This window comes from Arachis stenosperma, chromosome 4 (genome assembly GCF_014773155.1).
Source record: "Arachis stenosperma cultivar V10309 chromosome 4, arast.V10309.gnm1.PFL2, whole genome shotgun sequence".
Lineage (NCBI taxonomy): Eukaryota > Viridiplantae > Streptophyta > Magnoliopsida > Fabales > Fabaceae > Arachis > Arachis stenosperma.
The window spans coordinates 133,586,875-133,731,053 of NC_080380.1; the positions used below are offsets into that span (position 1 = coordinate 133,586,875).

General features: G+C 33.3%; 7 protein-coding genes and 1 pseudogene across 10 annotated transcripts; 6 read left to right on the top strand and 2 right to left on the bottom strand.

Moving 5' to 3' along the window:
- The first annotated feature begins 2,111 nt into the window (after window positions 1-2,111).
- LOC130973040 (ankyrin repeat-containing protein ITN1-like) lies at window positions 2,112-13,451 on the top strand. 2 transcript variants are annotated; one of them, XM_057897413.1, is made up of 5 exons: window positions 2,112-3,040; window positions 3,776-3,937; window positions 10,487-10,639; window positions 11,251-11,543; window positions 12,699-13,451. In XM_057897413.1, exons 1-5 carry the CDS (start codon window positions 2,209-2,211, stop codon window positions 13,311-13,313), a joined length of 2,055 nt encoding a protein of 684 aa, XP_057753396.1. In that variant the 5' UTR covers window positions 2,112-2,208; the 3' UTR covers window positions 13,314-13,451. The 2 variants fall into 2 exon arrangements, with proteins under 2 accessions (XP_057753396.1, XP_057753395.1); XM_057897412.1 differs by having other exon boundaries at window positions 2,116-3,040; window positions 11,113-11,543; window positions 12,699-13,449.
- A 6,251-nt stretch (window positions 13,452-19,702) lies between these two features.
- On the bottom strand, window positions 19,703-26,965 carry LOC130976455 (uncharacterized). Its single transcript, XM_057901326.1, has 6 exons — window positions 26,031-26,965; window positions 24,101-24,262; window positions 22,517-22,669; window positions 22,327-22,398; window positions 21,686-22,116; window positions 19,703-20,498 (listed from the first exon to the last, which is right to left on the bottom strand). Exons 1-6 carry the CDS (start codon window positions 26,959-26,961, stop codon window positions 19,893-19,895), a joined length of 2,355 nt encoding a protein of 784 aa, XP_057757309.1. The 5' UTR covers window positions 26,962-26,965; the 3' UTR covers window positions 19,703-19,892.
- A 17,837-nt stretch (window positions 26,966-44,802) lies between these two features.
- Window positions 44,803-70,717, top strand: LOC130974396 (putative disease resistance protein RGA3). Of its 3 annotated transcripts, none has more exons than XM_057899270.1 (8): window positions 44,803-45,137; window positions 49,647-49,744; window positions 49,850-50,589; window positions 50,845-50,932; window positions 51,237-51,847; window positions 52,098-52,284; window positions 66,835-70,344; window positions 70,466-70,717. In XM_057899270.1, exons 1-7 carry the CDS (start codon window positions 44,948-44,950, stop codon window positions 70,123-70,125), a joined length of 5,205 nt encoding a protein of 1,734 aa, XP_057755253.1. In that variant the 5' UTR covers window positions 44,803-44,947; the 3' UTR covers window positions 70,126-70,344; window positions 70,466-70,717. The 3 variants fall into 3 exon arrangements, with proteins under 3 accessions (XP_057755253.1, XP_057755254.1, XP_057755255.1); XM_057899271.1 differs by having other exon boundaries at window positions 50,845-50,908; XM_057899272.1 differs by having other exon boundaries at window positions 45,054-45,142.
- Window positions 70,718-77,983: 7,266 nt separating this feature from the next.
- Window positions 77,984-79,204, top strand: LOC130975576 (uncharacterized). The gene has a single exon (XM_057900347.1). It carries the CDS (start codon window positions 77,984-77,986, stop codon window positions 79,202-79,204), a length of 1,221 nt encoding a protein of 406 aa, XP_057756330.1.
- An 81-nt stretch (window positions 79,205-79,285) lies between these two features.
- LOC130975577 (uncharacterized) lies at window positions 79,286-80,611 on the top strand. Its single transcript, XM_057900349.1, has one exon. It carries the CDS (start codon window positions 79,286-79,288, stop codon window positions 80,609-80,611), a length of 1,326 nt encoding a protein of 441 aa, XP_057756332.1.
- A 4,958-nt stretch (window positions 80,612-85,569) lies between these two features.
- LOC130976649 (F-box/FBD/LRR-repeat protein At1g16930-like) lies at window positions 85,570-86,875 on the bottom strand. Its single transcript, XM_057901562.1, has 2 exons — window positions 86,124-86,875; window positions 85,570-86,028 (listed from the first exon to the last, which is right to left on the bottom strand). Exons 1-2 carry the CDS (start codon window positions 86,838-86,840, stop codon window positions 85,744-85,746), a joined length of 1,002 nt encoding a protein of 333 aa, XP_057757545.1. The 5' UTR covers window positions 86,841-86,875; the 3' UTR covers window positions 85,570-85,743.
- Window positions 86,876-93,167: 6,292 nt separating this feature from the next.
- On the top strand, window positions 93,168-104,990 carry LOC130976793 (probable WRKY transcription factor 43). Its single transcript, XM_057901719.1, is given in 3 exon segments — window positions 93,168-93,191; window positions 93,194-93,399; window positions 104,819-104,990. Coding segments are annotated over 3 exon segments (402 nt in total).
- A 13,968-nt stretch (window positions 104,991-118,958) lies between these two features.
- Window positions 118,959-126,765, top strand: LOC130975578 (sugar carrier protein C-like; annotated as a pseudogene).
- The last annotated feature ends 17,414 nt before the right edge of the window (window positions 126,766-144,179 follow it).

Here is a 144,179-nt window from a genome sequence, read left to right on the forward strand (position 1 = left end):
GGCTTGCCACCACGTGCACCAGGTTGAAAACTCGATACTCTGTTGACCCTACGACGTAAGTGTGTGACCGGGCACTATATAAATTTCCGAAAATGTTATCCCCATTGAGTAATATTGATAATTTGAGAAAAAGCTATGCATAGACTCTTGGGGATGCACGTCGGGGGACAGTCTAAGTACAATTCAGACTTGTTGGGTTGGCTGGATAACCGACAGATGAGCCTCATCAGCCATAGGACAGGCATGCATCATATGCATTTGTATGCTTTGCTTGAGTTTGAACTTGTTTTGGTTTGCCTAACTGCTAAACTGTTCGTAACTGCTATTTAAACTATTTGCTGTAACTGCTGCCTACTTGTGTTTTCCTTGTATGCCTTGCCTGTGTTTGTCCTGGCGTGCTACATTTGAGATTGAACTTTGGTGCTGAATTAATGATTGTGTTGTTTGATTGCGTGGTTGGTTTCTGATTGAGATTTTCTTATAAGAAAGGAAAGATTTCGAATTTTCGAAAGATTAAACATTGTTTCTTAAAAAAAGTTTTGAACGATTACCTATTGGTTTTTTAAAAGATTCATAAGGCAATGATAATCACTGAGCTTGAAAACAGTTTTCTTATTAAATATCTTCTTATGACAACTCTAAAACTCCGTGGTGAGACCGTATGGTTAGGTTCTCACCCCCCTACAGCTTTACCTTTTCAGGAACCGGATGAAGAAGCATTAAGAAGAGTTATACCGCGTTTGATTTACGTGTTGTTTTAATTAGTTTATTTTCTACCCTCGACTTTGTTATTACAAATTTGTAAGAGGGATAGGAATTGTCTGTTTTATATGTATATTATATTATGAGTTATTATGTAAGGAGTCTTGTATATGAATCTATGTCTGCCTGTATTTTTCTTAAAATAAAGTATTTATTTTCGGTTTTAAAAGAAATCAGTGATACAATGTCGAGTTACAGGCTCCTATTTTTAGTATTTAGTATGTAAAGTAATCGTAATACTTCTTGCTATCAGAGTAGCGCAACCGGAAGCGTGACTTCTAATAGTGAGGGTGTTACATCACTCATCTATATTTGAGAGGAATATAAAATCATTGTTCTGTAAGATGCAATAATTTTTTAAAAATTTTATCAAATCATTTTGCTTACAAATAAAATGAAAAATCATTCCGCTAAGGCACCACAAGTTTTAGAAAAAGTATTCAAGTTATGATATTTTAGAGTTGATGTGTTTATTTTTTGGAGACAATATAAATTATACCTTTTTTAATAAAAGAGCAATTAAATATTTTTTGAGTTAAATTGAATAAAAAAATTTAGCTAATAGATATTTTTTACCCGCGCAACCTACTAGTATATATATATTAGGAGTGCAAAATAATTACTCTCTACCCTACCCGCAGCTCTGCACGTGACGCTGACCATAGATACTGCAAAATAATTACTTTGTTTCTGCCCAGCGAGGCAACTACCCAACCTACTAGTTTAACTTATTTGTTATTTCAGAACGCACATTGAAAGCGCACAGTTTTATTTTTATTTTTATAAAAGAAAATTTTGAAGTCATATGTTTGAATTTATTTATTTATATTACCAATTCTGTTAGGTAAATTAATTAGGCTAACTACAACTATTCAAGTGTGCATTACTTTCTGACATCGTTATGTTTTCATTTTTTGGTAGTTTTAGAGGTTATTTTGTTTATAGTTGGATGTTGTCTTTTCAGAATTTTTAGATGTTAATATTATGTTTTGATTTGTTTTGATATTTTGTTAATTTAAAAAAAATATCTTGAACTAAAAAATGAAATATCTAAAATATAATAAAAAATATTTAAAATTAAATAAAAAAAGGAACCGACAATAGAGAAGAGAAAAGAAATGAAAAAAAGTGGGAGAGTACATGTTTTTTGAATGTAAAATTAATTTTTAAAATTTAAATATCAGAATTTATTAAAAAATTAAATGTTTGATTGCATGTAGAATTAGTTATCTAACCTTACAAAAATTGTTATGACGTTTCTTTTATTGTCCGTATATACAAAATGAATTAATTATTCATTTTTTCTCACTAAACAGTAGAAACATTTTTTTAATCTATCATTTCAAATCATCCACTATTGATCCCCAAATCCCCAACTGAATCAAGAATACTTTTGGTAGTTTACCATTTTAATTATTTTGTTTTTTTTTTATATGAACAAATAATATGGCAGCAGCTACTAATATCAATATTGCTTCAACCGGGATCGTTCTGGAAGCGCTTACAAAAGACAACTACGAGAACTGGAGCACTCTGGTGAAAAACTATCTTGTTGGTCAAGGTCTATGGCGTGGTATAGTTGAGGCTGATCAAAATAATAATAACAAATCAGAAACGGAAGAATGGATATCGAAGAACGCAAAGGCTTTACACGCCATTCAACTGGCGTGTGGATCAGAGAACCTCTCCAACATAAGAAAATTCGAAAAGGCCAGAGAGGCATGGAACCACTTGAAGATCTCATTCAGCAAAGACGTGAGAGCGTTTCCAGATTCAGATCAAGAGCATGGAAGTCAGGTTCACAGGCTCCACAGTGCAGTAAAGAGAGGATACTGGAACGACGCGAAATCGTACATCAACAGGTACCCGGACTCTATATTCTCCACCGCATCCTCCACGGGAAGGACGGTTCTCCACGTGGCAGTGGCTTCTGGTAAGGAGAGGATCGTGAACGAGCTAGTTAACATGGGGAACCAACGGTTGCTGAAGATGCAGGACAAAAGGGGATACACTGCGCTTGCTCTTGTTGCTGAGTTAACGGACAACGTAGCTATGGCGGAGAGGATGGTTGTTAAAGGAGGAGAGGAGTTGCTAACCATAAAGACCAAGCAAGACGATGATGAATATGGTGAGATTCCGGTTCTCATTGCTTCCAAGAAGGGTCACAAAGAAATGACGACGTACCTGTTCTCTAAGACTCCTCCTTCTGTTTTCTTTGAGAAGGGTGGCCGTTATGGAATTATGCTTCTTACGCGATGCATCTATGCGGAAATATTCGGTAATCTGTTGCAACTTAGTCGTCTCTGTTCATCTTCCCACATATCCTCTCTAACAATGGTAAAAAAACCATTAAAATTTATTATTTTAATTATCAGTTAATTATTAATATCTAAAAATATAAAATAAGATATATTATTAAATTATTAATTTAAAAAAATTAAATTAAAAAAATTAAGTTAATAATTAAATAAGTCAATAAATTCTGATAGATCAATTTTTCTATCCTCTTTCGCTATTTTTGCTTCAAGTCTTCAACAGTCAACAACGCCCAGCTCCTTTTCTCTTGATTGTAATAAAGAGTTGTTTGGTTATGCATTTTTCTCTTTTTTTTTTTTTATAATTAAGAATCGAATATGGTTGATTTTATTATTAGATATAATACAAGTTAATATTTTAGTTATTATTTTTAAATATAAATAATGTTAAGTAATTACTATTTTTAACCTTTGTTCTGCATTTAAACTAATATTGATTAATTATAATTTTTTAAATATTGGTCTTGATATATCATTTGAACTAAGTGTAAAAAACACTATATTTGATTTTACTATTTTTTTTATAGAGGAGAAGGTTTGTCAATGTGAAACAAAAGCATTTTTTTAATTATTTAACATGTATTTTAAATGTGAAATTCCCAGCCTTAATACTAATTACTAAAAAAAATATATTATTTTCACCATTATTCTAAATAAAATGTTATTTCAGCTTTTTATTAAGTTTTCTCTGGGTATAGATGTTGCTGCCTCATTGATCCAACACAGGCTTAGCGGAGAATTGCGACTTGATCCTGAATCAGAATCAGTGGATCTACGGCCCATATATGCACTATCTCACATGCCTTCTGCATTTCTTAGTGGAACCCAGCTTGGATTCTGGCAGAGATTTATTTATCACTGTGAGTTTAATTTGCCCTTTCACAGAAAAATTGAATTATTTTCGAAGTATTGCTCACCTAACTATTTCGTCCAGGGATTGATTGTCATATATAATTTTCGTTTTTCGTATATGGTCAACTTTTAACAACTTCTTGTTACATTATTACCTACCTAACCTTAGTTGGACATTCATAAGTTGATTATTAATTTTCTTTTGAAAAATGCATGCTGAAATATAAAATTATTCGGACATACTATAAACATTGAATACTTGGATTATATTTATTGTGCATTATTAACATACTTCAAATAAAAAAGAAATTCTTAGAACGCCATTTTGGAATATAAAAGTTCTTATGTGCCTTAACAACTTAAACATGAGAGAAAGAGATAGCTCTTAAAATATTGATTATATTAGAAGTGATAATAGGTAGAGTAGGATAGGATAGAGTTTAGATCTAACTTTAATTTTATCCGTTTTTAATCTGTGAAAATTTAGTTTTATTTATGATTATCAAAAATATATAGAGTAAGATAACAATTAGGTCATGAAGATTTTGAATTTGGACTAATTAGTCTTTAATAAAATATTAATTTAGTCTTCTATGATAATAAACAGTGGACATATGATATTTTTCTATCAATACACGTAAAATTTAACGGCAGTATTTATATGTATCGTTACATACTCTGTGTTTATTTATGAAAGATCGTTATGTAGATAACAATTTTTGGAACGAAGTTTCACATGTTTTAGTAGGATTTGTGATAAATAAAAATAAATATTATATGAAAACTTAAAAGATAATAAATATTTAACTGTCCAAAATTACATTATTTCTATATTCACTTAAATAATACACACCACTATAGATAACAAAATACATAGATAATTTTGTTTTATTTCACACTATTTATAGATAAAAAGACATACATGTGTCCACTATTTATTATCATAAAGGGCTTAATTGGTACTTTTTTTTCTTTAAGGACTTATTAGTATGAGGTCGAAATCTTTGAGAATTTAATTGTCATTTTACTAAAAAATATAACATTATTATATAACTTAATAAACATACAAATTAAAAATTCAACGCAAACAACATAATTATTCTACAAACAACACAATCATCTATATAAAATATCAAATGTTCATCAATTCTATATAAAAAGTCTTTACTAAAACTGATAACACGCGCAAACATATTTTACACCAAATGAGAGATTTTTGGTTCAACACCCACTTAAAACATATTTTTATACAAATATATAATATATAATATATACATATATAGGGTACGAGTTGGTCGAGTATGATTGATATTTAACTCGTACCGTACTCTATCCAACCTGCACAAGAATTTGTTCTACACTCAACCCTATTTACTGTAGATAAAATTGACAATTCTATCCGATCAAATTATATCAAATTAAATACTCGTAGATAGAATACATGTTGCCCCTCTTAGATATTTTTTTGTAAATTAATTAAAATAGAAAAATTATCAAAAAGAATCATCAACCTAATTAATAAAAGAGACTAAATAAAAGAGACTAATTATATCATTATTATTATTAAAAGAGACCTATTTAAATAAAATTCATAAAGAAGGATCAAAACATTATTTTAAAGAGACAATAATGCCATTAATTAATCTCTTAGTCTAATTCATTTTATGATTGTTTTTAATACAAAAAAGAAAATAATCATTTTACTCTTTCCAGCATGAGTAGTTCATTTATCTTCTTGATCTTTGGTGAAAGTTTTTTTTCAGGGAAAAGACATCACATATAAAAACCAATTATCATAAATAATACAAATAATAACTGAAGGATTACCATGTGTTCATAATACGCAGCGAAAGAAAAAAAAAGTAATCCTTATTAAAGATCTATTTTGTGCTTAAACTTTATTCCAATAATATTATATATAGTAGATCAGATCTAAATACCTGAGTACGCACGCTAGTAAAAATCTTTTTCTCCGTCGATGGTACGAAGGCGCTATGCGTATCCACACCGAGACCAACCTTTGCTGTCAACTCCTTGACCAATGGACATCTGATCTAAAATTGAGAACCTCTTTGCAATTCTTTGCACACCATAAAATTCTTTTTCAAAAATTAGGCTCACATACATTTATGTATATAGAGGTAAAGGAATAAAACTCTTGTTATTCTCTCATTTTTTTCCTCTACTCTTGGCATACATATATATAGTATGAGATTTGTTACTGGTTTTAAATTTGATTCTCAATTCAAATTTAAATCATATCTTGAATTCCAAATCTGAATCTTTCAAATTTTATAAATCATATCATAACTCAATTTAAAAATAGAATCAGTTAGGATTTCATCCAAATTCAGAAATAGAATAACTAATTATTCTCAAATCTCATTTAATGTTCTCAATTATCATACTATTATTATATTCTTGGTGCTAGCAAAGAATATAATAATATTCTATTTGAATTAATATAATTATTTATTTGATCAAATCAAAATAATAATTAAATAATTCTATAGCAAAGGTTAGAACACTCGTTAGTGTGTGACCCCATAGGTTCAATACTAAGCGGGTAGTAAATTAGTCGTACTAAATTTACTAATCAAGGTTGGCGTCTAGCAACACTCCTCAACGACCCGATAGTATGAAGTAATATATTTTTACTAAGAACCTCAGAAGAACAAAGTATAATTCCTTCCATCTTTCTAGCTCTTGGTTAACCTTTAGAGTATGGTTTAATTGTCAAACTCTAACTTGTTACCATTATTATAATGAACTGTGAATGACCTAAGAAACTCATTTCTTCATTCATTCAGTCCCCTTGGCCAAGGTTTTATTCATTTCATTCATTATAATCATAGAGTTCAAACTCTTTACCGTGAGTTGATGGATTCCTTATTGACTGATCATTAATTCTACAAGTATTTAAATCATACCCAATATCCTTTCAACTAGCACCCTAGGGTATTAGGTGTCTGGAATCAAAGTATAATAAATACATTGTTAATTACTATGATAGTCGCAGGTCAAAGGAAACTCTATTACTATGTTCATCTTGAGAATATCCTATTGACAAATATACGGCAATTATAACCATTAGAAATTCTCAAAGTGAGTCAGTTCAATAGTCATATCTCTATATGCACCATCTATATATATAATTTAATAAATGAGATCAATTAATCTTCATCCAATGAAGACCATTATATATATATTGATCTTCCGGATTATTAATGTCCTTTTTAATAATCCTATAACCAAGAACAATTTAAATTAAATTATAAAAGATTTATCTCTCAATATTATGATCACTATCACAATGATAAATCTCTAAATTTAATCAAGGACCTTATTATATTAACATTTTAATATAATAACAATAACAAATTATTTGACACATGATTGATTGGATTGTGGTCATACTACTTATTCCCAACAATCTCTCACTTGCACGAGAGCCAATCATGATAGATTGGATCTTGGGCATACTATTATCACAATAATCTCCCACTTGCACTAGAGCCAATCAATCATGTGTATAATTTTTCAATGTACATTTGTGTTTATCAAAACTCTTTTAACCTTAAACACCTTTACTATTGAACATGTTTGCTTGACCTTTTGTAAAATACACCTAGTGCATAATAAATATCACGTTTTCTCAAAACATGAAATCTCCCACTACAATAGTGTATAATTTTATTTTAAGGACAATCTTTATTGAACATGATTATAAAAAATCTAAGTAACCATTAGTTCTATCTTTATAGAATTGTATCATGATACAAATGAGCTACTTTTTCGAAAAGTCAGTTTGACGATCAAACCTTTTATACTTTCAAGAGAAAGTATGTCCTCTATTGAGCGGTATCTAATTCTAATAAAAATAATTGTAACTCCCACTCTTTCTTTAAGATGGAATTACTTTTCTAAAAAAGAGTTTAACCTCTTATCACAGACACTTTGTCATAAGAAGAGTGATAAAAATAATCTCATTATTTCTTTAGAGTAACCAATAAATCTCATTTATCGGATCTAATATCAATTCTATTGTTCTGCAATCTCTTAACACATATAAGACATCTCCAAACTCTAATGCTCTTGAGTTTTAGCTTATGCCTTTTCCATATCTCATATGGGTAAAAAATTGATTTAGTGAGGAATTTGTTAATTTAGCGACATTTCTAAAATGTAATCCAAATATTTAACAAACAATGATCCTCAGCTAAATCAAATTCCATGTTTCTTTAAACATGATGGAGTACATAGAATACTAATATTTGTGTGTTGAGAGAATCTCATTCTCTATTCAATAGAATATCAATTAGATGTTAGAGATTTTACTTGAAGCTCTTATAATAAAAATATTCAATATCTTTATTATTGGTCAAACAAACCCTTAAGAGCAATTTTAATTGGCATCTTCAATACTCATATTGAGTTTTTCTAAAAAAGATCACAAACATTAATCATATTAAGGCCAATTATAAATTGTTTGAAACAAAATAAATCTCCAAAAATACTTGCAAGAATAATTTTTGCTAAAGCCATTTGGCTAATGGCATTCCAACTTCTAAAGTTGTTTAATTCAAAATATATTGCCCAATACTCCTACTAATTTAAATAAAATCTTTGATAGGATCTCATCCAAATTCAGAAATAGAATAACTAATTATTCTCAAATCTCATTTAATGTTCTCAATTATCATACTATTATTATATTCTTGGTGCTAGCAAAGAATATAATAATATTCTATTTGAATTAATATAATTATTTATTTGATCAAATTAAAATAATAATTAAATAATTCTATAGCAAAGGTTAGAACACTCGTTAGTGTGTGACCCCATAGGTTCAATACTAAGCGGGTAGTAAGTTAGTCGTACTAAATTTACTAATCAAGGTTGGCGTCTAGCAATACTCCTTAACGACCCGATAGTATGAAGTAATATATTTTTACTAAGAACCTCAGAAGAACAAAGTATAATTCCTTCCATCTTTCTATCTCTTGGTTAACCTTTAGAGTATGGTTTAATTGTCAAACTCTAACTTGTTACCATTATTATAATGAACTGTGAATGACCTAAGAAACTCATTTCTTCATTCATTCAGTCCCCTTGGCCATGTTTTATTCATTTCATTCATTATAATCATAAAGCTCAAACTCTTTACCGAGAGTTGACGGATTCATTATTGACTGATCATTAATTCTACAAGTATTTAAATCATACCCAATATCCATTCAACTAGCACCCTAGGGTATTAGGTGTCTGGAATCAAAGTATAATAAATACGTTGTTAATTACTATGATAGTCGCAGGTCAAAGAAAACTCTATTACTATGTTCATCTTGAGAATATCCTATTGACAAATATACGGCAATTATAACCGTTAGGAATTCTCAAAGTGAGTCAGTTCAATAGTCATATCTTTATATACACCATCTATATATATAATTTAATAAATGAGATCTATTAATCTTCATCCAATGAAGACCATTATATATACATTGATCTTTCCGAATTATTAATGTCCTTTTTAATAATCCTATGATCAAGAACAATTTAAATTAAATTATAAAAAATTTATCTCTCAATATTATAATCACTATCACAATTATAAATCTTTAAATTTAATCAAGAACCTTATTATATTAATATTTTAATATAATAATAATAACAAATTATTTGATACATGATTGATTAGATTGTGGTCATACTACTTATTCCCAACAATAACTATAATTTTAATGTAATTAATAATTGCAATATCACCAAGTACTAAGACAAAATAAATTTGTACAACAAAAACTATTGCTAGATCTTCCAAACTAGGTTATCAAAGCAAAAAAGCTAAATTTGACGACGGGCGATATCTCTTTTTATCTCTCAACTAAATTTTTTCAATCATCTATTTTTAAATATTAATGACTAAATTACAATAAAAATTATTGAAATATATTTTTTTTTGAAAACAAAATTAATGTGTATGTATCAATAGTGTTAGAAGGATAATACTCGAGATATTATCACATTAATAAAAGAAAATTAAGCGATTTAGCATTATTAAATTTAGAGATTTAGAGTTTTAAATTTATAGATTAAGGTTTTTATTTATTATTTTTAATATTTTTTAGTTTCAAAGATTGATTAAGGATATTATTTTCTATTTAAAAATCTTTTAATCCTTTTTTATTTTTTCTTAATTTTAATGCAATTGATCTTTCTTAATAATTAATTATTGTTAGTGGTCCTTAAGATTAATCTTCCCTTAAAAAAGTTAATAACAGTTAATATATTGTTAGCTGTTACATTTACATGCATACATCCTGGGTAAACGTGTATGCAAGTAATAACAAGGAATAAATGAATAATAGTAGCTAGAAAGAAAGTATGTGCTATAATGAAGAATTTGAAAGATTATTAATTTTTAAATGAAAAATTAATAAAGTAAAAAATGAGAAAAATTAATTATTTTTTTATTCAAATAATAAAATTTCTCACTTTTTAATTTTGTCAATTTTTTATTTTTAAAAGATCTTTTTCCAACTATTTGACTGCAGGTCTGAGGCTGAAGACACTCCTAAAGCTTTCTAATAAAAGTATGGAGATTATATTACATGTTGATCCGGACGACACAAAGGCAAATATGTTGGCTAATTTTATTGCAACTTCTCCTCTAGACAAAATCTCTAGCGGACTTCGAAAACTTCCCGGTGCGTAAGATTAGATGAATTCCCTTAATTTTTAATTAAATCTAATGCAGTAATGATGTTTTCTGGTTTAAAATATAAAAATTCGTTCAATTCTTTTGAGAAATATCTACTGTAAATAAATGGTTTTGACAGTTATTATAAAAAAAAAAATTATGGCTGGTTTTAATTTTGTAAAAAAATTGTTTTCCTAATGAAACCTATACATTTTTGCTTATTAGCATTTCTATTTTCCCTTTCTTAAAACAGCTATAATGTTTATAAATATAATTTTGATGCATTAATAGTGTAAAATAGTTTTACACGTGTATTCAATTATATAATACTATATTAGTAAAAGTAACTACTTTTTACATTAACTACATGAATAGTCATTTAAAAGAGTGGATATAATTTTTATATTAACTACGGTTTTCTCTTTATGCTTCAATTATTAGATTCTTTCTTGAACTTGGTGGTTACTGAAATGTTATCAGGGAGTGAGAAAATATATGAGATGAAAAAGAACCATCATGTAGCATGTGAGATTCTGAAATGGTTGAGCAAAAAAATATCGGAATTAGACGAAACCAAGCTACATAAGTGCTTAGCTTACGACTCCATGTTGCATGCAGCAAAGTATGGACTTGTTGAGTTCATAGATTCAATGAGGCATGCAAATCCTGACCTTCTGTGGGCCATGGACAAAAATGAGAGAGGCATATTTTCACATGCAATTGCGTATCGTCATGACAGAGTTTTCAGATTCATTCACGAGATCGAGGGGCGTAAAGAGATGATTGCATCCCGTGAAGACGTCTTCGATAATAACATTTTGCATCTTGCAGCTGAACTAGGACCTTCCTCTTACCTTGGCAAATTTCCCAATTCAGCATTGCAAATGCAAAAAGAACTTCAATGGTTTAAGGTCCTCTCTCTCACTCTTAAGTGTGTGTCTATGCACTCACATTCATTTAATAGCTGTTTAATTGGTTTTATTTTTAATGATTTTTATTTTTATATAAATTTCGTATAAAAAAGAAAAATAATGGAAAAAACAAAAATAACCTTTTCACATTTTTATTGAAATTTGTATTACTGATTTTAAATGGTGAAAATTTAAGTATAAAATAAAAGAGAATTAGAGATTTGTATATATAGTGATGACTATTTGTATAAAAATGTCTTAAATATATCAAATTATTTAACGATTTTCAATAATTATTCTCACATGAAAATTTCTAGGCATCATATGTTGGCTATTATGACTTGTTCATCAAGTAATGATGTTAAATAACAATAATAGCTAGCTGCTACTGGCTATAACTGTTTCCAACTACTTCTAACAATCTCTAATAATTTCTATTAACCTTTAACTACTTTATCAGTTTTATTATCACTTGAACTCTTACTACTCATCTTCTTATGAGTTATTCCCATTTTTCATCTATATATAAAAAATCAATTATCACAATTTATCTTTTCATCTATATATAGAAAACAGAGGATGAAAATGCAAATCAAACACAAACTACCTCTAGAGTTTACTTCTCTCTTTCAACGTGTACTTATGTATGTAATTATGTCTTTATATATGTGTCATTTCTTAAAACATGAAAAGATATCAGACAAAAAAAAAAAGCATATGAAATAAACTGTCGCATCGCAGTTGTGGTTGCAATTCGGTTAGTGATTATGTCACAAATATCAATTTATTTAGACCATTATTATATCAATACGTATGTATTTGTAATATTAGAAATTTTCTTTTTCAAATATTTATTCAATTGGACTAAATTGTAATAAACTAACATTTGCTGCAGAAATTTTGAATATTCAGTAGGAAATATAAAAATGAGCAAGGTTATGTTAGGTAACCAATGATTTTTTTGATGAACAACTACTGATAAAATAAAAACACACTATATCTCTAAATTACTCACCTAAATCTTAATATTAGAATAATCATTCGTACACCTAGTGAAATGAACATTCGATATATCTATTATTCACATTATTTAGTATTTTCATTGTCTACTTATACTTTTTCAATGAGGAATTATCATGTACCACATGCATGCAGGCGGTGGAAAGTATTGTGCCTGCCAAGTGCAAAGAAGCCAAAAATGCAGATGGCAAGAAGCCTCGTGAACTGTTTACCAAAACCCACGAGGAATTGGTAAAATCTGGTGAAAAATGGGCAAGAGATATTGCAGGTTCTTTTACACTCGTTGGTACTCTCATTATTACTATGATGTTTGCTGCAGCCTTCACTGTCCCAGGTGGAAATGATCAAAATACTGGCATTCCAATCTTTCTAAAAAAACGTGCTTTTAAAGTCTTCATCATAGCAGATGCAGTGTCTCTCATCACATCTTCTTCTTCTGTCTTGAGTTTCATTTGGATCCTCACTTCGCGTTATGCTGAGAATGATTTTCTATGGAAGTTACCTGTCAAGTTACTTTTGGGCCTCATCACCCTCTTCTTTTCCGTGTTATCCATGATGATAGCCTTTGTGTCTGCACTTTTTATGATGCTAGAGGGGAATCGAGGTGTTGTGATAGCAACAACGTCACTTGCAGTTGTTCCAGTCTTGGTACTCATACCTACATTATTGATTCTCTTCTTTGAGATTTTAGTATCTACATTAGGATCACCGAAATTACTCACTTCTAAGAAAAAGAAGAAAAAAGATTAATCGATGAATGCTTTCTTTTGTCGTTAATTAGTTGTGTTATCTGTATTTTATTCAATATTAATTAGAATTTGAACTTAGTTGAAACGAATAAAATTCATTGTAAACATTGAATAGTTTTACTATCCTAAAATATAAAATGATCAGTATAGTTTAGGCAAAAGACAGAAAGGTTTTTATTTAGGCAAACAATTACTTGATTAATCCTGTTTCTATACGTGACTATGAATATATGAAGTGTCACACTTCACCAACGGCAAATTAGTAAATTACAAGCTCCCACCGAAATGACTATATATCATATCAATATTTAGCCATTCGTCAAACTGAACAGAAATTAGAAACAAGCATGGCATTGATGCTGGAAAGAACTAGAATCTCTCAAACATTATGAACACAATTTATTCCACACTAATAATATATGTCTTCCAAAACAAACAGCAATACATGTAGGAACTAAAAACTATATAAAATACTAAGAAGATGAAGAGACTATTCATATCATTCAAACAAGAGTTCACAAGCTGTAGAGTTCCTAAGAACCTTGGATATATCTTTTTTAAAATTTTGGATCGTATCTCCTTCACTTGAGGAACTCGAGCAACATATGGTCATTTCTTTAACACACTTGCATTCTTTATTATATATGTTGCAAATTGAATATCAACATCAGCACCATCAAAATTCTATAGAATAAAGGATCTTAGGTGCGACGAAAGGCATATGTTCATTTTCTTTAACACACTTGTATTTTCGGAAGTACCTTCAAGGAATTCAATATCTAAGTCAACAAAAATTTAGATAGGTTTATGTGTGACTAAATTAATATATCAACTAATAAAATAATATATCAACTAAAAAAAATAAATTTGAAGCCTTCATCACGAATAAAATAGATTTTCAGTTCCTTTTTTATGTTTGGACGGTTTCACGACGTGAGGTGGTCGCACCTCTTACGAACGTCGCTCATCATCTATTAAAAACATTTGGCTGTCTGGTCGTCGTAGATCTTCCAAATCATGAGATTATACTTCACATCCCATATAAATTTCAACTGTATAAAGTGATTCACTAACATTAGTTAGTCGAAATAAAATACAGTTCAAATAAAGTTAATTAATTCAGCATTATTGGATTCTTACTGTCCACTTTTGAAACCATTGATCTCTAGTCACAACCAGAATCTGTGTGTAGGTCATCCACGAGTGGTCGTACATCGACTTAATAACGTCAAAGATCTCTTGTGTGTAAGCATTGAGATTTGGTGCAAACCTAACAGAAAGAAAACTACCATTAAAAAGCTCATAAAAACGCATAAACTTAAGATTAAACAAACATATAAAGTGAATGTACTCACGACGACATGCCATTGGACCAAATCCTCAGTCGGATGACAGGAGGTGGTGGAGGAGTATCCTGTTGGGGGGAATCAGAGGAATCACCCACCGCAGGTTCTGTCGACGTTGTCAATGTATCTGCAGGGGGCGTAGTAAAAGAAGGCACGTTTTTCGAATTTGGGACCATGATGAATTGCTGGTCCGCTGAATCTGTCTGTGACGTCATATGGGTCGACAGAATAGTCGGAATAGAGGACGATGACTGGACAATCCTTATATATTCGGTAGAACCCCTCTACGATGATCACGTAATCCACTCGATCTACCTTTATTACCTATCGTCATATTTGTCCAGCAAAATATATTAATACACTCAATATAGTAAATATATTAATAAGTTTAAAATGTAAACCAAAAGTTTAGGCTCGGGTCATATTCCAAGAAAAGGATATTTAGATTGATAACAGAAGTAAGGGAATTTTGAGCATGGAAATCAGACTTTAAGAAATAATGATAAAATGCAAATAAATAAAAAGAAAGGTAATTGGAGAAATATAAGTTAATGAAATAAAAGTACCTTGGGTTAGAGGTATTTTTAATTAGAGTTATGTTAGGTAATTAATAGTTTTTTTGAACAACTTAAATAACGAATTTTAAATTTAGTTATTATTAGACATTAACTACTCATTGCATTAATTAAATTTAAAATTAATTTATTTTTTTAATTCCATTATTCACATTGTTTAATAATGTTGTCTACCTATATTTTTTCTTTTAAAGATAGATTATCATTGCCATTTTATTTATATCAATAAAAAAGTAAATTTTTCTAATAAGTCAACCAAAAACATCAATGGTACGTCAATTGGAGTTTCTTAACTAAATTAACAAGGTCTTAGCCAGTTAACCACTAAAATTGTAGAAAGTTAGTTAGCTATATTGACCCAAACACTTCAAAACTCAATTCAATAAACCATACAAACAATTAAGATGAAATTGTCCTAATTAATCAACCAAAAACATGAAGGATAAGTTTGTTAGAGTTTCTCAACCTAATTAATAAAGTCTTAACTAGTTGACGACAAAAATCGTGAAAAGGCAATTAGAATTATGTTCATTAAATCGATTCAACCACCATATTTACAATTAATTAAGCAATTATGTGACTCAAGATTCGTCTATGTCCTACACTCAAGACAAGATAAGAAAATTACTATCTATATTAACTAATTAGGGAGTGTTAGGTAAATAATGACCATTTTGAATAATATGAACAACTACCAATTAAATAAAAATATATTATACCTTAATTTAATGCTACTAATTAAATCTAAAATTAATTTATTCTTTTAACACTATTAATTCACATTATTCACACATTGTTCAAAAATATTATTGGTTACATATACTTTTTTTAACTGAAAACATCAAACACTTAACAGGTATAAATGAAACTTAACATTGCAACAAGTACAAATACAATTCCAGATTTTCTAAAATTGCAAAAAAAAAAAAGAAGTAAGGATTGTTCAACAAAACATAAATTCAAAATGAATAAAAAAATTCATTCATTCAACGGCAAGTTAAAATTTTAAATAACAAGAATTATTGCATAACATAAATAGAGTATGAAAGAAAATGCAAACAAAAAAAGTTGTAGAAATCAAAAAGTAAAACTTGAGTCTGGCAAGAGATTAATGCGTAAACTTGGTCACAAGCAAGTTGTCAAACTCGCGAGTCTAAGTAAACTCGTGGAGCTGACCTAGACTCGACTCGCAAGTTAACTCGTAGACTCGTACGAGTTAACCCGTTATGAAGTTTATATATATACTCAATTCTAATCCTTCAAAATTAATAATATTAATCTTAAAACACATAATAAATTAAAATAGTAGCATACATTATAACAAATATTTCAAAATACGCATTCAAATCCTCTATAATTATTTTTATACAAATACAACATAGAACACACAAAATTAAAAATTCTAAATCTGTAATATTAAATCTTTAATTCAACATTGAACAATATCAAATAATCAAATTAACTCTAATCAAAATAATAAATTACTAATAAGTCATAAATGGATGAACCATCTGGTCATCTAACATAAACGATAAGCAATATGCTAAAATTAGAAGCAATAAAATTTAAAAAGAAAAAAAAAACTAAATCAAAAAGCAAAGGCTCAAAAAAAAGGGACAAAAAGTATACAAAAAATAGATGATACAGAAGAAAAGAAGAGGCAAAGTCCCTGCAACAGCAAATCGAAGACAAGGGTGCAGCAGATAGCGGTGGTGAGGGTGCAGCAGCAGTACGAAACAACGGCGACAAAGTCATAAATTTCACGACGGCGCAAACCAGAGCAGAGATAGGACTGTAGGAGAAGTAGTCGAACTCGTAAACGGTGATAGCACGATGGAGTTGCGGATAGTGGAGATGTGAGACTTGAAAGAAACGACGCAGATGAGTGAGTTGTGAGTGAGTTTTCTTTCATTCTTTGGGAGTGTTATCGTAACCCTAATGAAAAATAAAGTGTTTTTTTTTTGTTTCAAAATGACGCTTTTTTGAGTAAAAATGAAGAAAAACACAAACTCGCTAACTCGGTCCTAAACTCACGAGTTTGTCCAAGTTTGACCGAGTCTAGTCGAGTCTAACCGAGTTTACTCAGGATAGAGTCTATGTCTGAGTCAACTTGATTCCATATCTAAACTCATAAACTCGTACTCGAGAGTTTAACAATAATGGTAACAAGCATCAAAACATTTATAAGCATATTTTCAGCAACGACGACCTTAATGCAATGAATGAACACAATTAAAATTATCCAAACAATTTCAGTATCAAAATTCATCAAAATTAGCAGTCAAACAGCAATTCATCAATACAGTCAAATATTTTTCAAACAATTTAAGTAGCAAGAATTAGCAAACAGCTCAATAATTCAATATTTTTCAGCAATCTCAGAGTCTAATCTAACATATTCTAACTTATCTTAGCCACCTAAATCCACTAAATAGAAAATTAAACTAATTAAAATCTACTAACTAATTAATTAACTTGAAGTAACAGAATTTGAAATAAACAGAATTCAAACAAAAAACCTTAAATCCAGAATAAGAGAAAACGGAGAAGAGGGGTGGAGGTATAGTGCTGGAGAAGCAAAAGTGGCAGGGGTGTTTGCAGCAGTAGTGGCAACGTTTGTGGCAATGGCGGCGGCTGAGGTTGAAGGAGATGAGAAGGTTAGAGAAAGAGTGGGAGTGTGAGTGGTTAGAGAGAGAGAGAGAGAGAGAGAGAGAGAGAGAGAGAGAGAGAGAGAGAGAGAGAGAGAGAGAGAGAGAGAGAGAGAGAGAGAGAGAGAGAGAGAGAGAGAGAGGGAGTGAATTCGAAATGAAGGGAGAGAGGTTCGTGATTCGAATTTTAAGCACGATTACCATCAAATTTACCGGCGAATAAATCCGATGATAGCGCAGTGCGGATAACCAAAATGCAGTGTTCCATTAAAATTGGCTATTGTCATATTCTTTTGACGGTAACTCTGACGCTAATTTTGGCACCTATTTGTTGTGGTTTTCTACCAAAAGTTACTGACGACTTTACCGTCAAAAGTGGTTATCCGCTGGTAATTATTTGGTATGATGAAATTTCACATCAAACCTGTCGCTTAATCCAACAATAAAGTCGACACTAACGTTTGATGCTAAATCTAATAATTTCGACTGTACTCAGTGCATTTCTTGTAGTGTAATTGATATTTTTTTTCAAGCACTAATTAATCCAAGGTCAACATATTCAAACATCTAATTATCACTTTACTAATTTTTATGGTCGTTGAAAGCTAGTCATTCAATTATAATAAATGGAATAGGAATATATATATATATATATATATATATATATATATATATATATATATATATATATAATTAGTTTGGTATCAAATGAGAGAATATAAAATATTTTTAATTTATTAAAAAGAAAAACAATTATTTGTGCCTATAAATTTTGCGAACGCGGACAAAAATCCATAAAAAAATAACGTTATACCAATGAAAGATGGGTTCCGTACGACAAAAGTATCTAAATCTTAAATTTTTATTGACTTTTTTTAATTTAATTTTTAAATTACTCTCACCGTTTATCTTCAACCTCAACTCCACCACTATCTCTTCTTCCTCAATTTCCAAACCTTCTCAGTTCTTCATAATATAACCTCCATAACTCAGCATGCACCTTTGAAACCTCAAACACTTACTCTCTCAAGCCTCACCGCCTCCTTCACTCACTCTCACCGTCGTTCTCCATCGTGCCCCTATAGATTCCTTGTGTCGTTCTTGTTCGTCGTCAGTCTCTCATCACGTCGTTGTTAAGCACGGTGTCTTGCGGTCACTTCGCCACCACTAGCATATTCTTTTCCTCTAGTAGCAACATCGTTGCGTCCTGCAAATTCCTTGCCGGCAGACTCCCCATTGCGTCCCTGCTCGGTGCCACATCTTACGGTCACCTCGCCGCCACTAACAGATTCTTCTCCTTCAACAGCAGTGTCCTGTAGATTCTTCACCATTGCCAACAAAGTCTTCGTCGTCATTTGGCTTGTTGTTTTTTTATTCGATTTTTTCTTCATCGTCATTGATGGTGATGTTGTTCGTATGTGGATATTTTGTTGGATTTGGAGTTGCCAAAGAAAACGCGAAAATTGAACGATGAAGAATTGGTGATTGTGGGTTCAGAGTTCTTGTGTTCAAAGAATTAAAAGAAGAGATGGTCGTGTTAATGTTGAAGATAAATGGAGTAATTTAGAAATTTAATTAAAAAGTACAAAAAAATAGAATTCGAATACTTTTGTCGTACGAAATCCATCTTTTATGGGTATACCGTTAGTTTTTTTATTTAATAAGTACTTTTATCCGCGTTTGTAAAGTTCATGGTACAAATGATTATAAAATTATTTAGAATATTATATTTTATTTATTAAAATTTAAATTTAAATACATTATTTCTTTTATTTATTAGTTCTAAATTTTATTTCTTATAAACACATGGACAAACGAATTTAGTATCTGCATACAATTTATAGGGAAATACACACAAAAAGTATTCTATTTTGCACTTTTTCTTAGAGAATTATTACATATTGAAAAAAACAAAAAAGAAAAACGTTTTTCCTTTTAGCCTTTGTTGGTTAAAACGTTTTTCCCAAAGCTTGCCAAGCCAAATAATGCTATTTATCAGCCAAACTTTTCTCTATCCCTTCTTATCAGGGAGCAAACTAGATCTCCATGTAGATATAAAAATCTCAAAAGAGAGGAACAACAGTGTTGGTATGAGTACCAAAACTGGAACAACCGCGAGCGATACCACTGCCATTATAATCCCTCTGTGTCCCTTGAGCATCATATAAAGCGCAGCACCAAAGGCTATCATCATGGATGTCAATGAAACAAACAGGGTGAGGAGGCCTGCGAGGAATTTGACGGGTAACTTCCAGAGGAAATCATTCTCAGCGTAACGCGACGTCAGGATCCAAATAAAAATCAAGACCGAAGAAGAAGATGTGATGAGCGAAATTGCATCTGCTAAAATAAACACCTTAAAAGCACGCTTTCTTAACCTTAATAAGGTGGGTACGCCAGTGTCTGAATCACGTCCTCCTGAGGCAGAGAAGGCTGCAGCGAACATGATGGTGATGATGAGAGTACCAACAATCGTAAAAGAACGAGCGGTATCTCTTGCCCAGTTTTCACCTTCTTTCACCAAACTCTCATGGTTTTTGGTGAACAGTTCACGAGGCTTCTTGCCATCAACATTTTTAGCTTCTTTGCACTTGGGATGCACAATATCTTTCACCGCCTGCTCACATATTGAAAAGATAAAAAATGTCAAGTATAGTTTCGAAAGGGACAAACAATTAGATAAAACTAACCAAACAAAGATTTAATGTAAAAACTCAGTTGTAGTTAATTTCATGTGAAGTTAATAAATGAAAGTAGTTAAATGAGTTGATAAATTTTACTAAATTATCATCTCATCATTCTTAACTATCAATTTTATATAAAGTTAATTGCCCTGAGTTTCTATTGAAATTTGATTAAAAAAAGTCTCTTGAGAACTAACATTGTACAACTAACTAACATTGCAGCTAACATTTGGTATAAAAGAAAACAAACATTTGAAACTCTTGAAAAGAAAATCATCTAACAATTAAAAGAATCATCCGAAATCAAACTCAACAAAAAATTATTTTAGTAAATTTTATGTTAAACTTATTTGATATTTTACTATAATGTTAATTGAAATTAAATAATTAATGTTGGTTTCCTAATATTACTCATTTAATTATCTAACAAAATTCACGAGTAATGAAAATTCTAAATTCGATTTTCTCTTTTTATCAATTTCTTTAGTTTAATGAATTTTTTTTATTAGAAATATTTACCAATGATATATTTAATTATTATATATTTATTATAAAATACTTTTACATCAACACCACATCTAAATTAAATTATTGATTAATTTTTTTATAATTTAATAACTAACAATTTCAGTTTTTCTTAATTGGTGAAAGGATTTTGTTGCTATTGTTGTGTTATAGGGGTAAATTAGTAATAACCACATCTTTTAAAAGTTTCTCTTAGAATTAAGCAAGGGTAAAGATATAATTTAGCACACAAGCTAGTAGTTCTGTTTTGACAGTTAATTCTGTGCAGCAGTATGCAAGGTGTATTGAAAGCATGACTAGCTTGTAGTATATAAAGCAGGGTTGTAAACTGAGCTAAGTAACCTTTTGATCCAATACACAATCACTCAATACACGTCTATTCCAAGTTCTGTTCTCCCTCCTCTGTTTCTTCCCTTCCATAACCAAGATCCTTCTCACCCTTCTGATCTTAATACAAGTTACGAAACTTTTATTTGAGGGGTTATATAGTTTTTTTTAATGACTTCTAATTCTGTCAATTTGTATATGCACCTTACTTTTGTTAAAAGGCACGACTCATTAAATTTAAAATATAGAGCGAAAAATGTCGAATTACCTTATACCAATGAAGTTCTCTTTGCATTTGAAGAGCCGCATTGGATCTACTATCAAGATAAGAGGAAGGTCCTAAGGCTGCTGCCAAGTGCAACATGTTATTGTTAAACACGTCTTTACGGGACGCAATCATCTCTTTATGCCCTTCAATTTTGGTAATGAGTTGGAACACTTTTTCTTGTCTATTCAAAATTGCATGTGAAAATATGCCCCTCTTATTTTTGTCCATGGCCCACATAAGATCAGGATTCGCATGCCTCATTGAATCTATGAACTCAATAATTCCATGCTTGGCTGCATGTAATATAGTGTCGTAGGCTAAGCACTCATGTAGCTCTGGTTCCTCTAGTGATGACATTTTTCTGCTCAAGCATTTGAGAATTTCAAGTACCAGATAATGGTTCCTTTTCATCTCATATATTTTCTCACTTCCTGAAAGTATTAGAAATTTTAGAAGGGGGTTTTAATTATTTATCTAGAGATGTCAATCAGAAAAGAACAGGTGGCAAAAAATACAAGGTAGGAACTAAGGAAACAACTATGATCCACTCAAATATAATTAAATTATTCTGACTTATGACCCAAGAAAAGTAGCAGGCATATAAGCATCAGCAGCATTTATATATTATACTACATGCATACCAGGAAGTATTCGAAGTATTGGTAAAACTGGTGGAGCGATGACATATTTGATCAATAGCTTAAAAGGTAGCCCTAAACGAAAACATTGAAAGAGCATAAGCATTTTTTTCCCTTCCCATTAGAAAATGAGAACAAATTAATATACTAATGATAACATGCATGTATGTGAAGGAAATGGGTGAAAACTTACATATTAGGAGTTTCAAGGGCCACAAAACGACTACTTTGATAATGATTTTCCATGAAACTGTATTTCTGTTTGGTGGTTCCTTATCGTATTTGACATGTAGAACGATCTCGATACTAGTACCGTCAAGGTCTAAGTGTGATGGTATTCTCAAACCTGTAATAATAAATAGACTATTAACCAAGTTGGGTTGGTCTAGTGGTTAGTTCACTAGTTCGCTTAAGTAAGTGTGGGGAGTTCGAATCTCGCCTTGTGTATGCAGCGACAAACCAACGACAAATTAGTCATTCACCTCTCGAGCTAGGAGATATTGTAAAAAAAAAAAAGGAATAGACTATAATCGTCCCAGTCTCTTTGTGGGTATTATATAGTCCTATCAAAGAAGTCTGCTAAATTTTATCTGTGAAAAACATATTAAGATGAGTTCAACGCCATTTTTAATGTTCATGTGCATTTTTTTTATTTTATAATAATAATAATAATAATAATAATAATAATAATAATAATAATAATAATAATAATAATAATAATAATAATAATAATAATAATAATAATAATACGACGAAGAAAGGAAGTATATTTAAATCAATTATGTAATGACTTATATGAAAGTTATTATAAAAATTAAATAGCTTTTAGTCACAACATGATACTGCAATAATATATAATTATTGAAAATATTTAAAAATTATAAATATTAAATTTTCATTATATATGTTTTCTTCAGTTAACAAAGAATTTATAGCTGCCCTGATGGGACCTGTAATTTCTTCCATATGTTCAAAATATTTTTGTAGATATTGTTATTGGGTTATATTATACTTCATCTATTTCATCATCACTAACTAATTAAGAAAATTAAAATTAAGAATTAATTATAAAATTACCTACTAAATTATAATTTATAATAAACTAATTTAGAATGTTGCTTAGAGATTTTAATTTATTTTTGTTTTCATTCTGTATTTCAAGCATAAAGCATTCAACAGTTCTTTACTTTTCCTATATATATATACCAAAGAGAGTACTTTTAAACGTTTCTGCAACCAAAATGCTTGTCTAACATAAGCTAATTTCAGGATCAAGATTTTACTGAATTGTGTAATAATATATTTACAAAGATTTTCCTTTATCAAATAAAAGAATTATCCACCACACATCTCTCTTTTTTCCTTTCACATGTCTCTCTAGCTCTTTGTTAAGACGTGATATATAGTGGATGATTAATTTTATTTATTTGTGTAAAAATATTATTACCCTTACTCTTAGGGAAACTGATATTTTTAACCAAAAAAATATTATTTATACATTAAAATTAATTATCAAAATCAGTTATTATTATATATTTATATATATATATATATATATATTATTTAATTTATTTTTAGTATGTATTTTATATTTTAATATATATTTAATATTAATAATTAATTTTAATGACTAATTTTAATATACACCTAGCATAATATATTACTACCGTCTGATGTACTCCTTTTTATTTATTGTATTTTCAATTACAGTGAAATCTATTAATTTTATTCTGAATGCCTTATTGGTTTACATATGTAAGTAAATAGAAGGACTCACATTTATAAATAAATTGCCGCCACCATCCAAGATGGGTACCACTACGAAATGCAGAATGCATGTGAGCTAATGCATATACTATGGGCCGAAGGTCTTTGGGTTTACGAATCAGAGGATTCATCGTCCTATTTCGTCTATGTTGGAGTAACACGGCGGCAAGATCTGAAAATGGAAAACAAAAGAAGTCATTCATATATATCAGGTTATAGTAATATTGAATTTTACCTATATGCCAAAGAGATTTGGAAGAGTTATTTTAGAAATTATATATATATATATATATATGAAAACGTTTAAGATGTTCCATTACTATACAAGGGCATTGAGGCTTTTCTTAGAAATTTACCTTTTATGAAAGAAAGTTCTATAACATTCTCATAAGGTCCTGGGGTAGTTTGGGTTGCTTTTTACTCTAGAGAGTAGAGAGGTGAAGCAAAGCCGCGGCCGGCCAAAGATATGGAATACGATTTGATCAGCTAATAGAATATGGATAATTTTAATTAGAGAATCAGATTGTTTAAGTTAATATCAGTTTATTTTTTAAAAAAAGTTAAAATTTAAAATATACATTTTAGTTTAAATTTTTTCTAACGATAAATCTTAAAATAAATAAAAAAAAGAATTAAAAAACAAAATTTTATAATAAAAAAATATAATTAATATTGGCAACTCAAATTGTTTTTCCATAGTTCTTTTACCTGAATATACATGCTGCTAGAGGCATAAAAATAAAGTCGTTAGTTAAGGTAGGAGTGTATGAGTCAGGTGAAATTGGATCTCTCTTAATTTAGATTGAACCTTAAATATACAATGAGTTTATTTTTTAAACTCTAATTCGGTCTTATATCGAATAAAATCTAAATATTTTTGCGTCACAATTATGCCGAGTCTAAATCGGGTAAAAATCGGGCTTTTAAAATTTTAATATTAATTTATAAAAAAAACTTATTTATAATGCAATTATTTATAAAAAAATTGTTATTGAGAAGTTGATATCCATATTTGAATTTAAATTTGTCTATAAATTCTAATTTGATGTTTCTTTAATTTATTTTCTAATTCTATGATTAAAATAAAACAATAAATTTATAATTAATATAACATACTATTAAAATTTATTTAAAATATATATATTTTTAGTTTTTTTAGAGTGTACATAAATCGAATGAAGTCAAATTCATTTAACTTAGACTTGACTATAAATAATGATTGGATCTATTTTTAAAATTTTTTCTTAAATTTAGACTCAATAAAATTACACTAAATTAACTCTTAAAGTATTCAAAATTGGAGTGGACTATATACACCTATAAGATAAGGTGTGCTTTTGTTGGCTAGTTTGGTAAGATATGAGTTTATTTTTTAGCAATAATGATTAAAAGACAATAAAAAATTACTTTAAAATAAAAATGGAATATTTTTCATTTTATATTGTTGATGACAGGAATAAAATATATTTTGATAAGGGTGGTTGACAAATTAATTAAGAGTTTTTTAGGGAGATATTGATTTATTTTTACAATATGTATAGTGGGTTATAACTTATAAGTTATAAAATGAACATCTTTCATACTATTTAAAATAAATCTGAGTACTAGAGATAATAAACATCTTTTTAAAAGATTAATATGATTTTCGGGTTCACCAAAGATCAAACTCTTGACCTTTCGGATTTAGAACTCTAATACCATGTCATGATATCTCTAATCCCAAAACCTTAAGCTAATAAAAAAAATAACACTAATGGTTATATCTCTAATACTCCCTAAACTTCAATTGGTTCTTCATATTTTCCCATTAATATAATATAGAAATTTGAATTTACATATATTGATAATAATGTAAAATTTTTCGAGATTTGTTATTCAATCATCTGCTATTACCTTAAGTTACTGTGCAGAAGAAAAAGAAAACTGAATTTGAACCTTACCAAATATTTCTGCATCGATGCATCGCCTGAGAAGCATAAGCCCGTAATGGCCATCGTTGTCGAAAAAGACCTCAATAGGAGTTTGGGAGAACAGATACTTGGTCATCTTTTTGTGACCCATGGCTGCTGCTATCACCACTGGAATCTTTCCTTTGTCATTACCATCATCATTATCATCGTCATCTTTCTTTCGCTTTGTTATTTTATCATCAACACTACCACCACCACCCTCGTCGTCATCTTTGGTCTTGATGGTTAGCATCTCTGTTCCTCCTTTCTTAATCAACCACTCCGCGATCTCCGTGTCATCTGTAAATTTAGCAGCAAGAGCAAGACAAGTGTATCCCTTTTTGTCTTGCATTCTCAGCAGCCGCCGGTTCCCTCTGTTAACCAACTCCTTCACTATCGCTTTTTGCCCGGAAGCCACCGCGACGTGAAGGACGGTTCTTCCTGAAGAGGGCACGGTAAAGAAGATTGCATCGGTGTTTCTTTCGATGAAGGATTTTGCATCGTTCCAGTAGCCTCTCTTGATGTAACTGTGGAGCTTGAAAATGTGTTGACTTTCACTTCCCTGCTCAGTATCTGGAAAGGCTCTCGAGTCCTCGCTGAAGGTGAACTTCAAGTGATTCCAAGCGTCTCTCGCATTTTTCACTTTTCTTATGTTGGAGAGATTCTCAGATCCACATGCGAGTTGAATTGCATGTAAAGCTTTTGCATTTTTGGATCTGTTACTTATTTCCCTGGGCCGGACTATATCTTGATCAGGAGGAATATTTTGATCATCAGCTTCAGCCTCAACAATAATACCATGCCAGAGATCTTGACCCACCAGATAGTTCTTCAGGAGAGTGCTCCAGTTCTCATAGTTATCCTTTCGTAGTGCCTCCAGAACGATTCCGGTTGATGCGATATTCGTGTTAGCAGCTGCCATTGTTAACAGCTATGTGACACTCATAAACGAAGACAACGAGAGAACAACAACAATAATAATAATAAGAAAAAGTATAGGTAAATAATAAAATTATAATAGATATATTGGAGGTTTATTTTATTAGTGTATAGATAATTATTTTAATATTAAAATTTAAAAGATTAATTTAAAAGTGTCGTATATTTTAATTTAATTAGTGGTTGTTCATATTATTCAACAAAATCATTATCCTCCTAGCATTTCTCTAATAATAATAATGATACTAACTGTACACTAACTCATTTTAATATTTATTTTATATTCAAACATATTTTTTAACGGCTAACTTTTCACAAAAAGAAAAAATTATTTTAAAATTTAAAAAATTAATTTTACTTAAAAAAAACACGTGTCGTCCCATTCTCTTCTTTTTCTCTTTATCCGTAACTCTTTTTCTTCAGGCCTCTCCCTTTGCCTCATCTCTCCCTTCACTTCTTTTCTAGGTCACCGTAGAAGTTCTTATATAATAATTTTAGATATTTTTTATTAGATTTTAAATATTTTTTCAATAAGTTTAGATTTTTTATTAGATTTTGATTTTTTTTCTATAATTTTAGATGTTTTTATTTATTGAATTTTAGATGTCATTTTTTAAAAATATAAAAAAATATTAAAAAATAAAAAAAAACATTTAAAAGCATAAAAAAAATTCTTCAAAACCTAATAAAAAGAAACATCTAAAACATAAACAAAAGAAGAAGAGAGACGGAGGAAAAAGAGAAGAAAAGTTTGTGTTACCACGTTTGTAACGTTATGCAGAACTGTAGGTGACAGAAAATGATGCGTCGTTGACGGTGGAGGATTGTGGCTGCTGCACTATAAGAAAAATGCTGATTATCGTTGGATTTACTGGCAGAATAACGAAAATAATTTAATGGTATAAACCTATAATTGGTTGGATTTTTTATTCCGATGGTAACTTGCGGTAAAATATGATAGTTCAATGACAAAAATCAGATGCACATTAGCGTCGAAAAAATTCGACGGTAATATTGGTGCCATTAGTTGAGACTTCGTGTCACTATATTGTCGGAAAAATCCGACTTACGTCCTTTTTTATCTTTTAAAATTAACATGGATGATCTCTATCTTTGAGAAATTCCGTCAGTAAATTCGATGGTAGAGTCAATTTTTTTTATTTTTTTAATTTATAATATAATGGACCCGGATAATTAATAATTGATAGTCAACGCTCAATTAGTAAAAAATAAATTAGCATTTTATCTGAAAATAGTGATTTATATATGATGTAAAATATCAAATATATAGAATTCAAACACGAAATGAAAGTTTGATAAAGAAATATATAAGATAGAACTATAACATTAACCTTATTCCAATTCATCATCTTCTTCCTGTGGTTCATCATCCTCCTCTTCCGAGATAATTTTCTGATCATATATCGAACTTGTCTTCTTCTTCTTCAAGATCGTCGTCGTCCAGTGGTAGTGTATTGTCACCTATCCTAAAATCAATGATGTCATCATCCATAACAGCCGACTTAAGGGTGATCGGATCACCAGTATCAACCACTATTTTCGAAGGAGTTAGGTTATCATTTTGAAAAGGTTCCTGACCCTCTGTCCTACCAGACTCGATGCTACTTCTTAGCTTAGTCTTAACTACAACCACCCAACTAGAATTGCAAGACCCAAATAAGGCAAATAGTATACATATCATGCATTTTGAGGTAGAACAAAAGAATTCTAGTCCCTATATTTCCTGGTCGCATTTACTTCAGTGATATTGTAGTCCTTGTATTTTTGTGTTCCTTGTCACAAATTTGAATCATATCATTCATATTTAAACACGCGCATCTTGTATATAGTGCGATAAAAATACTCTAATTAAATTATATTTTGCAATACACCATACCAATTAGAATGACCACCGCTTGAGTCCCTACGAACCCAAACTCCTATTTTTCTTCCAGCTGACCATTGTAAAGAATGAAATCGATATCCATTAATGTTGTAACTCGAGTAACTTCTGCCCTTATTCATTGGTCCCCAACTAATTGCAATTAGTTTCTAATCCATTATGTCTGCTAAATGCACTCTGACTGAACCAATGTGAAAAATTATTCAGTGATGTATCTGAATTTATTTCTTGGAATAACCTATGATACAATAGGATAGATAATAAAAAAAATTTCAGTGTACTGAAGTTTTAATTAGATGACTAACAAAGTATGTTACTAAATGCTATAATTACGAAGACTATAAAATTCACATCAGGTAAGGTAAAACCTAGTTACAGTTAAGCAACACATGCAAATGTGCGACATCGATTTTTTTTCTCTAACCAATATTCATTACCCATGTCTATTGTAACTCTTTCTGGAACAAATATTAGATACGTTGGTCCACCTAATAAGGATTCTCTCCTCTCATCACTCTTTCCAACTCTTGTTTTACATGACTCAACATGAGACTCAAAATAGAAGGAGCAAAATACGGATGTTTCTTTAGTTAGGAATGCCTCGCAGATACTACCCTCGATCCGACCTCCGTTCTTTATAGTGCGCTTAAATGATCAAATCATCCTCTCAAATGGGTACATCCACCTAAATTGGACTGGCACACATACTCTTACTTCGTATGACAAGTGGATTGCTAAGTGTTCTATGGCATAAAAAAATTCGGGAGAAAATATCTTCTCTAACTTACAAAGTATGATTCGAATGTTATTCTCCATGACTATAAGATCATTTACGTTAAGTTTTATAACACATAACTCCCTAAAAAATTTACTTATTTCTGTGAGAGGTTTCTAGATGTTGGTAGGAGGTTCTCTAAATGCGACAGGAAGCAATGACTCCATAAAGACATGACAATCATGACTCTTCAACCCAACAAATCTACCTTGTGAGAAATTTGTACACTTACCTAAGTTAGAGGCAAAACCATCGAAAAACTTTAATCCTCTAATCCATCTACAAATATTTTCTCTCTAGTGTTTCGTTAGAGCAAACATACATTGCCTTTAGTTTAGCCCATTAACAGTTCTCGAGTCTCTTTAAGTTTAGATCTGTCCATTTGCAAATGTCCACTAAGTCTAACCATGCCTTATCATTATTCTTTGTCCTTTCATCGTCCATTATTGTGTGCACAATATTATCAAACACATTCTTTTCAATGTATATCACGTCAAGACAATGTTGAACCAAATTGTCTTTTCAATAAGGCAACTCCCAAAATATACTCTACTTCGTCCAATTATACTCCTTGCCATATCTTGGAGGTCTCAAATCTCCCTCGTTATCGATTATTCTTGGAATTCTACTGACAAAATGCCAAACTTGCAAATCACTCAATCTCACGAGTTAGGCTCGAATGAACTGACCTATTGTACAAAGATTTCGCAACAAATTCTAACAACTGGCAAAAGCTTTTTCCCTTTAGGTTAGGCTCTTGTTCAGCATCTTTTACATTAGTAACACCTATTGCATCAAACGCCATCTTGTTATATTTTTTTTGTTACCCTCCCAATTTATTACTTCCATGCTTATTTCTCTAACCACCCGAACTCTCTTTGATCGACCCCCAGACCTATTGAAATTCGAGGCAGACTGGTTAATTTCCTACTCATCCACTTCTCCATGTTTCATCCACATCTACCCATCCTTGAACCCATTACGATAAAGGTAAAGTGTTATATCTGAAGGTCCTAATAACTTAGTTAGCCGACACTTATAGCACAGACACTTAGATACCCCTTAAGACCTAAACGATTCTATGTTGAAGACATACGCAGCAAACGCATCAACCCCCTCAAAGAAATGAGGTTTTAAACTCTCCCGTCCACCGTTACCCCTATCATACATCCACATGTGATGATTTGGAAATATTTTGTAACAAACACCCTATAATTCAACCAACAACACAACTTATTAAAATTTTTAGAAAATTCGACAGGGTGTCTCCTATAATTAGAATCTCCCACCAAATTTGATTATTATTTTTTCAAACCAAATATGTTTTAAACAATTTAAACAAACTTTTGGCAGAATTTTTTATTAACACGGAGACATCCACCAAATAAATTTATCAGTTTTCACAGAGGAAACAACTGCAAGCATAAATTAGAACAAACACGCATTCAATAACACATCAAAATAACCGTTCTAGTACGTAACCCCTTATAACTCTACAATTTTTCAACAAACAAAGGTTTTGAGAAGGAGCTTCTACGCAACCTTCTCCCACTTCTGCCCTAAAACGCTATCTTGGGAAAAGTTAATCCGACATAAAACTTAAACAATTGATTATATTTAGAAATAGAATACTGACCTGGAACACGGATGCACAGACTATAAAAAAAGCAAACTTCAATTGATCTCAGACAAAATAACACCATTCTAATAAAAAAGACAACTTATTAAATTCACAAGGTGAAACTAATTCAACAAACTAAATAAAATCTTCCAACAGCTCAAGCACTTTTAATCTCACCCTACTAAACCTACTCTAACTTTCTTTAATTTCTATTTATATTAAATTAACATCACAAATCTTAATCACAAACCTCATTATACTAATTTAATCAATAATTTAATAAAATACCTAACAAAATCCTAAACTCTCAAAAAATCCGAAAAAATAAAAAACTATACAAAAAGTACCCCTGATAGTGGCTGTAGGATGGTAGAAGTGTGGTCGTGACAAGAGGCGGTAGCAACGGCGATAATGTGCCCCATCGATGGCCACGAACACCAACAGTAGCAGCGGGGGCGACAGCTTCAGCAGCAGTGAGGACAATGTGCAGCGGCGGCGACAATAGAAGTTTCAAGTGGTGGTGGTGATAACGACAGCTTCAACGGAGAAGATGTGATCTAGAGACAAAACGAGAGAAAAGACGATAAGAGAGAGAGAAGAAAGAGAGAGAGGGATTTTGCAAAAGTGAGGGAAAAGTGTTTCACATTTGAATTTAACCCAAATTTTATCATCGGATTTACCTGCAAAAATTTTTGCCAATAAAGTGTCTAAACGCCGCGTTTCATTAAACTATTATATTGGTAGGATATACTGACTGAAAATTCGTCTGTAAAATAAGATTTGGCACCGTACCACTAATTATCGTTGGATTTAGCGGCGGAATAAAAAATCCAACGGTAGTCAATTCTGGAAACGAAATCTTGCTCGTATTCGATGACAAAACCACCACTGAATCTATCGGTAATAGTTATCACTAAATCTGACAATACTCAACATTTTTTTGTAGTGGTTGGTGGCGAAAATGGACGTGTAATTGCTTGTGATGGGAGGTAATCCGTCGTTGACGGTGGAGGAGGCGTGGCTGCTGGAGGTGGAAGGTTTTGTGTCAGCACGGTGCAACGATGCAGTTCTGGTGGGACGTGATGACTGCTGAGGCAATTGGAATTGACTCTAAAGTCTAAACAGTGCGGCTAGGTGACGTGGTGGGAGGGGTTCTGACGTGAGTGATATGTACATGAAGGAAAATAGTTTTGTATTTTTTTTTAAATTGTAAATGAGAGTTAAAGTAGGATTATGATTACTCTTGATTTAGGGTTTTTTTTCCTTTTTTGTTGGATTTTTTTTGTATTTTATATACTAATTGACTGTAGTTGGTTGGTATTTTAATTAATTATCTAGCGAAATTAATTTTACACTAATGACTAATTTTAATGTATATATAAAATATTTTAAAATCATAATAATTAGTAGTTTAACTATTTCTTGTTTTAGGTGTCGTACCTTGTTTCATGTCTCATTAGTTATTATGTTTTTAATAATGCATGATAATAATAACCAATTTGAATCGGTTGAATATTTATTCAATTTATTTACTTAAATAAATGTTGAGAATTTGAATTTTATATTTTATATGTAGTAATTTATTAATCAACAAAAAATTTTTAAATGGAGAAGTAAAAAAACCAAAATAATAATAATAATAATAATAATAATAATAATAATAATAATTGGGTATTATTCTCATAAATAATTTTAGACAAATTTTTAAAGTTTATTGCAACTGCTTTAAAAACCATTCACTATTTTACTTTATTCCCAAAAGTAAAAAGAAAATTGTATAACAATGTTTCTTCTTCTCGTGACCTCTTCAATGTGTTATATCAATTTTTTTAATATTTTTCTTTTTTTAAGTCTAAATTATAAATAAAAAAATATTAAGTACAATATAAAATAGATAAAAAAAATTTATATTATGGATAAAAATTTTTGTACTATATACAAAAGTTTTATATGTTATATTGATAAATTTATGCTATGTACACAAATTTTTGTATTGTGTAAAATTTTATATATATGAATAAGTTTTTGTATTTTTTTAACAAAAATTTATGTGAAAAAAATACGGAAAAAGAAAAGTAGTGGCATGCACATATTTTTTTTATTGGACTTATGCCAATTTAGTAAAATTTAGTTACTAAATCCCTTATACGTGTAATATCACCAGTTTTAATTTAACTGACTAAAGTATATGTTATTTAATTCTGATAAAAATGAAAATTGTATATTTTAAAAATAAAAAAAAATTGGTTATTGATATGTGCTTCAAATGTTCGTGATATGAAGAGTTTAAGTAAGCGTTATTTAGAAGATATTAGTTTATATTTTTAAAATGTTTTAATTTAATTTGATATATTTTTATTTTGTTTATTTAATTACTAGATTGGGCCTTATGTTTGTGGGCTCAGGGTTTTTTATATTTTAATCTAATACGAGGTTATAAATACCTTATAAACTAAGGTAGTCGTAATACAGAATGATTTAGAAGTTTAAAAACCTCTTTTTTTTAGTTTCATGATGAAACCATGATGTGGACAATTGAGGTTGAATAGTCCCTCTGTTGCTACATCGAGGAATTGGGTAGAAGGTTGAGGAGTCCCTTCTATTCAATTCCCAAACTATGGCATTGACAAATTAAATTAAGGAGTCCCTTTCTGGTTGCGTTAAGAAATTGGGTAGAGAATAGAGTAATTTTCTTTGTATTCAAATTCAATCTATCATTTTTATTTTTGTTTCAATTTCAATGTATCTTTTTTTTTTCAGTTTGAATCCTTATTTTTTGTATATCTTTTATTTCTTTATCAAATATTTTCTATAAACGATTTTATATTTTCTATTAATTAGACAAATTTTAAAATTTTTATTATATTTTATATAAATAATTTAAATTTAAAAAAATAACTTATTGATCAACTTATTTAATTACTTCTTTTTTGTAAGATTTAAAATTTTCTTTAAAAAAATATAAAATCAAAATCTGTCAACTTAAAATAACATCTTAATCTCTATTTTTGTCGAAATTTATGGCCCACCCGCCAACTTTTTGTTGGAAAATAAAAGAACAAGGCACACACACTCACGAAAAATATAAAATAAAGAGGAATATATTAAATGTATTTGTGTGTTGTTATTTATGAAATGATTACATATGTATTTATACTTTTCTTTGACATCTAAACTTAATACATCTTAATAAACAAATGGTTTAAATTAAAACTAAATATAAACAACTTATTCAAACTGTGGTTTCTATTTGTAACACTCTAACTAGCCTAAGCTTTACCTCGCGTCGTAAAGCAAAGGTTAATCAAAGGTTACGACAGTTCTAAAGCTCATACGTATAATATGTAGAAAGAATTAACATAGTCTAGAAGCCCGATGAAGGATATAGCTCAAAAACAGGATTTGGAAAGCGCAAAGCGTACTTACGAAACTACTAACTTAACGCACGAGATATGGATATAATATAACAAAAGATAATAGTATAATAGTATAAAGATCTATCCACGACTCGCGGAGTTTAAGCCGGATAGTTATATATAGATAGTATAGAAGTTTGACAATTAAAAATAGCTTATACAAATTGTTCTCTCAAAAGTAAGCCTCTAGGAAAAAATAAATACAAAGGATGAGAGACATCTACAAAATAATCAAAAGACTCCCAAAAACAGAATGAGGATCCTCCGCTCTGTCACCACCAAGCAACTCACCAAGGTGGATTGCGACCTACATCTGAAAAATAACAACAGAATATGGTATGAGAACCGGAGGTTCTCAGTATGTTAACAGTGCCCAATAATGTAAAATATAAGGTTTCGGGACGCCGAAGGCAATCCTAGAACTTCATATCGATACAGAACATTCAAGCCTTAACAAAATAAATACTTAAACCACAAATCGTAAACAGGGTTATCTAAACTTAGGAAATTTCTAACTAATACTAAACCACACTTCTGTATCCCACAGCCTTCGCCAACCTACCCTCCATGTGACCCATCGCCACCACTTTCCTATCCTCCTCAGCACCAGACAATCACAGATAATGCAAGCAAGTAAAGCACATATACTATTCATATATAACAAGTAACTCAAGAAATAAGTAGGCATGTTATACAATTAGGCAAACTCAAGTAATCAAAGCAAACAAGCACATAAGAGATGCATATGATGAATGTCTTTCATATTGGCTCGTGATATCACTTGTCGGTTCATAAATGCCAACCTGACACATCCTTTCGAATGTAGCCTTTCTGCTACGCTCACGGATATAGTGCCAGACACACTCTATTGACCCACGGATATAGTGCGGGGACACTCTCATGCGTAACCCAATGATATAGTGTCTGGCACACTCTTGCAGTAGAAAAGATTATCAATCATAATTCATTCCCCCTATATAGTGCCCTGCACACTATCATGCTTAACCCAAGGATATAGTGTCTGGCACACTCTCCACATTCAACAAGATCATCATTCTTCTCTGAGTTCTCATCATACTTAACCCAAGGATATAGTGCCTGGCACACTCTCAACATTCAACAAGTTCATTAATCTCAAATCATCACCAGTCATCACCATTTCTCATCTCAATCCACTTTTAATTATCAATTTTCAACATTCCAAGGATATAGTGCCAAGCACACTTTTCTTCAATGCCATCATCAGTCCTTAATTCTATTCCGAACTCATTAGTTCGTCAATCTCTCAATTCATATACCATTCTTCCTTCTCATTCCACCAAACCCGTCCTCAGTACACCAAAAACCTAAGCCTCCATTCTCTAGTTTTTCGAAACAATATCAAACTAAATCTCTTAAGTTCTTCCCCATGTTTTAATGCCCAGAAATTAAGCTCAGGAGTCTTAAAATGGTGTTATAGAAGCTTACAATCTTGTTGGGAAGATGAAATAGTTGAAAACAAAGTTTAAGTTTGAGAAACACAGCGTGTGCGAACACACAGGAGTGTGTGTGCGCACGCTAAGAAGAAGTTTTAAAAGGTGTGCGTACGCATAGAGGTCTGCGTACGCACAGGTACAAAATTTTTCGATTCTGTTCACTCGCACAAGGTGTGCTCGCGCCCTCAACAGACTGTCCTTCCCAACGTGTGCGTGCGCACAGAGCTGTGCGTGCGCATAGGTTGTAAATCTTCATTGGTTGTGTGCGCGCACAGGTTATGCTAGCGCTCTAAACAAAAGCCATTCCCCTAAGTGTGCGTACGCACAAGGCTGTGCGTGTGCACAAGTTTAAATTTTCACAGGGGTGTGCGTGCGCACATACCAGAAATCACAAAATTCTGCAACTCAACAAAATTTTAGATTTTGACACCAAACTTTGAATGATCATAACTTCCTCTACAAAAATCCAATTTTTACAAACTTTATATCAATTTGAAGACTTTTCAATGAACTTTAATTCTAAACAAATTTCAACAAATTTTGAAAATTGAGGCACAAGTTATGACCTGTCAAAGTTTACCAAAAATAAGTTTTTACCAAAAGTCTCAAAACCTCATTTTTACCAAAACTTCTAATTCAAAACCAAACCAATCACAACCCAAACAATACCAAAACAACATAAAAGTCCATACCCTTTCTTTTTCAACTCAACCATCCATAATATCCCTATTACACTACTCAATACTATCAAATTCCTTAATCATCAACATCTAAAACCATCATAAATACTCATAACCATCTTCAACCAACAACAAACATCAACAACCACTACAAATCCTCATCACTTAACCTTAACATTATCAATTATTATCCACATTCATATTACCACACTCAACATACACACAAACATCAACCAATATCATAATTTATAATTAACACCAATAACCCTCATCAACAACGATAATTCTCACATTCATCATCAACCTTCAACATCATTAAAATGCCAACAATCATTATCAGAATCATGTAATCATCATCGTTATTGTTCCAATTCCTTCCACACAACACCATTACAACATCAATCAATCCCCATCAACAACACAAATCATCAATCTTTTCATTAACACAATAATCGAACTCAAACATACACAACTCATAAAAATCTTCATCACAATTCACATGCCACATACATAATCCAATCCACCATTTATTTAACTCAATCCTATCTTAAGGTCAACTAGCCTAAGTGTCCAGTAACATTACATATTACATAAAAGAAACTGAAATCATACATTAGCCGATTCTCAAATACACCAAACACCAAAACGAAGCCACCAAACTCGATCCAAAGCCTCAACCAACTCTAACAAACACCCACAACTCAATCTAACATCACATATATACCAAAATCAAAACCTAGAAACCACAACATATAGCACCACAAGGATTTATAAGCAACTTTACCTTGTCCAAACAGGATTGGGACAATTTTCAACAGTTACCCGCTACTAGAGATCACCTAAACAAGCAAAACCACAAAATCCACTAAAAAATCAAACCCCCAAAAATGCAGAAGTTAGGGCACAAAACTTCGGAGTGAGTTTCAAGTTCTTACCAAATTTTCTTAAATAAAAAGGAAGAACTCATCAAGAGCTTCGCGTGGCCATAAACGGCTCGTCAATGGGAGCTCTATAGCTCAAGTTATGGCTCCCGGAAGATGGAGGTGATTAGTGACCTCCCTCTTCTCCTCTCTTCTCTTCAAACCGCGGCTCTCTCTCTCTCTCTCTCTTTGGGCTGGAAAATGAGCTCAAAGCTCATTTAATGAACTTATATATGTTAGGCCTTGAGCCCGATCCAACCCGTTAGCGTTTTTTGTCTGTTTGACCCACTTTGGGACAAAACCTTTAAGATTAGTGTCCGGTTTTCGATTTTAAATTATTTTTATCCTTTCAAAGCAATAAATACATTTTTAAAATCTTATTTTCCAAAATACGTAGTATTGGACAAACTAAAGTCGATACTGCTAGCTTAAGCGCTAGTACGCATTTTTACAAAAACCTTTCAAAAAAGATACATTTTCCAACTAAGAAAAATTCATTGAAACCAAATTTCACGTTTATATTTTCAAATTGAAACTTCTAAATTTTGAATCTACTCCGGCCACTGAAATTATTTTATTAAAACGGTTTTACGTAAAAAATTTCGGTTCTTACACTATTCATTCTTAAATTCTAACCATCAAGTTTATTTTTAACATTCTCCTTAAACTTGATAATTTTTCGACTCCAATCATAATCCTTAACTTTTGAAAAGTATCATATTTCAGAGGTTTTGTGAAAATGTCAGCAACTTGATCAAGTGATTTCACATACTTAACCTCTACATGCATGTTTTCAATACATTGTCGAATGAAATGATACTTTGTTTCTATGTGCTTGCTTCTGTCGTGAAACATTGGATTCTTTGCTAGGGAACTCGCTGATTTAGTGTCCATCATGATCTTGGTGGATTCAGCTTGCTCAAAATAAAGTTTCTTCAGTAGTATCTTCAGCTAAATTGCATGACATGCACAGGCAGTGGCAGCAACATATTTAGCTTCACAAGTTGAAAGAGTGACTATAGGTTGTTTCTTAGAACACCAAGGAATTGCATTATTTTCTAAAAAGAAAACAAAGCCAGTAGTACTCTTCCTGTCGTCAATATCCCCAGCATAATCACTATCACAATAGCCCATTAATTTGAATTCATCTGAAGCTGAATAAAACATGCCATACTCAAGAGTATCTCTAAGATAGCAAAGAATTCTCTTGGTTGCCTTCTTATGAATTTCTATTGGATTCTCCATGTAACGACTAATTAACCCAACTGAAAATAAAATGTCAGGCCTGGTACAGGTTAAATACCTTAAACTTTCCACGAGACTTCTGAATAATGTCTGATTAACTTTTCTTACACCTTCTTCCTCTTTGGAAAGTTTGACTCCACACTCCATAGGTCTATTGGTAGGATTGCAATCTAATATATTGAGTTTCTTCAAGAGCTCTCTTGTATAAGCCTGTTGTGAGATAAAAATTTCAACCTCCATTTGTTTCACTTCAATTCCCAGATAATAAGACATTAGTCCCATATCACTCATCTCAAATTCTTGAACCATTACCTTCTTAAATTCTTTAAACATTATTTGATTATTTTCTGTGAATATAAGGTCATCTACATAGACACAAACAAATAACAAATTTTCTCTTTCCTCATTCATATAGAGTGCATATTCATGAATACATCTAGTGAAATCATTATCTTGAAAATACGTATCAAGACGATCATTCCAAGATCTTGGAGCTTGCTTCAGTCCATATAAGACCTTTTTAAGCCTTAACACTTTATCTTCACAACTCCCAACAACAAAACCCAAAGGTTGTTCAATATAAACTTCTTCCAGAAGATTACCGTTCAGAAAAGCAGACTTCACATCCATTTGGTGGATTTTCCAGTTGTTCTGTGCTGCAAGTGACAACAATAACCTTATCGTCTCTAAGCGAGCAACTGGAGCAAACACCTCATCATAATCTATTCCTTGCTTCTGCTTATACTCTTTTGCAATGAGTCTTGCCTTATACCTTTCTACATCACCTTTAGAGTTCTTCTTAACTTTGTAAACTCATTTGACTCCAATAGGCTGATGACCACTTGGAAGTATTGCAAGTTCCCAAGTGTTGTTCTTCTCAATTGCTTGAATTTCTTTCTCCATAGCTTGTATTCATTTCTCATCTTTGACAACTTCTTTAAAATTTAAAGACTCATTATTGGAGAGTAAACACAATAAATTTTCATCCTCTAGCATTTCTGTTTGCTTATAGAGATTAGGGAGACTTCGATATTTGTGAGGACCTTTGCTTGAACTAGAGGATGGAGATGACGATGATGATGCTAGTGGGGTTAATGCTGGTGTTGAAGAATCGATTTTGCCTTGCACTTCTTGCATTGGGACTTCTTTTTTCTCAAAGTAAGGCAGAAAATCATAAGTGACTTCAGTTTGTGTACTTCAGTCCCACTTTGCATTTTCTTCAAACTCAATATCTCTACTTATTATTACTTTATTATTGATGGGATTGAAGAATTTGTAGTCTTTAGTATTCTCTTCATAACCAATAAATGCAAGCTTTTGGCTCCTATCATCAAGCTTCGATCTTTCTTGCTCAGGAATTTGGACATATGAAATATATCCAAATACCCTTTAAATGTGATACATTAGGCTTCAAACCACTCTATGTTTCTTGAGGTATTATATCTCTCAAACTCTTGGTAGGTAAGCGGTTTGACAGATAAACTGCATATGCAACTGCTTCTCCCCATAACTCTTTTGGTAATGACTTACTTTTTATCATCATTCTTGTCATATTTAGAATTGTCTTATTCTTTCTTTCAGCAACCCCATTTTGTTGAGGCGATCCTGGAACAGTTAGGGGACGTCGAATACCATGATTTTCACAAAACAACTTGAATTCATTTGAAGTGAATTCTCCACCTCTGTCAGCTTTGAGAGCTTTTATCTCATAGCCACCTTCTTTTTTAACGACGGCTTTAAACTTCTTGAATGCTTCAAATGCTTTGTTCTTTTGCTTCAAGAAATAAACCCATGTTTTTCTTGAATAATCATCAATGAAAAGCAAAGAATAGGCACTCTTACCAAGTGACAAAGGCTTGATAGGTCCACAAACATCTGCGTGGATAAGCTGAAGTGGCTTGGTAGCTCTTGATTTGGACTGTTTTGAAAAACTCTTTCTTGAATGTTTTCCAAGTAAGCAAGCTTCACATAACAGATGAGGATGATCAATTTTTGGAATTTCTTTTACCATCTTCTTTGTTTCTAATTCTTTGAGCCCACCAAAATTTAAATGTCCATATCTCGTATGCCAAATCCATGGTGGATCTTCAATACATGACTTTAAATATATAGCTCCACTGCTTCTCATGTTAACCAAGAACATACGATTTCTTGTCATAGAAAACTTAGCAATAAGATTTTCATTTTTATCTCTAAGCCAAAGATAGTAATCTTCCATGACTATCTTGCAACCATTTTTCATAAGTTGCCCAATACTCAAAATATTATTCTTTATCTTTGAAATGTAACAAACATTGGAAAGAATCTTATGATTTCCATTCTTCAGCTCGAATAGAATCGCCCCTTTGCCATTGATCTCTACTTTTGATTCATCACCAAAATGCACATGTCCTTTTACGTTGGTGTCGAGTGCTACAAATTTACTCCTATCACCTGTCATATGGTTGTTGGCTCCATTGACAAGATACCATGTATTATCTTCAGAATTTAGATCTTCCTTGAATGTAAAGAATAATGTTGGTTCTTCAATATCTTCACTGTGCACAATAAATTTATTTTCTTCTTTTTTGGATGCACAACAAGTTTATTTTCTCCTTCTTTAGATGTTTGATACTCCCAAGAAAAATGTCCATTATTTCCACATGAATAGCATTCAATGTGTCTTTTGTCAACTGTTCTTCCTCTTCCACAACCTCGAGAAAATTTTTTATTTCTTTTCTCTTGAGAATAATTTTTCTCATCTCTTCCTCTTCCGTAACCACGTCCTCATCCTCGTCCACGGCCTCGACCTCGTCCTTGTCTTCCACTTTCGTTGGTTTCTCCTCTAGCATTCCATGAAAGTTTTGCCTGCAAGACATGCTCCACACGTTCTTGCTTGCGTTTATCCATTCTTTCTTCATGGGCCCGTAAGGAACCATTCAACTAATCAATGGACATCGTATCCAAATCTTTGGACTCCTCAATGGCTACCACTACATGGTAAAATTTTGAGTTGAGAGATCGAAAGATTTTCTTAACAACACGAACATCTTCTAATTTTTCTCCAAGCCTTTTTATTTGGTGCACTACCGTCAAAACTTTGGTGAAATAATCCAAAATAGATTCAGTCTCCTTTATCATTAGAGACTCGAACTCAACCCTTAGAGTTTGAAGACAAACCTTCTTCACCTTTTCAACTCCTATGACAGAATTTTGAAAAGTATCCCAAGTTTTCTTTGCATTAGTTATATCAGCAATCTTCTTAAACATATCATCATCCAACCCTTGATAGATGATAGTAAGTGCACATTGATCTTTCTTTCTTTTATTTTCTAACTCTTCCTTCTGAGTTTCTGGTTCTACATAGCCTTTCTCAACTATCTCCCACACTCCTTGAGTACCGAGAATTGCTTTCATTCGGGCTGTCCAATTGTCATAGTTGAGCATAGATAATTGTGGGTATTGAAAAGATAAAATAGTTTCTTTTGACGAAGACATTTTATAAGTGACTCTGATACTACTTTGTTAGAAAATAAAAAAATAAGGAGCACACATTCACGAAGAATATAAAATGAAAAGGAATATATTAAATATATTTATATATTGTTATTTATGAAATAATTATATATATATATATATATATATATATATATATATATATATATATATACTTTTTTATATCTAAATTTAATACATCTTAATAAATAAATAATTTAAATTAAAACTAAATATAAATAATTTATTCAAATTGTGGTTTCTATTCATTTTTTAATTTTAATTATCAAATTTATTTTTAACACTTTTTCTATATCATCTTGGGAGCTACATATATACAGCACCAATCTACATATCGAAAATTGAAAATAAAAAATATGTTCGAACAAAACAGAGACTTTTGTGGAATATTTATTCATCGTTGGTTGAGAAAGATATATATTTTTCATATTTTAAAAATAATGGTGATGATAAGTGATAAATGACAAATTAACAACTTAAATATAGCACCGATTTGACAATAGAGCAATATAAAATATCAAAAGCTGTTATCTGTATGCGTAGTATTAATGCAAGTGGATTCACTTATTAAATTCATTATTCTTGTGTCCGGTGCCATGCTTTCTTGGTTATGTAAGTTACTTTTGATCATTTGTCACTATTATGAGTTTCGAAAGATAAACCTCTATAAAAAATCTCACGTCAGAATTGATACTTAAAAAACATATATACAAAGTCTTAAAGTCTTTTATTATAATTAATATTATTTTTATATTTTTCTGAGTAACACTATTGACATTTTTATTGAGAATCTTGCAAACTATGAAACTAACTACAGGCGGTTTAGACCTGTGGAAGGCATACAGCTAGTTTTTGTCTTGTCTACCAATCTTTATCCATTATTCTAAGTGCAAATTCAACCAAAGATTAGTTGGTTCAACATTTCAATAGCCTCGAGCCATCTAGCTAGGAATCTTTCAGTAATGCATTGTATTACCTAGGACCAAATAATATTGAAAAATTTGTCAGTGTACACGAAATATTAGTATTTTAATCATTTTAATGGTTAATTTTAATTAATATATATTATATATTTTTTATAATTAAAATTATTAAAATACTAATATTTTAAATATATTATTTAAAATTTTTTAAATAATATTATTGTTAAAGAATAAATAAATTATATTTTTTATTTGTTTTATAAAAAATAATTTTATCAATTTAATTATATTCCTTGCAGGTTTTTTTTTTTTTTGCTTTTTCTTATAATCTAGCTACCAATTGTCTGGTCTCATGGGACTCGTCAGTAAATGAACAATTTCTTAATCAAGTCTTGGTCTTTAATTTATGCTTTTCTAATCCCGTCTGTTTTTAAATTGCAAGCCTCGGTCTTGTGTATTAGGAGTGTTTATGGGTAGGGTGAAATCGGATTTGATGTGATTCATATTCGATTCGAAATATATACTGATTTTATTTATTAGACTCGAATTTGATTTTAAACCCAATAAAGTTTATTCACTTTCGAATCACGATTATACAGGTGAAAATTGGACCGTTAATATTATATTATTTTGATACTTTTGGTAAGCTAACATGTGAAAATATTCAAATTTCGAATACTCCAATCATTATTTGATATGGTAAAATTCACTTAGAAAAATATAACAATAACCAACCGTTTTCTAAAATTAAAGTATAACCATAATCAATACTAATATTGTCTAATAACACCAAATTTTTAAATCAATACAAATAACACAATATTATGCCATTAGTCTAAAGTCTTATGTATTTTAAACATAAAACATTAATTTATAATTTTATAATAACTAATAACACAAAATATTAAAGTTTATAATACTTAAATTTCACATAAAAATAGCCATCATCCATCACTAATAACACAAAATATTAATTGTGTATGATAACCGAACCACCGGGTCGAGTTCGGGTGATCCGACCCAAAATAATTATCGGATCTATTTTTGAGACACTTATCCGACTCTAAACCCGATAAAATCACACCAAATTAGTTCCTAAAATGTTCGGAGCTAGACTGAATCTTCGGACCAGATCATACACACTCCTACACACACATAGGCTCCGGATCGTTTTCACATTGACTTGATTCGTTTCAAAATTAATAACAAAATTTAAAAAATCAAATTTTAATTAATTGACATTAACTAAGTTTTTAATTAAAAAAATTCTTTTTTTTAAAACATTACTCATATTAGCTAAAAAAATTAATTTCCAACATTAGCCTTTTCACTCTGGTTGATTTATTTGCCCTGCTTTTCATTCGTGTCTACCCATATCCATCTTCTCATTTCCTGCCTTTTGTAGCCACTAAATAATATAAATCCTCTTTCCTCACCATCATCCCCTCCTTCCAAGCACTGTCGTAGATGTAGCAAGAATAAATTAAAGTCCTTGAATGACCATGGCAAGCCTCTCATGTACCCTCTACTAGCTAACGCCGCCTCTACTCTTCCTATCGAGAAGTTTTCATCCTGTATCATTCTTCCTACCAAACTTCTCGCACGACCCTCCAAAATCACCTTTCACGTCAAGCGATTCAAAGTGCAAATCACCGAATTCGTCCACATTAGCAATGTAACTTGCTATGCATCACTGTTGAAAAGAGGTCAGGTACGTATGCACTGTATAACAAACCTTCTAGCTAGCTAGGAAACCAGAGAACTATCAAGCACGCACTTTGATTGATATTTAATTTAGTTTATACAAAAATAAGAATTTTGGGGAGAATTTTACCGCATAGGCAAGGCAGGAGCTAGAAGTTATAGTTTAGACTTATTTTTAATTGTTGTTCATATTTAAACTAAAATCTAGATTTCATAATTTTAAATTTCAAACAAAGATTAATAAGTGTATATATTTAAAGGCTTTTTTATTTAAATAAAATAAACACCTTTTAAAATTATCTAATTTTTCTAAAGCATTTTTCAAAATTTAAATTTTTTGTTTCTATTAATATATAAAATTTTTTCTGGACTTTATGCTTTTATATAATATATTAATCACTACATTCTAAGACGATTTATGGATAAATAAATTTTGAAAAATAACATAGGTGACTAATTTTAGTAGTTGTATATAAATCGGTACCATTTTTGTACAATAACTAACTCTCAGCACCCAAATGCAATTTATGTTTAATTTGGTTAATTCTCAAGATCCAACCACAATTTATATTTAAATTTTTTTTTATGACTTGATTTATGCTTAAAATGATAAAACAGATGTATCGACTATTGATGAACTTTCTCATATTAGATATATTGAAATCGATTAAAAATTAAAAAGTAATTATTAGTTAAACAAAATTGATAGATATATTTAGACATAATTTTAATTTGTATTTAAATATTTTTAAGTTGAATACTAATTTATCAAATAAAATTTAGAAAGTGAAAAATTTAATTAGTTTAAAAAATAATATAAAAGGTGATTTTGTTAAACAAAGATTTATCTTCTAAAATTAAAAAAAAATTCATTTAAAAAATTAAATTATTGTGTATGAATAATTCTATATTTTTATTTTAAAAACAATATCTAAGAAAATTAAAGAATTTAAATGTTTTAAAATAAAAAATTATTAAAATGATAAAATAAAAATTAATCCTCTTTAAATTTATAATTATTATAAAATATATATTTTATTATTTAAAAAAAATAATTTTCTATTTTAAATTTAAAAGATTTTAATCCAAAAGTAAGTATTAGAATAATCCTAAAACTGAATAATAGTTTTTTAAATCTAAATGATAAAGAATTGTATCACATATATGTGAGAGAATAGCCCTGATTTGATTAAATAGCAATTAATAATTAAATATTTAGAAGATACGAACAGTACAGTATCATACTGCATGAATATAAAGTAAAAAAATCAAAATATATAGCAAATATAAAATTTAACAAAAAATTGAGTTGAATAATTGACGTACAAAAATTAATTTGTGAAATATTTATTGTATAAATATTTGTAGATAAATAATCAATAATATTAGATCAAATTCATTTTAATATCCTATTAAAACTAAAACTGAGTTTTTTTTATGACTAAACTAAAACTGAGTTTAATTACCTCAATTTTAAAACCTAATTTAAAAAATAAAAAATATCTTTATATTTATAAATTATTTAGATATATAACAAAAAAAATATAACTATCTAAACATAATATAAATAACCTTTCGACTTATAACAACATTCTATCTCACTCCCAATTACTATAATATGTGTCACATTCACTCAATTATGCAACCCAGGAAGCAAACCATACAGTTATACTTTTAGTCACAATCATTTACTTTATCATGTTGAGCATAAGGGTTTTGAGGGTTAGCCAAGTTAAACATAAATCTCGCTTGGATGTTGAAGGTTAGTTATTGCACGTAAATTATGTGAGTTTCTTGTGTTTTTACTTCAAAACACATAATTTTTTCTATTCCAACGATTTATATATAACTACTAAAATTGATCATTTTGAGACGATTTATATGTTATTTTTTAAAAGTTATTTATACATAAATCATCTTAGAATATAATGGTTAATATATTATTATTAGAAATATAGAATTTATGTTTTAAAAAATGTTTTAGGAAAAGTCAAGTAATTTTAAAAGATATTTATTTTATTTAAATTTAAATTAGTATGCATTTTGTGTTAGATTTTAAATAGTAAATTAGCGTATAGATTTGACGCTAGGAAATTATTTGATTCCCCAATGTTGGTAAGATTAATAATTCCATCTTTATTAGCCAATCCAAGGGGATTAAATTAATTTATCTCTTATTTTTTATAAGAATCTAAAAAAAATATGCACAAAAATTATTATAAATAAATCATACCTCAATTCAACTTGATAAACAAAAATAGTACATGGCATATTTGCACTAGTAGAGATAAAATAATTATTATAAAAATTTAATTGTTCTATTACTCTTTAATATATATATATTGAAATAGGTTCTTATATTATTTTTAGTTTTATAATTAAATTTTTTTAATATAAAATATTAGAATCAATTGAATATTTATCTGCAAACTAAAGATATATATCTATAATTAAAAATCTAATTAGATATTTGATAACATTTTTTTGCAAAAAATATTTTATTAATTTTAATATTTTTAACATAAAAATGACCTAGTTAAAAGTGCCGACTTGAGATTTTGGCATTATAGATCAATTTAAGAATTTATATATTTTTCTTATCTTTAAATAAGAATCCTTGAATTTTCTAAGACGAGACTTTTTGATCTTTTAACCATTAAATGTAACTATTCAAATATTATTGAACTATTAATCTTCTTTTGGGACCCCTACAAAAAAAGGAGGTATTTGGATATTCTTTTGAGTAATGATCCAATCAATGTAAATTGATAAATCAAAATCATCTTTACCTAAAATTTGGATAAAAAATGCATTTCTTTTTTATTTCGAATAGTATTTTTTATAGGATTCTAAAATATTTATGTAATGTAATAAGAGGGAAATCTTTCAATATTTGGATCAAATTTTAATTTAGTTCCTAATATTTAAATATTTTATTTTTATCTTAAAATATTTTAAATAGATTTAATACTATTCTACCATTAAATTCAACACAAATAATTAACGAATCCAGTGATATAGATATTAACAACATTATTGTTATGTCATATATATCTTTTTTTTGTGTTAGAAAAGCATAGCTAATTAAATCTTCTTGTAACACTTATTCTTCTCGATCTCCTTATTGTAAAAAAATTCTAATAAAATCCTATCAATCAATCATCAACGATCCAGAATCAAAGAAAAAAATGTTATATTGGTAATTGTAAGTGGATCAATTTTAGTCATTTTACTTACTTACTAAAATCAAATGTTATCAACTCTTTCATATGTTAATTATTTCTGTCAAATTTAATATTGAAATGATATTAAATCCGTTTAAAACTTTTTTAAACTGAAATATAGGACATTTAAAATATTAGAAACCAAATTAGAACTTGACCCAAATGTTCAAGACCAATATTTTACTTTATTATAAATTAGGCAACACGAGACTTTTAAAGCGAATAAAATTTACTGTTCTAAACAACGTGAAACTTATATTCTCTAATTATAATTAAAGTTCAATTATTTAGTCTATATAGTTTTACTAAATTTGTAATTAGATTTCTATATTTTTTTAATTGAATTTTTATAATGCTTTTAATTTTGTAGTTAGGTCATTTTCATATAAAAGAATTAAAATTAACGAAATATTTTTCCTAAAAAATATGTGGTCAAAATTTTAATTAGATTCTTAATTATGGATACTTTCAATTTACGGAGAAATATTTGGTTAACTCTAATATTTTTTATAATGACAAATATCTAATTACAAAATTAAAAACAGTATAAAAACTAAATTGAAAATAAATAATATAAAAATCTAATCATAAATTTAATAAAACTACAGAATTAACAAAATAATTAAAATTTATAATTAATCAATACTTTTAACCTATTAATTCTATATGATCCACATCAAAATTTAAAATAGAAATTTAATTTTGATGCCAATGTAAATAATTATTCAATTATATTTATTTTTTTTTGAATAAATACATACACTGGGAATGTGAAATATACATAATTGAATACCTTATAAAACTTCTCTACATTAATAGCAAATCAAAGCTGAATGCTGTTATGAACAAAAAAATGTTAGGAGATTATTAGAATTTATTAATTTTTATCATTATGTAGTCATTAACTTAATTTTTTTAGTCTAATTTATTTAATTTACTAATTTAACAATATATATTTTATCCTATATTTTTAAATATTATGACTAAAAATAATAAATTCTGATGTCCCTCTATCATTCCTATTATGAATCTAGTCTATTGGTTTAAAGTAGTATTCAATATTTCAATGTTATGATTTAACTTTGTATTTATATTAATGTATACATTAGTGATATATAGGTTAATGTTCTTTTTTCATAAATGTTTAATTTAGTTCTTACATAAATAAGAATTTAAATTAAATTGCAATTTAGATTTTATTCATTTTAAGAAGCTTTAGATTTTTTATATGTAAAATACATTTTTTTTCTGATATTTATATTTGTGCATTATAACTTGTATTGGCAGTGTATATTGTAATGGGGCAGGACTTACTTCAAGGTTATGAATATTCATTATATCGATTAGATACAGAGTCTCATATTGCTGGGAGGCTTCAGCACATGGTAATATGCAGATATGTACATTGTTATTTGAAATGATCTTAATTGCGTTTCATACTATATATTGTTCTCATATCAATAATAGATGTACATTGTTCTGTCTTATAGCCAGAGAGAGTTGTTCGTCCAAGACAATTTAAAATCCCTGTTGTTCCAGACGAACGTGTCAGGCCTCTTCTTCGGAGAGCAGGATTTGAACATGTGGCGTTCATGCCACCCTTCGATTATGACTCATCACTAGTGTCAGCATGGATAGAGCGATGGCGGCCAGAGTCACACACGTTTCATTTACCCTTGGGAGAGTGCAGCGTAACATTGAAAGATATCTCATTTCAGTTGGGACTCCGCATAAATGGAGATCCTGTAGCTTTCTTAGGCAATTGGAAGCAAGACTACAGTCGAGATATTATTCCTCAGATATGCCATGATTTGTTAGGGATAACTCCCAGTTTCAATGACATACAAGGACAGAGCATCAATATGTCATGGTTTCAACAACATGTGTGCAGACCATTGGGAGAAACCCCAAGTCATGTCCGCCTGGAGCAATACACTCGTGGTTATATTATGATGGTAATTGGTGGCTTTTTATTCCCAGACCAATCATCAGATGTAAGGGTTTCAGTCAAGTGGTTGCCTCTTTTACAAGATTTGGATGCATGTGGTAGATTGAGTTGGGGTTCAGCAGTGCTTGCATTTATGTATCGAATGTTATGTCATAGTACCAAGTTTGACCAATCAAATATTGGTGGATGTGGAGCTTTATTATTGTCTTGGATATACCACCATGTTCCTATGTGTCGTCCCAATGGCTATGACCAACGACGCATATTTCCATTGGCAAAGAGGTAAAAGTTTAATTGAGCCTTACGTATTTTAGATCATAAGTTGTAAGGAATGGATTCTCTCAGTTATTAAAAAAAATTGAGAATGTAAAGTGTGATTGTTAATCTTTTATTTTTTTATATTTATTTTTGATCTCATTTATAAAATTAATAATAGAAGATTATATTTTACTCCTTCAATTATTAAAAAAAATTAAAAAAATCGATTCCCATAACTTGTATTACAAGTAAATTTTCATTTAATCATTTGCATTGTAGGTGGGCTGGATATAAAGTTAAGAATGATGGAGAGGGTCTTAAACTAAGATATTGGAGGCAAGTGGTAAACAACATTGGCATCAATGATGTAGGTTAAAGACTCGTGCTGCCGGTTGTTATATGTTGATATTTATTTTCAGAAATATTTAAAAGATAATAATAAAATTAATTTAAATCAGTCTAATCGTCTTATTTTATATTTATTAATTATTTTTAAAATAAATACATAATATTAGATATAATAAATATAAATTTTAAATATTAAATATATAAAATTATGAATATTAAATTAAATAAAATAATTTTAAAATTATTATTTTTCTAACATTGATCATTATTTTTTTCTACAACAATCTAACACTTTATTATCCTTTTTTCTTATTTTCAAATAGTTTGAGTGGACACCATACAATGATGTGCATATTCAACACTTGATTCCCCAAGAGATTTATCATGATGCTTTGTCATGGAGCTCCGTGTGCCCACTATTATGCTTTTCGATTGTTGAGTGGCACCAAGTGGATCGTGTGATTCGTCATTTAGGTGGACTTCAATATATACCGAGGTGTCCCCTAAACATAGATGAGATGCACAGTAGTGACGAACGCTTTGGAAAAGGTGATGAGTGGTTCCCTTCCTACTTGAAAGATTTTTTGTACGAATATTGGACAAAAAGAGAGCACAATAGAGTATTTGTCTTTTACCACAATGACCACCGTCCTTCGGCTAAGTACTTGCAATGGTACCAAGCATGGGCACATACCACTCTGAAAGAACAAGGGGGCCAACCAGATATTGCACAGGATGATATTCCATTAGATTTACCTCTGTTAATGCCTTATCCACCAGAGATTCAACAACCTAAAGATGATGTCTTACCTCTAGTGTATCCTAGCCTAGGTCATAAGGGACCCAAAGGTGGAGGATCACAACATGTTACTAGTGGAACTCGTCACGGTCTACAGGACACTGAGGGCAGATGTCGTGATACTCGAGGTTCTGGGTAAGTTGAGATGCTTGAAAGTGAGCAAGTGCTTGCAAATTCAGTCAATTTACGTGTACTTAAAGAATATCGTCTAATTTATTAAAAATAGTTAAAAATTAATATTTAATTTAAAAATATAAAAATAAATAATTTATAAATATTTAAAATTGATTATAAAAAATAAGTTAGATAAAAAAATAAATATTAAATAATAGACATTATAGAATTAGCCATTTAGATTTAACTAGATCTATCTCTCTACATTTAGGGCCACAACAAGCCGATACACTCGTGACCAAGTCGTGTCATCGTCGTGCGTGCCAGAGAGCCAACCGACACCGAGGGCAGATCAGGGTGGGCCATCTTACTATATTCCGGAAATGGATCGAGCTAGCTCATCCTACAACGCTCCACAAATGGGTCAGTCTGGGTCATCAAACTATAGAATAATAATGGTAAGTTTTTTCCCCTCAATTAAATAATCATCTTTTCACCATTTCATGTCCCCAAAAAAAATAATTATTATCTTTCGAGTATTTATTTTATTATATAAAAATTAATTTTTTATATTTAATGATAGAATTAATATAACATATTTTTAAAAATTTTTTAATTTAATTTTTTAATTTATTAAATTTAATTTATTACAATGAATTAATTATATCAATTAATTAATTTGATTAAATATTTAAATATTATATAATTATTATAATTTATATCAAACAATTAATTATAACAAATAAATTAAATCAAATCAATTATAACAAATAAATCGGACAACTAATTGATTTAATTAATGCATATATCAACTAAATCCTAAGTCAATTATAATCAATTACAATTAATGAGAAAATTAATAGATGTAGTTTTGTCTTGAGGATATTTTTATTTTATTTTATTTAAGAGTGATGCAATGTAGCCAAAGAATAATTATAATATAAAAATATTATGTAAAAATTTTTATTTTGTTGATAAGAAAGTGATATATATTTCTTTATCACTTATTCTTCTTATCACTTACCATTTTACTGCATATTTGGAATTATTAATGTTCTTTTCAAGATTAATTTTAGTTTCTCCCAAATGAAATTCCTAACATCTGTCAATCACATTATTATCCATTAAAAATTTAAAATACAATAATTTTTTGCAAAAATGATGGAAGTTAAATTAAACATTTTTAACAACTTCTACTATACAACTTTTATTTTACATATAGACTATTAAAAAATAAAAAATAAAATATAAAATATAAACAAAAATTAAAAAATAAATTTTTAAAAATAATTATTAACTTGTCATATTAAAATTAATAAATAAGCATACATATGAATATTAAATAAAAATATTAAAATAATTAAAATTATAACCTATTAGTGCATATATAAGATAATTGAAGAATACAATAAGACGTATAATTTAAAATTTTATAATATTAATTATAAAAATTTATTAATTATAAACATTATATGTATGAAATTATGAATATTATGAGTACAAAATTATGGGTGTTATTAATATGAAATTATGGATGTTATGTGTATGAACTTATGGATGTTATGAGTAAATTTATCAATTGAATAAATTAATTTTAGAATTTGACATTTTTTTAAATTCAATTATGATAAAATTTAAAACCATCTGTGTTAACTTTATAATTACTTATGCAATAACTAAAAAATGATATGTGTATGGATGTAATACCTAATAAACATGAATTTAATTTTTCGATGTTAGTTGTATGTAATTATGGATGTTATATACATGAACGTATGAATGTTATGTGTATGAACTTAGTTAGTACAATATAATTATAAATGCACATAAAAATACAAAAAAAATCGGTTTATTATACCATACCTCATTAAAGCTAGTGTGATTTTTCATATTCTCGAAAATTGGGTGAGTCCGTCTGTTGTTCAAATTCTTCAGCACCTTCTAGCATAGGTACCGTATTAAGGTCGAATTCAAATGTCATACTATTTGCAATGATAAAGATGACTTCTTGTAAAATTTTTTGGCCTATTCTAAGGTTTAGTTTGGTAAAACTTTTACTTTTCAAAAGTAACTTATAAAAGTTAACTGACTTTTTAAAAGTTGTAGCATTTATGTTTAGTAAATCAAATAAAAAATAGTTTTTAATAAGCACAAGCAACATCAATTGTGTTTGGTAAAATAGCTTTTAAAATTTAAAAATACTATAATAGACATAAATATAAGTATTAAATTTAAAAATTAGTTAATATATGAGTTATATTAAACTTTTAAATTTTGAAAAGTACAAACTAACTTTGAAAAGCTCTATCTTAGTTACTTTCAAAAGTATCCTGATCTTTTAAAAGATGCAATCACAAGTACATGGTCTTTTTGATTTACCAAACACAAAATAAGGAGCTTGAGCTTTTAAAAAGCACAAGCATCTCTTCAAAAAGCTTTGCCAAATCAAGCCTAATTATGTTTGCAATGATATTAGAGTTGTGAATTTTGAATTAAAATAATTGCATTAACGGAAATAAAATTATAGGAAAAAAGACAGATAGGTCCTTGACTTTTTAAATTTTTGACAAATACATCCCTGACAAAATTTAAATACAAAAAAGTCCTTGACTTTAACAAACAGAGGACAATTTAGTCTTTCCGTCTATTTGCCTCTCATACACCAAACGAAACTGGCTGACGTGGCTAAAACGGTGTCCAGGTGTCCGTTACGGTGCCACGCTGGAAGGGGAATAAAGTTCGAAGGACAAATAGGTCCTTGAGAATTTAGTTCATTATACTTCTATTATGCTTCTATTATGAGAATTTAGTTTATAAAATTATGCTTGTGTTTTGAAATCTAGTTAACTTATTGTATTCTGCAATTTAAATTATTTGTATTAAAATTGCAGAAATTGGGCTTGTTCTATTTCTACTTTTTTTCTTAAATTGCATTAGTTCAGTTTTAGTGCATTTGTTTATTATATTAAAATTTGTTAAATTGCATTAGTTCAGTTTTCATCATACAGTGACATTAGTTAGCATGAGTTCATTTATGCATCAAGTTAGCATTAGTTCATTTGTGCATCATTCATGTATTAAGTTAGCATTAGTGTATTTGTGTATTATATTAGAACTAGTATTTTTATCCATAATAACATTACGAGAATTATTTTTTTTAAAATTATAGTTCACTTTGTTCTAACAGTATAAATTATGCATGACACAAAAGATTTATAAAATCAAACTACTTTTACAAAAAAGTCGTAAGTTGACAAAAGTCTCTGGCTAAAAAGACCAAGATATCTGCAGATAAAAAATTAAATAATATTTTGATTTGTCAAATTACTAATATAAAATATAATTATATATAGAGTAAAAATAGTAGAGAGAAATAAAAAAATGGAGAGAGGTAGATGAGAGAATTTAGGAAAGGAATTTATTAATTTTGGAAATAAAATACTTTCTCTCAATTTTAATAAGAGTGTCATGTGACACATTTGATTATTAAATTAAATAGTAATATATGATACATAATATAGGTATATTTCAATTAGATAGTAATATATGATACATATAAAAGCATAATGAACTAAATTCTCAAGGACCTATTTGTCCTTCGAACTTTATTTGTAAAATGACGTCAAGGACTTAGTTGTCCTTCGAACTTTATTCTCCTTCTAACGTGGCACCGTAACGGACACCTGGATACCGTTTCAGCCACGTCAGCCAGTTCCGTTTGGTGTATGAGAGGCAAATAGATGGAAGGACTAAATTGTCCTCCGTTTGTTAAAGTCAGGGACTTTTTTGTATTTAAATTGTGTCAGAGATGTATTTGTCAAAAATTTAAAAAGTCACGGACCTATCTGTCTTTTTCCTAAAATTATGTTAAGGTAGTTTTCAGATTTTGTATCTTCATTGAATGATGATAAATGACTTAACAAAAACAAAAAATCAATTACAATTAATTCATTTAATATAAATTATCATAACCGTTCTTTATAATTATTATTATTAGTCTTTATTGTATTCTTAAGTATAAAAATTAAATTATAAAAAAATATTAAGTATTGATTACAAGAATGCCTAATAGTAAGGAATATGATATTATAATTAATGTCATTAATAAGTGGAACTGATAAGAATATGATAAGTGAATTGATAGGAGAATGAGATAAAAAAAATAAAATTTTTGTTAAGTTATATAAATGAAGTAAATTATAAAAAATTTTGGCTAATTATGACTAAAAATTTTTTGTCACCAAACTTTTTTCTTTATTTAATTGATTAAATCAAATTAAGTATAATTAATTATAATTAATTATTATTATTATATCAAGTATATGATTTGAGGTGAAATTAATTATATTAAATACATAATTTATGTTTACATATAACTTTACGTTTTATTACTATATAGTCTTTAACTCTTTATGTCTTTTATTTTTTAGGATAACTCTTTAGTTCTTTTTTTATTCTTTTGAAATATTCAAATAATATTTTATATTCTATCTTCTATCATTTTTTTATATTTTATAATTTTTTTAGGCTTTATATAATTTTTTAACCAAATAGTTTGATATTGAATTTTGCCCTATTTGAAAAGAAAAAATTAAATTCTATCTATATAAAAGTTATTTGAAGTGTTGCATTCATTTTTTATACTAATTTCAATTATTTATTTAGTTTACTAAACTATATTTAGTATTTTTATTTTGCAGGTTTTAGATCTTTAATTATATTATATTGGTGTTTAATTATTTTTTTGTCAATTATAACTAATTTATTATATCAACTATTTAATTTGATTAATTAAAATAGTTGACTTTTTAATTTAATTTATTTGATGCTAATATGTAATTGGTAAAATAAATGATAAATAAATCTAGTAAAAAATAATAAATAAACAACAAAATTGTTACGGTGGGTAACCGAAGATTAAATGAATGGACAGCGTTGGCAAGCCCAAATGTGTGAAGGAGGAGGTTTCCGTATGAGTATGCAGCTCAGGAGACTCCGTCCGACTTGTGTTCGTGAGTGAATGGGGGGTGGTACCTGCAAAGACACTCCGATGCCTAAGTTAGCAAGGGTGTTAGCAGGTCTAGAGAGTATTGGGCTTAGAGATACCTGAGGGGTGTCAGTGTATTTATAGTGGTGAGCCAATAACCACCGTTGGAGTAGTACCATATCTTTAGGGTGTTAACCGTCCCATTATCTTAGGGAGGTTAAGATATGGCTTTATGAAGCGGTTAGAGAGATTTTAGGGGAGGTTACTCATTTGAATGAGCGTTTATCTGCCAGCTAATCTCATGTCCGACTTCTTTAGAGTAAGTCGTAGTGGACACCGACTTCTTATGTGAAGGTCGGTGCTTAGCTAGGCTTAATCCTTCGGATTAGACCTTTTAGTTGGACCTGGGCCCTTATCATTGGGCCAGGGTATGAACAGTGCCCCTACTTGAGCCCAAGATCTCTTTAAAGCTTGGGTTCAAGTATGTAACTCGGGTACGTAGCCGACTTTCACGGGTTTTGAAACCGACGTGATTATCGCGACCTTTTGTTTCTGACAGTTACGTCTATTCAAGCGTCGTGTCCGTTAGGGATGCACTTAGGGATTGATGGCTTTGGTAACGGTGCACTCTCATTAATGACTGCTTCGTTTTTACCACTATGCCCCTTAGCATGTTTATAAATACTTTCTCTCTCTTTCCTTTTTCCATTTCTGCAATCTTTCAAACTTCTTCTTTCTTTGTACGTGTCGTATTCACTCGTACTACATTCTTGTGCTCCGGAGACTTTTGCTTCTTCCTACCTTCATTCCCAGAAAGAGGTTAGTTTCTTTCTCCTTCTTCGCACTTTTCGTATGACTTTGCTTTGTAGAGAAATAGGTTTGTAGACTTGTGGCTGGTTCTTTTTCCTCCTCTTTAGAGACCTTTGTTTTTTGATTTTTTCCTTTTCTTTTTTCTCTTTGTAGGTTTCTTCATTTTTCTTAGAGAAAGAAAATGGCCTCCGTAGATTGGGTTGACGTTACTGTTCTGGGGGAGGCGCCGTTGGTAGATGCGGAGTTTATTACTCATCTTCGCACCCATCACCGGCTCTGTACTTCGGATGAGGATGAGCCTAAATATGAGTTGCTTGTTCCCGGTTCAGAGGACCGAGTTTGTCATGGGAGAGCCAACGAAACGGCTCCCCATTTCTTCTTTATGTATGAGTGCATGATCACCCATCTGGGCGTCTTTCTGCCCTTTTCAGATTTTGAGATGTCTGTTTTGCAGCATTGTCGGGTTGCCCCTACCCAGCTTCATCCCAACTCCTGGGGTTTCTTAAAAATTTACCAATTTATCAGCCATGCTCTGGATTTCCCGACTTCTCTGAAAATATTTTTCCATCTTTTTCATATGACCAAGCCTTTTAGTGGGCTGAATAATAAACAACAATGGGTTTCCTTCCGAGCCATACAAGGTCGGAGGATTTTTACCCTTTTTGATGAATCTTTTCATGACTTTAAAAATTTCTTTTCCAAAGTGCAAGCTGTAGAGGGTCATCACCCCTTTTTTCTGGACGATAATTCTTTTCCTCGCCTTCCTTTATACTGGCTGGAGGCCTCCCCTTGCGAGAAATATGGTCTGGATGACCTGGATGAAGTAGAGGCTGTCGTCGTGGGGTTCCTCCGAGAAGTGTGGGGGAGGGCCCCATATTTGGACACTAAAAAATTTCTCCAAGGGTTTCCGACCTTTGTCCAATCACAGCTAGGTAGTTTTTTCTGGTCTGCTAAATTTCTGGCTTGTTATTTGATCAGTCCGACTTGTTTGATTCTTTAGCTGTTGTTTTCTTTTTCAGAAATGGCAAAGACAAACGCCCAAGAATCTTTTTAGAGGGTCCAGGAGGCTAAAGCTAAGTCTCGCGCTCGGTCTGGTGGTGCCAGGGTTATCTCTCCTCCTCCTCTTCCTCGGAACGTTGGGACTCTTTCCAATCCCATGGTAATTTCTTCTTCAGCTCCCTTTCAGCCGCCCTCCGTCGTCCGACCTTCTCCTGATCCCAAGAAGCGCAAGACTTTAGAGTCTGGCTCTTCTGGGGAGGTTAAAGCGGATGCTCTTGCATTCGTCCGAAAGAATATCTATCCTCATGCTCGTATAGGCATGGATGATATGTCTGTTCGGGGCCACCTTACCACTATGATCGAGGAGAGCCTCAAAGCGGCGGGGGTCTGTGGCAAGCTCTTGGATATCTTTGAGAGGGCTCCTCTCAGCTCTTTAGGGACGACCTCGAGGGTCGAGGAGCTGGAAGGAAGGCTTCGTGCCTTTCAAGAGCATGAGGGAGAGTTGAAGAAGGAAATTGCCAAGCTGAGGGAGGAGAGAGATACCCTCCGGGAGAAAGGGAAGGCTTTGCAGGCCCAATGTAACATGGAGATGGATTTGAGGAAAACGGCGCAGGCCAGCTATCAATGCTTATTCAAAGATCTTGTGTCTGTGAAGACTGACCTGTTTAATTCTCGGAAAGCATATGAGGAGTTGGAGGACTCCATTCCCGATGGTGCCGAGGAGTCTTGGAGGATCTTCCTGGAGCAGGTTAAAGTTATTGCTCCCGACTTGGATCTTTCTCCTTTACATCCTGACAAGGTTGTCATTGATGGTGCCATCGTAGATCCTCCTGTCCCCGTGATTGTTTCTGAGTCAGAGTTAAAGACTCGGGGGCAGAGGATTATCGAGTCTCCTCCTCGTTCAAAAGATGCTCCGAGTACCTCCACGGTTCCTCTGATCCCTTCATCTCCCATGGATGCTTCTCGTGGTGCTCCTCCCGATTCTGGTGGTAGTGACCCGTCTGCTATGAAAAAATGATCTTTGGCTATTTGGGGGTCCGGCCTGTGGGCCCCCCATTTTTAAACTCTTTATTTATTTTGTTCTTGGTTGTGCGGTTTGAACAATTTCTTTTGGCCTTTTAAGGCCGTAAACAAAATATTTTCACAAGTGCCCTTTTTGAATAAGGGTTAAAAAATAAATACCTTTTTTTGGATAAGGGTTTAAGTTACCTTTTGTGTGTATGCTTCTCTAATTTTGATTTTTCAAAATCCTCTTGATCTTTTTTGAAAACCTTTTTCCTTGGCTCGTCTACTTTTCCGAGCCTTTTTGTTTAAGGACTTTTTGGGAGCCTTTAAACTTTTCCCTAGGCTTTCCAATCTCTTTTTGTTATCCCTTATACTCGACTTTGTATTAGCGAGTTTTCGTGACTTAGGTTATTTTTGCGATGCGTTTTTCTTCTACTCGGTGTATTTCCGAGCTTTTCTACTCGGGCTCTCATTTCGACTTATGAGTCGAATTATTCCCAAGTTTATACGACCAACTTATATAACCTCTTTACACCGACTTGTACCTCGTCGTTTTATCCTGACGACCATATAGGTCGGTTCATGGGATTTTTACGTTTTGTCGAGCTTAAGTCGGCACGTTTCGTAGAAAGACTTAGAAAAATAAAGAAGGATTTTATAAGAGATATTGTAGATGAAAAAAGATCTTTATTAATTGGGGAGGTACCTTCTTGCTGCTAAGGGTCTTAATAGCCTATTTTCCCTTAGCCTCTACTATGATGCCTCGTTAAAAACCCTTCTCCAGAAAAAACCCTTTTGGGAAAAAATCATGAAGTTGCAAAAAGAGTACATCAGGGAGTAGAGTTCGCTTTTAACTGTAGTACCTTTTCATATTACAAGCATGCCACGACCTTGGTAACTCAGTGCCGTTCAGGTCGGTTACTTTATAATAACCTTTTCCTAAAACTGCATTGACTTTGTATGGTCCCTTCCAATTTGCGGCGAGCTTTCCTTCTCCTGATTTGTTGATTCCAATGTCGTTTCTGATTATGACCAAGTCATCCAGGGCAAATGTTCTTCGAATGACTTTCTTGGTGTACCTTGTAGTCATCCTTTGTTTCAATGCCGCTTCTCTTATCTGGGCATCTTCTCGGACTTCGAGGAGCAAGTCGAGCTCCTCTTTGTGTCCCCGTACGTTTCCGACCTCGTCATGGAGAATTACCCTTGGGCTTTGCTCATTGATTTCTTTTGGAATCATGGCTTCTACACCATAGACTAGTCGGAAAGGTGTTTCTCCCGTGGCGGATTGGGGGGTTGTCCTATAAGCCCATAGCACCTGAGGGAGCTCTTCAGCCCAAGCCCCTTTTGCTTCCTGTAGTCTCTTTTTTAGTCCTGCCAGTATGACTTTGTTGGCTGCCTCGGCTTGCCCATTGGCTTGTGGGTGCTCTACCGAGGTGAACTGATGCTTAATTTTCATACTGGCTACTAAGCTTCTGAAGGTAGTGTCGGTGAATTGGGTTCCATTATCCGTAGTAATGGAATAAGGTATCCCATATCTTGTGATGATATTTTTGTAGAGGAACCTGCGACTTCTTTGAGCGGTGATGGTGGCTAATGGTTCTGCTTCTATCCACTTTGTGAAGTAATCTATTCCCACGATCAAGTATTTGACTTGTCCTGGCACTTGGGGAAAAGGACCTAACAAATCCATTCCCCATTTTGCAAAAGGCCATGGAGAAGTGATACTAATTAGCTCTTCTGGTGGAGCCACGTGGAAATTTGCATGCATCTGGCATGGTTGACATTTTTTTACAAATTCTGTGGCATCTTTCTGTAAGGTCGGTCAGTAGAATCCAGCTCGGATCACTTTTCTGGCTAGTGACCTTGCTCCGAGATGATTTCCGCAGATCCCACTATGTACTTCCTCCAATACCTCGGCGGTTCTTGAGGTCGGTACGCATTTTAATAATGGTGTCGATATCCCCCTTCTGTAGAGGATATTTCTCACCAAGGTGTAATGTTGTGCTTCCCTTCGGATCTTTTTGGCTTCTTTTTCCTCTTTAGGGAGGATGTCAAATTTCATGTATTCGACTAGGGGATCCATCCATCCGAGGTTTAGACCGGTTACCTCAAGTACTTCTTGCTTATCTTCTGTTTTTGCTACCGAGGGTTCTTGGAGGGTTTCTTGAATCAGGCTTCTGTTGTTTCCTCCTGGTTTGGTACTTGCTAACTTGGATAGGGCATCCGCTCTGCTGTTTAGATCCCGAGTTATGTGTTTGACCTCAGTTTCTGCAAAGCGCCCAAGGTGCTCCAAAGTTTTTTCCAAGTACCTCTTCATATTAGGGTCCTTTGCCTGATATTCTCCGCTTATTTGGGAGGTCACCACCTGCGAGTCGCTGTATATCATCACCTTTGTAGCACCGACTTCTTCTGCCAACTTTAGTCCGGCGATCAAGGCTTCATATTCTGCCTGATTATTTGAAGCCGGAAATTCAAATTTTAAGGAAACCTCTATCTGGGTTCCTCTTTCATCTACCAATATTATGCCTGCGCCGCTTCCTGTTTTGTTGGAGGATCCGTCTACATAGAGTTCCCATGTAGTCGGCCTTTCCTCTTGATCCCCTGCGTATTCTGCCACGAAGTCGGCGAGGCATTGGGCTTTGATTGCTGTCCGAGTTTCATATCTCAAATCGAACTCGGAGAGCTCTATTGCCCATTGAACCATTCTCCCCGCCACGTCCGTCTTTTGGAGGATTTGCTTCATGGGTTGGTTCGTACGAACTCTTATTGTGTGAGCTTGAAAGTAAGGTCGTAGCCTTCGTGAGGCTATTACTAAGGAGTAGGCAAACTTTTCTAGTTTTTGGTACCTTAGTTCAGGGCCTTGTAGGACCTTACTGATGAAATAGACTGGGTGTTGTCCGACCTCGTCTTCTTTTATCAGGGCCGACGAGACAGCCCTGTTTGCTACGGATAAGTACAGAACGAGGTCTTTTCCTGGTGCTGGTCGGGTTAGGATAGGAGGTTGGCTTAAAAACTTTTTGAACTCTTGGAACGCCTCCTCGCATTCCAGAGTCCATTCAAATTGGCATCCCTTTCTTAATAAGAAAAATAGTGGAAGGGATTTTAGTGCCGATCCTGCCAAAAAATCTGGAGAGGGCTGCAAGTCGGCCATTGAGCTGCTGGACTTCTCTCAAACAAGTCGGACTTTTCATTTCTAGGATGGCTCTACATTTATCGGGATTGGCCTCAATCCCTCTTTGTGTTAGCATAAATCAAAGAAATTTTCCTGCCTCCACCGCGAAGGCGCATTTTGCGGGATTTAGTCTCATCCCATGCAGCCTTATGGTGTCAAAGACTTGTGAGAGGTCGGATAAGAGGTCGACTTCCTTCTTGGTTTTCACTAGCATGTCGTCGACGTATACTTCCATTAGGGTCCCCAGGTGAGGGGAAAACACTTTATTCATCAACCTTTGATATGTGGCTCCTGCATTCTTTAATCCGAATGGCATGACCACGTAGCAATAGTTAGCTCTGGGTGTGATGAATGATGTTTTCTCCTGGTCGGGCTCATACATCGGGATTTGATTATATCCCGAGTAGGCGTCCATGAATGACAAGTATTGGTACCCCGAACTGGAGTCCACTAGGGTATCAATACTTGGTAGGGGATAAGGGTCCTTAGGACATGCCTTATTTAGGTCGGTATAGTCGATACACATTCTCCATTTACCATTCTGTTTTTTGACTAGCACTACATTGGCTAGCCATGTTGGGTACTTGACCTCTCTAATAAAGCCGGCTTCCAGGAGCGCCTGTACTTGCTCTTCTACTATTAGAGCTCATTCTGTGCCGAGCTTGCGTCTTCTTTGTTGTACAGGTCGGGACCCTGGATAAATCGAGAGCTTGTGGGACATGAGCTCGGGGTCAATCCCAGGCATGTCAGAGGCCTTCCAGGCGAAGAGGTCGGAATTATCTCTTAGGAGTTCAGCCAGCCCTTGTTTTAGAGTTTCCCCTAGGTTGGCTCCTATATAAGTATTTTTTCCTTCCTCTTTACCGATCTGTATCTCCTCAGTCTTTCCTCCCGGTTGTGGTTGCAGCTCTTCTCTGGCCCTTGCGCCGCCGAGCTCTATTGTGTGAACTTCTTTGCCCTTTCCTCTCAGATTTAGGCTTTTGTTGTAGCATTTCCTTGCTAACTTTTGATCTCCCCTTACTGTTGCTATTCCCGCTGAGGTCGGGAATTTCATGCAGAGATGGGGAGTGGATACCACCGCTCCGAGTCGATTAAGGGTAGCTCTGCCGATCAAAGCATTGTATGCTGACCCTACATCTATGACTATGAAGTCTATGCTCAGAGTCTTTGATTTTTCCCCTTTTCCAAAAGTGGTGTGGAGGGGCAAAAATCCCATTGGTTTTATTGGCGTGTCCCCTAATCCATATAGGGTGTCGGGGTAGGCTCTTAATTCTTTCTCGTCTAACCCTAACTTGTCGAAAGCCAGCTTGAAAAGAATATCCGCCGAGCTTCCTTGGTCTACTAGGGTTCTGTGGAGATGGACATTTGCTAGGATCATAGTTATTACCACTGGATCATCGTGTCCAGGGATTATTCCTTACCCATCTTCTTTTGTGAATGAAATGGTAGGAAGGTCGGGTGACTCTTCCCCGACCCGGTAGACTCTTTTGAGATGTCTTTTGCGAGAAGATTTGGTGAGTCCCCCTCCCGCAAATCCTCCTGAGATCATATGGATATGTCTCTCTGGGGTCTGCGGTGGTGGGTCTCTTCTGTCCATATCATCTCGCTTTCTCTTTCCATGACTGTCCGACCTTTCTATGAGATATCTATCAAGCCGACCTTCTCTAGCCAGCTTTTCTATCACATTCTTGAGGTCGTAACAGTCGTTAGTGGAGTGACCATATATCTTATGGTACTCGCAGTAATCGCTGCGGCTCCCCCCATTTTTATTTTTAATGGGTCTAGGGGGTGGCAGTCTTTCAGTGTTGCAAATCTCTCTGTATACATCCACTATAGAAACTTTCAGGGGAGTATAAGAGTGATATTTCCTTGGCCTCTCGAGACCGAGTTCTTTCTTTTTCTTGGCTTCCCTTTCCCTCTCTTTAGTTAAGGGAGGGGGTCCAGGTCGTCAACTCAGGTCTCTTAGCTTGGCGTTTTCTTCCATATTGATGTACTTTTTAGCTCTTTCTTGTACATCACTTAGAGAAACGGGGTGTCTTTTAGATATGGACTGTGAGAAGGAACCTTCTCTGAGCCCATTGACTAACCCCATTATGATTGCCTCTGTGGGCAGGTCTTGGATCTCCAAACAAGCTTTGTTGAATCTTTCCATATAGGCTCGTAAAGATTCTCCGACCTCCTGTTTTACTCCCAGGAGGCTCGGTGCATGTTTCACCTTGTCTTTCTGAATTGAGAACCTCATCAAAAACTTCCTTGAGAGGTCTTAAAAGCTAGTGATCGATCTCGGGGGAAGGCTATCGAACCACTTCATCGCTCGGGAAAGCTTTGCATCGCGTAGCGTCGGAAGCATCAGCTAGGTACATCCGACTTTTGAAGTTGCTTAGATGATGCTTTGGATCCGTGGTTCCGTCGTAGAGGTTCATATCCGGGCTTTTGAAGTTTCTCGAAACTTTTGCCCTCATTATGTCCTCGCTGAAAGGATCCTCTTCACCCAAGAGCGGCTCTTCTTGTTCGTCGCGGGAGTTGTGACTCTTGAGGGAAGATTCCAGCTTTAAGAGTTTTCTTTCTAACTCTTTTCGCCGTTCTATCTCCTCTTTTAGGTACTTTTCAGTTTCCTTTTGCCGCTCCCGCTCTTGTTCTAGCTGTTCCAGGCGGCTGTGGACTAACCCCATGAGTTCAGTTACATGGGATGGTCCTCCTTTTTCTGATTCGCGCCCTTCTGAAGAATTTACCTTCGGGTTCTTTACTCCGGAGGTGCCTTCTCTATGTTGATTGTCAACTTCCTGGTGGAGGGCGAGGTCCGCATCGTTATTGCCTGTGTCTAGATTCTCTTGTTCAGAATCTGTTTCCACATGGCCTTCTTCGTGGGATCTGTCCGCCATCAATGGATGATCTCTCGGGTCCCCGGCAACGGCGCCAATGTTACGGTGGGTAACCGGAGATTAAATGAATGGACAGCGTTGGCAAGCCCAAATGTGTGAAGGAGGAGGTTTCCGTATGAGTATGCAGCTCAGGAGACTCCGTCCGACTTGTGTTCGTGAGTGAATGGGGGGTGGTACCTGCAAAGACACTCCGATGCCTAAGTTAGCAAGGGTGTTAGCAGGTCTAGAGAGTATTGGGCTTAGAGATACCTGAGGGGTGTCAGTGTATTTATAGTGGTGAGCCAATAACCACTGTTGGAGTAGTACCATATCTTTAGGGTGTTAACCGTCCCATTATCTTAGGGAGGTTAAGATATGGCTTTATGAAGCGGTTAGAGAGATTTTAGGGGCGGTTACTCATTTGAATGAGCGTTTATCTGCCAGCTAATCTCATGTCCGACTTCTTTAGAGTAAGTCGTAGTGGACACCGACTTCTTATGTGAAGGTCGGTGCTTAGCTAGGCTTAATCCTTCGGATTAGGCCTTTTAGTTGGACATGGACCCTTATCATTGGGCCAGGGTATGAACAAGAATCATAAAAGACCAATATAATTAGTTTTACAAAATAAGTGTATTTACATGAATCTAATCATATAGATGTATATATATATTTTTTTGGTGTCTATATACATGTATATATAAATCATAAAAAATATGCATATTACAGCTAATTTATTTAATGTTAAAATATTAATTTTTTATATCATGTTATAATTAAATTATATTTACAAATATCAATTATTGTATGTTTATATTATTTTTTATTATTTTATATTATCTTTCTATTTTAAAAAAAAATCAAGATTCATGAATGGTTGTGTTATAAACTTATAATTAAATTAAATTAAATATTTTTTTATCAAAAAATATCTTGGTATAAAGTTAAGGAAGAGTCTAAGAAATCAGTATTTTTATTAAAATTTAATAAGTACTTAATCATTAAAAAAAATAAATAATTCTACATTATTAAAAATATTGATAATAGCTAATCAATGACTACACAATATAAATTCTACTGGCCTTAGCACTCCTCTAAAGTTAATATTTGACAACTATTCTATTTTTGTCGGGACAGTTTCCACACGCTTTGACCTTGCTTCTGCTTATTCTATGTACAGGCAGGAGAGGATTTCATTCTACCTTCAAATCCTACTGGGAGCATGATGGTTGAAGTTGTTGGCGATACCATCACTACACTAATGGAAAGGATGAATTCTCTAGGTGTTTTTGGGAAGAAGATAACCGACGTCAAAGATAGTATCATACGCCATCTCTCACCCATCAAAATGGTGGCAGAGCCAAGTGATGGTCCTACACTCCCTCTTACACCTAATTGGCTAAATGATGTTATAGATGCGCTCACCGATTTGTGGGACTTGCTGGACGATCATGGCATTCCTGCTGACGCTACTCCACTTCCAAAGAGGGGCAATGTATGCTTCTCTTCATGTCACCTTGCATCTTGTGGCCTACTCCACAATCTGCAGAAAATCGAAAAGCGGCTACAACCCATTGTAGTTTATGTGACCAAGATGCTGATAGACAAAAGAAGCACGTTTATAAAGACGGTTGTGGAAGAAGGAGAAAGAAAGATTGTCGGAAGAGACAACGAACAGGAAGAAATTATAAATAGGATTTTGTCTTTGACCACAGTGGAAGGTGTCGTTTTGGTGATTAGGATTGTGGGGATGAAAGGGACTGGGAAAACAGCACTTGCTGAATTAGTTTGCCGTGATGTTAGAGTGACAACAAAATTTTCGGTTATATGGATCGGTGGTATCCATGACAATTCTTATGTTGAGTCTGTCAAGAAAGAAATGCTTCGTGGGAAAGGAAAGAAGAAAATTGAAGATCTTAATCCTGAAGAAGCCACCAGAAGAAGTAGATTCCTTCTAGTGCTGGATGATTTACGAAGCGAGAACCATGAAGAACTGCTCAGTCTGCAAAGAGAACTGAGAAAGGTTCCTGGCTCATCTGGTGGTGCGATCCTTGTAACCACGCAGAATAGTCTAGGGCCCCGCAAGCTGGTCCAAAATACGTGGACACTAGACATTCTGAGAGAGGAATATTGTTGGGCTCTATTTGAGAAAGTTATAGGAGGAGGTTCAAGTGAATCAAAGACCAGTGATGCCCAAAAGAAGTTGATTAAAAAGTGCTGGGGAGTCCCTGCAGCAATAACAAAATTGGCAACAATGTTGAAGACTCATGAAGCAATTTCTGAAGCAGACATAAAGAATTTGGAGCGGAAATTCATGCAGGAGATGAAGACGATGTACTACGATGAGCTCCCCTCCTGGCATCTGAAACAATGCTTTGCTTATTTACCATTTATATTCCCTAATAAGACACGTCAAGTAGTCAAGGTTGAGACACTAGTTCAGCTTTGGATGGCAGAGGGATTTTTGGGCCCATTCAATTCTTCTTCTCAACCAAAACAATTGGGAGTTAGCATTATAAAAGAATTCTGTCGCACATCAATCCTTTCCGTTAGAGAAGACGAATTTGGCAGCATTACACATTGCTGGATGTATAACCCATTATTGTTTGATCTGTCAAGATTCGTAGCCGGCGAGGGTCGCTTCTACATGGATGACCGTGGCGAGAATGTCATGCAAACTGTCCGTCGAGTGTTACTAACTCAAGACTTTGACTTTTCAAATGGGATTCCCGAATCCCTCAATAAAATTAAGAAACATTTGCGTACCATTCTCTTCCCCCTACCAGGTAACAACAACTGGTCCTCGCGAATTCCACATGATGTCACTTTAAGCCTGTCTGCATGTGATGCGATTTTCCGTGCATTCCAGAGTTTGCATGTGTTGGGCCTAGCAGATTTAGGCATGAGGATGCTGCCTAGTTCAATTGGAGAGTTAAAGCTCTTAAGATACCTCAACTTATCTCATAATAACATGGAGAAACTTCCCGCTTCCATTGGAAAGCTAAAGCGCTTACAGTCATTAAAACTGTCCCATTGCCATCAACTCAAAAATTTGCCTGATGAGGTACAGCATTTAGTGAATCTCAAGCATCTGGAGCTAGAGGGGTGCCTGGATCTGGCACACATGCCGTCAACATTGGGGAAGCTAACAAAGCTTGAGAAATTGTCCCATTTCACAGTCAGCAACAACAATTGCAAGCACAAGCAATTGCAAGGTTTTGCAGAATTGATAAATCTTAAAAACTTAAGGGGGAAGTTGGAAATTCTACACTTGGAGCGCTTCAAATTTGAGGAACCACGGCATGTTGGGGGTGCCTATTTGAAAGACAAAGAGCATCTTGAGGACATCAGTCTGAAATGGAGTCATGATGATGATAACAATAAGAAAGATAATGACCCAAAATCACTGCTGGATCATCTTGAGCCACATCCAAATCTTCGAGGATTATCTATAACGGGATATAGAGGTACAGCATTTTCAACCTGGCTCTCGTCTCTCAAAAATCTTGTTAGCTTTACTTTGAACAACTGCTCCATGTGCACATCTCTCCCTGCATTGAACGGATTCCCTAATCTTAAAGTTCTCAGACTTGAAAGGTTGGACTCTTTGGAATACATAACAGATGGAACCAAAGGCAGCACAGAACTGGGGTTAGGCATGCTAGAATATTTGTCGATATCAGATTGCCCAGACCTCACAAGTTGGTGGAGGCCTAGTGAAACCGCTCATAACAATGCCATATTATTTAGCTCCCTGTCAATTTTGGATGTTAAATACTGTCCAAAACTAAGTTCTATGCCATTGTATCCCAATCTCGACATGAGGCTGATTTTGGAGGGTTCCAGCATGAGAACGCTGTTGGACACCATAAATTATAGGTCAACTTCAAATCCTGCTCCTCCCCTCTCCAGAGTACTATGGTTGAAAATTAACAACGTAGAGGAAGAGTCTTATCTACCGAATAACTGGCTAGAAAACTTTGTATCACTCCAATATCTTTGGATCAGTGAGAAAATGTCAGTGGTCAAAAGTTTCAGACATCTTCCCTCACTTAACACCATGATCATCACAAACTGTACAGGAGTGGACTTACCTAGTGAGGAATGGGGTGGTCTCAAAATGCTCCGGCATCTGACAATACAAGAAGTTGCTAAGCTGAAATCTCTTCCATCAGGAATCAAACATCTTACATCTCTAGCTGCTCTATGGATCATCGGTTGTCCTGAGTTAAAAACTTTGACAGAGGAAATAGGCAATCTCAAATCCCTTAATATTCTTCACATTGAAAATTGCCACAAGTTAGATTCGCTTCCTAAAACAATGATCCAACTCAAATCACTAAACAGGTTAGTGATTAGGAGCTGCCCATTGTTGTTGCCAAGGTGCCAAGAAGGAACCGGTGATGACTGGCCACAGATCAAGCACATCAAAGATATCTACGTGGCTGGCACTTCTGAAGTCTTTGAGTAATAACATCAATCAAGTCCGAACTGGTTCGGCTAACCGGTCTCTTGGGTACTTGACAAAAGACTTGCCCTAAGCCTCTAATAATCTCTCTCCCCCTCTAAAAGATTGGTATAGCTATGCAGTTTTGCTACTTCTTTCTTCAGTCTTTGTTCATACAAGTATTACACCTCGGGAATTGGTTGGGTATTCCAAATCTACCTGAATTTCAACCTTCATTCAGGTGTAAGTATAATCTATCATTTTCTTTGCTCCTTCTAAACTTTACTGAGTTACTAATTAATGTTACCGAGCCATAATTTTTGTGCTACTTATACTCTTTGGATCAAACTTTCACTGTGATCAGGAATCCAGCTATTGGTGAGAATCAGATGGAACTAGATGAGTCTTCTGGGTAAGATAAAGATTTGGTGTCTACCTTTGATGTCATGTGTTTGTATTAAAGGTTAAATAAAGAAGGACAACAACCTTCGTTTTATTATCCAAAGAAAAACTTCTGAGATACATTTCTTTACATTTTATATGTTATGATCCTTGAAAGTATGTAACATTACCATGTTCGGGCTACTTTAATCTATGCATAAATTTAGTTGGATCACTCATTTTGTATACCTGCATTCTTCAATTATAAAAAAAACTGCCGTCTCTTTTTGTGATGGTTCACTCCTAAGTCCTAATGATTCCTTTTAATCAATTAAGGTTCGTGCAGATTATTTATTTAGTGGAATAACAAGGATATGGAAATTATCAATATGTACTCTGGATCCACAATTGACATGAGTCAGCATAATTACTTTCAAGAACTTTGTATTAATAATTATTCTATAGTGTGTAGAGAATAACATAACGTGCAGAACCCTAAGTAAGGTAGCAAGTGCAACATACACCATACTCTCCCAAATCGTTCAGTTTAGTGAAACCACAGTCACGTTTCTTCCACTCATCAACACTGAAGCATCAACATCAGTTCTAGACGCTTATTGACAGTTTGACACAGGATAGAGTTGTCATTTTGCAACACCATAAATCCCTAATCACACAATGAATAAAATAGAAACCAAGATTCCTAATATAGCTCCCAGTTTTAGAACTAGGGAGAACTTTCTTAAATCCACCCGTTATTTGCTCTTCTAGCTGTGTCCCTGTGCATATCTTTCAGTGCAGAACAAAGGTTCTTACTTCTTAGAAAGAGTTGCACAAAACAGGTTTCTTTTCTTTCCTTTCCTTTTTCTCTTTTCCAGACTTGGTTTGGTATAGTCTGCTTGATTAAGTTCAAACAGTTATTTTATTCCACCCATGCAAAAGACAAAAAGTTTCTTATTTAGACAAAAATTACTTGATTAATCTATCAATTCTGTTTCTATGTGACTATAAATATATGATGTGTAATACTTCACCAAATTGAATAGAAATTAGAAAAAAGCATGACATTGATACTGGCAAGAGATAAAATCACTTAAACATTATTATGAATTCCACAATATATTATATATGTCTTCCAAAACAAATAGTAACACGTGTAAAAAGTAGAAACTAAATAAAACATTAAGAAGCTGAAGAGACTATACATATCATTCAAGCAAGAGTGTCCTGATTCCTAACTGCTAAGCAACTACTTTTTCTAATTGCTAAGGATGTTTTTTAATGCATTATAGAGACAGAGACAAAAGACAATACTACATTGTGTAATATATTTAGTTTAAAAGATAAAGATAAAATATACATCTTTATATATATTTTTTAATTAAATTTTTGTATCAATCTACTTGGCTTATACAAAAACACAAAATTTGGAGGCCATTTTAATGATTTTTTCTTCTTCTTTATTTTTAATATATTTTGCAAATACCAAATTTTGTTCTTCCTTTATCAAAATCTAAACTTCATCTTCTCTTTTATTCTGCAACTGCGCAACCAACAAAAAAAAAAAAAAGAAAAATTTGTCCAATTTAGTATCATTTTTTCTTTTTTTTCTCTTTCTTCTTTTTTTTATTGTAGGGTTAGTTATCAATTAAATCAAAATTTCAGTATCCCAAAATTTTAGTAAAGAATCAACAAACTCTTATTCATTGTTCCTGAAATCTGTGTCCTTTTCATGCTTATCGGTGTCTTAACAGGAGAAGCAAGAGTAAAAAAGATGAAAAGATAAAGAAGATGAAGAAAGAGTATGAAAGTTTAGTAAAGAAAATGAAGAGTTAAAAAGATTAAAAAAAAGAGTAAGAATGTAAAGTGAAAAAGATAAATATTGAATTAGATGGGATTTGATTGAAAAAATCAAGAGGACACGAAGAAGATATAATTTTTTTTATTATAAGATGAGATTTGATCGAAAAAAATATTTCAATTTTAATATGTTTATACTCTGACCCAATGCAATGGCTAGACCCAGTTAATATAAAAAGACCCAACCTAAAGGGTTGGCCTTCACCATTCACCCGACCTTCCTAAATAGGTCGGATACGATGTAAGCTGGCTGAGAAGGCTTATTTAAATAAGTAACTGCTTCCTTAAATCTCACATCTACTTCTAGAAAAGATATCCTAACAACCTTAAGATAAAGGTACGGTTATCCACCATCAAAAGTGAAATTATTTCAAAGGTGGTTATTGGCTCACCATCTATATATAAATACACTGACATCCTCAGGTAAATTTAAGTTTCAATACTCACAACTTGCTTAGTCCCTTGCTGACTTAGACATCAGAGTGTCTTGTCTTTGCAGGCATCACCCCCATTCCTCAAAACACACAATTCGAACGGCAGCTCACGGACGCAAACTAAGTCAGAGACCACCTCTTTATACATTTGGGTCACACATTCAAGCCCAACTATCCGGTTTTAGGTCACCCACGAAAGATAATATAAAATCAAAAAAGGTATATAATGTCATTTGTTATGTATTTAAACAAGGGAGTCACTCACATAAAAGACACATATATTATTTTTTTTAAATATTTTTTAACAATTAAAATTTAACATAAGTAATCGATTAAACTGTATTATTTTTGTTAAAATTAGACCAAATAAATCGGTTTAACTAAAAAATTAGTAAATCAAATTTCAAATCGATTTAAATTAATATTTTTTATAAAAAAATAAACTACAATATTCCTGTTCTTGCTGAGTTTGGCCGGTGTATAGCTCGTCCGTCGATGAATGTCTTCAAGCTTCTCGTCGGGATGAGTTATACGTCGGCAAGGAGAGAACAAGGGGGTGGATACCTACAAAAGACACTCCGACACTCAAGTCAATAAGTGTTTAAGATATAATAATTCTATGAATATAGAATGTAAGACATGAAATGAAAGTTTCATGTGTTATGTTGTGTTTATAATAATTCTATGAATATAATGTATTTATGATATGGAACTTATCATGTTACTCCCTGATATTAGATATAGAAGATTTCTTTTATAGGCATAGAATTGATGAATAAAATTGATGTTATGACCGTTTGGTCATTAAGATAGAAATGATTGTCATTAAGTCGGTAATGAAGGTGTCAGTTACAAGCAAAAAAAATGAATGATAGTTAACGCCGAGTTATAACTCATAATGTATAATAAAGACTGAGTTATAAGGTGACGGATCACAGCCCCCAAGCTTTGTCCGCCGATCATATGATCCAGGCTAAGCTTAGAAAATAAAATGAGTTATAACTCGGTTAAAAGATGAGTGAATAATGATATGGTGAGCCCCCAAGCTTAGTCGGGTTATTATGTCGGCACTTATTCAAAAAATAATTGAGTGATAAGAGTCGTTCAATCAAGATAGTTGTGTGAGGGATACTTTTCCGCTTAAGAACAATTTTAGCATTTGATTGTATATGAACTGAAAGTTCAGAGATAGATATCCATTGACGGAATCGATTGTATAATCCGAGGATATAATGGTTAATTGTCTTGGGAATTTTTCCAACCCACAACAACTTATTGATAAATATCTCGCTCAAAGCAATTAGTTATTGAATATTTACAATTTATAGTGAAGGTTTGACATGAATAAGATAAATTGAGAAAATTAATAGGTATAAAGTCGCAACATATATTGAATAATATATATTGTAAAAGTAAAATAGTTCAAAGTAAAAAAAATAAAATACCTTGAAAGTTGATAATTGTAGAGAAGAAGGCGACATATATGAATGTCATACATGCCAAATGTGAATATCTGAATTTTGTTTTGTAGGACATGTTTTAATTTGATAATAAAGTAATAAGATAATAGTTATTGAATTATACATTTAGTATAATGTTTCTAGTAGTTACAGTATGACGAGGGATATTCTTCGTGCAATAATAATAAATTGCCTGTTTAATTTTATACATTAAACAAATAGTAACATAAAATTTAATAGCATAAAGTGAATAGTGTAACAGTTATATACAATTGATATATAATTAATTTTTTAATAGAATCCAATTTTAAGATTTAAACTCATCATTATTGTCATTTAATTGTATAAATGAAATTATTAAGCAATAGAATATAATACATAATGAAATAAAAATGCAATTGACATGGTTATTATATGTCATTATTGTATAGAACATATATTGAGGTTTGAATATAACTAATAAATCAGTAAGTATTAGTTACTCAAAATATAAATATAAAAGTATGTTGAATAAAATATATAATTTTACTTGTGTAAATAGAAAACTTTGAAAAAAATAAGCAAATTTGATAAGTGAATTTGTGCTCGGATTGATTGAAAACCGAGTTTTTTTCCGGATTGATTGAAAGCCGAGTTTATTCTCGGATTGGTTCATTAATCGATTATGAGATGTGGAATATTATGATACGTAAAAATGAAGCAATTTGAATGTATAAAGTATATACTTTATAAAAAGTTACGATAGATTAAAATTTGATAAGAGGTATTAAAAATCTTAAACAAGATTGTTGAGATTGGTTAAAAAATTTGAATGTAAATCAAGTTTTATGAATCTAAGGGGAGTGGGAATGATTTTACTCGTCCCCACAGACGGTGCCAATTGTTCTTGCTGAGTTTGGCCGGTGTATAGCTCGTCCGTCGATGAATGTCTTCAAGCTTCTCGTCGGGATGAGTTATACGTCGGCAAGGAGAGAACAAGGGGGTGGGTACCTACAAAAGACACTCCGACACTCAAGTCAGTAAGTGTTTAAGAGGTATATAATAATTCTATGAATATAGAATGTAAGACATGAAATGAAAGTTATCATGTGTTATGTTGTGTTTATAATAATTCTATGAATATAGAATGTATTATATGATATGGAACTTATCATGTTACTCCCTGATATTAGATATAGAAGATTTCTTTTATAGGCATAGAATTGATGAATAAAATTGATGTTATGACCGTTTGGTCATTAAGATAGAAATGATGGTCATTAAGTCGGTAATGAAGGTGTCAGTTACAAGCAAAAAAAATGAATGATAGTTAACGCCGAGTTATAACTCATAATGTATAATAAAGACTGAGTTATAAGGTGACGGATCAATTCCTATTATAAAAAATAACTAAAATACTTCTATTATATATATATATATATATATATATATATATATTTTAAAAATTCTAAATTCTAACCTTTTTTTTTCTCTACGCCATTGTAGAGTTAGGATTTAGTGTAATAGGAATATTTTAGTTATTTTTTATAATAAAAATATAATAACTTAAATAAAAAAACCGCAAAACAAATTATTGAGTAAATCTAGATGTTGACAAAGTTAACTTTTGACAGATTTACAAAAACTAGAAATAATAATAATAATAATAATAATAATAATAATAATAATAATAATAATAATAATAATAATATAGCAAACAACCAGTGATTTATAGATGCTAAACACAAAACAATAAATACGATATGCTAATGATTCTAATAGTCATTAAGATTTCTTTTCGGTTATCAGGCTCCACCTGAGAAGAGGCAAGTTTTCCAAAGTGAGCTGATGAAGAAGGTAGGCGCTGAAGCAGCAAAAGTGCTTCGGGAACTCGGAAACAAACTTCAGAACATGGAGAAGCTGGGTCAGGACGACATTTTGTTTGAAGTACACGAGGCAGCAGAAGAATTAAAACCCTCAACGTAATATAATTCTATATTACTCATAAATTTTATTTTAATGATACTACTACATATGATACCTATTTATAAACTTGAATATACTAATTTTTAATTATGTAGTTATTTGATATTTTAACTAATATCTCTATAAAATTCTAACACATAACAAGTTGACAACTTGTTTTACTACTCGATACCTATATCAACATAATTATGATAAACTCAAACTACAAACTTTTACTAATTTCTTGTAATTGAACTAATTTCATTTGTCAAATTATACAATTTTTATAACCTTTTTGCTCTTATATCATATTAAAACTTCTATAATTTTCTAATAATCTAGTAACTATAATTCAATTTAAATCTTCAATTTAATTATTAATAATTGATAAATTTAGCTTAATTTCTCACGTACAAATTTTCACGCTTCACCATCCACAATTTACAAGCTCCTACCCAAATAACTACATATCATATAATTATATAAATATTTAGCCATTCATCAACTAGAATAAAAATTAGAAACAAGCATGACATTTATTCCACACTAATTATATATATGTCTTCCAAAACAAACAGCAACAAAGGTAGAAAGTAGAAATTAAATAAAGTAGAAGCATGATATTTATTCCACACTAATTGTTCATGCACCGTCGATCTGCTATAGATATTGCGCATCAAACCTAATTTTCTTAGCTTGGATGGGTAGCTTTTGGAATGTATCTAAATTTACTAGAATGACACTTAAAATGGTTGGAGTATATTTTCTTTGTCAAGAACAAAAAAAGAGGTCATCTCTTAATTATATCTTGCAAATTTTTAGTAATTTCGATTTATCCATTTCTATGAAAAGAGATGATCAAATGATTATAGTAAAAAAATTGGTAATTTCTAATTATGACATGGTAATTACTATCAACTTGAACATTTTAAAATGTCAAATCAAAACACATAAGAATAAAGTACAAATTCCTGTATTTACAGTAATGATGAGACAGCGGTGCTAGAAAATTAAAAAAAAGGTAAATTTTATGGTAGAGAATTGGTCTTCTCAATTTTTTTTAATAATTAAAAAAATAAAATATGATCTTTTATCAATTTTATAAGTAAGGTTAACAAAAATATAAAAATATTAAAAAATTAAAAATTATACTTAATTTTTTTAATTATTAAAAAACTTAAAAAAATTATTTCTGTTTAATAAATTTATGCTTAATTTGTCTAAAAGGTGATAAGAGAAAACATAAACTCTACTTTTTATATTTATGTCACATAGTTAGAAAATTTAGGACAAAAAACTCAAATGAGCCAAGGCCAGCTCAAATTTACTCAAATCCGCCAAATCAAACTTTGCTACAACAATCCACCAGATTAGATATTCATATAATTCGAATCAATAGGATTCGAATTAGCCTAACTCATAATTCGAATTGATTGAATTCGATTAATATTTGTAAATCTTTCAACGTAGTTCAAATTGAATTGTGCTGAATTATGCAAGCATAGTCACACGTAATTCGAATCGATTTGATTCGAATTATGCATGAAAACTAACACGTAATTCGAATCAATTAGATTCGAACCACGAAAGTATAAATCGAAGTATATTAATTCGAATTAGTATGGAATGGTGAATAGTTGCATATTTCGAGACATATTGATTCGAATTACGAATACTGGGTAATTCGAATGTAATTGATTCGAATTATATATATATGGTGCGAATGAAGTTGATTCGAATTAGTTTGGAGTGGTTTTCTATATATATGGTGTGAAATCATGTTGCTGTGAACAAAGAAGTGAGATGGCTAGTGAGGATAGTTTTCTAGTGCTAGTACATCACAGAAGATCGATTAAGAGGAAAACTCGGTCTGGCGTGAAGTTCACCGATAAGGATCCTCTATGTATTATCGTGAGCCCCACAACCAGTTACGATGCTCTCGTTAGCTCCGTGCTTGGCAAACTTGGTCTGGAAGGAGTGAAAAGGGTTAAGAAGTTTTTCTATCGCATTCCAATCACGGTGCTCCACGATACGGTGAAGTATGATTGTTTCACGATCGGGAGTGATGAGGACTTGCAGGTCATGTTTCTCTCTCGTAGGCAGTTTCCCGAGGTGAGGACACCAGAGCTGTTGGCGAAGTTCGTCGACGTGGTATCTAGCTCTGGTGGGTCGAACCGGAATGCCAACACTATAGCCACGGTGGCCGGTTCGAGCTCGAGACCTGCGGTTGCTTCTTCCTCCGTTCTAGTGTATGAGGCAGCGGTCCAGCCTGCCGCCTCCCCATCGTTTGCTATTGATCTCGGCGGCAATGTTGGAGACGAGGTTGGATATGGGGAACATCATCCGACTGAAGTACAGTGTCCTCCACCGGCTGGTGTTGGAGAGGGATTGTGTGATGATCCAGATGATGATGAAGTCGAGCCGGATATTATCGCTGATGAAAGCAGCGATGATGTTGGAGCGAGTGATCCGATAAGGCCTACTGGTGGTTCTAGTTCTGGCACACATCAGTACCCACCCCATTTTTCATCTTTGGATCTGGATGCCATGAAGCATGACGAACATCCTGGGCAGCTAGCTGGATTTGGCGCTAGAGATACCAAAGGGTCTGCCGGTATGACAGAGTTCCAGGTTGGTCAACAATTCCAGGATAAAGATGAGGCGCTGTTGAGTGTCAAGACGTACAGCATCCGTCGAGGGGTACAGTACAAGGTAGTTGAGTCTGACTATCGCAGGTACGTGGGAAAGTGTTCTGAGTTTGGGAATGGGTGCACATGGTTGATTAGGCTGAGCCTCCGACAACGCAAGGGCATCTGGGAAGTCAAGCGGTACAACGGGCCGCATACCTATCTCTCCACCTCCATCTCCAGCGACCATAGGAGCTTGGACTACCACGTGATAGCGACATTCATCATGCCAATGGTTAGGGTTGACGCATCCGTCAACATCAAGGTGCTTCTAAATGCAACGGCAGCACACTTTGGCTTTAGGCCTACATACAGGAGGGTGTGGATGGCGAAGTAGAAGGCGGTCGCAATCATCTACGGGGACTGGGATGAGTCGTACAACGAGCTCCCTCGGTGGGTCTTAGGAGTTCAGTTGACTATGCCTGGCACTGTAGCAGTCCTCAGGACCTGCCCTGTTCGAGTTGGTGGACAGGTCGACGAGTCTCAGGCTTATTTTCATAGGATGTTCTGGACTTTTTCCCCTTGTATCGAAGCATTTCGTCATTACAAGCCGTTGGTGAGTATTGACGGCACCCATCTATATGGCAAGTATAGGGGAACGTTGCTTGTGGCGATTGCACAGGACGGGAATTCCAACATACTCCCTGTGGCATTCGCCCTAGTTGAGGGTGAGAATGCTGAGTCATGGTCCTTCTTTCTCTCCCACCTCCGTCAGCACGTGACACCTCAGCCAGGTCTGTTAGTTATTTCAGATAGGCATAACGGCATCAAGGCAGCACTTGAGGCACCTGATGGGGGATGGCTACCTTCGTCTGCATACCGGGCATTCTGCATTCGATACGTTGCAGCGAATTTCGCCCTCACCTTCAAGGGTAAAGATGCCCGGAGGCTTCTTGTGAACGCCGCATATGCGAAGACCGAGGTAGAGTTTGACTACTGGTTTGACATCCTGCACTCCAAAAATCCGGCAATGTGTGACTGGGCAAACCGAATTGAGTACTCGTTGTGGACACAGTACTGTGATGAGGGTCGGAGATTCGGACACATGACGACCAACATATCAGAGTGTGTCAATTCAATCCTGAAGAGGGTAAGGAACCTCCCTGTGTGCTCGCTAGTGAAGGCCACATACGAAAGGCTGGCTGAGCTATTTGTCCGTAAGGGGAGGGAGGCCGAGGCTAATATGGGTACTGGACAACAATTCAATCAATACCTAGTCAAGTGTATCGAGGCCAACCTGAAGACAGCCAGGTGCTTCACGGTGACTGTTTATGACAGGGATAACTCGGAGTACACCGTGGCAGAGACGACGCCAACAGGTTCATTCTCACTTGGGACCTACAGGGTCTCACTGGGGTCTCAGACTTGTGATTGTGGATACTTCCAAGCACTTCATTTCCCGTGTCCTCACGCATTGGTGTGCTGTGCTTATTCACGTCTTACTTGGCAGCCTTACGTCCACCAGGTCTATCGCATTAGTTTCATTTTCGGTGTCTACCAGATGGGATTTACACCTCCTATTCCGGAGGGTTTCTGGCCACCCTATGCCGGGCCTACCGTTATACCGGATCCGAACATGAGGCATGCGAAGGAGGGTCGTCCAAGGTCCACACGCATTCGCACCAACATGGATGATGCAGATACAAACCGGCCAAAGAGATGCGGCCTCTGCAGGCAGCCCGGACACACTCGTCGGAGTTGTCCTCAAGCCGGACGACACACCAGGACAGGTGGGAATGAGTAGGAGCATTGCTGCATCTGGTTTTATTTATTTTAGTATCAGCACATGTATTTTACTTCAGTTATCAACCAGTGTTCTACGTGGAACTAATTTGTAACTTATAAGTTATGCAAGTTGAATGTCATTCTAATTATGGATTTAAGTTTCTAAAACAAAGTTCATAAGCTAATGGGATGTCTGATAATACATAACATAATTAGAAAGTAACTGCTTCATGAACAAATACCTTAATGAAACCATACATATGAACGATAACCAACAAAGAAGGTACATAAGATAAACATAACAACACGACACTAATATCCCTAAGTCATCTAAAGAGGTGAGACCCCGTGAAACAACGGCGTGGAACCCATGTCCTGTGTGGTCGCCGTACAAGTGGCTCCTCATCCTCAATCGAGTCGCTGTCGTCATCAGGAGCTGCCTGTGTCGGGGTCCTCTGCGGGACATGGACGGGTCTGGATGATGACGGGCCGGCAACTGAATGTGACCCTATAGTCTGGGCCGATGCAGGTGTCCCACCAAGGGCAAAGGTATGCAAAGGAGGCACCGTGGGTGGCTCGTTCAGATCTACATCTAGCGGTGCCTGTGGCCCTGACGTGTGAACCCGTCCTGGTGCAGCCTCATCCTCCTGCATGATGGTCCTGATATCCTCAAGGAAATGCGGTCCACCGAACTCGGCAACAACGCCATCGCTAGCAAGGAAGTCTGGAAATATAGAGCCCGGACTCACCCATGGAGTACTCTCTTGAAGGGTCTGATCGTCACCGGGAACACCGACAAAATAATCTCCAAGAGGTCCACCCACACCACCAGCGTTAGTGTGGCTCGTGGGATCTCCCATACCAGATCCATACCACTCACCATCATGACCCCCCTAATGGGGCCTATCAACCCCCGCTGCATCACCTCCTCCAGCTGCATCCCCCCAGGCTGATGGGCAGCCTCTCTAGGTGCAGCTCCTGCCTCCACGACCACGTCGTCTCCCGCCACCCCTAACTGCGTCGTCAACGTCATCCATAGCTTGCTCCAACCAATCTACCTCACGCTAGCTACGACGTGTCCCAACTCGGGCTCTCCTCTCAATACGACGTCTGTCAGGAACATCGTCGACTCGGTCCATCTCTGGAACTCGGCCTACACCCCTCTGCGTAGCCTCCTCCGGAATAGAAATACCTCTCGGATCCCCCAAGAGCATCTCCGGTGAAAGGAACCTCTTTCCGTGCTGATGCCACCATGCCAAGAACTCATGGGAGGGGCCTGGATCGGGCACGATGTCGAACTGTAGAATGTGCTCCGCACGCTCCTGCCAGTGAAGATGCCAATCGGGTAAGTGCGACGGGAACCAACGATCACCTCCTCTCCCGTCCTTCGACATCAAGAAGTCGATGTTCAGGGCGGGACGCGGTGGGGCTGAAAGCCACCAAACTGCGGTAACACTCTATCAACCTGATGCCACTCGACCACCACAAAATAAATCAGGGACGTCACACATCGCCATAACATCGTATGCCGAGGCTCCAAGACCTCAGGATGGACAATCTGGATGACGTCGAGTGCACTATAGGGCATCCATATGAACTGTAAAAAAACCAAATAAACAAAAATTCATACTTCTGACACAAAATATAAACTGAAAAAACCATTAACAAATACAACAATCACTAACAAGTAAAACCGTTAACAAAAACAGCTACCACATACCTCTATCATAAACCACTACCCTAAACCACTAACCGTCACTAAAACCACTATCAAAAACCATTAACAAAAACCCCTAACAAAAACCAATAACAAAACTTACTAACACAAAAACCATTAACAAAAACCACCTCCCTATACCACTATCGTAAACCGCTAACACTGACATAAACCGCTATAAAAAACCATTAAAAAAAATCACTTGCCCACACCACTATCCTAAACCGCTAACACTAACATAAACCGCTATAAAAAACCATTAACAAAAACCACTTGCCTAAAACCACTATCCTAAACCCCTATCCTAAACCGCTATCCCAAACCACTTCCCTAAACCACTATCCTAAACCACTAACAATAACATAAACCATTATCAAAAACCAATAACAAATACCACTATCACTAAACCACTATCATAAGACACGGACAAATGGCACTATCATCAACCATTACCATAAACCACTAACAGAAAACACTATCAACAGCGCAACATCATAAACCACTAACCTCGTCGTTGATCACCCCGGCAATATGAGCAACTCCATCCAAACGATAAAGCCTCCCAATATCGTCCCCCATTGCCTGAATATGCCGCTCCGGTCTTACTCGACCCAAATGTTGGTCGTTTTCTCTGGAATTTGGTGGGGTATGAGAATGAGAAAGTGATTCGAATGAACTTGGTTCGAACTCCTTATATAGCCGAATCCCTTGTAATTGGAATCAATTAGATTCGAATTACTAACTACCACCAACTACACATAATTCGAATCAATTTGATTCGAAAATCACTCGCGTGCCATTCTCCCAGTAATTCGAATTGATATAATTCGAACTACACTATCCTAATTCGAAGCTTATCGTTTCGAATTACTATGAAATATTGCGTGCATAATTCGATTCTTATTGATTCGAATTAGGTTGAAAAAGTTCTTGCAAGTAATTCGAATGGAGTCAATTCGAATTACGTGGAAAAATGATTTGAATCCTATTGATTCAAATTACATAAATATGAGTTTTGGTGGATTGAGGTATCAAAGTTTGATTTGGCTGATTTGGGTTAAAATGAGCTGCCCTTGGCTCATTTGGGTTTTTTACCCGAAAATTTATTATAAAAAAAATTTAATTTGATTTAATTAAAGTATCAAAACTCATGGAATAAAAAGTCCCTTTTTATCTGTTACCCTTATATACAGATGATAGAGTTAAGAAACAAGGAATTAATATCAAATGCACCAAGTCAAATTTTACAACCCATACATATTACGAGAGTTTTAGAATTATAAATTTTGTGGGTAAGTAATTTTTAGAATTTTTATTATTATTTAATTAATAAAAATACTAAATTATTTTTAATAAATAAATTTTATTAATTTATATGTGTAAATTTTAAAAAATGTAGTTACAAATAAATTGTATTAATTTATATATATAATTTTAATAAATATAAATATAAATTATATTTTTTTGTTTGTCCTATAAATATGAATACAAATTAGTATTAACTAAAAATAATAATATTCACTGATCATATAATATTATATTGCTATTTTAGAATCATAGAAAACTTTCAGAAATTCACCCCTTGTTTGCCCTGGTAGTTGTGTTCCTTTGCATGCCTTTTAGAAAGACTTGCACAAAACAGATTTCTTTTCTTTTCTTTTCTTTTTTTCCAGACTTGGTTTAGTTTGCTTAATTAAGATCAAATAGTCACAAAAAAAAATTAAGTTCAAATAGTTATTTTTTTCACCCATGCAAAAGACCAAAAGATTCTTATTTAGGCAAAGAATTACTTAATTAATCTATCTATCAATTCTGTTTCTATATGAGACTATAAATATATGAAAGAGGAATGCTAGGTGACAGTAATTTTAGTGTTTTATAACCATCAATTGGTCATCAATAGTATTTTTAATAGTGTAAAATTACATCTGATGGTAAGAGATCACTCACTTTTATTTTGATGATTAAGTAATGGTTAGAAAACACCAAAATTACTACCCCTAGACTTTTTCTATATGAAATGTCGCACTTCACCAACTACAAATTACAAGCCCTCACTGAAAATGATTATAGTCATTCGTCAAATTAAATAGAAACTAGAAACAAGCATGACATTGATGCTGGCAAGAACTAGAATCACTTAAATATTATTATGAACACAATTTTTTTCAAATTATATTATTTATGTCTTTTAAAACAAACAGTTGTGTAGGTATATTGCAATCGAAGACTTTTTAGAAGAAATTATGAGTTATAGTTTTACAAATTCGATCAAGAAAAGGTTGGTATTTTCGAGAATTGAGCTTTTTGGATTATTTGTTCAAGGATGAATATTAAAGAGAAATTGAATAGATTAGGCATTATTTACCAAAGTGATAATATATGTGTCCTGTGTAAAAATGTGATGAAATTTGTTCATTATTTATTTTTATTATGTGAGTTTACGTGACAGATATGGTATGCTTTTATAGAATTTGGATTGTCCCAAGAACCATTAAAGGCACGAGGAGCAAAAGATGTGATTGTCTGGGCTCTTTTCAATGATTTAAACGACAGAATTTTCAACAATAAAAAAAGAGGTGTTGAGGTCATATAAAGAATGATATTTTTAAACTACAAAAAGTGTAGTGATATTATTAAAGTAAAAATTCTCAACTAATTTTACATGAGGAATGCTAGGGAACCAATAACTTTTGTGATTTGTAGCCATCAAATAACCATCAATGATGGTTTTAATGGTGTGAGATTGGTGTGAGATTTCATCCAAAGACTCACTTTTTTTTTGCTGATTATATGTTAGCCAGAATTTAATAAAGTTGATGGCCCCTAGACTTTTCCATTCTACATTACGCATATATTTTACTTTAATAATATCACTACATATGAATATGATACCTATTTACAAACTTGAATGTGCTAATTTTTTAGTTATATAGTTGTTCTTGATCAATTCTAACTAATATCTCTATAAAATTTTAACAAAATAATAAGTTGACAACTTATTTTATATTACTACTTGATAATTATACTAACATAATTATGATAAATTCTAACTACAAACTTTGACCTTTTTTTTAATTTGATCAATTTTGATTTGTTAAATTATACCATTTTTATCATTTTTTGCTGTTATATCGTATTAAAACTTATGTAATTTTTTAATAATTATAATTCAATTTGAATTCTTCAATTTAGTTAGTTTAATTTCTCACGTACAAATTTTCAAGCTTCACCATTCACAATTTACAAATTCCCACCCAATAACTATATATTATATAATTATATAAATATTTAGCCATTCATCAACTAGAATAAAAACTAGAAACAAGCATGACATTTATTCCACCCTAATTATATGTCTTCCAAAACAAACAGCAACGCAGGTAGCAAGTAAAAGCTAAATAAAACACTAACAAGCTGAAGAGACTATAATATCATTCAAACAAGAGTTCACAAGTTGTAGAGATCCTAGCAACCTTAGATATCTTTTTTAAAATTTCAAACCTATTTTCTTTTCTTGAGGAACTCGAGCAACATATGGTCATCTTCTTTAACACACTTGCATTCTGCAGAATATATATTGCAAATTGAATATCAACATCAGCACCATGAAAATTGTCTATAGTGCAGGCTCTTAGGTGCGATGAAAGGCATCCGGGAACGGTTTTCGGGTAATGCCGACTTAGTCGATCCGACAAACTTGCCGATATCTTCTTCTCCTGCAAGCAATCGAAGCATCACAAACAATAAAATAATTTCCAATACAAGAAAAAATAGAAGGGAAAACAAAAATCCTTTACTACTCTCCATCAACCTTTCTCAGTTCAAGAATTTGAAGCAAGGGACAGGAGTTGAGCAGTCTAAGTAGCAACCACCATCTACAATCATACACAGAGAACTGCACGTGAATTAGATTGCCGAAAGTGATGTCAAGAGGTCTGAAGTTTAGATACAAATCGAGAGATTCAATTTGCAAGTCCTCAATATTTGGGCATCCTGAGAGAATCATATCAACATATTCACGTTTTGCAAATTCAACCCCATCCATATACAAAGTTTGAAGAGCCGGTAACTGTACTGTTGAAATACGGTCCACTGTTAAGTTTGCCAACTTGAGAACAACAAGGGTTGAACATGTCAGAATTCCAATCGGCAACTTTATATCAGAATAAATGGGCGGTGACAGCTCAATCCTCCCAACTTGACGCTGTATGGCGGTGTTGAGCCACAATTCTACATCACATTGAGCACTTAAAGAATACTCAGATTTGAGGCGGAAATTGAGAATGGGTTGCGTCACATCTCGCGAGAGTATAACTGCGTATGCGAAGCGAACAAACAGTTCTTCCTCATCCGGGAAGAGTGCGTCATCGAGGTCCACTGTGGGAACTGAGTGCCACAGATCCCTCCACCTGCTCGAGAGAATGCTTGTTGCTGCAACCATTTTAGATTCCAGAAAAGAAAGGATGTGAACAAGAATCGGATCCGGTAATGCACTAATTCTATCAACTCTTGATATGCCTGGTGCCATTGTTGGGTTCAGAGAGAGATCAAGAAAGAGATTTTGGTTTAGCAAACCTGACTTGTTTCTTAGGCATATAAAGAGGGGACTGATATTGTCCCTTGGAATTCCCACCAGGCCATTATGGTGTTTAATGGTCGGTTGGATGGGACCGGATTTAATTAAATTTGGACTTGGTTCGTTATAAAAATTTAATTGAAATAAACAAACAAGTAAAATGATAAATAAATTTTAAATATTTATATTTTTGATAGGTTAATTTTTTTTAAAAAAATATTAATAAAATTTTTAATAATAAAGGTGGATAAATTAGTTTAAATTAAAAATTTTATTTTAATTATAAGAATTAATTTAGAAGTTATGTATTTATATATATTATTTTAGAAAATTTTATTAATATATTTTTTAGAAATTAATCTATTCAAAAAATAAATTTTTAAAGATTTATTTATCATCTTACTTAAAACAAAATTAAATTAAATTAAATTAATCCAAATCATTTTAATTTATTTATTTACTTAAACAGATTTGTGAATTTGATTTAATTTTTCAGACAGAAAAATACTTAAAAATAAAAATTAAAGTAATTCAATATATAATTAAAATATGCAATTTTATAAAGGTGACTTTTACTAGGTTTACAATTCAATGGTGATGGCTTATGCGAGAGCAGCTAAATAGAATTGGACTTGTATATACTATTTGACCGCCATATAAGACCATAATGAGGTATAGTAATGGGTTTAGGAAAGATTTTTATTACAGTATAACGCGGGGTGGAGACTGGAGAGAAGTAATTTTGATTAAAAACTAAAAAAGGATAAATTACAGAAAATATACTCAAATTATTTTAATGCAAAAAAAATGTTTTTGAATTTTGTTATTAAAAAAATATTTTTAAATTATTTAAAAATGTAATAAAAATACTTAATATTAAATATGTATTTATAAAGAAATTTTTTAAAATTAAATTTTGATATCATTTTTTGTAACCATAATTAAAAAATTAAGATATTTTTATTTTTAAAATTTAGTGATTTTTTATTAAATATATATTTTTTGTTATTTTTATTAACAACTAATAATATTTTTAAAAAATAAAAAAAATATAGAATCAAAGTTTTATTCAGTTTTTTGTATATATATTTTTAAATAATTATCTACAAAATTTTAGATCAAATATATAAGTATTTTACCAAATATAAAAATTATTTGTTATTTATAAAAAAATAATATTTTTTATATTTTTATCATATTTTTAAATAATTTAAAATTGTAATATTTTTATTAATTTGAGTATATTTTTTATAGTTCATCCAAAATAGTTGGTGTCATTGGGTAAGCTCGTGTTCTTCTCTTTGGTCTCATCTCCAGCAATATTTCAACCTTTAACCAAGGCTCCAATTATTTTGATATACTCCTTACTTGTTTCTTCGCCTATTAATTTTGTTATGAATAAGTCTCAATCCCCCGAGTACCAACTACCAAGGCCCAAAAGGTGAAGTCTCGATCCAAGATAGTTGACGGCACGTCAACCTCGAATTCTCATTGGGAAGGTAAAATCCACAACCAGTGAATTATGAGAGGCCTAGAATAATACCCTTTAATTAATGTGGAAAGGAGGAACCACCCGGACCTAAAAAAAAATGAAAGGAGAAACGACAAGTCACTAGCACATTGAGCCAAATTAAGATACCAATAAATAATTGAGTCAATACTGTTATAAAATAATTAAAAAAATAAATAAAGAAAAGGTAACAAGTATAAAAATATAAAGAGAGAAAAAAAAGTATTGCAACATAAAAAGAGAGAATTGTTTATTTCTTTTTGTGTGTGTTTAAAGACTTCAGTCTATGTTCCTATTTATACATGTGCAAGACTTCTCTTTTTCAAACTACATTAAATTCATTCATTCTTGAAAAACTCTATCTTATAAAAAATGAGTATCCACATAAGATGTGATAAGCCATTCTTATCACAACAAATACTTAAGATTTTTTCCCATAATAAAATTAGAAAAAAAACTTATTTCCAAACAAAAATTATATTGACTTTATTTTTTAATTTTCTTTTTTTGTCTTGACCAAGTTTGTCGTGTCTCTCGTCAAATCTCATCACTTTCACAAGGTTCATCGCCTCTCTCGACGAATTTTATATAATCTATGAAGTTCGTCGTATCCTTCGGCGAACATCAAACAAGTTCGTCCAAATATATAAGTATATGCTCACTCTTATTTTTTATTTTTTACTATTCATTCATATTTTTTTTTTACTTTTTATTTTGGCTCTTTTCGATTTTTTTATTTTTGTAATTCGTTCATTTCAGATAATTTTGTTCTTCTATTTCTTTTAAATTTAATTTATTTTTGTATTATTTTATAATTTTAACATATTTATTTAGTTAAAATAAATTTTCATGTAAAAATAATTGTTATAAAAATAATTATTTAGTTTAATAATTAGATGATATAGTTAGTTTAAATTACTATCTATTATTAGTTATATTATATTTAACTTAAGTAATGTTGTATTAGGTAATATCAAACGATTATATAGTTATCGTAGAAGATTAATAAATGTTAGTTAATAAAAAATTTTATTTAAATTATTGTTTCATTCGTTAAAATTATGGTTTAGGTATTGAAAATACTCAAATTTGAGACAGAAATTGAGAATAGGTTGCGTTACATCTCGCGATAGCATAACTATGTATGCGAAGCGAACAAACAGTTTTTCCTTATCCTGGAAGAGTGCGTCATTGAGGTTCACTGTGGAAACTGAGTGTCACAGATCTCTCCACCTGCTCGAGAGAATGCTTGTTGTTGCAACCATTTTAGATTTCAGAAAAGAAAGCATGTGAGAAAGAATCACATCCGGTAATTTACTAATTCTATCAACCCCTGATATGGCTAGTGCCATTGTTGGGTTCAGTGAGAACTCAAAACTCAAAGAAACGGATTGGAGTGGGTTTTAGCAAACTCTAGGGTAAGCAGAGCAGAAATATTAAATTATTGATAGAGGTTTAGTTTGGTAAAGCTTTTTGAAGAGGTGTTTGTGCTTTTTAAAAAGCTCAAGCTCTTCATTTTGTGTTTGGTAAATAAAAAAAATCATGTACTTGTGCTTGCAGCTTTTAAAAGATGGGGTACTTTTAAAAGCACCTAGGATAGAGCTTTTTAAAGTTAGTTTGTGCTTTTCAAAATTTAAAAGTCTAATATAATCTCGTATGTTAACTAATTTTCAAATTTAATGTTTACATTTTTGTCTATTATAGTATTTTTAAATTTTAAAAGCTATTTTACCAAACACAATTGATGTTGCTTATGTTTATTGGAAGCTATTTTTTATTTGATTTACCAAACATAAATGCTACAACTTTTAAGAAGCCATCTTTTAAAAGTTAATTTTTATAAGCTACTTTTGAAAAGTAAAAGTTTTACCAAACTAAGCCAGAATCTCATATCTAATTCTTAAAAAAAAATTTTCTAAAAATTAGGAGTAAGACATAAATTCGAAACTTTTAGGTCAAAATAAAAAAACTATGTTATTTGAGTTATAGTATTATAATTTTACAATTTAAATTTTATTGTAATTTTATATTTTATGTGTTTAATTTTTTTATTTTACATAAAATTTTAATTTTTTTCTATAAAAATTGATATTTTATAAAATAAATTTATAAATTAAATACTTAAAATATAAAATTATAATAAAATTTAAATTACAAATTACTAGACATAATTAAAGTTTTAAAAATCAGTTGACTTATTTAAAATTATAATATTTGATGTTTGAACAACAAAAAAAAAAGCATCATATATAGAGATTTTAAGAATTAAATCAATATTTTAACTATTATAATTTTTCCCTTTAAATTTTGACTAGGGATTACATAGCTAGACTTGGTTTCAGATAGATTCATATTTAATTTTAATATTTTACTAAATTTATTTTAAAAATTTTAAATTAATTTTAAATTAATTTAAAATAAATCAAATTAAATTGAAATTTTACTTATCTATAATTAGTATATAATTTATAAATTTTATATAATAGATTAATAAAATTTTATATTTGAAGACAAAAGTTAATAAATATTATATAAAATATATATTAAAATAAATTATTTTAAAATAAAAAATACTATATAATATAAAAAATATTAATTAAAATATAAAAATATAATATTTTAATATTAATTTGATCTAAATGATATATTTTAATCATACATCATGTTTTTTGAGTTGGGTCAAGTCAACCCGAAACATAATTTGAACTCAAATAAAAAATTAATATTGGATAAAATGAACAAATTTCAATTTGACAAAATATGTTGCAGGTTCGAATAGGATTTTGAGGCAGATAGGATCTTGAACACTTTAGTTTTGATATATTCTCAATTTTTTGTGTGCAATTTTTTAAATTATTCATTATTTTATTATTTTATTTTCAACAATAATGAGTTGTCACGGTAAATTTTAGAAGGTTAAATTTAACAGTGTTTGTAGAATTTTTTAGAGTATTTGAGAATGCTCTAGAAGATCATAGAATATTCTAGAAGAGTGTGGATGGATATAGAAGTATGAAGAGTAGTATAGAACAATCTAGAAGTATTTAAAAAGTAGTGGTAGGATAGATATTTCTAAGACATTCTAGAATGTCTAGAATCATCTAGAGCATTTTCAAACACTCCAGAAAACTATATAAACGCTGTTAAATTTAACCTTCTAAAATTTACCGTGACAATAGGCCGTTTCTAAAAAGCTATAAATATAATTAATAATTAATATATTTAATTTGATAGTAAACTAACGGTGACTTGGCACAACTTCTATTGGTTGGTGAACAGTACATTTTTATTTGAACATGTATGGTATATAGATAAGTGGGTGAAGAGAATGTTATCCTAATGGATTATGTTTGTTCTGATCACATAATAAAACCGTACATGAGATGAAATAATTATTATTAGAGATAAAAAAAAAAAGGAAATTAGGGAATTAATACGTTGTTCTAATTCTCTATAGGAATATATATATGAGAGCTTGATGACTTGCACCCAAACGTTAACTCAACTAAATTCTAACTACTTTTACAGTTGAACTGCCATTCAATTTCATATTATTGTGATACAAATTAAATGAGACGTGCCCAAAATAATACTTCAATTCTCGTTATCTTCAATGCGTCTATTTATTTAACTATTTATTTAACTATTTATATGTAATGTAATAATAAATGTACGTGGATCATATACTTATCAAAATTCTCATCATCGTCACATACCATAATACAATCATTTTGTTGTGATACTAATTTGTAAAAGAATTATTCTTACATTATATATAAACTCCTAAGTGTTTGAAGAGCATAATTAATTAATTATTCTAGCTAGTATATATACATCCATATTATATGTAGTGAGTTTAGAAGACAATAATATATATAATCCCCTTAATTAATTTGATTCAATAATAATAATATCTTTTCCTTGTAATTAAGTGTTACGGGTACGGCTGCTAAATGTTTTCTATCATCTACTACCATATCTTCTTCATTAGCCTCTATAAAATTCAACCCTAATATACATTCTCAATCTCTCTTTCAATCTTCATTACTATTCCATTATTCTCAATCACAAACACAACAATAATGGAAAACCAAGACCCACCAAATCCTCCACCACCACCATTATTACTATTGCCAACACCCCAAGATAACCACCACAACAACAATATTCTATTTTTACCCTTCACACTGCGTACTTCCATGCTTCATCAAAACCCTTTGCAAATGGAACCTCAATCTCATCCTAATGATAATAACAAGAGTAAAGCTAGGGAACCAAAAGCATATCAGCCAAAACCCAGCCAAATACCTTTGGATGAATTTAAAATTTTTATGAGTTAATATATATGGATGTTTCTTCTACTAAGTATTAGAATGTTTCTTTTTCGCATTAAATGGATGTTCTTTTATATATTTTTCGAATTTGTGATTGTTAGAAATAGATAGATTAATGTGAGAAAAAAGAGGAAGATTTTTATAGATTTTAATTAGGTTTACTTAATCAATTTAAATTTTTTTAAATTTTGAATTTAAAAAATTTAAAATTAATTAATTATTGATATAAATTAATATAGTTTTGTTTAGTTTTTGGCTGATAAGCTTTTGGTTCCTTATACTTTTCCTAATAACAATAGTAATAATAATAGCCTTGGTTGTGACATCAATGATGACTATTATTGGAGCAACATTAGTTATGTTTTCTCCAGCAGCGGTGGCGCTGGCGCTGGCTACAACAACGTTAGTGATGCCAAGGAAACAATAACGACTGCAATGGAATGCAGTTCTTCTTCTTCATCCTTCTTTTAATATGGCCGAAAATGTTATCTTGTGCCACAGAGAAAAATGAGGAAAAAGAGAAGAGGAATATAGTTGGAAGAATGAAGAAGGCAACAAGAGTGCCAAGGTTTGCATTCCAAACAAGAAGTCTCGATGATATATTGGATGATGGTTACCGCTGGAGGAAGTATGGCCAGAAAGCAGTGAAGAATAGCACATATCCTAGGTATGTATAATATTATATTTAATCTTGTTAGGTTTTATAAGAAATTGATAGTTAACAACGTTAAAATTTAATTTAGTCAAATATGCAAATTATTTGACAATTTTTAATCATTAATTTTATGTAAATATAATGAATTTTTTATAATAAAATAAAAAAAATTATTATTTCTTTAAACATGATTTTTGGAGTACACAAAAATATAGGAAAGTTAACCATTATCATCGTCTCAAGAGTACACAAAAGTACACAAGAATAAGTTGTATTTTATTTTTGAAAAATAGTTTTTTTTTTTAATTTATAATTAAAAAATTCTTGTTAAATATGGCTTATTCTGGTGTACCTATATATTTTTAGAGATGATAACAATGGTTGCTATTGTTAAATATGGCTTATTTTTTTAATTTATAATTTAAAATTTTTTTGAAGAAGCCATACTTGTTGTTTGTGTATTTTTGTATACTCCTATGTACTGTTTGTAGATATATATACTATTTTTTAAACGATGATATGGATTAAAGATTCGTGTGTTAAAAAACATGAGTGGAGTTAGCTGCAGTAAAGTGAACTTGCCAATTTTTATAAAGTTCATCGAGGTTCGACGAAGTTGTCCAAATATAAAAAAAATTGCATTTAGAGAATTAAAGTAAAAAAATCATATTTAAAAAAATAATAATTTTTTTATTTTATTATTAAAAAAAATTAAATATAATTATACATGAATCTCTACCATTTTACTGTATATAAAAAACATTTGACCATAAAGTATTTATTTGAATTATGAGATAAAGTTAGATTGAGATTCTTTAAGGATTTGACGGAATAATTTAAAAAGAAACTTTAAAAGAATACAGTGTTAATTATTAAGGATGTTTTTGAATGAAAAAATTGACTGAACTCAAATATAAGTTATATTATCGAGTGAAGTGTCTTTTTTTTAAATAAAAAATAATTAAAAAATTGAATAACAAACAAATCTAAAAATACAATTGTTACGGTAGGTAACCGGAGATTAATACGACGAATGGCGTTTGGCGGCCCAAGTGTGTGATGGAGGAGAACTCCGGGTAGGTCCGCAACTCGGGAGGCTCCGTCCGACTTGTGCTCGCGCGTGAATGGGGGGTGGTACCTGCAAAGACACTCCGATGCTTAAGTTAGCAAGAGTGTGAGCAGGTCTAGAGAGTATTGGGCTTAGAGATACCTGAGGGGTGTCAGCGTATTTATAATGGTGAGCCAATAACCACCGTTGGTGTAGTGCCGTATCTTTAGGGTGGTAACCGTCCCTATTATCTTGGGGAGGTTAAGATATGGCTTTATGAGGCGGTTTAGAGAGATTTTAGGGGCGGTTACCCATTTGAATGAGTGTTTATCTGCCAGCTAATCTCACATCCGACCTCTTCAGATCAAGTCGTGGTTGACACCGACTTCGTATATGGAGGCCGGCGTTTAGTAAGGCTTAATCTATTGGATTAGGCCTTTAAATTGGACCTGGGCCCTTATCATTGGGCCAGGGTATGAACAGTGCCCCTACTTGAGCCCAAGACCCTGTTAAGGTTTGGGTTCAAGTATTCAACTCGGGTTCGCAGCCGACTTTCACGGGTTTTGAAACCGACGTGATTTCGCGACCTTTTGTTTCTGACAGTTACGTCAATTCAAGCGTCGTGTCCGTTGAGGGATCATTTAGGGATTGAGGGCTTTGGTAACGGTGCAGTCTCATTAATGACTGCCTCGTTTTTACCATTATGCCCCTCGGCCTATTTATAAATACTTTCCCTCTCTTTCGTTTTTCCGTTTCTGCAATCTTTCAAACTTCTTCTTATCTTGTTCGTGCGGCATTCTTGCGTTCGAAGGCTCCTGCTCTTCTCCAACCTTCATTTTTCGGATAAAGGTTAGTTTTGCTTTTTCCGTGTCATGCTTTTATGTTTGCATGTTTTGTGTTGCGAGTAGATAGGTTGGCCTGTAGATTCTAGTTTCAAATCTCTCTTCTTTAGGGGCCGTGTTTTTTTATTTTTCTTTTTCTTTTTCCCTTTTGTAGGTTTCTGCCACTTTTCTTTTCATAAAAAATGGCTTCTGTAGACGTTCTTTCTCAGTGGGTTGACGTTACGGTCCTTGGGGAGGAACCGTTGGTCGACGCTGAGTTCATCACTCACCTCCGTACTCATCATAGGCTCTGTACTTCGGAGGAGGACGAGCCCAAATATGAACTGATAACCCCGGGTCCTGAAGACCGGGTCTGTTTTGGGAGAGAAAATGAGGTGGCCCCTCATTTTTTCTTTATGTATGAGTGTATGCTCACCCGTTTGGGTGTTTTTCTTCCTTTCTCCGGTTTCGAGATATCCGTCTTGCACCACTGTAAAGTTGCCCCTACTCAGCTTCACCCCAATTCTTGGGGGTTTTTGAAGATTTATCAATTTATAAGCCATGCTCTGGACTTCCCGACCTCTTTGAGGATTTTCTTTTATCTTTTTCATATGACTAAGCCCTTTAGTGGGCTAAACAACAAACAGCAATGGGTATCCTTCCGAGCCATTCAAGGTCGGAGGATTTTCACCCTTTTTGATGAATCTTTTCACGATTTCAAAAACTTCTTCTTCAAAGTTCAAGCCGTAGAGGGTCACCACCCCTTCTTTCTGGACGAGCATTCCTCCCCTCGCTTTCCCCTTTACTGGTTGCCGGCCTCCCCTTGCGAAAAGATTGGTTTGGATGACCTAGACGAGGTGGAGGTGGCCATTGTGGGGTTTTTCCGAGAAGCGTGGGGGAGGTCCCCATACTTGGATACCAGAAAAATCCTCCAGGGAACGCCGACTTTTGTTCAATCTCAATTAGGTAGTGCATGCATTCCTTATTTCCGAGTTGTTTCTACCGACTTTGAACATTGCCGACTTATGACTGTTGGTTGTCTTTCTTGTAGATATGGCAAAGAAGAATGCCCAAGAGGCTTACCAAAGGATCCAGGAGGCTAAGGCGAAGTCCCGGGCTAGGTCGGGAGGTGCCAGGGCGATCACCTCTCCTCCTCCTCTTCCTCCTCCTCCTACAAGTACTGGGTCTCCCTCTCAACCTATTGTTATTTCTTCAAGTTTGTCTCGACCACCCCCTTCTGCCCAAACTCTCTCCGAGCCAGAGAAGAAGAAACGCAAGACTTCAGAGTCTGGTCCTTCTTCTTTTGATGGTGGGGTTAAGGCGGATGCTTTGGCATTCGTCCGAAAGAACATCTATCCTTTTATAAATATGGATGATGTTTCTGTTCGAAACCACCTCACCACCATGGCCGAGGAGAGTTTTAGGACGGCGGGTGTTTGCGGCAAACTTTTGGACATTTTCGAGAAGACTCCCCTCAGCTCTTTGGGGGCATCCTCGAAGGTTGAGGAGCTGGAGGGGAGGATTCTTCTTTACGAAAAACATGAGAAGGAGTTGAAGGAGGAAAGAGATAAATTGAGGAAGGAGAGGGATCACCTTAGGGAGGAGGTAGGTAAGCTGCGGGCTCAATGCACTTTGGAGGCAAATTTGAGGAAAACAGCACAAGACAGCTACCACAGTTTATTTCAAGATATTGTTGCTGTGAGGAAGGACTTGCTGAACTCCCGGAACGCATACGCCGAGTTGGAAGACTCTATCGCCGATGGTGCCGAGGAGTCTTGGAGAATTTTTCTGGAACAAGTCAGAGTTATTGCTCCCGACTTGGACCTTTCTCCTTTACATCCCGACAAAGTAGTTATTGATGGCGCCATCGTGGATCCTCCTGTCCCCGAGGTCGTTTCCGAGTCAGACCTGAAGACTCGGGGGCAGAGGATTATAGAGTCTCCTCCTCGTCCTAAGGATGCCTCGGGTTCTTCCTCCGTTCCTCCGTCCGGTCCTGGTGGCGCCCCTCCTGAGCCTAGCGGTGGTGATTCCTCGACTCCTTTGAAAAAATGACTTCTATTTTACGGCTATATGGGGGCCCGGCCTGTGGGTCCCCCCCTTTTTTAAACTTCTATTTATTTGTTGGTGGTTGTGAACAATTTTCTTCTGGCCTTTTAAGGCCGTAAACAAAATATTCTGTTCGGTGCCCTTTTTGGATAAGGGTTTTAAACAAAATAAATGCCCTTTTTTGGATAAGGGTCTAAGTTACCTTATGCGTGCACATGCTTTTCTGTTTTGGATATGTTTGATCTTTTCGGAGAAAACCTTTTGTTAGCTTGTATTGTTTTCTCGAGCCTTTTTCGTGCAAAGGCTTGTATGCAACCTTTAAGCTTTTTCGGGTTTTCCTATCTCTTTTGTTATCCTTTATACTCGACTTTACTTTAGTGAGTTTTTATGACTTAGGTTATTTTTGCGATGCGTTTTTCATTTACTCGGAATATATCCGAGTTTTTCTACTCGGGTTCTTGTCTTCGACTTACGAGTCGGACTGTTCCCGAGTTTAATACGATCAGCTCATATAACCTCTTTACGCCGACTTGTACCTCGTCGTTTCATCCTGACGACCATGTTAGGTCGGTTCATGGGATTTTCACGTTTTGTCGAGCTTAAGTCGGCGCGTTTCGTAGAAAGACTTATAAAAATAAAGGAGGATTTTAAGAGAGATATTGTAAAAAAGATCTTTGTTAATTGGGAAGGTACCTTTTTTCGCTACTAAGGGTTTTGATAGTCTGTTCCCTTAGTCTCTACTATGATGCCTCGTTAAAAACCCTTCTCCAGAAAAAACCCTTTTGGGAAAAAATCATGAAGTTGGGAAAAGAGTACATCAGGGAGTAGAGTTCGCTTTTAACTATAGTACCTTTTTAAATTACAAGCATGCCACGACCTTGGTAGCTCAGTGCCATTCAGGTCGGTTATTTTATAATAACCTTTCCCTAACACTTCCTTGATTTTGTATGGCCCTTTCCAATTTGCGGCGAGCTTTCCTTCCCCTGATTTGTTGACTCCAATGTCGTTTCTGATTAGGACCAGGTCATCTAAGGCAAATGTTCTTCGAATGACTTTCTTGTTGTATCTGGTGGTCATCCTTTGCTTTAGTGCCGCTTCTCTTATCTGGGCATTATCTCGGACTTCGGGGAGCAAGTCGAGCTCCTCTTTGTGCCCCTGTATATTTCCGACCTCATCATGGAGAATTACCCTTGGGCTTTGCTCACTGATTTCTATAGGAATCATGGCTTCTACGCCGTAGACTAGTCGGAAGGGTGTTTCTCCTGTGGCGGATTGGGGGGTTGTCCTATAAGCCCATAGCACTTGGGGGAGCTCCTCAGCCCAAGCTCCCTTTGCTTCCTGTAGTCTCTTCTTCAGTCCTGCCAGTATGACTTTGTTAGCTGCCTCGGCTTGCCCATTGGCTTGTGGGTGTTCTACCGAGGTGAATTGATGTTTGATTTTCATACTGGCTACCAAACTTCTGAAGGTGGCGTCGGTGAATTGGGTTCCATTATCTGTGGTGATGGAATAAGGTATTCCATACCTTGTGATAATGTTTTTGTAGAGGAACCTGCGACTTCTTTGAGCGGTGATAGTGGCTAGTGGTTCTGCTTCTATCCACTTTGTGAAGTAATCTATTCCTACGATCAAGTATTTGACTTGCCCTGGTGCTTGGGGAAAAGGACCTAACAAATCCATTCCCCATTTTGCGAAAGGCCAGGGGGAAGTTATACTGATGAGCTCTTCTGGTGGAGCCACGTGGAAATTTGCATGCATCTGGCATGGCTGGCATTTTTTCACAAAGTCTGTTGCATCTCTCTGCAAGGTCGGCCAATAGAATCATGCTCGGATTACTTTCCTGGCCAGCGACCTTGCTCCGAGATGGTTTCCGCAGATCCCACTATGTATTTCCTCCAACACCTCGGTGGTTCTTGAGGTCGGTACGCACTTCAGCAATGGCGTTGATATCCCTCTTCTGTAAAGGACATTTCTCACCAAAGTATAATGTTGTGCTTCCCTTCGGATCTTTTTAGCCTCTTTCTCCTCTTTGGGGAGGATGTCGAATTTCAGGTATTCGACTAAGGGATTCATCCACCCGAGGTTTAGGCCGACTACCTCAAGTACCTCTTGTTGATCCTCTGTTTTTGAAACCGAGGGCTCTTGGAGGGTTTCTTGGATCAGGCTTCTATTGTTCCCTCCGGGTTTGGTACTTGCTAATTTGGATAGGGCGTCAGCTCTGCTATTTAGATCCCGAGTTATGTGCTTAACCTCGGTTTCCGCAAAGTGCCCAAGGTGTTCCAAGGTTTTTTCCAAGTATTTCTTCATATTGGGGTCCTTCGCCTGATATTCTCCACTTATTTGGGAAGTCACCACTTGTGAGTCGCTGTAGATCATCACCTTTGTAGCGCCAACTTCTTCTGCTAACTTTAATCCGGCAATCAAGGCTTCATATTCTGCCTGATTGTTTGAAGCCGAAAATTCAAATTTTAAGGAGACCTCTATCTGGGTTCCTTTTCCATCTACCAATATTATACCTGCGCCGCTCCCTGTTTTGTTGGAGGATCCGTCTACATAGAGTTCCCATGTAGTCGGTTTTTCCTCTTGTTCTCCTGCATATTCTGCAATGAAGTCGGCGAGGCATTGGGCTTTGATTGCTGTCCGAGTTTCATATCTCAAATCGAACTCAGAGAGCTCTATCGCCCATTGAACCATTCTCCCTGCAACATCCGTCTTTTGGAGGATTTGCTTCATGGGTTGGTTTGTACGGACTCTTATTGTATGAGCCTGAAAGTAAGGTCGTAGCCTTCGTGAGGCTATCACTAAGGAGTAGGCAAACTTCTCTAGTTTGTGGTACCTTAGCTCAGGGCCTTGTAGAACCTTACTGGTAAAGTAGACCGGGTGTTGACCGACCTCGTCTTCTCTGATCAGGGCTGATGAGACAGCCCTGTTTGCCACGGATAGGTATAGGACAAGGTCTTTTCCCGGTACTGGTCGGGTTAAGATAGGAGGCTGGCTTAAGAATTTTTTGAACTCTTGGAACGCCTCCTCGCATTCCGGAGTCCATTCAAACTGGCATCCCTTCCTTAATAAGGAGAATAATGGAAGGGATTTTAGTGCCGATCCTGCCAAAAATCTGGAGAGGGCTGCAAGTCGGCCATTGAGCTGTTGAACCTTTCTTAAACAAGCCGGGCTCTTCATTTCTAGGATGGCTCTGCATTTGTCGGGATTGGCCTCAATCCCTCTTTGTGTTAGCATGAAGCCTAGAAATTTCCCTGCTTCTACTGCGAAGGCGCATTTTGCGGGATTTAGTCTCATCCCATGCAACCTTATAGTGTTGAAGACTTGTGAGAGGTCGGTTAAGAGGTCGACTTCTTGCTTGGTTTTTACTAACATGTCGTCGACGTATACCTCCATTAAGCTCCCTAAATGGGGGGAAAACACTTTGTTCATCAGCCTTTGGTACGTGGCTCCTGCATTCTTCAGTCCGAATGGCATGACCACGTAGCAATAGTTGGCTTTTGGTGTGATGAACGATGTTTTCTCTTGGTCGGGTTCATGCATCGGGATTTGGTTATATCCCGAGTAGGCGTCCATGAATGATAGGTATTGGTACCCTGAGCTGGAGTCTACCAGGGCATCAATACTCGGTAGGGGATAAGGGTCCTTAGGACATGCCTTATTCAAGTCGGTATAGTCGACGCACATTCTCCATTTACCATTTTGTTTTTTGACTAGCACTACGTTGGCTAGCCACGTTGGGTATTTGACCTCTCTAATAAAGCCGGCTTCCAGGAGCGCCTGTACTTGCTCTTCTACTACGGAGGCCCTCTCTGGGCCGAGCTTGCGTCTTTTTTGCTGTACAGGTCGGGACCCTGGGTAAACCGAGAGCCTGTGAGACATGAGCTCGGGATCAATCCCGGGCATGTCGGAAGCCTTCCAGGCGAAGAGGTCGGAATTAGCTCTTAGGAGTTCACCCAACCTTTGTTTCAGGGTTTCCCCTAGGTTGGCTCCTATGTAAGTGTTTTTTCCTTCCTCCTCACCGACTTGTATCTCCTCGGTTTTTCCTCCCGGCTGGGGTCGTAGCTCTTCTCTGGTCCTTGTGCCGCCCAACTCTATGGTGTGGACTTCTTTGCCCTTTCCTCTCAGATTTAGGCTTTCGTTATAGCACTTCCTTGCCAATTTTTGATCTCCCCTCACCGTTGCTATTCCTCCTGGAGTCGGGAATTTCATGCAGAGGTGAGGAGTTGATACCACTGCTCCAAGGCGATTAAGGGTAGTTCTGCCGATTAAGGCATTGTAGGCTGACCCTTCATCGATGACTATAAAGTCTATGCTCAGAGTCCTTGATTTTTCCCCTTTTCCAAAGGTGGTGTGAAGGGGTAAAAATCCCAGCGGCTTTATTGGCGTATCCCCTAACCCATATAGGGTGTCGGGGTAAGCTCTCAACTCTTTTTCATCTAACCCTAGCTTGTCGAAGGCGGGCTTGAAAAGGATGTCCGCCGAGCTTCCTTGGTCTACTAGGGTTCTGTGGAGATGGGCGTTGGCTAGGATCATAGTTATCACCACGGGATCGTCATGCCCGGGGATTATCCCTTGCCCATCTTCTTTTGTGAATGATATAGTGGGGAGGTCGGGTGTCTCATCCCTGACCTGATAGACTCTTTTGAGATGTCTTTTGCGAGAAGATTTGGTGATTCCACCTCCCGCAAATCCTCCTGAGATCATGTGGATGTGTCTCTCAGGGGTCTGTGGTGGAGGATCTCTCCTGTCCATATCCTCTCGCTTTCTCTTTCCATGGGTGTCCGACCTCTCCATGAGATATCTGTCAAGCCGACCTTCTCTAGCCAGCTTTTCTATCACATTTTTGAGGTCGTAACAGTCGTTGGTGGAGTGACCATATATTTTATGGTACTCGCAATACTCGCTGCGACTTCCCCCTTTTTTATTTTTAATAGGTCTTGGGGGTGGCAGCCTTTCAGTGTTGCAAATTTCTCTGTATACGTCCACTATAGAAGTCCTTAGAGGAGTATAAGAGTGATACTTCCTGGGCCTCTCGAGACCGAGCTCTTCCTTCTTCTTGACTTCCTTTTCTCTCTCCCTAGAGGAAGAAGTGGGTCCAGGTCGCGAACTCAAGTCTCTTAGTTTGGCATTCTCTTCCATGTTGATGTACTTTTCGGCCCTTTCTTGTACATCACTTAGAGAAACGGGGTGTCTTTTAGATATGGACTGTGAGAAGGGACCTTCTCTAAGTCCATTGACTAACCCCATTATTACTGCCTCCGTGGGCAGGTCTTGGATCTCTAAACATGCCTTATTGAACCTTTCCATATAGGCTCGTAAAGACTCTCCGACCTCCTGTTTTATTCCCAGGAGGCTCGGCGCATGTTTTACTTTATCTTTTTGGATTGAGAACCTCATCAAGAATTTCCTTGAGAGGTCTTCAAAACTAATGATGGATCTTGGGGGGAGGCTATCGAACCACTTCATCGCTGCTTTCGATAAAGTGGTCGGGAATGCCTTGCATCTCGTAGCGTCGGAGACATCGGCTAGATACATCCGACTTTTAAAATTGCTAAGATGATGCTTTGGATCCGTAGTTCCATCATAGAGGTCCATATCAGGGCTTTTGAAGTTCCTTGGAACTTTTGCCCTCATTATGTCCTCGCTGAAAGGATCTTCTCCACCCGGGAGTTGGTCTTCTCCTTCATCGCGGGAGTTCTTGAGGGATGATTCTAGCTGCAAGAGTTTTCTTTCTAACTCTTTTCGCCGTTCCATCTCCTCTTTAAGGTACCTTTCGGTTTCCTTTTGCCTCTCCCGCTCTTGTTCCAATTGCTCCAGGCGGCTATGGACTAGTCCCATCAATTCAGTTACGTGGGATGGTCCGCCCTTTTCTGATTCACGTCCATCTGAGGAGTTTACCTTCGGATTCTTCATTCCGGAGGTACCCTCTCTGTGTTGGTCGTTATCTTGTTGTTGGGCCATGTCTTCGTTATCATTACCCATGTCCAGATTCTCTTGTTCAGAATCTGTTTCCACATGGCCTTCTTCGTGGGATCTATCCGCCATCGTTGAATGATCTCTCGGGTCCCCGGCAACGGCGCCAATGTTACGGTAGGTAACCGGAGATTAATACGACGAATGGCGTTTGGCGGCCCAAGTGTGTGATGGAGGAGAACTCCGGGTAGGTCCGCAACTCGGGAGGCTCCGTCCGACTTGTGCTCGCGCGTGAATGGGGGGTGGTACCTGCAAAGACACTCCGATGCCTAAGTTAGCAAGAGTGTGAGCAGGTCTAGAGAGTATTGGGCTTAGAGATACCTGAGGGGTGTCAGCGTATTTATAATGGTGAGCCAATAACCACCGTTGGTGTAGTGCCGTATCTTTAGGGTGGTAACCGTCCCTATTATCTTGGGGAGGTTAAGATATGGCTTTATGAGGCGATTTAGAGAGATTTTAGGGGCGGTTACCCATTTGAATGAGTGTTTATCTGCCAGCTAATCTCACATCCGACCTCTTCAGATCAAGTCGTGGTTGACACCGACTTCGTATATGGAGGCCGGCGTTTAGTAAGGCTTAATCTATTGGATTAGGCCTTTAAATTGGACCTGGGCCCTTATCATTGGGCCAGGGTATGAACAACAATAAATTTACAAATTAAAATATATTTATATTTAAATTTTAATGAAGGATATATTCTACAACAATTATATTTAAAACTAGGACGTAATATTAATTTTGTCATAAAATCATCATTTTTAATTTTATAAAAGTTTAACATGATAAAAAAGACATATAAATAATTATTTTTAACATATTCACACAGTAGTTTTTTTTTGTTTTTGTGTGAAATTTGTATATAGTTTCTTTTTCTTTTCAAATCTAATTTAGAATTATCTATCAATTCGGTATGTGAAAGATTCAATCACCAACAAAAAGGTCTTTAAAAAATATTATCGACAAAACAATTTTTTAATGATTTAAAAATGCGACAAAAATAACCAATAAATATTATATTTTTCGCAAGTAACAAAAAGATTTATATTTAACAAACAACTTATTTATTTGATTCAAATTTTGTGGTAATATTTGAATAAATATTTAAAAGGTATATAAAAAAAATTGAAGCAAAATTTAATCTCATTTTTTTTATTTTTCAAAGAAAAATATGGTCATTCACGCTAAAACTTTTTTAAAAAAAATTTACTTGATATAAAATTATTAAATTTTATTAAAAATAAAAAAAATTATTTTTAAATAATAATTACAAAAATTTATATTAAAAAAGTTGATCTCTAAAATCTAATTTTAAAATATATATTTAATATTTAATTTTTTTATTTTTTTATTTTTTATAAGTTTATTTATCGTTAATTAATATCTTTTGAAAATTTTTTTAATAGCAATGTAAATTTTTAAATACTATTTTAATAGTTTACTCTTTAATTTGTGGGTAGCTTATTGGTTCTATGATCTTTAAATTGAATGAAGGGTTTATTTAGTTGTGTTTGAATGAATTGATTGTGATGGATACAAAATGAAGAAGCTACTACCGTTGCACGCATCACACATGCAATTTGAAGAAACAAGTGCAGAGGCTGTCCAAAGACACAAGCATTGTGGTGACAACGTACGAGGATAACCATCCTTGCGAGAAGCTTATGGAAACTTTGACCCCTCTTCTCAAACAGATTCAGTTTCTCGCTGCCATCTAATTAATTCTACTATCTGTAATATATATACATATTTGCTACGCTTGTAAGTTGTGATGATTTCTGAACTTAATAATATTTTAATCAAGATCAGTGATCCTGATCATGTGCTTGCTTCTATAATAAAATTAACGTAAATTATATATATACTTTAAATCTAGCTTAAACTTATGTTAAAATTAAATTATTTATTTATGTTAAAGATATAACAATTTATATGTCATTTTTTATCAACTAAAAGTTTTGAAATAAAGTGGTATGTCGAGAATTTGTTACATTATTTCCTCCCTGTACATTTTTCATCATGTAATATTCTCTTCATATGACTTTTTATTTTCCTTTTGTTCACATGCTGTTTTTTGGAGTATATAAACGAAAAGTGATTAATCTTAACTTCTCGTGCTAATTAGTAGTTCATATATACATTATTTCCACTCTTGATCATCCATACTTAACTAGTATATGCATGTATATGTATATGTACACATAGGTTTTGTGCATTCTTTAATACACAAATACAGAGACATAGACACTAAAGACACAGACACAACAAGACACAAATTTTTTAAATTTGTTTGGTATACAAATATAAATCAGAAGACACAAAACACAATCTTGTTAAATTTCAATATTACTCTTATTGCAAACTGTTATGAGTATCACGGCTACATAACCACTATCTCAACCAAACTACCACCACTAACAATCAGCCACCATCACAACAAAAAATAACTACCAATAACAATCTAAAACTAAATAACAAATTTAATCCAACAAATATCAACAAAAAAATTCAATCTAACAAAATTTAACAAAAATTCAAACAAATAAAAAATTAAATTATACAAAAAAGATAGTGCCAAAATGGAGAATAGATCTGGAATATGGAACGGATAACGGGTCTGAAAAGATGGTGAAAGACGAGAGAAAGATCTGAATCGTCGACGAGAAGTGAAGCAGAGGTAACAACTGTAAAAAGTGACTGCGGCGGCGGCAAAGAGACAACCGTGAAGAGACAAAAAAAAGTGAGGGAGGAGAAAATGGAGGAAGGGATAGGGTGATAGTGGTGGTCTGGGTGGAAGAAAGGGAGGAGAGACGGTGGTCTGGGTGGAAGAGAGGCGGTGGAAGGAAAGGAGGAAGAGAGGCGGCAGTGATTTGGGTGGAAGGAAAGGAGGAAGAGACACGGCGGCAGACTAGTGGTACGACGGAAGGAGAGGCGGCAGTGGTTGGAGTGACAAGAAGAGAAGATGAGAGGTTAACCTCTCTGTATTAAGGGAAAATGGATGAAAGGAGACTGAAGAAGGAGAAGAATTTGAAGGGTAATTATGAAAATTAAATGTTAAAAATAGTGTGTCTATATTTCAAGTTTAGTGTTCCACCTCTTCCTGCTATACACAAATTTTGTGTCTTTGTGTGCCTTTATGTCTTTCCGTGTCTATCAGAATTTTGTGTCTTACTAACCAAATGAAGAACGCGTACTTCCGTGTCTATGTCTTGGGAAGACACACCCACTAACCAAACGCACGCATATTTCATCACATTATTTGTCTGTGTCTTATTCATGTAAAATTACAAACCATTAGAGGATACTAGTATAGACCGAAGTCCCCCCAAAAATTTCAATAACTTAATATATATCCAAAAAATTGTCTGTGGCAATAAAATATATATAACAACACAATATTTTTTATAATTATATTTTATTATTATAAAATATAATTAATTTTAAAATTATGCAATAATTAAAATGTTAAAATAATAGTTTAAATAATAACATATAACTTTAAATTTCATTTAAATTTTATATTTAAAAATATTGAATAATTTCTTTTATTTGGATAATAATTTAAAATTTTTTATCATTATTGTTCATAATTTACTATAAAACTGTTTATTTTAAATTTTAGAAACTTTTTTTTTAACTAAAAAGGTCAATGAATTATTTTGAGATCTAAATTCTACTTGTGATGTTATTTTGAAATAATTTTTTATTGTTAAAAATAAATTTATAAACCTAAATTAATTTATTAATAAATATAATATTGTTATAAAAATATATATAATTCACAATTTCAAAAAATCTAAAAATACAATATGAATAAAAACTACTTAACAAACAAATCATAAAAACACACTAATAAAATTTTATTGTACAATAACTATTAACAAAGTGAAACTATGAGCGATGCAAAGTGAAAGACGCAGCAGGCGAGAGCAGTGATACGATAGATGCGAAGTTCGGAGCACCAATGACAGTCATAGCATAGTGACCAGTAGTGGGAGTTAGTTTTGGTTTAGAGAACAGACAAGGAAAGTATAAAACTTAAAAAAGAGTAGAGAAAGATAGGAACAGGGAGTTAGTTTTGGAGTAACTAGGAATTTAGGGTTAGAGTAACTTCTCATTTTCTTTATTGTTATTTATTTAATTATTTTTTATTAAATAGTTAAAATCAAATTTTATGTATTTATAAAATCGAATCTAATTAAATGACCTTCAACAACATTGTGGTAGTGACAAAATGGAGTTATTTGCACAATGGGAGCAAATAAGATTTATTGTTATATATTACTAGTAAATTTTATAAAATTTATTGGAGTACTTGCTTCCACGTATTTGTAAGTACATTCGTCCTGTGTATTTTTTTTATTTTTTGCTACGATATCTCTCAATCTAATAAATCAAAAACTCCAATAAACCAATAACTAATTCATACTATATATATAGATATATTTTGACGTGCTCATTTTTTCCACTTAAGACCTACAATTTTCTTGCAAGTAGAAAACTATGAGTATGTTCTTAAATTAGGTCAAATAATGGGTCGAAAGATTTAGATTTAAACCTAATTGTGTTACAGCGATCCAATTTTATTAATTTCTTCGGCCGAGTTGGACATTAACACTTCGAAATTATGATCAATTATAAGATGTGTAAGCATTTATTCCAACTTTTTTTTATCGGACTCTAACTTTTTTTTTCTCTATTTATATTAAGTGAATTTAACTTTAAAATGAATCTCTCAAAAAATTTGTTGTTGTTAATAACAGTGTGTTTGTCAATACTAAGTAAATTTGTTGTAAGAAATATTTACAAGCACTTTGATATTTTTTTCCCCTTTTATGATAGCTCCCTGCAAACCATAATATATTTGCAATATTTGCAAGTTAAAAAATATCCACTAGGTACTACGACCTACCAGTCATAAAGTAGTTAGAATATTCATAGCAAAAAATCATAATATTATTCTTATCTTTTGTTTCTTCTCCCGCTTTTTTGTCTATTTTTTTTTTTGAAAACTTTTTTGTCAATTATTTCATCAACACTCACTATTACTACTGTTGCTGCAGCATTTTTATATCCACTCCCACCGGCCAGTCAGATTCTTTCACTTTTTTTGTCACTACATTTTTTTCTAATTAAACTAAACTTGCACATATTTTCAAATTTAGAGTAAAAAATAAAAAATAAAAAATTGATTGTAAGGATGACTTTATTTTCCAGTATATATAGGGAGTAAAATTACACGTGCTTTGTTCATTGATATCAACATATTATCTAAAAAGGATAATTGATTTAATTTATTTCAGATCAAAATCAGTTTAATTAATTTGCCAAATCAACGACTTAAAAGTTGAAAATGAACTAATGAAGGGCCACTAATAATGAATTAATTCATTATTATCAAATAAATCTTTTTGTAATCTTCTCTAAGTTTCTCCCTATAGTCCCCATAATCCTTTATCATTTGAGGTTAATATATTACCAAAAAAAAAGAGACTATAGTGCTACTGTTGCACCTTAGCATAAGGGTTGACACGTTAAGAATCCCAAGAAAAAGATTTATAGTTAATTAAAAAATTAATCAACCTATATATCATTCAACTCTTGTAACTATACTTGATTATCGTAACAAACAATATATATTTTCACTCTCAAATATATAATAATGCTCAATTGTGATGTCATCGTCCTTGTTCATATTTATGCTTTTAATATGAATAAAGTCATTTATGTGTAGTAGGATATAGTATACTCATACTTATTATATGACAATATTTCTATACATATGGAAGTTATTTTTTAAAATAAAATAAAATAAAATTGAAGGGACCATATATATACTCTCAGAATCTCTACTAAATTTTACTACCAATGAAACTAACTCACTTTATTTGAATAGGAAGGGTTCAAGTATCAAAATAAATTGTTTGTTGGCTCCATTTGGGTAATTATTCTTTATTTGTTAAAAATAAAAAAATGTGATGACTCAATAGGTTTAGCCAAACTTAACTAAAGTTCAACACAAAGTCTTGCCAGTGCATTAATGTTGGAGGATAGAGACTTATGATAGAGACTAGGGTCATTATATTGATGATGAATTTCTTCATCAAATCTTTATTAATTGTATGTGTACCAATCACACAACAACTACTCCCCCCAAAATCCAATACTATAAATTAAATTAGAAAAAGAAATAAAAATAAATCGAAACAATTAAATTGACAGCTCAATAGATACCATCACCAACCCTAGTTTAAAAAATTTCGAGTAACTATGATGTTCACTTCAGCCTTATATAGTAAACAGTGATGCATTTATTCCAGCTAAACATATACATAGATTTTTATTTTTATTTTTTTTAAATTTTTTTGTCTTTAGATCTGAAATGTTAGAAACCATCACATACACGATAACATGTGATAAACAAATTCACAATTTTGCAAGATTTTTTCTTATATATAAATGTTTAGTGCAATTATTATTATTATTATTATTATTATTTAAATTTGATTACCAGCCAGAGTTTGATCCATTGGGAATCCTGTCACAAAAATATGCATTTGGTTGAAGAACAAAAGTTTTGCAAGATGTACACCTTTTTCCTTTTTTATTTCTTTTGTCTTTTCATTGAAATTTTATGTGAGGTAGTCTGATTTCATTGAAATTGTTCTTCTCTGGCTAAAAGAATAAAGAAGTGAAATTGGAAAAGAATAAACTTTTGGGTCATTATTTGATTATACATTAAGAAAAATCTAAAAAGATGGTTTAGAATAAATATTAATTAATAATATTCTTATGAAATTAAATTTTTAAAAAATTTAAATTTAATAAAAAAAACACAAAAATATTTAGTAAATTATATCCAATCTCTCTTAATAATGTCTAATTATTATTGATTGAAATGGATTAACTTATCATGATTAATATTGTTCATACCCTGACCCAATGACAAAGGCCCAGGTCCAAATAAAAGGCCTAGTCCGAAGGATTAAGCCTAGCTAAACATCGACCTTCACATAAGAAGTCGGTAACAACTACGACTTACTCTAAAGAAGTCGGACATGAGATTAGCTGGCAGATAAACACTCATTCAAATGAGTAACCGCCCCTAAAATCTCTCTAACCGCTTCATAAAGCCATATCTTAACCTCCCTAAGATAATGGGACGGTTAACACCCTAAAGATATGGCACTACTCCAACGGTGGTTATTGGCTCACCACTATAAATACACTGACACCCCTCAGGTATCTCTAAGCCCAATACTCTCTAGACCTGCTAACACCCTTGCTAACTTAGGCATCGGAGTGTCTTTGCAGGTACCACCCCCCATTCACTCACGTGTACAAGTCGGACGGAGTCCCCCGAGCTACATACTCATTCGGAAACATCCTCCTTCACACATTTGGGCCATCCAACGTCATCCATTCTATAAATCTCCGGTTACCCACCGTAACATTGGCGCCATTGCCGGGGACCCGAGAGATCATCCATCGATGGCGGACAGATCCCACGAAGAAGGCCATGTGGAGACAGATTCTGAGCAAGAGAATCTGGACACAGGCAATAACGATGCGGACATCGCTCTCCACCAGGAAATTGACAATCAGCATAGAGAAGGCACCTCCGGAGTAAAGAACCCGAAGGTAAATTCCTCAGAAGGGCGCGAATCAGAAAAAGGAGGACCACCCCATGTAACTGAACTCATGGGGTTAGTCCACAGCCGCCTGGAACAGTTAGAACAAGAGCGGGAGCGGCAAAAGGAAACTGAAAAGTACCTAAAAGAGGAGATGGAACGGCGAAAAAAGTTAGAAAGAAAACTCTTAAAGCTAGAATCTTCCCTCAAGAGACACAACTCCCGCGACGAACAAGAAGAACAGCTCTCGGGTGGAGAGGATCCTTTCAGCGAGGACATAATGAGGGCAAAAGTTCCGAGAAACTTCAAAAGCCCGGATATGGACCTCTACGATGGAACCACGGATCCAAAGCATCATCTGAGCAACTTCAAAAGTCGGATGTACCTAGCTGATGCTTCCGACGCGACGCGATGCAAAGCTTTCCCGACCACTTTATCGAAAGCAGCGATGAAGTGGTTCGATAGCCTTCCCCCGAGATCGATTACCAGCTTTGAAGACCTCTCAAGGAAGTTTTTGATGAGGTTCTCAATTCAGAAAGACAAGGTGAAACATGCACCGAGCCTCCTGGGAATAAAATAGGAGGTCGGAGAATCTTTACGAGCCTATATGGAAAGGTTCAACAAAGCATGTTTGGAGATCCAAGACCTGCCCACAGAGGCAGTCATAATGGGGCTAGTCAATGGGCTCAGAGAAGGTCCCTTCTCACAGTCCATATCTAAAAGACACCCCGTTTCTCTAAGTGATGTACAAGAAAGAGCTGAAAAGTACATCAATATGGAGGAGAATGCCAAATTAAGGGATCTGAGTTGGCGACCTGGACCCCCTCCCTCAACTAAAGAGAGGGAAAGGGAAGCCAAGAAAAAGGAAGAACTCGGTCTCGAGAGGCCAAGGAAATATCACTCTTATACTCCCCTGAAAGTTTCTATAGTGGATGTATACAGAGAGATTTGCAACACTGAAAGACTGCCACCCCGTAGACCCATTAAAAATAAAAAAGGGGGGAGCCGCAGCGATTACTGCGAGTACCATAAAATATATGGTCACTCCACAAACGACTGCTACGACCTCAAGAATGTGATAGAAAAGCTGGCTAGAGAAGGTCGGCTTGATAGATATCTCATAGAAAGGTCGGACAGTCATGGAAAGAGAAAGCGAGATGATATGGATAGAAGAGACCCACCACCGCAGACTCCAGAGAGGCATATCCATATGATCTCAGGAGGATTTGCGGGAGGGGGGCTTACTAAATCCTCTCGCAAAAGACATCTCAAAAGAGTCTACCAAGTCGGGGAAGAGTCACCCGACCTTCCTACCATTTCGTTCACAAAAGAAGATGGGCAAGGAATAATCCCTGGACATGACGATCCAGTGGTAATAACTATGATCCTAGCCAATGCCCATCTCCACAGAACCCTAGTAGACCAAGGAAGCTCGGCGGACATCCTTTTCAAGCCCGCTTTCGACAAGCTAGGGTTAGATGAGAAAGAGTTAAGAGCCTATCCCGACACCCTATACGGATTAGGGGACACGCCAATAAAACCACTAGGATTTTTGCCCCTTCACACCACTTTCGGAAAAGGGGAAAAATCAAAGACTCTGAGTATAGACTTCATAGTCATTGATGAGGGGTCAGCTTATAATGCCTTAATCGGCAGAACTACCCTTAATCGGCTCGGAGCAGTGGTATCCACTCCCCACCTCTGCATGAAATTCCCGACCTCAGCGGGAATAGCAACGGTAAGGGGAGATCAAAAATTGGCGAAAAAATGCTACAACGAAAGCCTAAATCTGAGAGGAAGAGGCAGAGAAGTTCACACAATAGAGCTCGGTGGCGCAAGGGCCAGAGAAGAGCTGCGACCACAACCGGGAGGAAAAACTGAGGAGATACAGGTCGGTAACGAGGAAGGAAAAAACACTTATATAGGAGCCAACCTAGGGAAAACTCTAAAACAAGGGTTGGCTGAACTCCTAAAAGAAAATTCTGACCTCTTCGTCTGGAAGGCCTCTGACATGCCTGGGATTGACCCCAAGCTCATGTCCCACAAACTCTCGGTCTACCCAGGGTCCCGACCTGTACAACAAAGAAGACGCAAGCTCGGTACAGAACGAGCCCTAATAGTAGAAGAACAAGTACAGGCGCTCTTGGAAGCCGGCTTCATCAGAGAAGTCAAGTACCCAACATGGCTAGCCAATGTAGTGCTAGTCAAAAAACAGAATGGTAAATGGAGAATGTGTGTCGACTATACCGACTTAAATAAGGCATGTCCCAAGGACCCTTATCCCCTACCAAGTATTGATACCCTAGTGGACTCCAGCTCAGGGTACCAATACTTGTCATTCATGGACGCCTACTCGGGATATAATCAAATCCCGATGTATGAGCCAGACTAGGAGAAAACATCATTCATCACACTCAGAGCTAACTATTGCTACGTGGTCATGCCATTCGGATTGAAGAATGCAGGAGCCACATATCAAAGGTTGATGAATAAAGTGTTTTCCCCTCACCTGGGGAGCCTAATGGAAGTATACGTCGACGACATGCGAGTAAAAACCAAGAAGGAAGTCGACCTCTTATCCAACCTCTCACAAGTCTTTGACACCATAAGGCTACATGGGATGAGACTAAATCCCGCAAAGTGCGCCGTCGCGGTGGAGGCAGGAAAATTTCTAGGATTTATGCTAACACAAAGAGGGATTGAGGCCAATCCCGATAAATGTAGAGCCATCCTAGAAATGAAAAGTTCGACTTGTTTGAGAGAAGTCCAGCAGCTCAATGGCCGACTTGCAGCCCTCTCCAGATTTTTGGCAAGATCGGCACTAAAATCCCTTCCACCATTTTCCTTATTAAGAAAGGGATGCCAATTCGAATGGACTCCGGAATGCGAAGAGGCGTTCCAAGAGTTCAAGAAGTTTTTAAGCCAACCTCCTATCCTAACCCGACCAGTACCAGGGAAAGACCTCGTTCTGTACTTATCCGTAGCAAACAAGGCTGTCTCGTCAGCCCTGATAAAAGAAGACGAGGTCGGACAACACCCAGTCTACTTCATCAGTAAGGTCCTACAAGGCCCCGAACTAAGATACCACAAACTAGAAAAGTTTGCCTACTCCTTGGTAATAGCCTCACGAAGGCTACGACCTTACTTTCAAGCTCACACAATAAGAGTCCGTACAAACCAACCCATGAAGCAAATCCTCCAAAAGACGGATGTTGCAGGGAGAATGGTTCAATGGGCAATAGAGCTCTCCGAGTTCGATTTGAGGTACGAAACTCGGACAGCAATTAAAGCCCAGTGCCTCGCCGACTTCGTGGCAGAATACGCAGGGGATCAAGAGGAAAAGCCGATTACATGGGAACTCTATGTAGACGGATCCTCCAACAAAACAGGGAGCGGCGCGGGCATAATATTGGTAGATGAAAGAGGAACCCAGATAGAGGTTTCCTTAAAATTTGAATTTCCGGCTTCAAATAATCAGGCAGAATATGAAGCCTTGATCGCCGGACTAAAGTTGGCAGAAGAAGTCGGTGCTACAAAGGTGATGATATATAGCGACTCACAGGTGGTGACCTCCCAAATAAGCGGAGAATATCAGGCAAAGGACCCTAATATGAAAAGGTACTTGGAAAAAACTTTGGAGCACCTTGGGCGCTTTGCAGAAACCGAGATCAAACACATAACTCGGGATCTGAACAGCAGAGCAGATGCCCTATCCAAGTTAGTAAGTACCAAACCAGGAGGGAACAATAGAAGTCTGATTCAGGAAACCCTCCAAGAGCCCTCGGTAGCAAAAACAGAAGATAAGCAAGAAATACTTGAGGTAATCGGTCTAAACCTCGAATGGATGAATCCCTTAGTCGAATACATGAAATTTGACATCCTCCCTAAAGAGGAAAAAGAGGCCAAAAAGATCCGAAGGGAAGCACAACACTACACCTTGGTGAGAAATGTCCTCTACAGAAGAGGGATATCAACACCATTGTTAAAGTGTGTACCGACCTCAAAAACTCCCGAGGTATTGGAGGAAGTACATAGTGGGATCTGCGGAAATCATCTCGGAGCAAGGTCACTAGCCAGAAAAGTAATCCGAGCTGGATTCTACTGGCCGACCTTGCAGAAATATGCCACAGAATTTGTGAAAAAATGTTAACCGTGTCAGATGCATGCAAATTTCCACGTGGCTCCACCAGAAGAGGTCATTAGTATCACTTCTCCATGGCCTTTTGCAAAATGGGGAATAGATTTGTTAGGTCCTTTTCCCCAAGCGCCAGGACAAGTCAAATACCTGATCGTGGGAATAGATTACTTCACAAAATGGATAGAAGCAGAACCATTAGCTACCATCACCGCTCAAAGAAGTCGCCGGTTCCTCTACAAAAATATCATCACAAGATATGGAATACCTTATTCCATTACTACAGACAATGGAACCCAATTCACCGACGCCACCTTCAGAAGCTTAGTAGCCAGTATGAAAATCAAACATCAGTTCACCTCGGTGGAGCACCCACAAGCCAATGGGCAAGCCGAGGCAGCCAACAAAGTCATACTGGCAGGGCTAAAGAGGAGATTGCAAGAAGCAAAGGGAGCTTGGGCTGAAGAGCTTCCTCAAGTGCTATGGGCCTACAGGACAACCCCCCAATCCGCCACGGGAGAAACACCTTTCCGACTAGTTTATGGCGTAGAAGCCATGATACCAATAGAAATCAATGAGCAAAGCCCAAGGGTAACTCTCCACGACGAGGTCGGAAACATACGGGGGCACAAAGGGGAACTCGACTTGCTCCCCGAAGTCCGAGAGGATGCCCAGATAAGAGAAGCGGCATTGAAACAAAGGATGACTACAAGGTACAACAAAAAAGTCATTCGAAGAACATTTGCCCCGGATGACTTGGTCTTAATCAGAAACGACATTGGAGTCAACAAATCAGGAGAAGGAAAGCTCGCCGCAAATTGGAAGGGACCATACAAAGTCAATGAAGTTTTAGGAAAAGGTTATTATAAAGTAACCGACCTGAACGGCGCTGAATTACCAAGGTCGTGGCATGCTTGTAATATGAAAAGGTACTACAGTTAAAGCGAACTCTACTCCCTGATGTACTCTTTTCCCAGTTTCATGATTTTTTCCCAAAAGGGTTTTTTTTGAAGAAGGGTTTTTAACGAGGCATCACAGTAGAGGCTAAGGGAAAATAGGCTATTAAGACCCTTAGCAGCAAGAAGGTACCTCCCCAATTAATAAAGATCTTTTTCATCTACAATATCTCTTATAAAATCCTTTTTATTTTCCTAAGTCTTTCTACGAAACGCGCCGACTTAAGCTCGACAAAACGTGAAAATCCCATGAACCGACCTATATGGTCGTCAGGATAAAACGACGAGGTACAAGTCGGTGTAAAGAGGTTATATGAGTTGATCGTGAAAAACTCGGGAACAATCCGGCTCATAAGTCAGAACGAAATTCCGAGTAGAAAAGCTCGGAGACACTTCGACTCAAAAGTCGGAATGAAGAACCGAGCAAAAGGAAAACGCATCGCAAAAATAACCTAAGTCATAAAAACCCAATAAAACGTGGTTGGGCGTAAGGAATAACAAAAAGAGATCGAAAAACCTAGGAAAAAGTTTAAAGGCTGCCTAAAAGTCCTTAAACAAAAAGGTTCGGAAAAACAGACGAACCAATAGGAAAGGTTTTCGAAAAAAGATCAGGAGGATTTTGAAAAATCAAAATTAGAAAAGTATACACACATAAGGTAACTTAAACCCTTATCCAAAAAAGGGTATTTATTCTGTTAATCTAAAGACCCTTATTTAAAAAGGGCACTTGCGAAAATATTTTGTTTACGGCCTTAAAAGGCCAAAAGAAATTGTTCGAACACTACCCAACAATATGAAAAGAGTTTAAAAAAGGGGGGACTCACAGGCCGAGCCCCCATATAGCCATAAAAAAATTGCTTTTGCAGAAGAGTAGACGGATCACCACTACTAGAATCAGGAGGAGCGCCACCAGGACCAGGAAGAGAAGCACCCACAGGAGATGAAGAGGAAGTCGGAGGAATAACTGAAGAACTCGGAGCGTCCGCAGAACGAGGAGGGGACTCAATGATCCTCTGCCCCCGAGTCTTCAATTCTGACTCGGAAACAACCACGGAGACAGGAGGATCCACGATAGCGCCATCAATGACAACTTTATCAGGATGTAAAGGAGAAAGATCCAAGTCGGGAGCGATGACTCTGACTTGCTCCAAGAAAATCCTCCAAGACTCCTCGGCGCCATCAGCGATAGAGTCCTCCAAATCAGCGTATGCATTCCGAGAATTCAGCAAATCCTTCTTCACAGACACAAGATCTTGAAATAAACTCTGATAACTCTCCTGTGCTGTCTTCCTCAAACTCGCCTCCATAATGCATTGGGCCCGCAGCTTGCTCTCCTTCTCCCGAAGGCTATCTCTCTCCGCCCTCAGTTTAGTTACCTCCTCCTTCAACTCCCTCTCATGATCCTGGTAAGCAAGAATCCTCCCCTCCAACTCCTCGACCTTCGAGGTTGCCCCCAAAGAGCTGAGGGGAGTCTTCTCAAATATATCCAAAAGCTTGCCACAAACACCCGCCGCCCTAAAACTCTCCTCAGCCAGAATGGTGAGGTGGTTCCGAACAGAGACATCATCCATACTTATATGAGGATAGATATTTTTTCGGACGAATGCAAGGGCATCCGCCTTAACCCCACCATCAAAAGAAGAGCCAGACTCTAAAGTCTTACGCTTCTTCTTCTCTGGCTCAGGAAGAAGTCGGGCAGAAGGAAGTGGTCGGGACAAGCTGAAAGAAGAAATCACAATGGGCTGAGAGGGAGTCTCCACGTTCTGAGGAGGAGGAGGAGGTGGAGGAGGAGAGACGATTGCCCTGGCACCACCGGCCCTGGCCCGAGACTTTGCCTTAGCCTCCTGAACTCTCTGGTAAGATTCCTGAGCATTCTTCCTTGCCATATCTGCAAAAGAAATAATTAGCAAAATTTACAAGCCGGCAAACCATAAGTCGACAGAAACAAGTCGGAAATAGGAAATGCATTTACTACCTAGTTGCGACCGAACAAAGGTCGGCGTCCCCTGGAGGAATTTCCTAGTGTCCAAGTATGGGGCCCTCCCCCACGCCTTTCGGAAAAACCTCACAATGGCCACCTCCACCTCGTCCAGGTCATCTAGACCATACTTTTCACAAGGGGAGGCCTCCAGCCAATAAAGGGGAAAGCGAGGGGAAGAATGCTCATCCAGGAAAAAGGGGTGGTGACCCTCTACGGCTTGCACTTTGAAAACGTAATTTTTGAAGTCATGAAAAGATTCGTCAAAAAGGGTGAAAATTCTCCGACCTTGTATGGCTCGGAAAGACACCCACTGTTGCTTGTTATTTAGCCCACTGAAGGGCTTAGTCATGTGAAAGAGAAAGAAGAAAATCTTCAAAGAGGTCGGAAAGTCCAAAGTGTGACTAACAAACTGATAAATTTTCAGAAAACCCCAAGAATTGGGGTGAAGTTGGGTAGGGGCAACTCGACAGTGGTACAAAACAGATATTTCAAAATCCGAAAAAGGAAGAAAAACACCCAAGCGGGTGATCATACATTCATACATAAAGAAAAAATGAGGGGCCGCCTCATTGGCCCTCCCAAAACAAACCCGGTCTTCCGGACCCGGGGTTATCAACTCATATTTTGGCTCGTCCTCCTCCGAAGTACAAAGCCTGTGGTGAGTACGAAGATGAGTAATAAACTCAGCGTCGACCAAGGGTTCCTCCCCAAGGACCGTGACATCAACCCACTGAGAAAGAACATCTACAGAAGCCATTTTCTTTTTTTATGAAAGGTGACAGAAACCTACAAAAAGAAAAAAGAAAAGAAAAATAAAAAAACACGGTCCCTAAAGAGAGGGGATACGAAGCCAAAATCTACAGACCAACCTATCTACCCACAAAACAAAAGCATGCAAACACGAGGCATGACGTAAAAGAAGCAAAGCTAACCTTTATCCGAAAAGTGAAGGTTGGAAGAAGCAGAAGTCTCCAAGCGCAAGAATGCAGCACGAACAAGGAAAGAAGAAGTTTGAAAGATTGCGAAAACGGAAAAATGAAAGAGAGGGAAAGTATTTATAAACATGCTAAGGGGCATAATGGTAAAAGCGGAGCAGTCATTAATGAGAGTGCACCGTTACCAAAGCCATCAATCCCTAAGTGCATCCCTAACGGACACGACGCTTGAATAGACGTAACTGTTAGAAACAAAAGGTCGCGAAAATCACGTCGGTTTAAAAACCCGTGTTTCCTCCAAGAAAGTCGGCTACGAACCCGAGTTAAATACTTGAACCCAAGCTCTAAAGAGACTTTGGGCTCAAGTAGGGGCACTGTTCATACCCTGGCCCAATGACAAAGGCCCAGGTCCAAATAAAAGGCCTAGTCTGAAGGATTAAGCCTAGCTAAGCACCGACCTTCACATAAGAAGTCGGTAACAACTACGACTTACTCTAAAGAAGTCGGACATGAGATTAGCTGGCAGATAAACACTCATTCAAATGAGTAACCGCCCCTAAAATCTCTCTAACCGCTTCATAAAGCCATATCTTAACCTCCCTAAGATAATGGGACGGTTAACACCCTAAAGATATGGCACTACTCCAACGGTGGTTATTGGCTCACCACTATAAATACACTGACACCCCTCAGGTATCTCTAAGCCCAATACTCTCTAGACCTGCTAACACCCTTGCTAACTTAGGCATCGGAGTGTCTTTGCAGGTACCACCCCCCATTCACTCACGTGTACAAGTCGGACGGAGTCCCCCGAGCTGCATACTCATTCGGAAACCTCCTCCTTCACACATTTGGGCCATCCAACGTCATCCATTCTATAAATCTCCGGTTACCCACCGTAACAAATATTAACTTTAAATTTAACTTATGTTATAGTATAATCTTTGTTGCAATTTATAAGAATTGTTAGAGAAGTTCCATTTTATAATTTATTATCTTTTCTCAAATCACACATCTATTGATCATTTTCAACTAAAAAAAAACTTAATTTAACTTATGTTATGGTATAATCTATGTTGCAATTTATAAGAATTATTAGAGAAGTTTCATTTTATAATTTATTATCTTTTCTCAAATCACACATCTGTTGATCATTTCCAACAAAAAAAAATTCTCAAAGATAAAAAAACTAAAATAAAGAACAAAATTGTATACTTGGATTTTCTTTTTATTTTTAATTTTGATATTACTTTTGTTATATTTAAATAAAGGAAAAAAAACCCTAAATAATATGTACTATTATATGTGATCCGCAAATAAATAATTAGACTGAATTTGTTTCTGAGAATAGGATAAGATAAAACATTGAGAATGAAATATAAAGATTTTATTAAAAATTTCAAATTAATTCAGGATATATATATATATTATCATTGATTGAAAGAATCAAATTGAAACACAGTTTAATGTTCCTATACTCTTGAAAATATTTTTTTACTTCTTTTTTAGTATTACATTTTTTCTAAAAGATAAAGAAATGAAAAAGAACAATTTAACTTTAGCTGTAACAATTTATGCTCATTCTTTTTTTTAAGAATAACAGTGGAAGAGGAAAATTGGACAAAACGATATCATTTACTGAAGTTAATGGAGTGATTACAAACAAAGCAAAAAATAACATCCAACTAGAAGGAAGGACAAGTAATGAGGTGAAAATACTCAATTTTAAAAACATCACTTCTTTGAGAAATATTTACATATTAATGTGTGCTCAATGCATATTTACATCCACTCATTTTATTTATGGTATGTAAAAATTACATATAGAGATATTATCATATTGGTTTTCTGTGTTGTGTGTACTAGGTTGTGCAGGAGACAGAACAACAAGGGCAGAAGTTGAATGTTGTATTTAGACTCATATGAAACCCTTTTCTATTTATACATTTCATATGAAATCATGAGCTATTGTAGACACCAAATAAAAAAAAATCATGAGCTATTGTTAATTTGATTCCTTCATCAATAACACCAACCACATGGTATCAACCACTACTCTCTTCTCTCTCTCTCTTTTCATTCGTTAATATTTCTCCGTGGAGGAATTGGCCCCGGAGGGGGCAAGGAGTATCCCGGAAACCTAACTCCTTTCGTGACAGTAACATGCATAGTTGCAGCCATGGGAGGCTTGATCTTCGGTTACGATATAGGAATCTCCGGTATATATAATAGAAAAACAAGATTTGAAGCTTATTACGAATAACTTGAATGAAACAGATCTAAGAACTAATTTGAATTTGTTTGCATGTGGTGATGAATAGGTGGAGTGACTTCAATGGATCCGTTCTTGAAGAAGTTCTTCATGTCGGTGTACCGCAAGAAGCACAACCACAAGACCACCAACCAGTACTGCCAATACGACAGCCAGACGCTCACCATGTTCACCTCCTCCCTCTATCTGGCGGCGCTGCTTTCCTCCCTGGTGGCCGGAAACTCTCCATGCTCTTCGGAGGCCTCCTCTTTCTTATCGGTGCTCTCATCAATGGCTTCGCCCAAGCCGTTTGGATGTTGATCGTTGGTCGGATCTTGCTCGGTTTCGCCAATCAGGTATATTTTTTTTCTCATTTCTGTGAGTTATACATAATTATTTTGCTTCGGAGTCTCTTTAAAGTATTCACTTATTCCTTAAGATTCTTGACCGTGAATCTGTTTTTCTTTCAATTAAAAATTTCACTCGGTTGATAAAAATATCTAATTTTAATTTGAAAAATATCAGTGTGTTGTCTTATTGGGCAGCACCGAACATGGCTATGTCTCCGATATTCTCTGCCTCTCTGCTGAAATGAACTACAAATCTCCGCTGTTTCAAATTAAGACATGAAACGAAACAGATTTCTGTTGAGCTTTCATTCCATCCTCCCGTTTTCTTCTTTTATTTTATTTTATAATAATCTAAGAACGGGCAATTATAGTCGTTCAATGCGTCCGTTTTCCACTATTTGATCATCATTATTGGTTGTATCTAGTTTTCATTTTTTATTTTTTCTTATATTTTTCCAGATCTGTAAACTTATTTTCCTGCTCTCATAAATTAATCCTTACCCTCTAAAAAAACAAAAGGTAGCCTAGGGAAGATTATCATCTGTTCCACTGTACGGATCTGGAACTTTTCTCTTCCAATCAGTTGATCCGTGCAGATTTAATATAACTAAAGTGAACGGTGTTGATGCGGTGGAATGAATGTGTCGTGAAAATGCATTAAAAGAGGACCATGATAGACAAGAAACCGGTCGTTCCGCGTACTTGGAAAATTTGAATCTTAGCTTTGTTGACAAAGCTGGCACAAGGCACCAGCTTGACAAGATTGTGTGAGTTGGGGTTAGCTAGATGAGCTGAGTGGAGATTATTTTGGGCTGTGGGCTTAAAATGGGCTTAATATTGTGAGTCTTTTGTTTGTGATGGCAATTTAGTGGATGAACGGAGGGCTAGAATTTTTTGGGCACAACAAAAAGGAATAGTGCGATAGAAATAAATTTTGATGAGAACAGATTAGAAAAAAGAAAAAGCTACATAAAAATCTGCAAGGGACTAAGGGGGGTTTAGGCAATTTTGATGTGTATTTTTAATAAATTTTTTAATTTGTGCGAATAATTATATTTTTAGAATGAGGATTCTTTTGAAATAGAAGTGTGCATGAAATCTAGAAAAAGTAGGCTATTATTAGGGTATAGTAAAAACTTTAAGTATGTAAATGCAATTTCATATTTTAATGTTAATTTAGATATGTCATCAGTCGTATAAAGTTGACAAATTTTTTTTGTAAAGTTGTTTATTTGGTCTCAGTTAAAAAACATTCTCTAAAAAACGTAGGTTAATAATTGAAGCGTAAACTATAAATAAAGTTAAATCAACAAATAAACTGAAATATTTAATTAAAGGAGTGATTAAATTATCTAAGTTAATAGACCAAAAATTAATAATTTTAACTAATATTACTTGAAACAATACTGAATTTTTTAAATTAATATAAAATAATTTTTTCTAAAATCTCAAATTCACAATAAACTTTATTTAAGAAATTCAAAAATGAAATAAGAGTCGTTAGACTAAAAATAGAACAATTAGCAATAAGAATTGATTGATCAAAATATAAATCTTTAAAAATTAGATCAAAGAAAAAAGAGTTATCAAAATATTATGAAAATTATAAATAAAAATTCAACTCGTAAAAAATTTTTAAATTTACAAATGTAAAAAAATTTCATAATAATACTAAAATGGAAGTAGACAAATAATATTAAAAAAAAATAAAACAGTTTTTTATTAAAATTTTTGTTAAAATATGTAAAATTTAAACGAATTTAAAAATTAGTATTAGCATCAAAATAACAATTTAAAAGAAATATAGAGGAAGAATTAATTAAAGATATATAGAGGTAAGAAGAACAATTATAGAAAGCAACATAAATGGAATAAAAAATTAAAGCACAATAAAATTATTAGATAAAAGTTTAGATGCATTAAATTGAAGCACTTGATGGGTGACCATGAGGTTGAGTTATTCATACAAGGATAATGACATGGGATTGTTGTAAAAAAAGAGATGGTAGAAAGGGATAAGTACGATTTTGGTCCCAAAAATTTTGCGTCAAAATCGAAATCGTCCCTCTTCTAATTTTCAATTTAAAATCGTTCTTAACGTTTTTTTTCGTATTAAAATCGTCCTTTTAATTTTTTTGGACAAAAATACCATCACCACTACCAACATAATTACCTCCTTCACCACCACCACCACCAACTACCACTCCACCACCATTATCAACATCATCATCACCATCATTATCATCATCAACACCCACTGCCACTCCACCACCACCAACACCACCACCAACGCCGCCACCATCCCCCTCCCCCCTTTCCGCTTTCCCCTCCCCTCCCCGCCTCCCCCTTCCCCCCACCCCCACCCCGCGTCCCCTCCCCCTTCCCCCACCCCCACCCCGCGTCCCCTCCCCGTCTCCCCCTTCCCCTCACCCTGCGACCCCACCTGTCCCCTCCCCCTCCCCTCTTCCCTTCCCCCCCCACCCCCCACTTCCACCTCCACCTCCACCTCCACACAGAGAAGCAGAAGCAGAAAATCAACAAATTCAAGCACAAATTCAACACAAGCAAAAACAGAAAGTAACAAATCAATAAATCAGCAACAATAATATTCCACAACAAATTTCACAAAAAATTCAGAAATTTCACAAAAAATCCAATTCACAGAATTCACAGAAGAATAAGAAGAAGCGGCGGGCGGCGGTGCGGCGGTGGACGGAAGAAGAAGAAACGGGCGGCGGTGCGATGGCGGGAAGAAGAAGAAGAAGAAGCGGCGGGCGGCGGGCGGCGGTGCGGCGGCATGGCGTCCCCCTTCTCTCCCCCCTCCACCCTCCTCCCTTTCTCGGCCCCCCTTTTCTTTCTTTCTCTCCCCACCCACCCCGTTTCTTTGTATCCCCCTTTCTTTTTTTATATTTATTTTATTTTAAATTTTTTATTAAAATAGGGGTAGTTTAGGAATTAAATTAAAAATTTTGTTTAAAAGGACGATTTTAATACAAAAAAAAATGTTAAGGATGATTTTAAATCGAAAATTAGAAGAGGGACGATTTCGATTCTGGCACAAAACTTTTGGGACCAAAATCGTACTTCTTCCTTAGCCAAATTATGGGATTGGATAAATATGAACGTAGCAGCACGGAGAGGATTGTTGCACAGTTGCACTACCCACTCAAAGTTGACCAACATTGTAATTTTGTAACGCACACTTCGGGATAATATTGTCATTTAACATCGAAGAAAAACGACAAAAAAGACTACTCTCCCAAGTAATACTAGGAACAGCGCTGTTCCAACAAAGTACAATGGAACACCTGATAATCTTCCTATAGAAAAATATATTTATTTATTTAAGCTGAAAGAAGAGAATACAGAGACCAAGTTTTGGTAGAAAGTTACTGACAGATTGTAAAATGCACTTGTAAATCTTTGAATCATTCATTTCATTGAACATATTTAAAAATTTTATTTAGCCCCAAAAGTCACGCATCTAGTTTTCGGCTTGATTTGACTCTCTGCTTCTGAAGCCTTGTTCAATTGGAGCAAATCTCATTTCCACCCGTGTTTTTTCCTCTCCAATTTGAAGGTAGAGTGTGTGTGATGGATCAATTGGGACTTAAATTAGTCCAGCTTGGCAGCTTTTAAATTACTAGTGGCAATATTATTGTGGAACAATGGCACGTTCATCCCATGTGATGTGACATCCTCGATTCTAATTTCCACTCTGCTTAATCCTTTTTTCATGGCGTTGATATGACCGTTTTGATTAATATATATAATTAAAATAAAAAGAAAGAGAGAGGCCCACCAATGAATGGAGCTGTTAGTTGAACGCTTTTGGGCGCAGGCAGCCCTCTACCATCCATCCCATTGCATTCCATCGTCTCGTATTGTACCGTACCAGACCAGATACATCTATTGAGTGAGAGAAAGGTAGCAGCTTATATATATTATTCATTTAGGATATGGATAGGGATCCCCAGATTCCCGTCACTACGGATTGATTGTCTCTACCTAACTACATGGTAGTGGTCTAGGGAGCGCAATTGCTAGAGCACGGGAGAATGAAGAGTAATGATTTCAGCAAGAGATGAACATGAGTGTTTACAATTTAATATTTGATTTCACATCTAAATTATGGTGAATTATTTAACAGTTCGTGCCACTGTACTTGTCAGAGATGGCTCCATACAAATACAGAGGAGTTTTGAACATTGGATTCCAATTGTCCATCACAGTTGGGATCCTAGTGGCGAATGTGCTCAACTACTTCTTCGCAAATATCAAAGGTGAATGGGGATGGAGGCTTAGCTTGGGTTGTGCAATGGTCCTTGCACTCGTCATCACAATCAGATCATTGGTCCTTCCAGACACACCCAACTCCATGATCGAGCGTGGAGAGCACGAAAAGGCCAAGCAACAACTGAGGAAGGTTTGCGGTGTGGAAGACATTGATGAAGAGCTCAACGATCTTATTGCCGCAAGTGAGGAATCGAAGAAGGTTGAACACCCTTGGAGGAACCTACTGCAACGCAAGTACAGGCCTCACCTCACCATGGCAATCATGATTCCATTCTTCCAGCAATTTACGGGCATTATTATCATCATGCTTTATGTGCCTGTGTTGTTCGGCTCCATTGGCTTCAAGAATAACTATGCTCTCATGTCAGCCATTATGACCGGCATCGTAAATGTGGCTGCCACTGTTGTGTCTATCTATGGGGTTCACAAGTGGGGTAGGAGAGCCTTTTTTCTAGAAGGCGAAACCCAAATGATCATATGTCTGGTCGTAGTAGCTGCTGCTATTGGAGCCAAGTTCAGAATTGATGGAAACCCCGGTGATTTGCCAGTGTGGTATGCTATTGTGGTGATGATGTTTATTTGCATCTATATGGCCGGGTTTGCATGGTCATGGGGTCCTAGTGGGTGGTTAGTGCCCAGTGAGATTTTTCTATTGGAAATTCGTTCAGCCGCTCAAAGTATCAACGTGTCTGTCAACATGCTCTTCACCTTTTTCGTGGTGCAAATATTCTTGACCATGCTTTGCCACATGAAATTTGGCTTGTTCATCTTCTTTGGATTCTTTGTTGTCATAATGACCATCTTCATCTACTTCTTCCTCCCTGAAACTAAGGGTATCCCAATTGAAGATATGGGCAAGGTTTGGAAAGCACACCCATACTGGTCTAGATTCGTTGAGAATGATGATTATGGCCATGGAGTTGAGTTGAATAAGGGAGCTATCAAGAATGTGTAATTACACTAATTACACATTCTCAACGAATCCTTTATTTAGCAAATATGCTGATGTTTCTAAAGTATAGCCCCATAAATTCAATGGAAGATCAGTAAAATCTATCATGGATCGAACCATATCTAATAAAGTTCGATTCCTTCTCTCTGAAACACCATTGTGTTGTGGAGTACCAGGAGGTGTCCATTGAGAAAGAATTCCATTTTTCTTTAAGGTCAAGAAAATTATCATTTAGATATTCTCCTCCTCTATCAGATCTAAGCACCTTAATGCTTTTACCTGTTTGATTTTTAACTTCACTGCAAAAAATTTTGAACATTTCAAATGACTCAGATTTGTGTTTCATAAGATACACAAAGCCATATCTAGACATATCATCAGTGAAAGTGATAAAATAAGAATATCCTCCTTTGGCTTGAATTTTCATTGGTCCACAAACATCTGTATGTATTAGTCCCAATAATTCTATAACCCTTTCTCCATGTCCCATAAATGGAGTTTTGGTCATTTTTCCTTTGAGACAGGATTCACAAGTTACATATGATTCATAATCATATTTGTTAAGGTAACCTTCTTTATGTAACTTAGAAATCCTTTTTTCTCCTATATGACCAAGTGTACAATGCCAAAGATATGATTCATTTACTTGATTATTCCTCTCTCTTTTGAGAGTAGAAACATGCATGATAGAATTACCATTTAAATCGGGAAGAATATAAATGCCATATTGGAGATAGCCATTTACGTATAAGTCATCACCATAATAAGTAGAACAAATGCCATTTTTAATATTAAAATAAAAATCACGTTTGTCAACATAGAAACATAAATAACATTTGCAACAAAATTAGGAATATAATGACAATTTTCCAATACTAATGTATTGCCCGTAGGCATTGCTAAAGAAATAGATCCTATAGCTACAGTAGCAACATTTGCTCTGTTCCTGACTTGAAGGTAAGTTTCTCTCTTCTTTAGCCATCTACTTACTCGTAGTCCCTGCAACGAATTGTAAATATTATGAGCACTTCCGGTATCTAATACCCATATAGAAGAATTAATAGTAGCTAAAGAAATCATGAAAACTGTTTTCAAGTATGTCTTACCTTTCTCTTTGGTTTTCAAAGAAGTAAGGTACTCCTTGCAGTTTCTTTTTCAATGACCTTTGCCTTTACAATAAAAGCATTTAGCATCATTTTTGTTAGTCTTTTCTTGTTTGCCCTTGAGTTTGGTCACACTACCCTTAGGTGCCATGGGTTCTCTTTTAAAATTATTCTTTCATTTCCTTTTGCTTTCCACTTTCCTTTCTTCTTAAAAGAGCTGCCAACTACCATAGCAACTCCTTTCTTTTTCTCAGATGCAATTTGATTCTCATAATCAATTAGCATGTTGAGCATTTTATGAAAATCACAGCTTACTTTAATTATATTAAAGCTAACAATGAATTGTGAAAAATTTTTTGGAAAAGATTGCAAGATCAAATCTTGTGAAAGTTCTTTGCCCAATTTGCATCCCAACTTCTCAAGTTGTTCAATAAGATCAATCATCTTAAGAATATGGGGTCCAATAGGAGAGTCCACATCAAGTGTGGATCTAAACAAAGTTTTGGACAATTGATATCAGACCGTCTTACTTTGTGCACCATACATCTTCTTAAGATGTTCAACAATAGTTGGTGGATCCATATCCTCTGATGTTGCCTGTGAAAATCAGAATCCATAGATACCAGAATGATGCATTTGGTAGTAAGACAATTTTCCAAGTACTTCTTATAAGTCTTGGTTGCCTCATTATCAATACTTCCATCCTCTTTAGGAACTGGGACCGTAACAGCAGGCTTATCGATTATATCAATTAGCCTTTCATGCATGAGAATAACTCTCAAATTGTGATACCAATCATCATAATTGGCTCCAGCCAATTTGTTATTTTCAAGTATGCCACGCAATGATAGAGCAGACATATTATTCATGAATATAAAAAGAAAAAACAAATATAAGTACGTATTCACACATACAAATAACACTTTCTACAATAATTATTATTATAGAAAATTAAAAAATCTTTATTTCTTAAATTAGGTGTTAAAAAAATATTTAAAATCATGAATGAGTATCTTGGTTGTCAAGTCATTACTCATATATTTTTAAATAGATGATTAAATGTATAACATACAATTTTAATCCCAAATAATTATCTGGTTGTCAGGTTATTATTTAATTGAATTATATTTTATACCCCTAGGTTGTCTAGGCTCAAGTAAAAATTAATTCATTCCATGTATCAAATACATATATAAATTTTATTCTTAAGTATGAATCTTCTGGTTGTCAGGTAACTCCTCGTAAATAAAGTATAAATTTATTTATCCTTTTTTCCTTTCAGTTTTATTTCATAAATAAATAAAAATAATAATAACAGTATGTTCTTTAACATACATATAATTTTATCCCATATAAATTTATAATTTTGACAATAGCATTCCATGCCATTATTAGGAATCACATTCACTATAATAACAAAACTTAAATTAATCCTATTAATTCTGTAAATTTTTGCAATAAAATTGTAAACACAAAAGGGCCATGGTTCAGATACTACTGTAGGATTACTAGTGTTCATAACACGTAGCGAAAGTAATAAAGTAATCCTATTGATCTATTTTGTGCTTAAAACTTTATTGAAATAAGATGGGTTAGATGCCAATACCTGAGTGCCCTAGTGAATAAAAACTTTCTCCTTTGATAGTACAAAGGTACTATGTGTATCCACACCGAGACTGATCCTTGTTGTCAACTCCTTGACCAATGAATTTAATTGAAAAATTTCTTGCAACTCCTTACACCAGCAATTCTTCACTAAGAATTGGAATATTTGTGTATGTGGAGATAAAAGAAAAAAACTTGTGTTTTCTTTCTTTTATCATATACATATATAGTATGAGATTGGTGACTGATTTGTGAATCAAATTACAACTTAATTTGAAGCAGAATCAGTTAGGATCTTATCCATATTTAAAACTCATCATAGAATAAATAATTAAATATTTAATATTCTCAATTATCATATTATTATATTCATGGCGCTAGCAAAGAATATAATAATATTCCATTTGAATTAATATAATTATTTATTTGATCTAATCAAAATAATAATTAAATGATTATTAACCAAGGATTAGAACACTCGTTAGTGTGTGTCCCCATAGGTTCAATACTAAGCGGGTAGTAAGTTAGTCATACTAAATTTACTAATCAAGGTTGGCGTCTAGCAACGCTCCTTGACGACCCGATAGTATGAAGTAATAATAATTTTACTAAGAACCCAAGATGAACAAAAAATACAACTCCTTCCATCTTTTCAGCTCTTGGCTAACTTTTAGAGTATTGTTTGATTATCAAACTCTAACTTGTTACCATTATTATAATGAATTATGAATGACTTAAGAAACTCATTTCTTAATTCATTTAAACCCTTTGGCCAATGCATTGTTTATTTCATTCATTATAATTGTAGAGCTCAAACTCATTACCATAGTTGATAGATTCCATTTTGACTAATCATTAATTCTACAAGTATTTAAATCATACCCAATATCCATTCAACTAACACCGTAGGGTGTTAGGTGTCCGAAATCAAAGTATAACAAATACATTGTTAATTACTATGATAGTCGCAGGTCAAAGGAAAATTCTAATATTATGTTCATCATAAGAATATCTTATTGACAAATATACGGTAACTATAACCATTGAGAATTCTTAGAGTGAGTCAGTTCAATGGTTATATCTCTATATATACCATTTATATATGAGTCCCGCTAGGGAGATAATGAGGTATCTATACAATATGTACAATGAACTGTTTATTTGGCCCAATATGTATTAATAATGTAAATTAAATATCATTATCCATAATTTCTAGTTGCTTTTTGTGATATCTATCCCCAATTTACCCAAAATTCTTTCACATTAACTCTTCATCACCCACCATTACCTACCCTAAAAAAAAAACCCATTGTTTGTTCCGCTGAAAAACTCCCCTTTCTCCACACCCCGTCGTGTGCGCAGCAACCTGCGTCCTACCGCTCTGTTTCTGCGCGACGTGTAGCCTCCGTTCCTGTTGACCAGAACTGTCGCGCTTCGCCTCCTCGCGCCAACGCCCTCGCCGGAAGAACCTCCGTCACTCTTCACGCGGCCGAACATCTGTGACCTGCAACTGTCAACGTCACCGACGTGAGTTGCAACCTCGAACCCAGCGCTCGCATCATCCCAGCGCTGCTTCCAGGGTCTTGTTGAATTACTTGAAGAATAAACATCCACGAAAACTGAGAAAGTGAACATCCAAAATCATATAAAAACGAACATCTAATGTGAACGTGTATAAATCATAACCAACAATCATCGTCTACAACTAAGCACCCAAGAATAACCATCCACGTTCACAGAGAAAGTGAACATCCGACGACAGGAAGAAGGCACAAATCGGCTGCGATGGAGGCGCTGGACGTCCGGGTTGCTGTGGTGCTGCGAGCTCGACTCACACAATATGCACGTCCTCCTTACGTACGGTGGCCTGCGGACAACAGCGCCAGTCGGAAGAGTGTTGGCACGATGTCTGACGGCAACTGGTATCCGTGGTAGCACTGTATCGGCTTTTGCTTCGAGGAGAAAGTGAGAGAAGAGTTTACACCGTATTAAGAGAAGGAGATAATCCTAATTTGATTCTGACGGGAATCATGATTTGATTCAAATTTTAAATGGAAAACTACTCAAAATTAATTAATTGCCATAACTAACAGGAATCATGATTTGATTCAAATTTTAAATTAAAAACTACTCAAAATTAATTAATTGCCTCTAATTTAATTCTAATTTCAATTTAACCCCATTGTACACATTGTATAAAGGGCAATTTACGTTATTAAATTGTTACACCCTCAATATTACGCAAATGCATTGTTTCCAAATCCAATACGTAAATACATTGATTCACAATTTTATATAAACCGCTATTGGCAGTAGCGGTTTACAGGTGTGCATAAACCGCTACAACCAGCCGCGGTTTACGTGTGTGCGTGTGTGAGAGTAAACCGCTGCTGACAGCAGCGGTTTACGTGTGTGCGTGTGTGAGTGTAAACCGCTATAGGCTATAGCGGTTTACGTGTAGTGTGTCTATTTCAAACAAAAAAATGGACAATTAGATGATAAAATCCAAAGTTTTTCAGTCAATAATTAGATGATAAAATAATATATAGATACAATGACGGAACTAGACAAAATATTAAAGAATAACCAAAAATTAATTTTATAATAAAATAAAATAAAAATAAAAATTTAAAAAAATAAAAAATGTATATATAATTTATATGAAAAAAATTAAAATTTAAAGGGATTATTGTCCCCTTGAGATTCTGCTTCCAAATAGATGAAAAAAAAAATCAAAATAAAACAAACAATTTTTTAACAAAAAATGTTAACTGAAAAAGTTAAAATTAATTTTCAATACATATATATAGTTTTGTCTCCTTGTATTGCAATTAAAATATAAATGTTATACCAAATAATTTCATTAAAAATTAAATAAACAAAAGTCACATGTATATATTTTTCAAAAAATAATGTAAATTGTACTATCTTCTAAGAATTAATGGAGGTTACATATAGTTCAATTATAGAGTAAATTATACCAAAAACAAGAAAAAAATACTATTTTAATATATTATGTGTATAATACACCTATATATCTTCCTATTTTTATGTACTCACGTATCTTTTTATTTTGTATATGTTCGATTAAAAATATTATTTATATATTAAAATAAATTACTAAAATTAATTATTATATATTTATATATAAATATATATTATTTAATTTATTTTTAATATATATTTTATATTTTAACTTATATTTTAAATCGTGGATTTTAATATAGGCGTATGTATCATGGTCGATTTTATATACTATCTGTAATATTTTTTTAATTAGATTTTTCTTGTTAAATATCAGAATTTTTTGTTTGTCTGTTTTTTTTTAAAGACAAACATGACTTCTATGTTTTAACTTTTGTTCACTGAAAATAACTAAGTGTAGTTTTTACGTTCTGTTCAATTATTAAATTGAAAAATAATTTAAAAAATATTATTTTTTTGCTAATTTTGCTATTCGATTTTATTTGTAATAAAAAAATCAAGAATAATTATTAGAATTTTTGTATTTTTTTCATAGCCATGTTTTATAAATAAATAATTTTTTGTACTATTATTTTTAGTATTCTTTTATAAGTTTTGATTTTTTTAATCAATTCTTCATTTATTTTGTTTGTTCATAGTAATATATTTTTTTATAATTTTTTTTATATTCTCTAATGCATATTGTTATATTTTTGTAATGGAATTTTTAGTACTTATTATCCATATAAAATTTTTAATTATTTCTATTAATATATATTCTTTTGTATGGAACTTAGTTCATTTTTATTTAATTTTGTATAATTTGACTATATAGGCAGCACACTACATGTAAACCGCTATAGCCTATGGCGATTTACACTCACACGCACACACATAAACCGCTGTTGCCAGCAGCAGTTTACTCTCACACACGCAACACATAAACCGCAGTTGGTTGTAGCGGTTTATGCACACCTGTAAACTGCTACTAGCAGTAGCAATTTATATAGAATTGTGAATCAATATATTTACGTATTAAATTTAAAAACAATGCATTTACGTAATATTAAAAGTATAATAATTTAATAACGTAAATTGTCTCTGTATAAAACATACATTAGTTTCTCATACTTTTTCTAAGTTAATAATATTACTCTATCACATTCTGCTAATTAATTATCCATAACACGTTAATAGCATATATAGGGTATCAAAATCAGCGGTTTAATGTAAGCCATATGTTATGCAAATGCCCTTATTTGAAACAAATCTATTCTATTATATAAAAATTGGATTTCTACACTTAATGATGGAGCTAACGTGGCATGCTTATGAGAGTGTTTCTCGATTTATTTCTTTTAACTCATTAAATATAATTTATTATGAGATTAATTATATCAACTAATTGATTTGATTAGATATTTAAATATTACATAATAATTATAATTTATATCAATTTGTTTTAATAGTATTTCCTAATTTATTTCTTTTAATATTCTGGTAGTATTTTTTAATTTATTAAATCAAATTAGGTATAAATTATGTATATTAATTAATTGATTTGATTAAATTATTAATAATTAAAATAATAAATCTATAAATAAAATAAGTAATTGAGATATTTTTAACTAATAATTAAATCAAATTAAATTATATGTATTAAATCAAATTCAAATCATGTGAATTAAATACTAAACTAAAATATGATAATTTCTTGCTTATTCAAATTAAATGCAATAAATACAAATTAATTTTGTTAGATTATGATGATTTTCTGGTCTTCTATATATAGACGGCCAAACAAAATGATAAGAATCATTATTTGTATCGCTCTTGCTATTTTAACTCTTCTTTTTTTTTCTTTTTTTCTTTTCTTTATATAAAATTTCTTTTATGGATAAATGAAAAGGTATGGATGAATAGTATTTCGTTGATTGTTTGTTTATAACTTAAAAATGTCTCGATTTAGGCATTATCGTTGCTGATGGAATTGGACGGCAATGTGCTCGGCATACTTGCATATTAAGAAATCAGATCATGTTTTCGAGGTGCACCGATGCAAACTTTTGGAGCTGCCGACTGCCGCTGAATTCATCGTATAGCTGGAGCAAATTATGATATAGTGAAAAAATATTTATGCATGCATGCTATTCCTCTTTATATATGTATCCCTCTATTTTTACAATTCACATCTTTATATATTAGATTCTTTTTGACATTATTTAAATTTGATATTTTTTTCTATTTTTACGTTTCTAATCATTTTTTTGTCTTAATATTTTGTTCTCATCAATTTCTATATTTTATTTTAGGTTAACTCTGTGGTTCAAATATAATAATTTATGTTATTATTGAATGTTATGAAATTGACCTGATATTAACAATAATTAATTCAAAAAAGGTATTTTTTAGAACAATTCACCTAAATATAAATTGTTACGTTAAACAGATGATGATAAATATTTTTATATTAAATCTCTTATAAAAGAAACTTATAGAAATGTTATGTTATATGATATAATTTGATTATATATTTTTTTATCTTCAATCTAAATTATTTGAATTGGCATACTATTTATTTTTAAATTTAATTAAATATCTAGATATCTTACAATTTAATATAATTTAATTTACATAAATACATATTTTTAATATTTATGTAATAAATTTTAGAGACATTTTTGGAAGTTATAATTTTTTATCTGTATATTTAACTTTTAATAATATTTTTTATTTATTAATATATTATTTCTATTATTTGAGTATCAATAATGCATTAGGAATTTTTTATCGTATAAGTTATTTCGAGAAAAAAATGATAAAATTTGATTTATAAAAATTTAAATTTGAGCGTTTACTATTATTAAGCTCAAATTTTAATTTATTTTTTATGTTATATAAATATTAAATTCTTTGATTAAATACTTATTTATTTATGATAGGATATTATATATATTTTTATATTGGCAATTAAATTTCAATTATTACACAAAAATAATATATTTTAGGTAATTATACATTCTTTGTTATTTTATAAATCATTATATATTTTTAAAATTGTTTAATTATGTTTATTCTTTTAAAAGGATTACTATTATTAGAGAACAACAAATATTTATAATAGTTTAAAATTAAAAAAAAAATAAAAATAAAAAATATTAATATTCTGAATTTTCGAAGTATAAATCTTAAAATAAATATATATGATTATGATTAATGATTATAATTGGAGTTTTTATTTTATTCTAATTTTTTCCAGAACATATTTACCTTATTTAAGTTTTATTTTTGAATTGATTGCTTTTTTTGTAAAATATCAATTAAAATTTATACCTTGAATAAAATAGTTACGTGTCTAATAAAATGAACAAAAAAATATTTTTATTTTTAGCAAAAATTTATGTCATTTTAGTTTTTTTTTCTATATCACATCTTATATTTTTACTATATTAAAAGAGAGTTTTTATTCAAATTAAGAAAATTTTTTAGTTATTTTTTTAGTTTTAAATATTATTTACTAATATAATAAAAAATTAAAAATAACAATAATTACTCATATAATTAAAATAGATATCCTAATATATACATGATCCTATGTATACCAAGAATTATTATATATAATAAATAATTATTTATTTTTTATAATTACTATTTATAAAATTCATTACATAATTTTTTCATCTTAATATCAATATTTAATGAATATAAGATACAAAATATTATTTATATTATTTAACATACAAAATAAATATCTTAAATCATCATGTAGAACAAGAAGTATAATAGTGCAAATACTTATTTACTTATTTTTTCTATTTATTTATTCTATTATATAAAAATTGAGTTTCTACACTTAATGATGGAACTAACGTAGCATGCTCCAGAGAGTGTTTTTCGATTTAATTATTTTAACTCATTAAATACAATTTATTACAATGACTTAATTATATTAACTAATTGATTTTGATTGAATATTTAAATATTAATATAATTTATTAAAATTTATATTACTTAATTAATTAGACTACGTTAATTATAATTCATTATATCAGTGAATTGTTTTTTTATTTATAAAATCTAAAATAAAATAAATAATTTATTGTTTATTTTAATTAAATTTGTTAAATTAGATGACGCATAGCAACGCACACGGTGGCAGAACAGACACGACAATAGTAGTAACTGGGCAGGTAGAATAACGGCGACGAGATGGAAGTTGCATGTTCTTCTTTATTGCATTCGAAAGCAAGTCAAGCAATATTCTACTCTCCTGGATTTTTGGGAGTGAGGTCATATAATTGAGGGCAAGAAAAGTTGGGTAGCTATTTGGTTTTTCAAGGCTTTTTTTTTTCAGATTTTTAAATACCTAAAAGAGCACCGTGTTAAATATCATATATCCTTCATTTCTTTCTCTTTTTTTTTAAATGTAGATGAATATAAAATATATTAGAAATTGTTTACGAAAAAATTAAATTAAGTTAGACAAATATATATATATATATATATATATATATTATTATTGTAATTGAATAAATCAAAAAAAATAATTAAAAAATATCGTTATCCTTAAATTTAACTCTACCTATTATGCAAAATCTCTATTTATATGATTTATTTCTCATTATATCTAGATTATATCTCATTAATAATTATAGATAAAATTTTTTTATTAATTGCATTTTAAGTTTTCAATTATATGTCAGAACTAATTTTTTTATCTAAAGTTAATATAAAAAAAAAATTCACATCAAGTTATCTAGACTCTAGAGTCATTAATAAGTTTTTTGACCAATAAGATGTCATTAATAATCTTTTCTAAAAGTTTAAGTTGCATAAATATAATTAGATAATTTTAATAAGAATAATATTACGGATTTAAATTTATCTATTCTATTATATAAAAACCGAATTTTTGTACTTAAGGATCGATGAACCTGACGTAGCATGCTTCTGAGAATATTTTTTGATTTATTTCTTTTAACTCATTAACTATAAGTTATTACAATAAATTAACTATATCAACTAATTAATTTGATTAAATATTTAAATATTATATAATTTATTATAATTTATATCAATTTAATTTGGTAGTATTTTTTAATTTATTTTTTTAATATTCTGTTAGTATTTTTAATTTTTTTTAATTTATTAATCCAAATTTATTGTGTGTACTAATTAATTAATTTGATTAATTTATTAGTCATTAAAATAATAAATCTATGAATAAAATAGGCAACTGAGATACTTTCAACTAATAATTAAATCAAATCATATATATTGAGCTAAATTCAAATCATGTGAATTATGGACCAAATTAAAATAAAATAATTTCTTACTTATTTAATACACTTTTTGTATTTATAAATAAATTATTGTCTACTTCAATATATGAAATTTTTATGAATTTTTTATTGCGCAATTTACTTTAACACAAATAAATTAATTTATAAAAATTTAAATTTGAACGCTTACTATGATTAAACTCAAACTTTAATTTATTTTGTCATATTATTATATAAATATTAAATTATTTGATTAAACACTTATTTGATTATGAAATGATATTATATATTTCTTTATATTGACAATTAAATTTCAGTTACTAAACAAATATTATATTTTAGGTAATTGTATATTTTTTTTGTTATGTTGAAAATTATTATATAATTTTAAGATAATTTAGTTATGTTTATTTTTTTTTAAAAGTATTGTCATTATTGGAGAGTAACTAATGTTTGTGATAGTATAAAATTAAAAAATAAAAATACAAAATATTAATATACTGTGTTTTTGAAGTATAAATCTTGAAATAAATATATGTAATTATAACTAATGATCATAATTAAAAGTCTTTATTTTATTTCAATTTGTTCAGGACATGTTTATCTTAAATTTTATTCCTTTATTAATTAGTATTTTTTGTACATTTAATTATCATTAATTTATATAAATCAAAATATATAACTTAAAAAGATAGATACGTGTCTAAAAAATAAAAAAAATATATTTTTTTTTGTTAGTAAAAAATTTATGACGCTTTAGTTTTTTTTTTGTATCATATCTTACATTTTTACCATAAGTTAGAGGTAAATTATTAAATATAAATTAGATTTATTACTTATTACCCTACTTCAAATTCATTAAATTTGATTTAAATGGAGGCAACTAGGTAACGTTATTGAGTTTAAGGGATTCAGGTAATTTTAGGTTGACTTTGGTTTATCAACGTAAATTAACCTAATATGTGATATTAGTTTTTGTTATATATAAAAAAAAATGTGACATATTTATGCACTGTTTAGATTAGAAGAATTTGTACAGAAATAACATGTTGGGGAAGAAAATGGATGGAAAAATCAATTTATTATTTGGTTCAACAAAAAAAATTGAATAAAAAATATAAAAGTGTATATGAAACTCACATAAATTTTTTCTCTTCAAAGTTGCGAAGAAAACTGATTCAAAAGTGCAAACATGGATAAAAATACAGAGTTACCATTTGAAATATAATTTATATATAATATATAAAACCATTAATATAATTTTTCTCTATTATAATTTTTTCTCTTCTTACTTTTCCTTCCATTCAAGCAAAAGAAATTTTTTCCTCTATTTTCTTTTCATTCATTTTTTTTAACCTAAACAACACACACAAAAAATATAATTTTCTTTTCATTTTCTTTCCTCTTATTTTTTTTATCTTATATCCAAACAATAGCTTAGTGTTTATCCATTTATCTTTTATTAATATTGTTATAACAAGGATACATGTAACTTTATAAAAATGATATAACCTAAACTTTGATTATCTAAAAATTTATTGAGTGTATAGAATAGCTCCACGTCACGAACCAATGAATGCTAGCAATAAGGATGATCACAAAAACAGCTGAAACAGGTATTTGCAGAGATTACTCGCGTTTTAGAGCTAGATGGGGACTCCTGAAATCCTGACGACCTGCCATGCGAAAATGAATGGGGACTAGGGGTGCAAACGGGTCAAAACCTGTCGAGCTGATCGTATAACCCACCAAAAAATGCGGGTTGGGCTGGAAATTTATGGCCACCAAACTTAAAAATCCCGCCTACCCTGCACCGCCTAATCCACGGGATTTGGCGGGCTTCGGTGGGGCGGGGTAGGCTTTTCCACTGGGCCAAGCTTTTATTTTGGTAGAGCTATTTTTTACAAATTTCTATGACGTTATTCATCTACAAAATGATGAAGATGATAATTGAAGAAGTTTTAAGTTATATTTTGGATAATATTTGTTTTGCTTTGGATCAGACAATGCTGGTTTTATTATTTTATTTCAAAAAATTGATTTATAATTATATTTATTATATATTTATAATTATAAAGACGTTAATGTGTGTGAATTTAAAAATTATAATTTTTTTATATTTTTAGAAATTATAAATTTATTAAAATTATTGTGAAATTATATATATAGTTTAATATTTAATAGCTTATAAAAAAAAGGAGATCCCGCCAGCCTACTATTAGGCGGGCGGGGGGAAAATTCAAAACCGTCTTACTAGGCGGGGCGGGTTTTTGGCGAGACAAGGCGGACTTTCCCGTTTGCCACTCCTAATAGGGGAACGGACATAAGTACCCGCCCCATGAAACTTATTAAATATACGCGAATATAAAATTATTAATTTATCCTAATTTATACATACGTAAATCCATTTCTTGAATTTAGTAATCCTAATTTCTCCCTCCAATTCAAATTTTTGTTTTTCTTCCAGACTCATCCCCTCTCTCTCTAACTCACTTTCTCTATCTCTCATCAAGTCCGTCACTATGTCGCTCAGTATCGTCCTAAAAAATTATGTTATGTTATTATGTTGTATTATTTTTTTTATGTTTTCTCCTTTTGAAATGTTATTTTACATAACGAATATGTTATAAATTGTGTTGAATTATATTGAATTGATTATTTTATGATTTATTATATTATGTCTTTTTGTGTTAATTTTTTTAAAAGTTTTCAAAGAATATTCATAGATACTCGAAGAGATCTACGTTCTCTAAGGGATAATTAAACAGGAACTTGCAATGACGGAGAAAGAACGGGGACATTTTTTTAAATAAGAATGAGGGATGGAAAGTGGGTTTCTCACGCTCCCCTGAGTCTTCATTACCATATTAATTTATTTTTCAATAGAATAAATTATATATTGAATAACAAAAGTTGTTATCGGTTTCTTTTCACACTAACTAATACTCAACGATGGTGTTTCGATACACCATATTACCAAAAAATATTAATTGATCTATTAACTTTTGTAATGACATAAATTTATGAATTTAAAATTTTAAAAATTATTTCATAAAATGTGAAGTTTTAACAAGTAATAATGTTGATCATATTATTTTGATTTCAAGAATGAATACAATAGCAATAAATAAAATTGTCCCAAGTAAATTTCAACAAAGATAAAAATTCATAAGTATTTCTATTAATGAAAAATTAATCTATTTTAAAGACAAATACAATTTTTTTCTATGAATTTCCTAACTTGGCAAGTTAAGAATTAATCCACCACATATTGATGCTCTATTTACTAAGGGTTTGTCGCTAACTAATGGATTGTGATACACACAAGGCGAGATTCAAACTCCAAATACTTGCTTAAGCGGGCAAATGAGATGACCATTCAATAAATTTAAATTGACTAAAATAAATATTAATTATTTTTAATATTTTTAAGTTATAAAATATTTATAATAATAATTACTATGTATATTTTTTATTTAAATTTTAATAAAAAAATTTTATATAATTTTATGTATTATCCCGTGTAGGACACGGGAACATACACTAGTAAATATTAAAAGAAAAAGACAAGGTTTCTTTTGAGGCCTTGAGAATTTTAGGTATTTAACTGCATGTCCACACTTTCTGTTTCTACAAGCTATCCCTTTTGTTATTTCTGCAAGTTTTCTCAAAATCTGGTTTCTCTTGTGTTTATCCTCATTTTCAAAAACAATAATATTAATAATAACAATAATAATAAATAAATAAATAAATAAATAAATAAATAACTTAAAAATAAAGGATTATTTTTATCTTTACATTATGCAACATGATACGCAATAAATTTCTTTGTTTAATTTGCAGAAAGAATACATTAAGTTAATTATCTTGACTTGAGAGTATATATTGTAGCTAATGAGTTATAGCTAAAATAGTATAATCTTTTCATACTCACTCAAGTCTCTTTATTTTTAGCAAAAAAAAAAAAAAAAACAACAAAAAGGAGTATATATTTTGTAAACATAGATAGCGACTCGTACCTATCTATAAAGTATTACCTTAACAATTAATGCGAAATTAGAGTATCTATGATTTATAAACCAAGAAATTATGCGTAAATCATCACCTAACCTCATAATATGTTATTAGAATGATTTGTGCAAACAAAAAATCAACAATCACCTTATTTACAACTCTGTTTAATTAAAAAATAAAAAAGACTAATCTTTTGAGTTGGGCCATTACGAATAATTTTGTTTCGAATAAATTAGTCTAACAAATTAGTCTCTAATATTTAAGAAAACTAAACATATTAGTCCTTATTTGTAAAATAACAAAATAAATTAGTGCTTTATTTTTAAAAGAAATTCAAACAAAGTAATATTTTCCAAACCATAATATTTTTCAGAAAAATTAAAGGATAAATTTATCATATTTTTAAAAATGTTAGAACTAACTAATATTTTATTAGAGACTAATTTATTTAATATTTTAAAAGAAAAGAGGGGATAAAAAAATGACTAATTAATTAAATAAAAGAACTATTTATTTTACGAAAATGAAGATATGTCTTTCACTGTTTTACATTATTTGTAGCAATAAAAAAATATATAAATTGTATGACAATTTCAAAGAAAAGCATCTCAAAATTAAAAAAAAATCCCAAAACTCTTTGAAAAATGAGTGATTTTTGAAAAACATTGAAAGCTTATTTATTAACGCAATCAATTTTTATGGAAAATTCAAAAAAAAAATTTGTATAAAAAATACAAACATTAAAATACTTTGAATTAGCTGAATTCTATTAAAATTATAGACATTTTTATTAATTTTTTTTATTAGAGCCTAATTTTCTCGAAACAAAAATGTTTAGGAATAATTACTTAAAAAAATAGTTTAATATTTGCAATGATAGATGCATTAATAAGTATAGTCACAGCCTTGGACACACTCCAACGCTACCATGCCGGCACTCGAGCTTACTCAACCTCTTAAACTAAGACCAAACCAGCCTAACTCTCAATACTTAGCAAGAAAGTTAAGAACACAAGAGAACACAAGAGAAAGGAAGCTTTGGTGGAAAGAACACTTTATTACTCAAGTGTGGTTACAAATGATTCACACACACACAAACTCTAACTCTCACCCCTATTTATAGCCATCCACCTCTTCAATGGATGGTTAGGATTTAATCTAATCAACGATCCTGATTAATCATCTAGAACATTCTTCACAAATATCTATCCTGCCATAACTTTCTAAATGTTTCTAGATTATTCCATACCACTCTTTGTACTTCTATATACATCTACACTCTTCTAGAATACTCTATGACCTTCCAGAGTCTTTTAAAACCTTCTAGGGTATTCCGGGACCTTCTAGGACATTCTAGAATGTTCCGGAACCATCTAGAGCATTCTCAAACACTCCAGAAAACTATATAAACACTGTTAAATTTAACCTTCTAAAATTTACCGTGACATTCTCCCCCATCTAATGCGCAGACGTCCTCGTCGCATTCTGTTCATGATAGCGCCCTAGGTGTTCTTGGAATTGCCACAGATCTTCACGAGTTTTCCAGCTAGCTTCGATTATCGGGAGCTCTTTCCACTTAATCAAGTATTGGATACTTGGTGGTACCCCTCTTTGCCGCACGATGCGATTAGCTAAGATCTCTTCGATTTCTTTATCAAAGGATCTAATCACCACGGGCGAAGCACGACTCGAGTCACCTCTACTCGGTTCGTCTTGATCTTCATGATATGGTTTAAGCATACTCACATGGAAGACCGGATGGATCTTCATAGAGGGAGGAAGTTGTACTTTGTAAGCAACCTCCCCAACACGTCCAATGATCTCAAATGGCTCTTCGTATTTGCAGATTAAACCCTTATGAACTTTGCGAAAGGCTTTGAATTGTTGTGGAAGAAGTTTGATCATTACCTTGTCTCCCACTTGATAGCTTGCATGCCTCCTCTTTTTATCTGCCCCTTTCTTCATCCTCTTGGCAGCTTTGTTGAGGTAAGAACAAGTGACATCTGCTTGTTCTTCCCATGACTTAATCATATGATAAGCTCCAGGTGTAACGGCCCAACTTCCAGCATGTCATGATCATACTAAAAGTTGAACGTTACCAACTTGTTCCCCAACTTAAGTAATATTTAATAAATATAAGCCTGTTCGTTGTTAACACCTCACGAGTTTCGAGTGATTTTTTTAAAACAATAGTAGTTTAGAGTCGCATACATAGAGTATAACAACGAAACATGAGTACACACATTCAAGAAATTGTAGAAGGAAATACATAGAATATCACACCACAATATACATCATAATGCAGAAGCAGCTCAGTTATACCAGTAAGGAATTATAACACAGCATCCTTCTGTTAGTGACTCATATAATATATACACATATATACATAAGACGTCCCAGGGCCTAGCCTGTCCAAAAGTCCCTAAGCTGGCACCCAGGCTAGGCTAACTCT

Coding starts and splice junctions, on each gene's coding strand:
- LOC130973040 (XM_057897412.1), top strand. CDS start 2,209: ATGGCAGCAGCTACTAATATCAATATTGCTTCAACCGGGATCGTTCTG. Junction 3,938..10,486: donor GCAGAGATTTATTTATCACT/GTGAGTTTAATT, acceptor ATTTGACTGCAG/GTCTGAGGCTGAAGACACTC. Junction 11,544..12,698: donor AAGAACTTCAATGGTTTAAG/GTCCTCTCTCTC, acceptor ACATGCATGCAG/GCGGTGGAAAGTATTGTGCC.
- LOC130975576 (XM_057900347.1), top strand. CDS start 77,984: ATGGCTAGTGAGGATAGTTTTCTAGTGCTAGTACATCACAGAAGATCG.
- LOC130975577 (XM_057900349.1), top strand. CDS start 79,286: ATGCCTGGCACTGTAGCAGTCCTCAGGACCTGCCCTGTTCGAGTTGGT.
- LOC130976455 (XM_057901326.1), bottom strand. CDS start 26,961: ATGGCAGCTGCTAACACGAATATCGCATCAACCGGAATCGTTCTGGAG. Junction 24,263..26,030: donor CATCGATGCAGAAATATTTG/GTAAGGTTCAAA, acceptor TTCCATTTTCAG/ATCTTGCCGCCGTGTTACTC. Junction 20,499..21,685: donor GAGAACTTCATTGGTATAAG/GTAATTCGACAT, acceptor ATATGTGAGCAG/GCGGTGAAAGATATTGTGCA.
- LOC130974396 (XM_057899270.1), top strand. CDS start 44,948: ATGTACCCTCTACTAGCTAACGCCGCCTCTACTCTTCCTATCGAGAAG. Junction 49,745..49,849: donor CTGGGAGGCTTCAGCACATG/GTAATATGCAGA, acceptor TCTGTCTTATAG/CCAGAGAGAGTTGTTCGTCC. Junction 50,933..51,236: donor ACAACATTGGCATCAATGAT/GTAGGTTAAAGA, acceptor ATTTTCAAATAG/TTTGAGTGGACACCATACAA.
- LOC130976649 (XM_057901562.1), bottom strand. CDS start 86,840: ATGGCACCAGGCATATCAAGAGTTGATAGAATTAGTGCATTACCGGAT. Junction 86,029..86,123: donor AAATTCTTGAACTGAGAAAG/GTTGATGGAGAG, acceptor GATTGCTTGCAG/GAGAAGAAGATATCGGCAAG.